This window comes from Phragmites australis, chromosome 3, assembly GCF_958298935.1.
Source record: "Phragmites australis chromosome 3, lpPhrAust1.1, whole genome shotgun sequence".
In the NCBI taxonomy this organism is placed as follows: Eukaryota; Viridiplantae; Streptophyta; class Magnoliopsida; order Poales; family Poaceae; genus Phragmites; species Phragmites australis.
The window spans coordinates 576,396-692,435 of NC_084923.1; the positions used below are offsets into that span (position 1 = coordinate 576,396).

At 43.2% G+C, this 116,040-nt stretch overlaps 11 protein-coding genes across 16 annotated transcripts; 7 read left to right on the top strand and 4 right to left on the bottom strand.

The window, feature by feature from the left end:
- Nucleotides 1–17,456: 17,456 nt before the first annotated feature.
- On the bottom strand, nt 17,457–20,254 carry LOC133910851 (silicon efflux transporter LSI2-like). The gene is made up of 2 exons (XM_062353089.1): nt 18,865–20,254; nt 17,457–18,168 (listed from the first exon to the last, which is right to left on the bottom strand). Exons 1-2 carry the CDS (start codon nt 20,021–20,023, stop codon nt 17,894–17,896), a joined length of 1,434 nt encoding a protein of 477 aa, XP_062209073.1. The 5' UTR covers nt 20,024–20,254; the 3' UTR covers nt 17,457–17,893.
- A 28,778-nt stretch (nt 20,255–49,032) lies between these two features.
- On the top strand, nt 49,033–56,943 carry LOC133911359 (uncharacterized). Of its 2 annotated transcripts, XR_009908646.1 has the most exons (9): nt 49,033–49,388; nt 50,197–50,394; nt 50,544–50,666; nt 50,833–50,870; nt 50,971–51,142; nt 51,978–55,169; nt 55,264–55,373; nt 56,087–56,417; nt 56,491–56,943. XR_009908646.1 is itself a non-coding variant. In XM_062353569.1 (8 exons), the coding sequence occupies exons 1-8, from the start codon at nt 49,305–49,307 to the stop codon at nt 56,283–56,285; spliced, it is 4,116 nt and encodes a 1,371-aa protein (XP_062209553.1). In that variant the 5' UTR covers nt 49,033–49,304; the 3' UTR covers nt 56,286–56,943. The 2 variants fall into 2 exon arrangements, 1 of the variants encoding a protein (XP_062209553.1); XM_062353569.1 differs by having other exon boundaries at nt 56,087–56,943.
- A 4,820-nt stretch (nt 56,944–61,763) lies between these two features.
- LOC133910852 (uncharacterized) lies at nt 61,764–67,270 on the top strand. The gene is made up of 7 exons (XM_062353091.1): nt 61,764–62,552; nt 65,002–65,120; nt 65,415–66,017; nt 66,092–66,401; nt 66,520–66,685; nt 66,780–66,876; nt 66,997–67,270. The coding sequence occupies exons 1-7, from the start codon at nt 61,977–61,979 to the stop codon at nt 67,112–67,114; spliced, it is 1,989 nt and encodes a 662-aa protein (XP_062209075.1). The 5' UTR covers nt 61,764–61,976; the 3' UTR covers nt 67,115–67,270.
- Nucleotides 67,271–67,624: 354 nt separating this feature from the next.
- On the top strand, nt 67,625–69,610 carry LOC133911361 (UPF0548 protein At2g17695-like). Of its 2 annotated transcripts, none has more exons than XM_062353573.1 (4): nt 67,625–67,803; nt 68,458–68,750; nt 68,841–69,048; nt 69,195–69,610. In XM_062353573.1, the coding sequence occupies exons 2-4, from the start codon at nt 68,482–68,484 to the stop codon at nt 69,390–69,392; spliced, it is 675 nt and encodes a 224-aa protein (XP_062209557.1). In that variant the 5' UTR covers nt 67,625–67,803; nt 68,458–68,481; the 3' UTR covers nt 69,393–69,610. The 2 variants fall into 2 exon arrangements, with proteins under 2 accessions (XP_062209557.1, XP_062209558.1); XM_062353574.1 differs by having other exon boundaries at nt 68,464–68,750.
- Nucleotides 69,611–70,697: 1,087 nt separating this feature from the next.
- On the bottom strand, nt 70,698–76,164 carry LOC133911360 (phosphoglucan phosphatase DSP4, amyloplastic-like). 3 transcript variants are annotated; one of them, XM_062353570.1, is made up of 15 exons: nt 76,011–76,163; nt 75,847–75,907; nt 75,711–75,755; nt 75,405–75,507; nt 74,869–74,945; nt 74,721–74,797; nt 74,179–74,259; nt 73,759–73,891; nt 73,212–73,271; nt 72,891–72,947; nt 72,680–72,775; nt 71,797–71,856; nt 71,355–71,462; nt 71,146–71,283; nt 70,698–71,051 (listed from the first exon to the last, which is right to left on the bottom strand). In XM_062353570.1, exons 1-14 carry the CDS (start codon nt 76,034–76,036, stop codon nt 71,149–71,151), a joined length of 1,119 nt encoding a protein of 372 aa, XP_062209554.1. In that variant the 5' UTR covers nt 76,037–76,163; the 3' UTR covers nt 70,698–71,051; nt 71,146–71,148. The 3 variants fall into 3 exon arrangements, 2 of the variants coding, with proteins under 2 accessions (XP_062209554.1, XP_062209555.1); XM_062353571.1 differs by having other exon boundaries at nt 76,035–76,131; XR_009908647.1 differs by lacking the exon at nt 70,698–71,051 and having other exon boundaries at nt 71,355–71,458; nt 76,011–76,164.
- Nucleotides 76,165–83,122: 6,958 nt separating this feature from the next.
- On the top strand, nt 83,123–85,702 carry LOC133911362 (probable glucuronosyltransferase Os03g0107900). The gene is made up of 3 exons (XM_062353575.1): nt 83,123–83,759; nt 84,138–84,382; nt 84,732–85,702. Exons 1-3 carry the CDS (start codon nt 83,196–83,198, stop codon nt 85,186–85,188), a joined length of 1,266 nt encoding a protein of 421 aa, XP_062209559.1. The 5' UTR covers nt 83,123–83,195; the 3' UTR covers nt 85,189–85,702.
- Nucleotides 85,703–88,671: 2,969 nt separating this feature from the next.
- LOC133911365 (arsenate reductase 2.2) lies at nt 88,672–93,380 on the bottom strand. Its single transcript, XM_062353579.1, has 2 exons — nt 93,094–93,380; nt 88,672–89,057 (listed from the first exon to the last, which is right to left on the bottom strand). Exons 1-2 carry the CDS (start codon nt 93,316–93,318, stop codon nt 88,887–88,889), a joined length of 396 nt encoding a protein of 131 aa, XP_062209563.1. The 5' UTR covers nt 93,319–93,380; the 3' UTR covers nt 88,672–88,886.
- Nucleotides 93,381–93,419: 39 nt separating this feature from the next.
- On the top strand, nt 93,420–98,386 carry LOC133911363 (uncharacterized). Of its 2 annotated transcripts, XM_062353576.1 has the most exons (13): nt 93,422–93,848; nt 94,211–94,289; nt 94,394–94,483; nt 94,556–94,600; nt 94,740–94,778; nt 95,074–95,127; nt 95,204–95,278; nt 96,052–96,162; nt 96,266–96,399; nt 96,510–96,549; nt 97,237–97,299; nt 97,383–97,564; nt 97,675–98,386. In XM_062353576.1, exons 1-13 carry the CDS (start codon nt 93,466–93,468, stop codon nt 98,165–98,167), a joined length of 1,788 nt encoding a protein of 595 aa, XP_062209560.1. In that variant the 5' UTR covers nt 93,422–93,465; the 3' UTR covers nt 98,168–98,386. The 2 variants fall into 2 exon arrangements, with proteins under 2 accessions (XP_062209561.1, XP_062209560.1); XM_062353577.1 differs by having other exon boundaries at nt 93,420–93,848; nt 94,394–94,600.
- A 218-nt stretch (nt 98,387–98,604) lies between these two features.
- On the bottom strand, nt 98,605–100,149 carry LOC133911364 (probable xyloglucan endotransglucosylase/hydrolase protein 32). Its single transcript, XM_062353578.1, has 3 exons — nt 99,716–100,149; nt 99,504–99,604; nt 98,605–99,380 (listed from the first exon to the last, which is right to left on the bottom strand). The coding sequence occupies exons 1-3, from the start codon at nt 99,939–99,941 to the stop codon at nt 98,808–98,810; spliced, it is 900 nt and encodes a 299-aa protein (XP_062209562.1). The 5' UTR covers nt 99,942–100,149; the 3' UTR covers nt 98,605–98,807.
- Nucleotides 100,150–105,492: 5,343 nt separating this feature from the next.
- Nucleotides 105,493–107,478, top strand: LOC133911367 (vacuolar protein sorting-associated protein 24 homolog 1-like). Its single transcript, XM_062353580.1, has 6 exons — nt 105,493–105,682; nt 105,783–105,859; nt 105,955–106,057; nt 106,599–106,720; nt 106,832–107,026; nt 107,140–107,478. The coding sequence occupies exons 1-6, from the start codon at nt 105,571–105,573 to the stop codon at nt 107,218–107,220; spliced, it is 690 nt and encodes a 229-aa protein (XP_062209564.1). The 5' UTR covers nt 105,493–105,570; the 3' UTR covers nt 107,221–107,478.
- A 552-nt stretch (nt 107,479–108,030) lies between these two features.
- LOC133911368 (DEAD-box ATP-dependent RNA helicase 50) lies at nt 108,031–111,538 on the top strand. The gene is made up of 8 exons (XM_062353581.1): nt 108,031–108,410; nt 108,744–109,273; nt 109,493–109,687; nt 109,776–109,963; nt 110,107–110,320; nt 110,574–110,705; nt 110,820–110,992; nt 111,084–111,538. The coding sequence occupies exons 1-8, from the start codon at nt 108,107–108,109 to the stop codon at nt 111,304–111,306; spliced, it is 1,959 nt and encodes a 652-aa protein (XP_062209565.1). The 5' UTR covers nt 108,031–108,106; the 3' UTR covers nt 111,307–111,538.
- The last annotated feature ends 4,502 nt before the right edge of the window (nt 111,539–116,040 follow it).

The window sequence follows — 116,040 nt, forward strand, 5'->3', positions numbered from 1 at the left end:
GACTCGACCACGACCATGACCACGACCACGACTTTGACCACGACCATGACTAGTGCTCAACCTCAAGTCCGAGTATACTTGGCCTTCGAAGGGTGATGTCCGGGTAAGATCGTGATGCTTCTCCCACGTTCTCAAGCAATAAAATATCACAAAAGTTTAGTAGTAATCCATCCAAGGAAGTATAAACAACAAGAAACGAGGTCACCTGGTGGTCTAATTTTCATGCACATGCTCTTGTAATTGGATCTTGTATGATTTGAGGAATATTAATAGTATTGATAGTATCTGAAGGAGCCATAGGCTCATCACTTGAGCAAGATCATTGTCTTGGACTCGCAAAAGAGAGATAAGATGACTTACCAACACCACATCGACATGTTAAATAGGTTAACTCGATCATTTAATCTTCTCAGTGATTGCATCTAAGTTTAATTGGTATTCATATTCACGTATAGGGCGTACATAAGATGCTGCAAAAATAGTGTTATCCACTTTCTATTTAGGAAGCAGTACGATGTAAAAACCAACTTTTCAATATACAATCCATATTCATGTCTTGCATTTCCTACTGAATAAAAAGGTTCAATTTATTCCACTGACGAATCCTTTCCTCTTGAAGTGTATGAGGCAGCCACCAGGCAACAATCTCTACGTGTTTATGTTCTTACTTTCATACACATCATTCAGTCCGGACGAAGATGTTGTTAGGTTCAATGATCTTGAGGTATGAAATAATATATTGATGCCTTCTTTTCAATTTCTAAACGTGTTCAAGAACTAATTCTTTCTATTCTTCAAACGCATCGCTCCGAACTACGCATAAGTGTGTTATAACCTGCAAAAATACATACCCTTCAAGAGTAGATGGTCGGGTTCTTCTTAAAACATGTTATCAACCTAAATAGTGAGTTTCATGAACCGATCGTGCTGTCCAAGCATGAGAGACCTTCAGATGGCACCGTACCTTCAAGTAGAGAGTATGCGATAAGGAGGAAGGCTATCAAGGGGCTTAACAACGTATTATATTTTGCTAATTGACACAATATTAATGAATGACATTAATTTCTATTTACTAATGAATGATATAAATTACTATGTATGATACAAAGTTGGAATCATCGGATGACTCTTCAACAGAATGGCCTTCCAACGATGATGCAAAGGAGGAGTAAGAAGTAGTGTCCCATAAGCGTGCCCAAGAGGAGGAGGATGAGAGGCTAGCCCGTCACATGTGCACTGCGGAGGAGCAAGAAGCAGCATCCCGTAAGCATGCCCTCAAGGAGGAGGACGAGAGGGTGGCCTGTTAGTGTGTTGCGGAGGAGGCCGAAGGCTCAAACTGTAGAGGCGTTCAGGCGACGCTACAGTCAGACTTCGATGTCTTTGACACGCTAGTGAGCCTGGAGCATAGGCGACGCTGCGGTCGATCAAGTATGGCCAGATCCTCCGCTCCATCACCATCGGCCCCCTGGCGTCCTCGAACATACGCACGCCATCAGTCATTAGTGCGGAGACACGATCCTCATCATGGAAGAGGTAGAGGAATACTAGACCGGCCCAACTTGACTGACTTTTCAGGGGGTGATCTGTGAGAACTATTATGTATATATGTGTGTTTGTCGATGTCTGACTTGTAATATCTGTTCATTACTATATATTAGTGAATGTGCTTTTATTATTGATTTATAATAAATATATGTATTATTGTATGCATGTATTGAGAGAGAGACGGAGAGATCGAGGAGAGAGACTGAGTACACAAAGGACAAAGAGAGGGAGGACCGAGGAGGGAGGAGAGGGAATACATTGCCGGTCGAAGACTTCAGCCGACAGTAATACCTTAGGTATCACTGTGAGCCAAATCGTTCACCCGGCAGAGATAACCCCCTTCACTGTCGATCCACCGAGCCATCAATGATAGTCCTCGACTATCACTGTCCGTTGCCCACTATCAGCACTAGAACGGTGTCTTCTTGCCATTACCTAGAGTGATCTTAGTGTATGAATGGAATAAGGCCATTTCTCCCAAGTTTTAACATTTCACTTTCTGTTTTCCATGAATTTCCATTTTTTTCAGCTTCCATTATCTACTCATATTTTTTTCTATTTTCTGTTTCCATTTCATTTTTTTTTTCTAGTTGCCATTCTATTTCTTAATATAAATGTTACATATTTATGGTCCTTTCAGATTTTCCCTCTTTTCCTCTACCACACTGAGCTGAAAAGAGTTATCGTCAACGCTGCATGGTAATGGAAGTTCAAGGATGAAAAGTCAACTTTCATAATTGGATGGGTGAAAGTGTGACGGATCAGCATGTTATAGTTGGCTTAAATCTATGCAATCTTCTTATTTAGATAGTACGGAAATATTCATTACGAGCTACTAGTGATCTCCTGTAAAATGCCTGAAAATAGTATGATATCCCATCCTTTAAAAAGATAATGTTTCATTGACCTCGGAATTGTTACTCAGGTAATTGAGTCCATTATTAGAATTTTGACACAATTTTCAAGCCCTCTATGGATATTATCAACGGAAAAATGTAAAACCCCTCAAAAGTCATTTGGATTTTAACTTTCCCCTCCAAAAATTGTTTTGTTGAAAAAAAAAACCACTAAAAATTTGGCTTCGTTAAACCCTCCAAAAAAATCAAAAAAAAAATAAAAAATCACAAAAAGTTCTAAAAAAAACTAGAGATAATTCTAAGACCTTCTATGAAATTTGTTTTCAAAAATAATATATTTTGCATCATATTTCAAAAATGTGCAGCTCATTTATTAACTCATGTTATTTTAACTTTTTCATGTCTACCGTTATTTTTCCTACACAAATCATTGTTTAATTAAACTAATAAAAGTGGTTTCACTAATTTTTAGGTGTTATGGATTAATTATGAATTAATCTATATGCAACACATTTACTCAATCCTGCACGTTACAATAACTATTTCAAAATTTCATGTATTTTTAGAAGATATACGATCATGTAAGAAGACTAAAAAAATTTGTTTCATGATTTTTGGATTAGTAAGTAATTAACTATGCATTTAACTCGAATTAATAAATGGGTTGCACATTTTTCTTTTTTTTCAAAGTTCCTCTCCATGAAATATGATGTAAAGGATATTATTTTTGAAAAACAATTTCAAAAAAGATCTTAGAATTGTCTCTAGTTTTTTTTAGAATTTTTTGTGATTTTATTTAAATTATTTTGAATTTTTAAGGTGTTTTTCAACAAAGCCAAATTTTTGATAGGTTTTTTTAAAAAAAAACAACTTCTGAAGAAAAAGTTAAAATCCAAATGACTTTCCAATGGGTTTTTGTATTTGTCCCTATTATCAACTTTCAAACGCTGCCAGTTTTTTTAGACGCCTTCGACTGTCGGGTTCTAGCTGACTTCACTCGTTGTTTGAGGTAAGTATAAAGGACACCAGACTGTCTTCTTTCAAAAAAAAAAACAAGTGAGGGGGCCCACCACACCACTTCCCTCGACCCCTTACCACGGAATAGATATGTTATCTTGGTAGAGTATGAGTTAATTTAGTGTTTACAGTGACAATCGTGTAGGTAATGCATGACCGAGGTGGCTGCTGGAGACTCTTCGATGCTTGCTATGCATATGCATCGATTGGTGCCTGCCTCGGTAGTTTTATGGTGGTGCCGTTAGCATGTCTCATGATGGCATTGGCCGGTGAGTTCCCAGCGTCATCCTTACAAGTTTTATTATTATGCAATTATCTATGTATTCGCAAAATGTGTTGTCAGATGCAGAAGGCCGCTGGTGTAGCATGGCATGCATCATCCTTAAAAATGTAATGGGAGTTCAAAAGTATTGTGCAAGTATTTATGCATTGGAGAAATGTGTTGTCGGATGCAGGAAGTCCATTTCAATAGCAATGTTGCATTGTGTAGAGAAAGAATAGCAAGGTTCCATGCATCATCCTTGAAAAGTATAGCTCGAATTTACAAATGTGTTGTCGGATGGCCATTGGAGAAGAAAGTAGCAATGTTTGCATCACCCTATGAATTATAGAAGAGGGTTAGTTAGGAAGATATCAAGATATATAGGAGAAAGTAACTTTGGATTGGTTAGGAGTTTTCTATCAATAAAGGTTGTTAATTAAACGTCGCTTTTTTTTACCTTTTTCCTTATAGTAACGCCAGTAAGCATATGCTCATGGGATATTTTCTTATGGGTTGTACACCTTTTATTTTGGAATGTCCTGTTGTGAAAAAAATATATGACTTCTGAAATAATTACAGGTGAAAAACATATAGGTACATATGACAAGATATTTCTAACCGTCCATACATATACATAACAATACACTTGCCATTATATATTCTGGTCAACTTTTTATTTAAAAAGTTCAGACGTTCATCTTAAGAACAGAGGCTAGCAAACAGAATACACAAATACTATTACTTGCAAAACCAGTACCTTGCATGTGCAGTAATGACATGTGCCTTATAAATTTCTTAAGAAATAAATATTCTACACCTTGTTCACCCAATACACCTTAAAAATGCACTATTAGAAGCATAAACAACGCAAGAGAGAAAGATTCAGTGCATCATGATTCCACGGATGAAATATGAACCATTGGTTCCATTCAAGAACATTTTATGTGTTTTTAGGCACAAAAGCTCGCAACTTTGAAAATAAACAAGACCAAAGAAGATCACCGAGCAATGGAAACTCTCCACGTTGATGATCTAGAGGTAAGAGAATTCAAGACCCATCATATATATGTATATGTATATGTATATGTATATGTATGTGTATGTGTATGTGTATGTGTATGTGTATGTGTATGTGTATGTGTATATGTATGTATGTATGTATGTATGTATGTATGTATGTATGTATGTATGTATGTATGTATGTGAATTTTATGTCTCTAGCAACAAGAATACCTTACCAAGGTGAAAAAATTTCAGCTCAAGACCGAAAACGAAAATTACCATCGAAAAAGTAAAACCGGCAACCAAAACAGCTGAACCAATAGAGAGACTAGAAGGAGATGAACAAGAATACTTACGAAAAAATAAACTTTATTACGCTCAGAGGTCAACCTTATTTTAGACAGAATACAAAGTATTTTCTCTCACAAAATCTCTAACCTATTATAAAGGCTAAATATACCCTCTCCTCTCCTCCAAAACCTATCACTGGGCTCTGAAATGGCTAGCTCAAGGCTCCCCTATAGCTCTACGCCTCTATTTATAGGCCTAGGAATGTGTTGTAGCCCTTAAGTTTCCTTAGAAAATAAATGTTCCTTATAAATTTCTTACCATCGAAAAAGTAAAACCGGCAACCAAAACAATTGAACCAATAGAGAGACTAGTAAAACCGGCAACCAAAACAACTGAACCAATAGAGAGAGACTAGAAGAAGATGAACAAGAATACTTACGAGAAAATAAACATCATTAATCTCAAAGGTCAGCCTTATTTTAGGCAGAATACAATGTATTTTCTCTGACAAAAGTTCTAACCTATTATAAAGGCTAAGTATATCCTCTCATCTCCTCCAAAATCTATCACTACCCTCTGAAATGGCTGACTCAAGGCTCCCCTATAGCTCTACGCCTCTATTTGTAGGCCCAGGAATGTGTTGTAGCCCTTAAATTTCCTTGTTTCTAAAATACACCTAGCTTCCAATGGTCTTCTACCTACCACCGGGGTATTTTAGTCTAAATTTTTCTCCATCCATCAAATGGTCACAGCTTCTTCACGACTTATCTTCGCCTCGACGCAAGCTTTGCGATGATGCCACGTGACCCTCCAGACATCCCACGGTTTTGAGGTCAAACCGTGAAACCCTAGCACACTTCTCAAAGCGTGACTCGCCATCTTGCTTACACCTTAAGTAAGCACTCCGATGTTGACGTATGTACTCCATCTTGTGATCTTGGCCGTCAGCAAGTCACTCCCGCTCCCGATCCCTCAGGCCACCTTGTCACTTAAATCGGCATCCCCTTCGCTTAACTTGGTCAACACACCATCTCCATCCATCTTCCATGCATTGCTTGACCTCCACGTGTACTGTTAGGTTCACCCTTGACTTCACCTGGCATCCTTGATCATCCGGCACAAAGCACCCCGCTTGTCCTTGATCACCCGTCATCGATCGTTAAGTTGCATATGTCACCTACACACCATAAGACAAGCAAACATGTTTCTCCAGACCATCTCAAAATCATCTTATGTTATCTCAATATCAAAATCTTCAATTGAAATCCAATTCAATTCAGAGCACATCGCAGCAGTTTTTTGAATACCGGATATTTCGGTCCAAACACCGGAACATCCGATGTGTGCATTGTTCTCAACCCAAAGCACCACTCACCAGAACATCCGGTCCAGTTCACAGACAATACACCAGAATTTTTGATGTATATATCGGAACGTCCAGTGTGAAGATTTCCAATTTTTCTTCGGAAGATTTCTTATCTGCAATAAAAGCTCCAGCAATACCCTCTGGTGTAGCCATCACATTCACTGGACCTTCTGGTGCATTGATCTCTAATTTTGCTCGAAAAATTGTTCTCCGCAAGAGATAGTCTGGCTAGTATGCACGGCCCACACCAGAACTTCCAGTGAACACCGAAACACACCGAAAGTGTGTGTAATTTTTCTACGAATAGAGAAGAATTTGCTAATTCCCAACACCGCCAACTCGAGTTAGTTATGAACAAGAACAAGCATCCACAAACACATGCTAACGAAGTTCAAGACAAATCAATTGATGTCAATACCTCATCACATGAAAACCAAGGCACTTCTCTACTTGATTTCTCAATCTGCCCCTTGATGAGTGCATTGACAACTCTCAAAACATAAAGATTTGGGATAAAAGAAGTGAAGCACATCCAAGCGTCCAAAAACTCAAGAAAGAGCACCAAAAAATCACTTGGCATAAGGAGAGTTGCAAGAGGCTAAAGAGAGGTTAAGACGAGCCAAAAATCTCAAAATAGCTAACAAGAAATTCTCCCCCTTGATGAATGCACATTTTTCATTACGCTTCTTTAAGTTTTGGAGCAAATTTGATTTCTCCCCCTTTGGCAATGCAAACATCAAGACCAAAAATATTATACAAGACGTGAATATGCAATCCTAATGAGCTTTCACAAGTATACCATATAGCATTTGCAAGAGCTAAAGACATCAAAGGGCTTTAGAGAGTTGAAAGCGGAGCTCATAATTGCACAAAGGCTCAAAAGAGATAGTGTCACAAGAACATGAAGCTACACAAGCTAAACCAAAGAATTAATGGCTCATTTAGGTTCGCATAGATGAAACATGATAAAAGTGATCACCGCATAAGTATCCACTCGAGCCGAGACAAAACAAGCATGAAGAACTAGCTAACTTCAATCTCAACCTAGGCATAAAAGAGTTCATGGTAGAATGCTTTGCAAATGCTCACATATGAAACCAAGACTTAGTTTGATCAAGTGATTAAAAGATTAAGCAATTAGGCATATTTCCTTTTTATTTTAATTTTAATCCTCAAGTTGTCTTTTATCCAAGCAAAGTGTCACGCGACTGGGTATGGCAAACACCTTGAGGCTTCAAGATAACTGTATTGGATCACATTTAAGCACAAGAGACTTGATTTTTCATGATTATTTAAATTGCACAAATTAATAAAGATTTTTACAAGATCAAGTCAAGTAGTGTCTTTGCGACACAAAAAACACATGTTCCCCTAAGGTTCTATCATGAGCTAAATATTTGACAAAGACAGAAAATATAGTGCAATATTCCCTAATCCACTATCATGAACCAAGAGGCCTAGAATAAGATATTCATCAAACTAGCTTTAACACAAGCATTGACTAAGCTTAAGCAATTAGGAACATGTTGATCAAGAATGTAGTATTTTGTAGTCTACAGGATTCATAAAATTACCAATTTTCATCTTTAGGAAAGCATGCTTGCTTGAAATGTTTCATGTCAAAGCATCAAGAAAAACCTAAGATTTAACGCTTGCTCCACACAACTACTCAACTTAGTTCAAATTTGAGACTAGCACAAGAAAAATGTCAAAGACATACAAGTCAAAGCTCAACTACTATGATTATCTTATATGATGAGATGCAATGCAAATGCAACAAAAGTAATATAGCGTATGTACATAGGATAACTCCCCATCATACAATGTCATAGGGATAGCACACTCCAAGCTCTCTCCTCAAACAGGTAAATCTCGTAGCATCTAGAGGCTTGGTGAATATGTTACCTAGTTGGTGTCGGGTATCTATATAGCTCAACTCAATATCTCCCTTCTCATTATAGTCTATCAGAAAGTGAAATCTCACATGTATGTATTTGATTTTGGAGTGTTGTATTGGGTTATTGGCAAGACTTATAGCATTGGTGTTGTCACACAAAAGTGGCATACTCCTGAAATCCAACCCAAAATCTCTCAAAGTAGCAACTATCTACAAAATCTGTGAACAACAGCTAGCAGCAGCTACATATTCAGCTTCAGCAGTAGACTGTGCAACGCTAGATTATTTGCGAGAAGACCAACAAACAAGAGAGGTACCCAAGAAATGACAAGTACCAGAGATACTCTTCATATCAATTCTAAAACCAGCAAAGTCTGCATCCGAAAATCCACGAAGAGAAAGTGAAAATGATGCAAAAACCAAAGGCCATACTCGAGGGTGTGTTTGAGATACCTTAGAATGTGTTTCACCACTTGACAGTGAGACGTTCTCAATAAAGCCTGAAAGCGAGCACATAGGCAGACAGCGAAGTAGATGTCGGGTCTCATCACCATCAAGTACAGGAGGGATCCAATCATGCTTCTATACTCTCTCTCTCTCTCTAGTCCACCTCCTCGCCATCTTCATCCAGATCAAGCACGGTCGAGGTAGCCATCGGTGTCACCAGGGGCTTCGCGTCGCTCATATCGAACTTCTTTAGTAAATCCTTGGTGTACTTCATCTGGTGGACGAAAATACCTTACTTGCATTGCTTAATTTGTAGTCCAAGGAAGAAGTTGAGCTCATCCATCATTGATATCTCGAACTACCTACTCATAGTTTCTGCAAACTTGACCACAAGAGCATGAAAAGAGCCACCAAAGATGATATCATCCACATAAATCTAAACAAGTAGAAAGTCGTTGACATGCCTGAGAGTGAACAAAGTTTTATCAGCAAACCCCATCACATACCCATGCCCTAGCAAGAAAGATCTAAGTCTATCATACCAAGCTCTAGGTTTCTACTTAAGCACATACAAAGTTTTCTAAAGCTTGTATACTCTATGAGGGTATTTGGGGTGCTCAAAGCCTTAGGGTTTCTTGCCATAGACATCTTTCTCAAACTTGAGCTTGGGTAATCCTCAGATCAAGCCTAGGGCACTCAAACGAGTAAGCAAATCAAAGCTCATGTGCCCTAATCTCTTATGCCACATCCAAAGCTCAGAATAAGGTTGAGCAAGTAAACACCGAGAAGAACCGAGAGACTCAGAAAAATCAACTCCAAAAACCATCCCAACTCTGAAAATCTTGCAAATCAAAGCACCAGAAGAATAAAGAACTCGAGAAGTATCGCGTTTGAAATGCACTTCCAAGTCCTCATCTAGTAACTAAGATACAGAGAGAAGATTGTATCCTAGAAGCTCCACCAAGACCACATCATTGAGAGTAAAACTCCCATTCACTTTTACCATACCTTTGGCCTTCACTCTTTCTTTTCGATCATCCTTGATTGTGATGTACTCGTTCCGCTTCATTGGGGTGAGGCTGAAGAACCATAATGCATCTCCGATCATACGGCACGAACAATCATAGTCAATGAGCCACTTATTCTCCAGGCCTCGACCTGCCACCTACATCAAATAAGAAAAGCTCGAGTGCTCAGTGCTGCGGTGAGTAAGAAACTTCATGAGAATCTAACACTGAAACACTTGAGGAGCAGAGGTAAGAGCAGATGTATGCAGATCAATACTAGCATGCTGGGGGCGAAAACCACGACGAGAAAAGTGTGGTCTACCAAAGTGCTGGGACTCAAAGCCTCTTATACATGGACCAAAACCATATGAGTCATGGTAAAATTCACGCCAGGCAATACCTTTAGGAGGAAATTGAGGAGCGTCAAAGACTCGTGGGTGAGAGCGAAGAAAAGGCTCATATACACCAACAGAAGGGCGTCACATGTTTTGAGAGCTCCACTCCCACTTATGCCGCTCATCCCTCCTACGGCGGAAGCAAAACCCAACCAATTAACTCTCTCTCTAGAAATAGGTGCAGTGATAGCGTCTCTGGAGAAATCGACAACCGGTCACTCTAGGATCTCTCACAGGGCCTCTCATCTTAGGTTGTGGAGCTCTCTTAGGTTGTGGTGCTGGCTTTTTCTTTGTGGGTTGAGGAATGGGTTTATTGATGAGTTGTGGTGTGGTATTGATTTTACACTTCTCAGCTTTTAGGGTAGTAGGTGTGGTGAAAATAGTCTTACTATCTCCATTATAAGTTACCCTCTCAAAACCCAAACTAAGAGCCAAACCTACCTTATCGGCACACATCTTGATCTTGGCCAAGATCAAATTCATTTTGTCCTTATCTTCTGAGCATCTCTCCACTAGAGAAAGGAGATACTCATTCTCGGCTAAAAGGTTCTCAACTTGCCCTCTAACTCAGCTGAGTTTGTCCTTAAAGATGACGCAGGTGGAAAAATTTGGTTACACATCCTTAGAACTCCTAACACTCCCCAATCTAGATTCTAACTCCTTGATGCACATTGCTTTCAATTCAACATCCTTTGCAAGTAAAGGGCAATTCATGCAGGTGCCTAAGAGAGTGGATCTCGACTCCTTGAAGAGCTTCTTCTCAGCAGTCTCAAACTGACTGGCAACAAGGGTTAAAGTTACCGACCGGAGCTCGGTTACCGAGCTCCGGTGGTAACCAAAAATTCGCGATAATCGCGGTTAACAGTCAAAAATTCAAAAAAAAAAATTGGAGAAAATTCATTTGGCAAAATTTGAAATTTGGAAAAAAAACGATTTTAGCCGTTCGGTAACCGGTCCAAACCGACCGGTTACCAAGCGGTTTTTGTGATTTATCGAGCGGTTTTCTTAAATTTTCCGCATTGTCGGTAACCGCTCGGTTTTCTTGGTAACCGCTCGGTTTTCACGATTTATCGAGCGGTTTTCTCGATTTTCAGTGAAGTTCAACAAAAAAACCCAAAAATTATCTCAATCTTCTAAAATCAATAACTAATTCATCTGAGCTTCAAATCAAGTGAAACAAATTTTGTTGGTTTACTTGTGACATGATCTACATGATAAAAGTATTTATACTCATAAAAAAGTTCAAAATTTTCTGTGACAAATTGTATTTGTTAAACCAAGTTAAATGCATAGTTTACTCTTTGCTAATCCAAAAATCATGAAACTAATTTTGTTAGTCTTCTTACATGATCCTATATCTTTTAAAAATACATGAACTCATGAATTAGTTATTGTAACATGCATGATTGTGTAAATGTGTTGCGACTAGATTAATTCATAACTAACCCATCACACCTCAAAAATTAGTAAAACCACTTTTATTAGCTTATTTATACTATGATTTACGTAGGAAAAATAATAGTAGACATGAAAAAAAATTAATTACAGTGCTGTTTCTTAACATATTCACTTTATGCTTGTGAACTTTATAAAAATTATAGAGAATTTAATTAAACTCTAAATAAAGTGAAATTAATTTTAAAGATTCTCTTAAAATACGTTTTACACAAAAAAACAAATATGTTTTTGCATGTTACACTTTTCCTTAACATGAGTTAATAACTGAGCCGCACGTTTCAATTTTTTTCAAACTTCCTCCCTAAAGAATATGATGCAAACGACATTATTTTTGAAAAAAAAAAATCACAGAAGGTCTTAGAATTGTGTCTAGTTTTTTTTAAGATTTTGTTTGAATTTTTTATTATTTTTTTATTTTTTCAAATTTTTTAAATTCAAATTTCGGTTACCGTTCGGTTTCTGAAATCGGACCGGACCGAGAAGGTCGGTAACCGCAATTTTTGGGTGGTTACTGATGCATTTGTGAACCGTGCTGGCAACTTGAGTATGCAAAGCCTGAAGCTTGACAAGTTCTGTCATAACCACCAAACAGCTCTCACATTCCTAATCATCACGCCTAGACTTAAGCAATGCAAGTTCAGAAGAAACTAACTCAAACTTAGGCCTAAGCTCCTTCAACTCATGCATAGATTTCTTGATTAACCTATCCTGGCTAACTAGAGTATAATTCAAGGTATCAACTTAGATGGAAAGCTAGTCTTAGGAAGGTAATACCTCAGAGGGATCAAGCTCAGGGTTGTTGTCATTGTCGTCCACCATGAAGCAGAGGCCGGTGAAATCCCTGTTCTTGCCCTTATTCTTCATGCACGGTTCATCCTCCGAGCTAGATAAGGTGTCAATGTCGCTGAGAGCTGACACGAATGCCAAGAAGCCGCATTAGCCGCCTTCTTGGCCATCTTATCACAATTCTTCTTAAAGAATAGCTCTTGTTCTTCTTCTTGTGCTTGTCATAGTCGTGGTCATGGTCTTCCTTCTTTTTGAGCATGAGGCAATCCGTCTTGAAGTGGGTGTGTCACCACACTCAAAGCAGGCACGAGAACTACCCCTCCAATGATCTCGACGGTTGTTGTAGAAGTGGGTGAACTTTTTCACAATCAGTGCAAGATCTTTATCATCGAAGATATCCACCTGCTCCTCTGTAATAGAGACCAAAGAGGACAGTGCAAAACCACCAGATAAAGAGTTAGCACAATGAACACCAACTCTAGTCTGATTGCCGCCACTAGATACAGAAACCAACGCCATATTTTGAGACAGCGGTTTTTGAAAGTGCATCTAGGCCCCCTAAGTGGGTTTTGGCTTATTGATGACAAAATGATTAAGGAACTAATATGTTTATCTAAGTTATGAACAGGTTTAAGTATTAGTTAAAAAGAGAAGTGACGTTTGACGCCCGTCGAAACAAATGGAGAATCAACGAAGAGTGCTCAATAGGATTTAAATTCTTGTATTTTTGAAATTGAGTCTAGGATAGCCGCTCTATTAAGAGGGTTGCATTTGATTGCTTGGTTAGTGTCTCAATGCTCAAAATATCCCTTAGAACCAACTTGTTGAGAGACACAATTACCCACGGACACCGAGTTAGTTCTGCAAAAATTCACTGAGTCCGGATATTCCGGTGTTCACCGGATACTCCGGTACTCAGTATTTAGTCCGGAGTCTCCGAGGTAGACTCCGGCAGAGAGTCTCGGTTCCGGTTTATTTTTATTGGAAAAACACCGGAGTCTCCGGTGTTCACCGGATACTCCGGTAATTTATGGGTTATCAGACCGGATTCTCCGAGGGAAACTCCGCCAGAGAGTCTTGGTTAGGTCTTTATTTTAATTGGAAAAAGATCGGAGTCTCCGGTGTTCACCGGACACTCCGGTAAGAGATTAAGTTTTAACCGGAGTCTCCGAGAGAGACTCCGGCAGAGAGTCTCGGTTAGCTTTTAATCTTTTTGATAAAAAGACCAGAGTCTCCGGTGTTCACCGGATACTCCGGTACCTGGAGAGGCCGGAGGGTCCAGCTAGTCTCCGGACTTAGGCTGTGTTTGTTTGCTACTTCTGAAACTGCTTCTGCTACTGGCAGAAGCTAGAAGCCAGAAGCCAGAACAAACGAGGTTCTGGAGAAGTGGCTTCTGGAGAAGCCAGAAGCCTGTTTCTGAGGAAAATGAACTAAAGCTGAGAAGCTCGCTGAGATGTGCTTCTCTGAGAAGCTATGTGCTGAGAAGCCAAAAATTTATTGTAGAAGCCAACAACCTATTTCCAAAAGCAGCTTTTCAGAAAAGCCAAAAACACTGCTTTTCAGAGAAGCTCAAAAGCAGAAGCTCAAACAAACACGGCCTTAGTCTTTTTGGAAGCCCTGTCAGGACCGGAGACTCCGGTGTTCACCGGAGACTCCGGTAATTTAACAGAACTGTAACGGTTAGTTCTAACACGTTCTGACGTCGTTTTTGGATTTAGGGCCGGATACTCCGGTGTTCACCGGATACTCCGTTCAGTTCTGACAAAACAGTAACGGCTAGTTTTTGAGAGAGCGCTATAAATGCTCCCACACCCCATGTCATTTAGAGCTTGCTGTTGCTGGTGAACTTTAGACCTCTTGAGCACTTTAAGAGCATTCAAAGACCCTCCAACCACCTCTAGTGCAAAGTTTGCAAAAATTTAGAGAGTTTGTGTTTGGACAGGGTTTAAGCCACTTGAGCATTGAGTTCTTCCTCGAGCATTCGCTGCGATCATTTCTCTTGAAGCTTCATGCTTCTAGACGGCAAGGCGTCGCCCGTAGAGAACCCACACTTGTGGAGTGCCACGGGAAGTTTGTAAGCATCTTCGAATTGAGTAAGAATTTCTAGTTTGATCTTGGTGGTCGCTAGAAGAGGATAGGGTTGGAAAAGACCCGGCTCTTTGTGAGCTCCTCAACGGAGACGTAGGCACTTCTTTGTGAGGTGGCCGAACTCCGGGATAATCTCTTGTGTTCGTATTCATGCAATTTGTTTTATCGTGTGACATTTGTGATCCTTCATACAAATTGCTCTAGTGATAATCTTGCTAGTGTTAAGTGTTATTTTAGCTCTGTGATATTCAGTAGACCTAGCTTCAACCTTAGATTCTAGCTACTTGCTTTAATTCGTAGTTGTTCTAGAATTCCTGTATAGACCGGAGACTCCGGACTAGACCGGATACTCCGGATCAGACCGGAGTACCCGACCTTCACCGGAGTATCCGGCAGATTTAATCCGCTGTTTTAGTTTTAATTTTCAGAAAAGCCTATTCACCCCCCCCCCCCCCCTCTAGGCACTTTCAGTTTTTGAGACCAATCCAAGCCGCCTTGGCTATCTCGGTGGACTTGAGCTTGCTGAAGAGTTCATCACAAGTTAACATGTCATAACTTGATGACTCTTTAATGCTCGAGATCTTCACTTTCCATATTCTACGATCCAGAGTATAGAGAAGCTTGATCGCTCTCTCATGGTCAGAATAGGGCAGAACATCATTGGATCGAAGATTGCTAACAATTCCATCAAAACAAACAAATTTCACATCCAAAGACTCTCCGAGACCTTGCACAAATATTTGATATTCTTGATTGTATGTGCTCTGGCGTCTGGCATTAATCTAATTAGTGCCTTCATAAAAGACACTCAGAGTAGTCCAGATCTCCCGGGCAGTACAAATGTGCTAAACTCTGTCAAACTTATTTCGACTCAAGCTTATGAACAAAATATTGCTGGCCTTGTTGTTAGCCTCATACAGTTCGATTTGAATCTAAGTCGTGCGAGCAGCAAGGATCTCCTAATTGGAATCAACTACCTCCCAAATTGCACTTCTTGGCTTAAGAGATAAGCCTCCATGCGCACCTTCCAGTATGAAAAATCACAACCATCAAACAACAGAATCTTCTCACTTCTCTCTATGTCACCTACGGATCACAAAACTGGTTAAAGTCAATAAGTGATCAAACTGGCTCTGATATCAATTATAGGACCGAGAATAGCGACTAGAGGAGGGTGAATATGCGACTTATAAATTTCTTGCGAAATAGATAGCCTACACCTTGTTCACCCAATGCACCTCAAAAATGCACTACTGGAAGCATAAACAACGCAACAGAGAAAGAATCAATGCACCATGACTCCACAGATGAAATACGAACCATTGGTTCCATTCAAGACTATTATATGTGTCTTTGTACACAAAAGCTCGCAACTTTGAAAAGACATAAGACCAAAGAAGATCATCGGCAATGGAAACTCTCCATGTTGATGATCTAGACGCAAGGGAATTCAAAACCATCACATATGCATATGTATATAAATTTTATACCTCAAACAACAAGAAGAATATCTTGCCAAGGTGGAAAATTTTCAGCTCAAGACCAAAAACGAAAATTACCATCGAAAAAGTAAAATCAGCAACCAAAACAACTGAACCGATAGAGAGAGACTAGAAGGAGATGAACAAGAACACATGCGAAAAAATAAACTTCACTAAGCTCAGAGGTCAGCCCTATTTTAGACAAAATACAAAGTATTTTCTCTTGCAAAAGCTTTAACATATTACAAAAGCTTAGACTATCCTCTCCTCTCCTCCAAAACCTATCACTGAGCTCTCAAATGGCTGGCTCAAGGCTCCTTTATAGCTCTACCCCTTTATTTACAGGCCTAGGGAGATGACTTAGCCCTTAAATTTTCTTGTTTCCAAAATACCCCTAGCTTCCAATGGCCTCCTACCTACCACAGGGACATTTTGGTCCAAATTTTTCTTCATCCATCGAATGGTCACGGCTTCTTTATGACTTAGCTTGGCCTCGACGTAAGCTTCGCGATGATACCATATGACCCTCCAAACATCCAGCTGTTTTGAGACCAAACTGCGAAACCCTAGCATATTTCTCAAAGCGTGACTCGTCGTCTTGTTTACACCTTAAGTAAGTGCTTCAATGTTGACTTGTATACTCCGTCTTATGATCCTGACTGCCGGAAAGTCTCTCCCGCTCCTGATTCCTCAGGCTGCCTTGTCACTTGCACCAACATCCTCTTCACTTGACTTGAGCAACACGTCGTCTCCATCCATCTTCCATACTTTGCTTAACCTCCACATGTACCGCTAGGATCATCCTTGACTCCGCCCAGCCTCCTTGATTATCCAGCCTTGATCACTCGCTATCGACCACCAAATTACATCCATCACCTACACACCATAGACAAGCGAACATGTTTCTCTAAACTATCTCCAAATCATCTTATGTTAGCTCAATATCGAAATCTTCAATTGAAATCCAATTCAATTCAGATCACATCGCAGCAGTTTTCTGAACATCGAAATATCGAGTGTGTGCACTATTATCAACCCGAAGCACCACTCACCGGAACATCCGGACCAGTTCACAAACAACACACCGGAACTTCTGGTGTATACACCGGAACGTCCGGTGTGAAGATTTCCAATTTTTCTTCGAAAGATTTCTTCTCTGCAAGAAAAGCTCTGGTAATATCCTCCGGTGTAGCCATCACACTCATCGGATCTTCCAGTGTATTGATCTCCAATTTCGTCTGAAAATTTGCTCTCTACAAGAAATAGTCCGGCGAGTATGCACTGCCTACACCAAAACTTCCGGTGAACACCTAAACACACCAGAACTTCCGGTGTATGTAATTTTTCTACGAATAGTAAAGAATTTGCCAATTCCCAACACCGTCAACTCGAGTTAGTCATGAATAAGAACAAACATCCACAAACACATACTAACTAAGTTGAAGACAAATTAACCGTTGTCAATGCTTTATCACATGAAAACCAAATTACTTCTTCACTTGTTTTCTCAGAGAGTGATGGCTAGCAAATTAATACAACCAATTAAGAGACAGAACCTGACAACTGAAAACCAAAATACTTCTCCACTTATTTTCTCATAGAGTGATGGCTAGCAAATTAATATAACCAATTAAGAGACAGAACCTGACAATTGACAAGGAGGTTTTTTTTTTCTCAAGCAGCTAATTAAAAAAGATAATTGACATTTATAGGTTGGTTATCGACCACATGCATATATTCTTCCAGCAGCAGACAGTGCACTGCTTACAACACTATCTTCCTTTTTTCCTCCCTCCACAATAACAGTAGTCCTGGAGCGAGTTGAGTGAATTCATACTTTAAGCCATACACCACACACCGAATTAACGAAAGCACTGTACGTACAATTATACTCGTAGGTATACACCAAGCTAATAACATGCGTATGCATGTGATGTTCCAGGTGGTCAGGCATTACGTTGATGGCTGACGGCCGGCGCCGGCGAGACAAGCGGCTAGACGTTGATCTTTCCGATGAGGGGGATGCCGATGGCGGTGACGATGAGGGTGGAGGGGATGCCGAAGACGATGTGGTTCCAGAAGGTGAGCTCGTAGGCGTTGCGCGGCGCGCGGCGCGCTTGCTCGCACACGATCAGGTTCGCCGCTGACCCCAGCAGCGACAGGTTGCCTGCCACCGTGCTCACCCACGCCAGCAGCAGCCACGACTTCGTCACGGCCGCCTGAGAGATCAGCGCCGCCGCGGAGGCCACCTCTCCGCCCATCAGCAGCACTGCATACGGTTACGTGCACCGCACCGACGACAAGGTCACGTCAGGACAGGTCACATCATCACAAGTCAAAGAAATAATCTCCATATATGCACTAGCGAAGATCTTGTAAAAAACGATTAAATTTTAATAATCTACTATTATTTTGATGCATGTTGCAGAAGACTATAACTTTTGATTCTAATTTCAAAAACCTACAACTATTTGGACACTTGTCATAAAACTATAACTTTTTCACCGTAAACTCAACTGTCATTATCTGGGCAATATGTAGACCTACAATTAACACTCCTATTACATGACATAGGGAATGGCAGGTGGATCTACGGTGAGAAAGTTATGATTTTTTATAACACATGTTCAAATAATTATAGCTTTTTAAAATAAGCATTATAAGTTATAGTTTTCTGTAATATATGTTAAAAATAATTATAGGTTTTTGAAATTTACTCTAAAAGAAAATTAGTACGTATCTAGCGAGCTCTTAGTTTAGTTAGTAATTAAGATTCTAATTAAAGAATGCATGCATTTCGCGGTAGCATGCATCATGAGCTAGCCTTGATTACTTTACCATTTCTTTTTGGCATGGAATATATGTCCTTTTCCAGATAGTGGCACACGTACTTGAATTGTCTCATATATATATACCGGTCGACGTAGGGGCAGGGTACGACAAACGTAGTGGCGCAGGTACGTACCGGTCGGGACGTTGGAGGCGAGGTTGGAGAGGAGGAGGATGATGATGGAGAGGACGGAGATGCCGCCGACGCTGTTGACCTTGGAGTAGGGTGCCATGAAGTCCCAGATTGCCCCCGGGAGCCCCGTCTTGTTGAACCCACTCACCGTGATGAACATGCCCGAGAAGAAGACAAGCAGCGAGTAGGACACCTTGTTCAGGCACGGCTCGGCGTCGCGGAAGTCGACGACGACCAGGGCGATGGCCGTGGTGATGGCGGTCCACGACATGTTGAGCCCGACCATGTATGCCACCACCATGCCGACGGTGACGATGTAGGCAAAGCTCTTGAGGAAGAGCTTCCTGCGCTGCTCCGTGCACTGCATGAACCAGGGGTGCTTGGTGGAGATGTTCTCCGTCATCATGGACGGCGAGTAGTCCCCGTTTGTCAGCTTCGGGCTCTTGAGCGGTGGCTCTGGGGTGGACGGCAACGACGCCCGTCCCTCCTCGACGGCCTCCATCTCCTTACCGGCAGAGATGAGGTCCGGGCTGGTGCTCTCGAGGTCCTTCCAGTACATGCAGAGTAGCATGACCATGTTGACGGCCATACCGGCGAGCATGGCGGGCAGGATGCCGAGGAGGAACTTGGGGAAGGGGATCTTGCTGTTGAAGGCGATGACGAGGTTCTGCGGGTTGCCGATGGGCGTGGCGCTGGAGCCAATGTTTGCGCTGGAGGCGAGCGCGAGAAGGAAGGGCTTGGCGGGGAGGTTGCGCTCAGCGGCGAGCTCGAGCACGAACTCGGTGAGCACGACGCAGCAGGTGTCGTTGGTGAAGAGCGCGCTGGCGAGCGCGGTGACGACGCAGACGCGGCACAGCAGGTCGCGCCCGCCTTGGCTCCGCCACGCCAGCAGCGTGCCCAGGTGCTTGAACATGCCGGCGTTCTTGAGGTAGCTGCCGACGACCATGGTGGAGAAGAGAAGGCCCAGGATGGGCAGGTCGACGGAGGCGTAGGCGTCGTCGGGGCTGATCACGTGGAAGATGATCATGAGCACCGCGCTCAGCAGAGCCCCCGCCGTCCGGCCGATGGGCATGAAGGGCACCGACGGGAACACCGCCAGCACCCAGAACACCCCGAACGCAACCGAACCCAGCACCACCTTGGACACCGACGCAAGAGCCATCTCGACCTGCCTCTAGCTAGCTATCAGCTTAATTGGATCACACCGTTAGTGCTAGATTCTTTCTTCTACCTCGTAATATAACCACACTGCTAGCTCTTAATTAGCAGCGATCGAGCTAATTGAATGATCAAACGATGCATGTGCTACATACACCTGTGCTCGATCGCTTAGTTACTTGAGGTGTGGTGCATGAACACTACTGCTTGCCTTGCTTCTCTTCGAAGTGGCAAGTGATCGAGTGTTGCGGACGGCTTAGGCGTTCTCGCGGCTATAAATAGTAGCCGATCGGTCGTTGAGAGCAAACTCTCCATCAGCTGATGTCATGCATGTATACGTACTCTCGCGGCTTGGCAAGGCCTAGTTAAGAATCAAATTAGCACAATTAGTAAGGCGTGGTCACGTCAACAGTACGACTAATCTAGCTGTAATATTTTGCTATATTAACTTTTGATTAAAAGTTAGTCTCTTTTTATTATATATTTTATTTTATTTGGATTTTTTATTTAGATATTTTGTTTTCTAAACTAACTGCTAATTTTTTATAATTTTAAATTTTAAATTTAACTATTTATTAATCGTATTTTATATATACTCTTTGCTATAATATAGACTGTTAGATGTTCATAATAATAAGTAAAATATATTATTTTTTGATTAATATGATAATTTTATAATTTTAAGGGCGAACGTGATCATACTTTTAATATTTAAATAATAATATAATAGATAGATACGAGATGGCAATTGCGGGTAATGTAAACCGGCCAATTAAGCTCCTCGATCATGCCGTCATCACTCGGTAACGCAGACACTCGGATATTATTGGCCTAAAAGCACATTGCGCGTATAAAGAAAGTAACATATACATGAGGCCAGTACAAGCTACAAGATGCATGCATGGTAACCGGCCGTACAAGCTACAGGTCGAAATAGTTAATTGCACCGGCCCTGTGATTGCAACAGCTAGCACCGTCGTCTATGTACGCCCAACGGCTGGTAGCTTCACTGTAAGCCAGCATGCATGCGCCAGAATGCCTGAGATTGAGAAGCATCCACCGTACCGGTGATAAATCACGAACGATAAGCCGCGAGGTCGATCAGTAGTAGCTCGATCGATCACAGCTGCTGGCCGGCATGCTTACGTAGCTAGACAGTGGGGCAGTTAAGCTCGTGTTGTTAAACAAATGACTCTTGCAGCACTGCCACTTTCAGGTCACGCGTCACTGTGATTAAACTACGCATATCAAGTTGCTCATGTATATATTATTGCTTTATCTAGCAAACTATCAGCTTCATACAGGTTCAACCTTTCGCCCTATAGGGTCGTCGTATAGGGACAGTGCCGAAACTCGTAGGCGATTGGCCCAGCAGCATCTGCACCAGAATAAACTAGACTGATGTGTCGATCGATCCGGCCGTAGGGACCTTCATCGTAGAACATTTCTTTGGCGGAAGTGACATGATCGATATATGCATCAAGAGCTCGTTGCCATGATGCATGCATGCGTAGACAATAATTCTATTATCATAAGTATGGTTAGCGCGCGAGCCTCTTTCCTTGCCTTTACAAGCACAACATAACATCTGGGTCTCGGATTTCATATCTGACTCAGCACCGAATTTAAAACTGATAAAACTTTTACAGCGCCCTTTCCGCGTGTCAGCTGCTCCTTCAGGCTCCAATCAATAGAGTCAGATTCTTATCTCGATATAAATATATATAGAATTATAGATCCCATTTTGACAGAAAGAGCGAGGCTAGCTTACCACAACTACTCCGTGTCGACATTAATTTTGTACGTTAGCGCTAACGATTAATTACTTGGAGGGAAAAAAGCTTTAAGTCTGGATGCTGATGGACCAAAATCACTCATTCAATCCATGTATACTTGAAGTAGTACATGTGTAGGGAGGCACCACAAGGGCCACTAGCTCAAGATCAAAAGTGTAGTATGTTCCTCTTCCATTTTTGGCTGACCTTTTGATTGAAACTGATGTTGGTTATAAACATCAGCATCAAACGCACCTACTCCAACAATTTAGTAGTAACTGCTAGCAGAGAAGTGTGCTTAGCTTTTCAAGTCAAATATTTACTAAACTAAATACAACTGAACACCTCTTAGTTAATGTGAAGACATACTTTGGTGGTTAAAATTAAAGCTCCATCAATATCTACTCTATTTATATTAATTATCCCCCGTGCCGGGAAGATATTTACTCACAAAAGGCGCAAAACAGCAGCTAGTACGCGATTCGATCCGCCTGCTCTGCTCGCGTTCGCCATTGCATCCAGTTTATAATAGGTAACTCCATAATTTTGCAACTGGTCTAGGTAGCAGGTGCATGCTGATCGATCAATTGAACAAATACGGTTAATGTATTAATTACTTTATAATCAAATTGCCAGTTAACTTATATTCAACATGCGCATGCACCAAGTCGCTACCCAAGGGAATGAATCTTTGATGAAATAGTTTGTTACTTCCTTTAGTCTAAACCAAATATTGTCCTAAATTCCTAAATGCATGCGGCCACCCTTTTTCAATCTTTCAGCAATAAAATATGTAAAAAAAAATCAAGATTTGTCACTCGAATAATCATTGTCGATGAATTTGCCATGAAAACTCCATTGCTTGATCAAGGATGCAAGACATGCTTGGATTTATTATTATCTCTATGGATCATAGGTTATTTGTCATCAAAAGTACAGATAGATAAGGCTAAAAAAAGGTGCAGATAAATACACAGACGATATGTTTATATATAGCGAGCTAACTATAACACAGCCGGCCCAAACCCGCACAGCACACCCAGCCCGTGCCAGGCCAGCCGCGCGCCAATGGCCCACATGCTGGGCCCAACACAGCCAGCAATGCGCGCACTGCTACCCGCCCAGAGCCCGTCACATGGCTGCCCAACTCGCTCATCCTGCGCCTAGTAGTGTTCAATAGTTGTCCAATAGTTAACATTAAGTAATTTTTATAAGATTCGGATGTTTCAATAGTTTTTTCAGTAGTTATGTCAATAATTGTTCAGTAGTTTTAGTAATTGTTAGTAATTGCCAGTAGTATTAGTAGCTTGTTTAGTAGTATTAGTACTTTTGTTCAGTAGTTTTACTTAATAATATTAGTAGTTGTCCATCAGTATTTTTAAGTTATAGTAAAATTGTTTAGTAGTTTATGTTAGTAGTGTTAGTAGTATCGGTAGTTTTTGTTTAGTAGTGTTATTAATTTTTGTTCAATAGTATCAGTAGTTGTTCAATAATTTTAAGTTATACTAAATTGTTCAGTAGTTTATGTTAGTAGTGTTAGTAGTTGTCAGTAGTGTTAGTAGTTGTCAGTAGTTGCTAGTAGTATCAGTAGTTTATTTAGTAGTGTTAGTAGTTTTTATTCAGTAGTTTGTTTCAATAGTTGTCAGTAGTTGGTTCATGCCTCTAGTGGTTAGCAGTTGCTAGTAGTATTAGTAGTTGTTCAGTAATGGAGTATAATTAAGTGTTGTTCTGTTGATGCTGATTGTCATCATGTTGGACGAAGTACATCATCGGCTGCCCTCTCTGATTTGTGCTTGGCCTTTGTCTCCATAGTGCCCTCTCTAATTTGTGCCCGCCCTTCACGCAGTTGTGCCTTCTATGGGTGTGTGTGCGCGTTGCTGCCATGCAAAATGGAGCAGCAATGGCTAGCAACACTTGGGCGAGCAGGCGCAAGCAGGGGGCACATGGTGAGTGGGCGCAGAGCAGGCAGGCACGATGCGCATATTGAGCGGGTGGGGCCACGCGGGGTAGGGTCCACTCGGGGCGAGGATGCAGGGGTGGGGGCCTGCAGGACACGTGGCAGGAGCAGAGGTGTAACATCCTGAGTTTTAGCATTTCAGAATATAGAAAAATTTACTCCTTTCAAAAATTCTAATTATTTAAAACCAATATAAAATCAAGGAAATATATATCTACTTGTATGTATTCAAATATATTATTTTGGCTAAGTATTCTAAAAAGCATCAAAATTAAATTCAAATTTAATCATTGGATTAAATTGAATCATATACGTTTTGGTTTATTTGTTTTATGGTTCTTTGAGTTGAGAATTGAATTGAATGTCTCTCAAATTCAAATCTTTTCATAGATTCAATTCAGTTGAATTCTTTTTAAATTCAAATCTTTTGAAACTAAATCCTCTCCCAAATCTCAGAGCTTCACGTCCAAATCCCTAATTCAAATACTCTTATTTGAATTTATGCCAAACACAAATCCAAATCAAAACCCTAAATTCAAATATTCCATTTGAAAAATTTACCCCCAATGAAAAACCAAATCATTTTATTTCCATCAGACCATCCCTCTCTCTCTCTCTGTGCAATACAACAAAATGACCCAGCTGGCCCACTTTCCTCCCTCTCCGCTCCTCCGTGCTCAGGCCACCACGATGTTGCTCGGTTCAGCTCCCCCCCCCCCTCACGCTTACCCAGCCCGACACACTTGCACTTGCCAGCCCATCACCTCGCTCTCTCCCTTATGGGCCACACGAGCAAACCGGCCTACTATTGTCTCCCTCCTCCAGCTCACTGTTGTGCGGTCCAGAAGTCATGCCACCGATCCCTGTCATTAAGGCGCCGATGACTTTTCACCCCTCGCCACCTCTCGTCTCCCTCTCTCTATTCTCACAAGAGCTCCACACGAGCAAGCTCCTAACACCGTGACTTTGGCGTCCGCCCCACATGGATGGACAGCAGCCGCACAGCCACGTGTTGCGTGAATTAAGGTGGGCACCGACCATCGCGCTGCTCACCGAGGACATCGTGACACTGCAAGAGCCACACCACCTCACCGCCTCTCTCCCTCTCCCTCATTCTATAGGACAGGGAGCTGGCCACCCATTCTTCCCCTTTTCCACCACCACCCAAATCCTTTACCGCCTCAAACCACCACCATGCATGATCATCGAGTTGAGCCACCTCTCTCGTCGCCCCAGTGTGCGCATATGTGGAGCAGCCAAGTGCCCAAGCGTGCCCCACTGTGCAGCCGTCCCACCACTGTGTGCCTCCACCACCGACCTCTTTCTCTCATCCGAGCACCAGTGAGCTCCTTTCTCCTCCCTCCCCCCTCTCTTCCCACTCCTTGTGACATCCCTGCTATGTTGACCCACCTTCGAGCAGCGTAGACCGTCCTAAGAGCCTGCGCCACCACCATGGTTGTTGCCATTGGCCGCACTCCATCCTTCCTCTCGATATGTGTCAAGGCCAAGGAGCCTAATAGACCATAGCTCACTGTAGGTTTCTTTTGCAGGGGGCTAAAACATGAAGAAGCAGAAGAGGAGGCGCTGGCTAATTTTGTGTGAGAAACCATCCAAACAGTATTCTAATTAATCATTAGAAGGATCATTACTCATAATCACAACCTCAATGATTAACCAGAATACCATCCCGGTAGTCCCATCACGTGTTTTATGCCCAAGATCAAAACGCATACCTTTGCAACATGTACATCACAACATAGCTTAAGAAAGAGGGAGAATTAAAGCTATATTACAAGTTCTTAAGCATGCAACTATTTGCAACAGTTTATGCAAAGAGAAACTACGCAGCGGAAGATTAAAACATTACCAACAACAAAAAATGAGAATTGAGTCATATGCCCTTAGGCTCCACCCCAAAATCTATGCCTCACCAGAGTAGGATGCACTACTCTTTCCCACTACCTACATCGGCGGGCACGAAGTAGCCAAACACCGCCTCACCCTCACCAGCAAAACCTGAAAGTGCAGACATGAGTACAAAGTTACTCGCAAGACTTAAACTATATAGAGCACATATACATAACTCGACTCCAAGGATTATGCATTGAGCTGTTAGCAAGAGTAAGGTCACAAGGTTAAGTAAAACATATGCGGTAAGCAACCTAGACACATATGTGTGAGCATCTACACTTAACCAACAAAAAAAACCTTCCTACCCTGCAATACACAATTTGAACATGTATGTATAGGAACCAAAATATCTCATCAACAATACCCACCAACCATTTCCATCATACCATAACCTTATCCCACATTCGTAAACTCTATGATCGATGCAAATGAACGGAAGTATGCTCATGACCGAGAGCACAGTAATTCGAATTGTTCTAACACCCTGCAGGAGGGTACAACTTTACCCACACAACTCGAGGACCATTCGGCTTATGCTTCTCGTGAAAGTACACACAAGGGGGTACTCGTGTCAACCTTTTTCATACCCGGAACCACCCACTTGCAATGCCCCTATGGCACCGGGCATACCGCGAGCGTGTCCCAGACACCTCTGGCTCCCTGCCACCTTGCTTCTCCTTTTCTTTTTCTCTTATGCGTCATAGAACCGCAAGGCAAGTGTCGACACAGCATATGATAATCGGCTTACCTTACCATTAGATCAGCATGTGGTGAGTACGGAAAGTGCTAGAGCCAACTGCACCGACGGACGGCCTTAAACGATGCAAACAGTCTATGTCATCTGGGCTCCTCTCCCGAACTACCCAGAGGACTCCTCCTGGGCAGAAGATACCCCTAACACCACCCACATCTCGCATCAATCTCACATCTCAACCTCATCTTTGTATCTCTAAACAGTGATTAAGCCTTAGGCTCGTGAACAACGGTAGCACCGTCGCTCAACTTCTACTGAGGACCTAAGCATTGCTAAGCATTTCGAGGAATCCTTGAAGCTAAACATCAACTATATCATCAAGGCTACAAGGATAAGAATTCATCAATAACTCAAAGTAGAGACAATGCATCAACATAAGTTCTACCCATATCACCCCAACACATACAAACATACATAAAGCATAATTTGTCAATTTAGACTCCATTTAATTTGAACAAAGGGTGCAGTATGCTTAGATGCTTGCCTTGCTGCTATGGGGTTTACCCGATACTTCTCGCACAGAACTCACAGAAATGCGGAAGGTTGGAATTGACCTTGATCACGCTCGCGTCACGCTCCGGACCTTCGTTCACTAATGAAGAACGCATGCAATGATGAGCATGAACGACATGCAATGACGTATGCTCCACAGTGCATGACGAAGTGGAGATGCAATGTTTTCAAGTCATAAGTTTTAAAGCATCAAAACTTTCTTATTTTGGATTATTGAAAAACATTTAACATTTTCTTGGATTAATTAAGCTTAAAACAAGACTCAACCCTAAATAGAAATTCAATCATATCTAACATGTGGGTGATTATTTTTGCTGAACAGGGCATCAATTAATAAGATTAACAAAATTAGTTTCATCAATATTAGAGTCCCATTGCAACTCACTGATGGAGAAGAACTGGAGAGCTCAGCTAGAGCTGGAGGAGTTGGTAGTACTAGTTCCCTACTGGTACCAATGGTGGCTTGATCACTTCAAATTGGAGGGACTATTGGGCCAAATTCCCATACTGTAAAAAAAACGTTATCTTCCGCCCCGGGTGGATGACCTGTGGGAGCTAAGTCGAAGATCTCGGTGTCGTCGTGAGTGGTTGATAAACTGTGATTGCAGTTTGATTTAGGGAGTCCTAACCCTGTGAAGCTTAACAGACAAAGAAAACGATAGAGACTTCCGGGTATAGGGTGACGACCTTAATGAATCAAGTATTCAGGTAGCAGAGTTATTAGCTACATAAGCGCTCAAATTCCTGAATACTTATTGCTCTGGCTTCTATGATCAACCCCTGGCACATTTAGGTTTTGATCTGAGGCTATCCTGGTCTGCAGGACCCAACACAAGTATTCATCCTTTCCAATCTGAAAAAGGTGTTGCCGAAAGCTTACCCTCTTCCACACGGATGCTACAGCCGCTATCACTTTTGCAGGAGGGGAATTACAGAGTTCGCATCTCGACATCTTGTTTGGTAAACGGAATTTTGACCCAGGCGCCCTAGTCTGAATTTTTGAATATTTCAATGAGACAAATTTTGAAAAATTCAGAATTCACAAATATTTAATTAAGAATTAAAGAAGCTTAAAAATATTTCATTAATCCATTAAATATCAGCACATATTTCATGACTCCTAGTATTTTTATCACGTAGAGCATGATAAAAAAAAAGCTAACAAAATTGGTTTCATAATTTTTGGAGCTATAAGCAATTCTCTATGCATATTACAAGTTTCCGCTGATTTAACAATTGTACAACAACTCTATTCTGCATTTTCCGGATTAAAAAGCCCTAATAACATTTTGCACGAGCCTATCAAGCCACAGAGACTGACCGCGGGCATGACGAGCTTGACCCGGGTCAAAAATTGACACGCGCCTAGGCCGGCCATGGCGGGCGGCGCTGGCGCGGTTCGCCGGCCAGCCGAGGGCAGCACGAGGTCCAGCACATGCGCGCGAACACAGTGGGCGCATACATGGACACCGGTAATGACCGGAAGGTGGTCAGTGGCGGCTATCAACGGCGACGGCTCAGTCAAGCACGCCGGTGGCGAACAACAGCACCGATTAGCCAGCCGAGGACACCTAAAGCTCCTACGCGAGCATGTGAGCTCGATGGCGTGGCTATTTGCCAATGGCCCCAGCTGCTGCTCGGCCGGTGACGAGAACACACGTGCGGCGACGCACAGTCGCACGACGGGAGGAGTGCCGGCCATGCTAAGCCCAAGTTAACACGTGCGAAAGGTAGAGGGAGCAGTTGGGAAGCTCACCACGGTGCAGATTTTGGAGAAGGAGCAACGACGCAGCGGCTCAACGGTGAGGGTGGAAGCAAACCGCTGAAAACGAGGAAGACGACGGTGCGAGCTCAATCTAGTGGGGAAAAGCGTCGAATCGGCTAGGAGAGCTCGGTAAAGGTCCTAGTACCACCCCTCAGTGCTCCGGGGAGCTTGGCCTGGGCGGATTCGAGCTCGGCTCATCGGATTTTGCTGGTGGCGCTCCTATGATGCGCGTCTGCGCTGTGCTCTGTTACCTCATCCGAGCAAGAAAGAGATAGGAAGCTGAGAGGGAGGGCCAGGGGAGGAGATAAGGGCGACACCTAGCACCTCGGGAAGTAGCGTAGTGCCGTGCTCGACTTGTCCGGCGATGTGGCCAGCTTCCAAAGTCAAGGAAAGCGGCGACCAGAAGCAGAGAGCACAGAGAGAGCGGGAGAGATGTGCGATAAACAGTAACCAGCCGAAGAAATATCTCCGCCTCTTTTCTAATCCATTTGGAGGTTTTCTTGTGGTCCAAAATTCATGGGAATATTTTTGTGTGAAACTGAAATTCACGTGCAACCCATTTTATCCTGTTTGATCCATAATGCCTGAACCAATTTCAATCTAAAATTCTCCAAAGATGCAAGCTTTCCTAACCTGTGGTAATTTTTATGCCTTCAAAGTAATTCCCAAAAATTTAGGAAAATTCATTTATATTCTTCACATGGCATGGACTAATTTCTAAAATTGTTTCCAACACTATGTTGTATAGCAACTTTGTGTGATGCTTCACAAAGTACCATTTAATATTGACTTCAACCATTTATGTTTAATTTAATTGCATGTCAAAACTTGCTCAAAACAATTAAGCACAATGCTAATGATACTTGCTTAATTACATTTTTACAGACTTTAGGTTGCCACATTTTGCCACCACCATGGCCATCTCCGACCATCAATTGGGCCCACTCCGATGACCGATTGGCGTCGGTGCCCTGCAAGATGGGTTCACCCAGACCTATAGATCCTCGGCGGCCTAGCCTTGTCTTGGGGTGGCACCAGGAGCTCTACTACTGCGGGGTTGTCAGTGAGACACCGCCTCAATTTCTCATTGTTGCCCCCCCCCCCCTTCTCTGCTTCATCTGGCGACGCGCGCGTGCGTTCATGGGCCACGGCCACATCGGCACAGGCGGGCAAACAGGCCAAGCTCAGCTTGGTCGTCGACAGAGTGGTCAAGGCCCATCCACCACAGGCCGCCACTACTCAAACCCAACACTATGCAACCCAGGTCTAGTCCAGCCTAGGCCTAGCCCAACCTAGCACTGTGTAGTGGGTCCCACATGTGGGCCTCACATATAAATAGTGATATTTTCTAATTTCTCGATTTATTTCTAGGTTAAATCTTTCGGAAGTCATAACTTTACCATTCTGACTCCGATTCCAGCGATTCTTTCGCCTAAATTCATCTAAATTTGAGATATATCTTTCTATCACAGTGTGATATATATTAGGGCTAATTTGGTATTTCATTTGGCATTATTTGATTCTTCACTAGTATAGGTCGTCATTAATCGTAATCATGTTTGTAGAACCGGAGGATTTTGCGGAGAACCCAGAGGACCGTGACTTAGATCAAGGGTTAGAAGAAGACTTTAGAGAAGGCAAGTCATATATCCTTGATCATTTTGAGCTCATGTTTTCAATAATCTAAATTGATCAACTTAAAACATGACTTATTATCACATATGTTATGTATTATGCTATTTCCAACTTCTTTCAGTAGTTAAATCATATCAAACAATTAACATACCTTAAATGTCTTATCAAGAATACATATCGCCCTAGGATTTATCTGTCATTATCTATATTAACGTAGGATGATGCTGTGATATCTAGCATGCTTAGGATGGCAAACATCTCCTTGGAGATGTCACTAGTGGAATACATCTCTTCAAAGATGTTGTTTCACTGTTTAGTCAATTCAACTCATATATCATGAATCTTTGGTGATTGTGGAATCCTTGATGTGGTGTGGGATATGGCGGGTGGTGTGTAAAATGGGTGAAATCTATTTTGGCGGAGAGCAAGTAGAGTAGTCCTCCAGTTGAGGATTCTCTTTGAGGCTTAAGTTACTTTGTGGCATTCATTGCCAACTAAAGATGTCTACCCTGACTGTATAAGTACCAAATCATTGCACCATCATATTAAGCCACCACAATGCAACCATGTGTCCTATATGGGTAGGACTTGACTTTTCTTTCTCCTGATCGAGCTGCTTGTTCTACTAGGAGGGTGGTGAGCAATGAGGATGCAAGTGACTATCTGGCCCTCTGCTTGGGTGTTGCAAGACCGGCAAAAGCCTAAAGAGATTTGGCATTGGGTACGAAGCCTCTGGCACTTGACGTGTCTCGAAATAGTTGTTCGACAGGGGAAGGTGATTGATGTGTCTCGGTATAATTCGCTCCTCTGCTTGCAACAGGTGGAGGCTAAGTATATCACGTGAGTACGGTGTACAACCTATGCGGCGTGTAAATCTATTCGAATAGTCATATCCACGGTCATAGACATGCAAAGCATTGACCTCATTGGTTAGACTTAGGGGCGTGTGTATCTTTGATGAGTGAGTGTGTGGACTAGATATCTGTGTGATAAGGCTGATGGCTCAATCCGTTAGGAGCTATGTGATACTCGAGGTACACAAAACAAAATGTTAGGACCGTGGAGTGAGGTATAGGCTCTCCCAGGACTGAAAACCCTTCAAATATACCTTGTTTACATTGTTTTCAAAGTTAGCAATAGGGAATATAACTGGATACCTGCATAAACTGCTTTACGTTTAAAACTAAATTGTAAAGCATTATCCTTGAGATATCCTTTATGTATCTATCTACACCTTGAAGTAGTATAGGACTTGCTGAGTACCTTCTATATCCATTCTTTCTATCATTCAGATGAGAAAGCAGATGCCGACTTCGCTATAGACGAAGGCGCGGATGAGGAGTAGATTAGTGGTCGCGTTCGCACCCTAGCTGCATGTGGCTTTGTGTTGTTGTTCCACTGTGCTTTTGATGGCCGATAGGCTAGGTTTGTAATATACTATATGGTTTGAATATATTTTATACTGTGTTACTTTAATACTTTTATATATGATGTATGACTGTGATGTCATAATTATTGTACTATACGTACCAACTACTTGATCTAAGACTAATAAAGGAGGCATAGGAGATCCCGAAAAAAGTCTTACATGAGATCCCTAGGGGGGTGTATATGTGTATCTATATACATATATGTGTAGTATGTATGTATATATCTATATGTATATTTATATATATCTATATATGTGTGTATGCATATATATGTACGTATATGTATATATTTGTGTGTGTATGTATATATATGTGTATATGTATCACTACCATAGAAATGATTTAGTAGAACGTCTCCTGGACAAACATCTATTCAGAGTTATTTGTGTAAATGGTATCACAGACGGTTCCAAATTAGAATTGTCTGAAAAAATGCCGAGAGTGGTTTTCATAAAGTATGACGTTTTAGTACAGACAGTTCTCATTTAGAAATAAATCTGATTTATATAGACTCTTTTTCACAGACGGTTCAAAAAATGTTCTGTACAAGATTTTCGAACCGTCCATATAAATCATTTATCTAGTAGTATATGTATATTTGTTGTTACTTTTCAGGCAAAACTTTAGCCCTCAGTGACATTTGACAATTACAGAACAGCAGCTGGGGCGTCATCCTAGCTACTGGATATATCAAAAGACACTAGCAGCCTAGCTGCCGATGGTTTACTGGCGGAAAGCTTGTCAATTGAACAAGCCAAACGATCACAGCCTCTGATCATATACATCCAACGAGATTTAGCTGGCTCCGCGATGGAACATATCATGATTTTCGGAATCAACACATTGATCATCATGTCGTATAATAAACCTCGCATGTGACCGTGAATGCATATGATCCACGCAGTTGCTACTGCCTGCTGCATGCAGCGGAGCCTATAGATATATGTATGCATTTGGAGTTTTGGACAGAGACAGACAAAGAGATTCAGAACTTATTCTGGTTTAATTTGTTCTAAAGCCTAGCTAGCTATATATGCTTGTGGCATTTTGTCAGGTTGTCCCACTTTAATAAAGCAGCTGACGACCGGGCTGGACCGTCTATATGCATGTTGAGTACCATCAGTTAGCTAGCCATGAGTCTGGGGCAGGGCAGATAGATCGAGAGAGTCTGGTCCGTCAGTTTTAGGTACCTCACAACCGCATATATATTCGATTTCCTTTTATTTTTGCGAAAACTAATATTCAAATTTGGATGTGTGGTTTTCTATTCTTGATGAAATTAAGTTTTACTTTAGTGCGTGCTAGCTTGTCATTAATGTACTCTTGAATTTGTACAAGTGTGCTTTGTTAGCGCTGCTGACCAGGACGGCACTGAGGAAGAAGAAGCTACCCGTGGATAAGCCCAGAAGGCCTAAAAGACATCCCAAGTTCAATCCAATTTTTTTTATTTTTTTAGTTAAAATTTAAATAAATAGATTCTCATCGAAGATATTTGTAAAACTAGACGCCTGCAGTCCTCTCAGGGAGCGGTAGGCCTAACCGCCCCCTCAGAGGGCGGGTACGGCCTTTCCGCCCGGCCTAGCACCTTACCGCCCCCTGAGGGGGCTGGTAGAGCTCCTTACCGCCCTCTCAGGGGGCGGTAAGGGGTCCTCCCCGCTCGCCGCGCCGCAGTGCCCGCCCGGCCCCCTCTGCTATAAAAAGGCCGAAAATTGGTCAAAAATCAAAAAATTATAAAAACCCGAAAAAAATGAAAAGTTGAGAAGATAAAGGAGAAGAGAGGAAACGAGAGGGGAGGAAGAGAGGTCGGCGAAGCCCTGCTGCATTTGGGCCGCGGATTTGAAGGAAAATTTCGGGTAAGTCTTCTTTTCCTTTTTATTGTTGTTAATTAATACAGTAGTAGTATATGACATAGATTTTAGACATTTATAACCTAGGGTTTAGAAAATTGTCAAATTTATTTAGAAAATGGTACGATAGCAGTTTAATATATAATATTATTTTTAGTATATTATTTTTAGTATGTTATTTGTAGTATATTGTTTTTAGTATATTATTTTTAGTATATTATGTTTAGTATATTATTTGTACCTGTGGACGTAGGAGGCAACAGTAGATGATAATTTGTGAACTCAGGGCCTGCAAGAATATATGTGCCTGATTTGGAAAAGATGAAGAACGCACCGGGCTGAAGACAAACTCGTCAGATTCGCAACGATATGGATGAATCCGAGGCTAGCCCTAGGATTAAGTGATGCAGTTAGTGCAATGAAGTAGGTCACACTTATAAATATTGTCCCAAAAATACAGGCGGTGATGCACCTGTTGTCTAGGTGAGTTTTATGTGTGTTGTGCTAGTTTTGTACCATTTTAATATTCGTTAATTTCGCATACAGTTAATTTGCATTCAAAGTATATTTTTACTGTATTTATTTATCAATGTATTAATATACATATCTTTCAAATGCAAAGATGGCTCACCCTGCGACCCCCGAGCTTTTGGACCCTGCCGTGGACAAGAAGCATCGCAGCTTCTTATCCGCCGAGCACCAGACGGAGCTAGGAGTGTTTCGCCCACGAGGCCCTGGAGAGCTGCTGATGATAGACGAGCGATGGAAGCACAGGTACTTAGAAAATTTGATACGAAATTGCCATATCACTGTTGTTGTTCCATATTATTGATATACTGCAACACTTATAGGTTTGCAGCGGCCGGACTCCTATCGCTTTGCCGGTTGGTCGAGACCCGATCGACGGAGAACCCCGAGGTTGTGGCCCATTGTTTCTACTTCGATCGGTCGCTGATAGCAGCACTGGTCGACCGTTGGAGGCCGGAGACACATACGTTCCACCTCCCGTGCGGAGAGATGACCCCGACCCTGCAGGACGTATCCTACCTCTTAGGCCTTCCTTGCGCGGGAGCTGCGGTTGGGGTCATCGATATGCAGGCTGACTGGATGAACGACATGCATCAGCGATTTGGCCTGGTGGAGCGAAAGGCGGACACACCCCCCTACGTGCCTGAGTTCTTATCCGATGCACGAGGGCCAACGAAGAAGTGGATCCTATAGTTTCAGGTACGGTAACATACAACCTATCAAATACTAACAAAGTATGTCGTAATGATCCTTTCTGACACCAGTCGTATGTGCAGCCGGCGTACATACACCTACACGCCAACGCATACGCGGTCTCGAGACATTTGGAGGCCTTCCTGCTTTGGTTGTTTGGGTGGGTCATGTTCACTAGTGGCCAATACCACCTATTTACTAGGACGCTTGTGCCGTACGCCCGGTCGATAGCGGACGCTGATGCGGAGGACGTACCGCAGTTCAGCTGGGCATCCGCTGTTCTTGCTGTGACGTATCGGGCGCTCTGCGACGCATGCACGAAGAAGGAGGCACTAGACACTTTCGCCGAGTGTCCACTTCTTCTTCAGCTGTGGTCGTACGAGCATTTCGCCATAGGCAGACCGGTGGTGGACCGCTCCCCGTACCCAGAGGAATGGTACAGCGAGCCGGACGAGGACGCACCTACAATGGCCTCGATGTGGTGTCGTCGTCGGGTACGTATTTTACATTAACAGTTTCCTTCGTATTATGTTTGTCTCTAAATATTTGTATTGATGTTTTTCACTTAGCCACACTGGGCGCACGAGCAGCCTCGCAGCGCTTACGAGCATTTTCGTACCCAGTTTGACAGGCTACGTCCTAACGATGTGGTATGGGAGCCATACAGCGTTCCGTCCGTGCAGGTGCGTGCAGGGTTGGGTTTGTCACCCTTGTGCACCCGCGACGAGGAGTACTGGCTCACGAAGGCACCCCTAGTCTTCGACATCTACGTCGAAGAGTACTCACCGCACCGCGTCATGCAGCAGTTTGGTCGTCACCAGGCATTCCCGCTCGTCCACATCCGTAGCATCCCCGTGCAAGTCCACAGGTACATTTGCAAAATTACAGTTTTAGCAACCTTCGTTTCACTGTGACTTACATTTACCGTGGTTTCAATGCAGGTACACGCGGAAAGGCCAGCCAGCTGGTAACCTCTGGGCGGAGCGCTTGGCTCCTTACGTAGCAACATGGGCCCAAGCGCTACAGGACGTCGTGGAGGAGGCTCGTCCCCACAGCGAGCGGAACTTCAGGGAGTACCTACGGTGGTATGTACCATGTACGCGGACCTGTGTCACCTACACCCCTGAGGATGTCCGGCCCCACATCGCGTCGACAACGGAGGCATACCCGGTGCATTGGGACGAGGACGCCGCATTAGCAGTAAGTAACTTTTTGAAGTATGTACTCCATATTGAATGAATATAACCGTATACTGTAATTGTTCACTTCTGTTCGTATCCGCAGACAGATATCCTTTATGATGTAAATAGGGATGCAGCTGCTGCCATGGACCGCGTCCGGTAAGGGCACCACCTAAGTGCGTCGGATGTTGCGAGCTTCATTAAATGGGTTTTCGACAAGACAACGCGCGCCTTGAAGCTCACCTCCTGCCAATCTACCACAGATGTAGCAGGGACGCCTCCCAGGTCAAGTGGTGTACACGCCGAGTCATCTCGGCCGTTAGACGTGCACCGACGTTCTTCAGTGTCGGCACCCACACGACCCCTTCTACCACGTCATGGAGGCTCAGAGCAACATGGTACAAATTATACTTTTGAATAATATTGAACAATATCCTTTACTTATTATTATTAAACATTCATTAGGTCCGCCTGCACAAGTCTCGACGGCCTGTGCGTCCACCCTCAGGTACTCCGGGCACCCTTCATCCTAGTTTCTAATACATTCAGCAAAAAAAGTTAATATTGTGCTCAGGTTACTTCGGTGATGAGGCCGGTCCGTCTTCGGCGGCCTCACGCCCTACCGCGCCCGCAACGTACGAGCCATACTACGGCACGTCAGCGTGGCCTTCTTCTGCTGCACCGTCGTACCACGCAGGTACAATTATACATTTTTTACTACTACTTTCAATACCATATTGTTCGTATCTAACGTGATTATTTGTTCATAGGCCTCTCCAGTCAGTACACATGGACGCCTGCGGAGCCTTCACAGTCCTCCTACCCTAGTCAGGAGGATGAGGCTGGTCCCGACACCGCATACGACATCGTCCGTGACTTCTTCGGGGGCACACCTGACTACAATGTCCTTCAGCGGTCCCAGGTTTCCAGTGCTCCCCTTCGAACACAGCCCACGCAGGATGAGCCCTCGACACCGGTGGTCCCCACTAGGCCTACCAGACACGTCGGTCCACCCGACACCCTCACCTACTCCAGGGGTCACGTGAGGGTTAACCAGCGGTATCGGGACCACGATGGGGCACACGGGCGATGGCAATGAGGGAGGCATGAGTAGCATTTTACATTTTATGTAACTAACATATGCATATTCGCTTCGTGATGTACTCCTATGTATTAAGACACGTTTACTTTGTATGGTCAACTTAGCATTTCGTAAATGCATTTCATATTCAGACACGTTTAATGAAGAAGTGACCACAGCACTAAACTTTAACCATAACTTGACAACACATGTCTCCTGTTGCAGGTTTTAAACAAGATGTGACAACACTACCCAGCTTTTTCCATCAGTAAATAACAACACGGGTACCAATAAATGTGGAATCTCTGACCATGAGCAATAACACAACTTTCCCATTCTTCAAGATGGAATCCGATGCTCCTCCAACCAGCTACGCCCATGCCCTCACTCATTTCTTCACGAGCGAATCCAATGCTCCTGCCTCCCCCAACTATAAATAGCCGAACCTCCTTACGGTGAAGCATCGCTCATTTCTCATATCTCTCAAGTGCAATGTCTTCCTCAGCTCCATCGAGCCCACCAAAGAAACATTGGGGGACTACCATACCTAAAGGTCTCGAACCACCAATGTGCTTCTGTGGTGACCTTTGTAAGCTCCGCGAGTTGCAGGACATCTCATACACCTATGGGCTGCGCTTCTTCATGTGTGCCAACTACGAGTATGACAAGCCTCGCCATGCAACAACTGGTTATCGACCGGTACGGTAACAGATATCCGCCTCATCTCTTCCAATTTCGCACCCTCTTTTACTAACCGCTCATCTTGTTCCATTTTTTCAGTCCCCTCCACCGCTCTGTGATTTTATTCAGTGGCTCGACAATGAGCAAAATGACTCACAGAAGCAGTGGGTCAACATGAACATGAGGTGGAGAAGGGAAGCGTACGCACGTCGGAAGTACAGGCAACAGCAAGAGGAACTTCGCCTCAAGTGGGAGGAAGAAGAGCGCATGAGGAAGGCGGCGCACGACCGTACCGTGGCTCAGGCTCGAGAGGCTGAGAGGGAAAGGAAGCGGGAGATAGCCCGCCGTGCTAAGGCGGCAGGTCCCGATGCCCTCCAAAAGGGAAAGTATCCTAGATGCACACAGTAGAGACTACCTAATATAACCCGACATACTTTCCCTCCCTAAGGCATATTATGATTAGGATCGGTGCACTAATAAGTAGGTCTCGAACCGTACATGCCACCTTTGTTTCCTCATCATGTCGTCGCGGTTACAGTGTATTGTAATATTTTCACCCTATGTTCAATACTATGTTTGTCCTCGTTCGCACCCCATACCCACGTAAAATGCTGCGACTACTAATTACTGATTTTTTTTTCTCCGGCTATTACATAACCTACTCCAAATTTAAATTCTTAATTTTCTTACACCCCTTCCTTTTTATTTCTTTAATTACACAAAAAAATTACATTTTTAGAGGACAAAATGGAAAAAAATACATTTTTAGAGGAAAAAATGCCCCTAACCGCCCCCTCAGAGGGCTGCAGCCCCCTGAGAGGGCTGCAGGCACCTAGTTTTGCAAATACATCGGCCGGGAATCTATTTATTTAAATTTTAACTCAAAAAATATAAAAAAAAACTCAACGTTTCTGGTCCCAATTGGGCTTGTTGATGCGTTGAGGCCCAAGTCAGCTTGTGTGTGTATACGAGAGGGCAAGACAGAGAGGAGAGAGCAAGTTGTAGAGCAATGTCATTTTGTTCCCCTCTGTACTGCTAAACCTTGAACCCCTTAACTGTTCCTCATCTTCAATAGTTCTTCCTCCTCCAAACTACTTCCCAATTCTCCTCTATGCTACTCAGATTGTATCCTAATAACCTGGTATCAGAGACCTCATTCTCGCTGCTCTAGATTCCTGCCACCATTTCACTCACTGCTAGAAGTTGCTCGACACCATGGACCTACAGATGAAGCTCATCCTCGATTCACTTCACGATCGATTCGAGGCCGCTGAACAATGATTCAATGGTGTAGAGACTTTGTCGAGCGACAAGGTGTGGAAGATCGACAACCTCTCCACCACGATTGATACGTTGAAGCCCCAAACCGACACCGTCATGGAGAATATGTGGCTCGAGATCGGAGTGCTCCGCAAGCACATGGATCGGATGGTGCTTGATTCAGTGAATGCGTCGTAGGGCATCCTTCTTCACCTGGAGATGGATGTCGCGTGCCCACCTGCCAGGGAACCAACCACCATCCCTCATGGGCACCGCATGCGACAAGACCACCATGAGAGTGTGTTTGGATTGGTGTCCACCCTTTCGCATCTCCCAGTCAAAGGTACCACTAATCCACATCTAGTCCAGATCTTTCCTTACATTCCACAGTACAAGTTCATAGCTCGATCGTCTAGTTCGTTTCACCATTCCACCAAGTTGCTGAAGCTTAATTTTCTAGAATTTGATGGGGATAACCCAAAATTGTGCAAGAGCATATGCGAGAGCTATTTCGATATGTTTGGTACCGATCCCTCTATGTGGGTTAAAGTCACATCCATGCATATCATAGGAGTCACGGCACGCTGGCTTCAGTCGACCATCGTGTTTGTCAATGCACTTGGTCTAAATTTTCTAAACTCTTGCTCATGAGAAGTTCTGACTTTAGGAGAGGGTTTGGATTAAAAAAGAATTGAATTGTCACGTAATCCTTTTCTGAAGCACCATGATCAAGGCTCTTTTAACCAGATAGTGTCCAATGGATGTCACCCCTGGAGGCACCATATAGCTTCCAAGGTAACAACGGGCAATGGAACCTCTCCGGTCACAAAAACTGGATGGCGACCCTAGAGCTCCATAACAAGATCATATTACAGAGCTGGGATGACATATGGTACATCCTAACAGGAGCAAGGGACTTCGCAGGCCTTTGCAAAGGCTGCATTCACTTCCTCAAATGGCTCAATGGCCAAGGCGGAGTCCAATATTATGTATGGCAGTGGGACGTTGCGGCGAATGCCCCATCCATTGGCCAGGCCATCCCCGCAGCACATAAGTGGGCACCGGCACTTGGTTCATCCCAAGTCTGGAATTTGGCTGAGATGAACATGAGAGTTTAATTAGGCAACTATTTCATATCTGGCAAACCACTATGATTAAAGAATATATTTACAAGTCAGTTGAATTGGTTGATCAACTTGCCGTGTATGATTCCATTCCTAGCCCGTTATATTATACAACACAATTTATTGATGGCGTGCATGAGGATATCAAATTAGTCATATTAGTGTAGCAACCCCCGGTCTCGATACTGCCTGTGTTCTTTCCTCATTGCAGGAAGAGGTCGGTGATTCGGGACAGCGACGAGATGTCCACAAGTCAAAGTATACTTCAACAAGTTGCTAGTGTTCCATGGCACTAATCCAGTATATCATGTCCAGCAATCCAAGACAGTGCCACAAGAACTAACGTAAGATAGTAGGGGCATTGAAGCAGCTTGTCAGCAAACAATTGACGACAAGATGACGCCATTGCGTGCCTATCGCAGAGCACGAGGACTATGTTATAAGTGTGATGAGAAGTGGAGATGTGATCACAAGTGTAATCCTACTGCCTAACTTCATGCCATCCAAGAATTGTGGGAGCTCTATGCTTGCGAAGAGGTGGAATTGCAGCTCTCTGACCAGTTGGCACTTGTTCCTGACAATAGTTTGATGACAATATCTTGTGAAGTTATATCAGGGACTGAATCTCCAAAAACTCTGAAGTTGCAAGGTAGCATCCAAGGAATTAACATGTTGATGCTTTTGGACTCGAGCAGTTCCCATACATTTTTTAGTTCCAATATTGCTGCTCAGTTTCATAATCTCACTACTCTATCTCAACCCCTCAATGTCCAAGTTGCCAATAGAAACTCAAATCAGTCAGTTGGTTCATCCAAGGTATTGTGTTCCACACTCCATTCAAAATTCTTCCATTTCATTCCTATGATGCCAGTATCGATATCGACTAGCTTCAGATCTTCAGTCCCATGAAGATTCACTAAGGATACAAGTGGCTCTCTATTCCATATCAGGGTACTTGGGTTAATCTTCAAGGTTTATTGTCGGATACACTTGAATGCGCTTCTCTGCAAATGGTTCCATTTCAGACTTCTGAAGATCAACACTAGCAAGCACCTATTCCTAAATCTGTGCATGCCATCTTGGATCATTACAAGTATATCTTTGCAGAACCTCAGGGACTTCCGCCTCCTAGATCTTGTGACCATCAGTTCTGTTGTTATCGGGTGCCCCAGTGCAGATTAGGCCCTATCTTTACCCACCAATGCTGAAGTCTGAGATAGAACAACAAGTTTGGGAAATGCTACAGCAATGTCTGATACAACATAGCACAAATGAGTTCTCCTCTCTAGTGCTTCTTGTGAAGAAAAAAGATAGCAAATGGCATTTTGTGTTGATTACTGATAACTAAATGCATTGTCTGTCAAAACTAAGTATCCAATCCCAGTAATCGATGAATTACTCGATGAACTATCCGGCTCTTCTTGGTTTTCCAAATTGGATTTGCACGCCAGGTATCACCAAATTAGACTACGTGTGGGAGAGGAATTCAAGACAGGTTTCCAGGCTCACTCGGGCCAATAGGAATTTCGTGTTATGGCCTTTGGATTGTCAGGCGCCCCGACTACCTTCCAAAGCACAATGAATGCAACGCTGTCAGAGCTTCTCTGTATCTTGTGTTTTTTGATGATATACTCATTTATAGCAAATCGTTTGAAGTTCACTTGGTTCACCTAGATAAGGTATTGTATCTCTTACAAACTGACCAATGGAATGTCAAGCTCTCCAAGTGTGCCTTCGTGCAGCAGAAAATTACATATCTGGGACACGTCGTCAGTGCCACCGGCGTGCACAATGACGAATCCAAGATTGCAGCGATTCGTGATTGGCCTACACCTGCATCAGTGAAGGAACTATGTAGGTTCTTAGGCCTCGCTAGTTATTATCACAAGTTCATCCGCCAATTTGGGTCTATAAACAAATTGTTAACAGACCTATTGTGCAAGAACACACAACTCATCTGGACACCCCAAATAGAGACAACATTCCAAACTCCCAAACAAGCTTTGATTCAAGCCCCAATGCTTGCCCTCCCGCATTTGTCCAAGCAATTTCTGATTGAGACGGATGCTAGTGAATTGGGCATCGGCGTAGTACTCATGCAAGATAGCCATCCGCTCGCCTTCCCTAGGACCATGCAATAGAGGGCTCTCAACATACGAGAAGGAGTATCTAGCTATTCTTGTTGCAATTGATCAATGGTGTCCTTATCCACAATTGAGTAAATTCATCATCAACACTGAATAATGTAGCTTGGCGCACTTGAATGAGCAGTGGCTTCATGGGCCTTAGCAACAGAAGGTGTTCACAAAGCTATTGGGCCTTCACTATTGCATCATATATAAGAAGGGCATCACCAATCGAGCAGGGGATGCGTTATCTCATTGGCCATCTCCTACTATGAAATTGCTTCTATCTCTTATTGTCAACCGAGCTAGCTCTTGGATGTCATGGCTAGTTACAATCAGGACCCATTTGCGTAGCGATTGCTGGCAGAATTGGTTGCTTCTTCCTCTGAATCGTGTGGATATACACTGAATCAAGGAATTATATGATACAAACAGCGCATTTGGATTAACCACGATGAAGAATTGCAGTGATGCATTATACATGTTCTACACAACAGCGCGATAGGTGGGCATTCAGGCTTTCTCATCACTTATCGATGGATCAAGAAATTGTTCTCTTGACGCAGGATGAAATCACAAATCCATGACTTGGTGACCTCGTCCACTATCTATCAATAAGCGCCTGATCGTGCCAAGTACCTAAGGCTATTACAACCCCTGCCTGTCCCAACTTAGTCCTGGCAAATTATATCTCTTGATTTCATGGAGGGACTTCCATGTTCTGGCCGCTTCAACGCATTACTGGTGATCATGGACAAGATCTCAAAGTACGGCCGCTTCATTCCATTGGCTCATCCCTTCACAACGGCATACATAGCTAAGGTATTCATGAATTCCATTTACAAATTGCATGGCTTGCCTCTCTTGATTATCTCTAACAAGGATCGAATCTTCACGAGCTCATTCTAGCAAGAGTTGTTCAAGCTTACCAGTACCAAATTGCGAATGAGCTCCTCGTACCATCCACAAATAGATGGTCAGACCGAGAGACTCGACCAATGAGTGGAGGCATATCTCTGCTGCTTCATCAGTGCCTGCCCATCGTGGTGGAGCTAGTGGATCGCGCACGCTAAGTTCTAGTACAACACGAGCTTTCACTTACATTGAACAAATCACCCTTTGAGGTTCTCTATGGTACAACTCCACGCCACCTAAGCATTGATTCGCCGAATTCTTGCTCATTATTGGAGTTAGCCGAGTGGCTCAAAGAATATACATTGCTGAATCAGTTGCTTCATCAGCACCTGCTTCACACGTAGCAACGTATGAAGTCCCAGGCTGACAAGATGTGAACTGAGCACCAATTCAAGGTGGGCGATATGGTCTTTTAAAGCTCCAGCCCTATGTGTAATCCCCAGTGGACATCCATGCGCAACACAAGCTGGTGTTCAATTATTTCGGTCTATTTTGCATTCTGGAGAAGATTGGTCATGTGGCTTATCACTTGGAATTACCCCTATCAGCTCGATCCATCCAATATTCCATGTCACACAATTGAAAGTAGCTATAGGGACTAAGGCCCAGGTACTCCCTGATTTACCAGCAACTGACACTTGTTCTCATGTTCCTTAGCTTGTTTTGTAGCGTCACATTGCCACACAGGGATCATTGTTGATTGCCCAAGTGTTGTTGAAATGGTCTTCGTCGCCGGTGGAGTTGGCCACCTGGGAGGACGTCGAAGCACGGCGACAATGCTTTCCCATGGCTCCTGATTTGGGGCAAGCAGGCGCTCAAGGGGGAGGGGATGTTAACGCTGCTGACCAATGTAGCGAACATGACACTTTTAGCGTATGTATGTGATTTTAGTGATTAATGACAATATATATAGTCAATAGGACTAATATGTTTGTCAAGTATATACCTTAGTAGGTCTCATGGATGCAATATATGAAGAAACCATCGCAAGCCGGGACAAAGATTGATTGAATTGAGAAAGTCCCAGGAAAAATGTACACACTAAATGGTCCGATGTAGAGGCAATTGTACACGCTGGAGTATTTTTCTGGGTGTTTTGTACACGCTAAATGGTCTGGCGATATGAAGTTGTGCATGCCGAAGCATTCCAAAAGGAGTTAAGTGTTCCACACACCGGATGGTCTGGCGCATGAAGTTGTGTACACCTGATGCTTCACCGAAGCATTTTTTCCAGAATATGGTGCAACTGCTAGTTTGGTGTTGTTATACACACTAGATAGTCTAGAGCTCTGAAGATCTACACGTCGGACAATGAAAAGTGTACAAGAAGTGGCTCGTTTGACTCAAGTGTACAAACCAAATGGTCCGGCGATTGAGCTGGTGAACACACCAGAACATCCGATGTTCGCATTGGTTTTGAGTGCGGTTCCAACAGCTAGTTTTTGCTGCTATACACGCCAGATGGTTCGTTGTTTGTACTGTTGTTGACGTCGAATTATCTGGTGTTCACAGTCTTTTATGACCGTTGGAGTAACATCTAGTTTGCGGATTTGAGACTATAAATACCCCCCCCCCCTCACTTGGCCATTTGAGTGGGCTGGAGTCCAGGGAAGTTTATAGACACTTGAGAAGACATCCAAGTCACTAAAGTGCTAAAAATAATCATCCAAGACAATTAAGCACAAGATTTGGGAGTGATCAGTGCTATTAGGATTAGAGAGAGTTGTTGCTAGGTGTTGCTGCTTAGAGAGGGGATCCAAAAGTGATCCTACATTGTACCAAGTTGTACGCCTACATCTTGAAACCTTGGTGACTCGCCGGCACCGCGAGCCTTGGTGGCTCATACTTGTTGACCATCTGACTTGGTGTAGAGCGGTGGCAAGACTCTTGTACGGCGGTGTGGAGACCCTTACCTTCGTGGCTCAAGCTCTGAAATGAAGATAGTGGCAAGTGATCGGAAGAGAGATTTGTGGTGAGGTCTTGCCTTAGTGTCTTGGTGGCTCAACCTACTTGAGGCCTAGGTGGCTCGAGGACCGTGACCAAGTGCCATCCAAGAGCTATATCCTAAGTGGTTGCTCTAACATAGACTAGAAGTGACATTTATGCTATCGATATCATAGGATAAAAATTCCTTATGTCAAGTTTGCTTTCTCTACTTTCTTTACGTTTCCGTATTTATATGTTTGTAATCTACCTTTGCATGTTACCTTCCTAGAGTAGTTTGTTAGGATTAGCTAGAGGTTGCAAACCTTTTTAAATAGTAGAATAGACACATTATGAACTTATAGCACATTTAGATAGAAATTGATATAGGTCTATCTTGTGAAGTTTTTGAAGCCAATTAATTTTAGATGTCCTAAATTCACCCCACCGTCCTCTTAGAACGTCACATATCCCTTCAACCAGGACTGCACTAGCACAAGAAAGAAGAAGCTACTAGCGGATAAGCTCAGAAGGTCCAACATACAGCCCAAGCCCAATTCAAACGTTTTTTTGTCCTAGTTGGGCTTGTTGAGGCCCAAGTCAACTTGTGTGTATATGAGAGGGCAAGGCAAAGAGGAGAGGAAAAGTTGTAGAGCAATGTTATTTTATTCCCCTCTGAACTGCTAAACCTTGAACACCCCAACTGTTTCTCGTCTTCATCAGTTCCTCCTCCTTCAAACTATTTCCCAATTCTCCTCCGTGCTACTTGGATTGTATCCTAACATGGTCATGGTTGTTATATGTTTTTTTAATTTATTCTATTGTAAATATCATGATTTTGAAATCTTCAACTACACTTTCAGTATTTGGAAAGATGTCATTATAAATCTTTTGCAATTATAATCTCTTGAAATTGACCAATGACATTATGAATCTCTTGAAATTGGATCAACGCCTTTACAAATCATCTAAAATTAGATCTATGCCATTACAGTGATGGCATGGATCCAGTTTCATTAGATTTGTAATGGCAACTTTCTAAATACCGGAAGTGCAATGGTATATTTAAAACCGTGATATTTATAATGGTAAAAATCTAAATTCTAAATACGGAAATATAGTGGTGTATTTAAAAATGTGATATTTATAATGGCATAAATTAAAAAAAAAACCGTTAAAAAAATGCATGGGATTGTTTGCGAGTGAGGAGAAGCTAGGAATCCATGCATTGGCATGCATCAAGCTGCAGCATTGCTGGTTTCTGGAAGCCCCAAGTCCTGGTCACGGACATTGGGGTGACGGGCCGGAAGGCGGGTTGGGCTGCTGTGGGCCTGAGCCGGTGTAGCCCACTCGGCTGGAGCATCTGAGCAAGCCATTACCCAACAGGAAGGGGGATGAGCAGAAGATACGAGAGCAGACTACCTTGTTCCACCTCCAGCTTCTTCTTCCTCTAGCCTTCCTCTACATCGGCAACATTCCTCTGCAGGTGCTCCTGATTTCTCTCTATAATTCCATTGTCTGTCTAGAATACAATACGGGAAAGATAGAAAAGAAATAAAACGAACGGCAAGGTCATGGGCCAGCCCTCGTTCTGGTTGCACTCCTTCCTTGCGTCTGTAATCGAGCCCATGACCATTCGAGTGTTTGTAAGCAAGTGAATGGGCCATGGATCCTCTCATTATAAAAGTAGATAACGCTTCTTGGTCCATTTTTTATGCCTTAATTGTTTCCTTTTTCCTTGCCGGCGCATTAAGCGATTATTACACGCTACGCATGGGGGCGTCTCGATCTTCTGTTGTGACTAGATTTCCTTGTGTTTAAGAGCCGCGCGTGGTCGACGGACGGACGGCATGATCAGTCTGGACTGGAGGATCACTTGCTATAGCATGCATCATCATATATATATATATCGACGGAGATGCGGACGGCAAGGCACCACCACCACCAAACAGATGATGCATGCTTCGTTGGGTGACGCGGACAGTCCAACGGAAGGAAGGAACCGCGCGCCACATCACAATCACATGTGTCTGGAAGGATCGATCTGGTCGGGATCGGATGGACGTCGCCACTCGGCGACCATGCTCAGCTCGTTATTACTGAGAGACGATCTAGTTTCCTTGGCCTCTCTCTCTCTCTCTCTCTCTCTCTCTCTCTCTCTCTCTCTCTCTCTCTCTCTCTCTCGATCTCGATCTCGAGAAGCGTGGTGACCATGCATCTATCCAACCGAAGGTCGCCGGCCGGCTGAAAACCGCGCACGGCGAATCCCGTCGTGATTAATTCCGCACGGCCGGACGAGCAGGGGGCGCCAGGACTCCGCCGGTGGTTGAGCACAGCAGACAGCCGTACGTGCCCGTTCGGGGCGGGGCATGGTGCGCCCCAACGCCCGACACCCAGCCGGCGACGAGATACATAAAAACTGTAATGTTATATTTTCGGACAGGCATGTGACAACGACAATAGTACATCGATCGTGCGTGCATGGGCCCATCAGATTATTGACCTTCGGTTATTTTTCCTTTCCCAGCCCTCACTACCTTGTTTGACACCAGCTCTGGCTAAGCTATGGACAGCGCACACATGACACTCTGATCTAATCAGTGTCGATTGACGCATCAAACACACAATCTGGTGTCTGACACAGCTCAGAACAGGTACATACGGGACACAGCACCTGCTACTCACTCACTCTCGTAACATACACATGCGCAACTTGGGAAACATGCATCAGATCAGGTGGAAAGGAATATTCTGCCGCAGCAGGTCAAGTCTCATGAGATGAAATTAACCTGCACTGCACTGCACGTGTGGGATAACTCGCTTGCCTTGGTAGCTAATCCAGCCAAATGTCCAAGTAGGTACAGCACATTTACAAGCTGCCAATCCAACAACCGGCCGGCCCGGGGGAAACGGAAGCTGTAGTAGCTAGCTGTTTACTTGTACTAGTAACCCAGGTAGGGCTGAAATCGAATCGGATCGGATCGGATCATCACGGACCAATAGAGTAGGTTCAGATCGAATTTGGGTAGAAATTTTGGATAATTGTAGGTTCGAATTTGGCTAGAAATTTTGGACAATTGCTGGTTTCGACACCAGCTCCAGATAGTTTGTATGGGATGCATGCAGCTATGAACTTAGCAGGGCACTATTCGTCAGATCGGGATATACCAGATTATTTCTCAGATAATTTCGGATCTTAGCTCTCGGACATTTGGCTTTCATGGTCCAACAACCCAGCCAAAATACACATCACACCCTAAGGACAAATATATAGTTTGTTTGACCGGCAGGATCCATGTTCTTTTTGGCCCACCCTTCAATGACTTAATACGTGTTACTAATGCTAGCTTCAAGTTAATTTATATGATTGTTTATGTAATGTAATCGTGTCAAGTACCCGTATCACTATGGCACTAACTATGTGACATACGCTAGTTAGACTCCTCGTGAGATATCATATATTGCTACTTTACCCCAACCGAAAGCCCTGCCATGCGGTCCTCTCCTGCGTTGATTCATTCATTTTACCGTCCCTCTTGTGTTGATGGCTAGTGCCAGTACAGAACTCTGAGATTTAACAGGTGCAGTTACTAGTACTGTACTGTTTGTTTAGCACATCCTGGCCGGGTTAATTGCGACAAGAAAACCAACAATCTCTCCAATCCAAGGTAATTCTTTTCGGCAGAAGCAGCTAAGCAAGCAGGCCAGGCGGAGGCGGAGGCGGATGGCACTATGCCGCGGCTAGAGCTAGAGCACCAGCTGGTTACCAGGCCACCACCACCCGACGAACTACGCCGCGGCGCAAATGGACAAACGGCGTCGCTTACAAATCTCGCAAAGCACAAAAACAGCTGCAGCTGCTGCTGCTTTATTAGCGAGATGGTTAGTTAATTAATTAATTAGAGCACCCGCAGCAGCAAGAAAAGAAAAAGTCGTCAAGGAAAACGCACCTCCATTTCCCCTCGTTCGCCCAGCCCAGGTCCATGACCGGGGTTGGTTTCTCCGCTTCCTAAGATTCCTCTCCTTTTCCTGCACTGTTCCGCGTAATGATTTCCGCCCTACCGCGGAGGTCAACAACAGCGGCACCCAATCTGGGGGGTTCGCCTTGAGGAGGAAGCGGAGGGAGAGTTGCCGCCGGCCGGGTGGAGATTCCGCCACCGCCTGCGGCTGCTGACACAAGGCGGGGATGTTCAAGCTGCACCGCCACCGGTCGTCGGACCGGGTCGGCGAGCGCTTCGACTTCAGGTTCTCAAACTTCCGCGCCGTCCAGGTCAGACCCCTCCCTCTCCCTCCGGCTACCTCTCTCCGCACAAGCTTACGATTCATGCCCTTGTGCTTGTTGCTGCTGTAAAAGGCAGCTGTTTTGGGGATTTCTCCCCTGCCACCCAGCGCCATGCGAATCTCCCTGCCAGTAGCCAAAGTTGTCAACTTTCCCTGCGTCTGTAACACCTCAACAGCATTCTCTTGAGCAATCGCTTTCCTTATTTCGTTGATCTGGGGATTGCTCACGATACTATCAAGACTCCGCATCGCTTCTTGTTGAACATACATTAACGTGGATTGATACTCAATATTACAGATGCCTTGTTTATTTGGTTATGCCCCATACTGAGGAACCTCGATTCAGTACTAAAAGGGCGTGTTCTACTACTTTAGTTCCTCATGTGCAATTCCGATGGTCATCTCGTCTAGTTAGTGACAAGCTCAAATTGAGATGTGATGCAAGTGGGCAATTTTTGCAATTCAATTAGCTCAAGGATTGTGGGGTTTGTTTTCCGCTAAATATATCTCATTAGCTGTACTCTTGTCCCTCTTAGAACTCCCTGTTGGTTGGTGCCTCACCTGCCAATGCCGCTTTTTTGAAAGAAAAAAAAAAGGTCACTTGTGTTCATTTTAAGCATGCCCTAATAAGGGGGGATGTTGCACTGTTCAAAGTGCACAGCTAGTTGTTCTCCTGTGAGAAATTCACTTTACATTTCCTCTTATATAACTCGTTCCAATTTCAGATGCATTTTCTGCAGTATAGGTGCTGCACTGTTCGCTAATTTTATGATCCCTGGTCAATTTGTGTTTGACAGGTTCCTGCAGTATCAGATAGGCTCTTCCTTTCAATAGTCTCAGTGGATACTGGAAAAACAATCGCTAAGTCCAGTAAAGTAGCTTCTCGAATTGGAATATGCCAATGGCCTGACACCATACTGGAACCAATATGGTTTTCCAAGGATGAAGTCTCAAAAGAATTTGAAGAGTGCCAGTACAAGATTGTTGTTTCTGTGGTATGGATATTTACCAGCTTAGCTATGCTTTGACTTTCAGTTTCTGTTTCAATCTCAAGACTTATCTTCATCTATATGTGAACTAGTCTCTCCTATTTCTGTTGCTGAGCTATGCCATTGTGTCAGTACCAACAACTCTCATGTTGCAGGGATCAATAAAAACTGGTATCCTTGGGGAGATTTTCCTAAATCTGGCTAATTTTCTCAATTTAGTGGATCCAACTGCTATCTCTTTGCCACTGAAGAGATGCAACTCTGGAACAGTTTTACAGGTAAGTTGAGGTATTTATACTTTTTCCTCTTTAAAAGACCATCTGGTCATTGCTTACATGATTTGCACAGCCATATAGGTTCCTGTTTCATACTTGCTACTTAGCAGGGCATCACAGTGGCATGCTTTCTGCTTATGTTAACATTCATTTTTTTCCTCCTGTGCAGCTTAAGGTTCAATGTCTTGGCACAAAGTCTAAGTTGAGGTAACTAATCTGAAGCTTCAGTATTTCATTCTTGGGAGATTCTATTCTGTTTTTGCTTCCTTTAAATCTTAAATTTTGATAGTCTCCCATTTCTATGCAGTGGTGTGAGATCGTGGAAGGACATGTCTCCTCATCTTGAGGACCATAGTCCAACCAACGATGATGTGGACAACAGGTCAGATGGCTCTGATAACATGTTCAACAGAGGTGTTCGTTCTTCATCAGAAAATCATTTAGCCGGAACTACTTATCAGGATGAACCTGGAAACCGGGTATGCCACCGTTTAGAACGATTTGCTCTGTCCCAAGCTTCCCCCCCCCCCCCCCTCCATCGTGACATATAATTCGACTGTTTCTGATGCCTTAATATCTATCATTCCACTGGAACTGTTAATTAGATATATTACAGCTGAACATGTAGGCGCCAATGCTATGGGTTCCATGTCTTTACAATCAAGCTACTTCATTACAGTTAGAACACCCCATTTTGATTTGAATGACATACCCTGGAAGGAAATTAAAGGGGACCTGCCTGCGGATCTTTTTCTGCAAGCCAGTAGCCAAAATATTTAATTGCTTTTCTAATCGCCGGATGTCCAGATCTCACATAAAAGCTACACAAGTTCTAAACTCTACTCGGTGACCTATTCATAAATCAGGGAATAACATATAAAATTCGCTAGTGATCAGCAGGCCACAAAAGTCATTCTAGAAACCACATGAGTACAACTATGCGCATATGATCCCATCCTCCACAGAGGTTCCTAAATGGCACATGACCTGCATATATGTATAAACCGACAGAAGATCGTCCAAGGTGGAATTGGGTGAACCTACCATATTGACCACTACCACTAAAAGCTTTTTAAGTAGGTTTTTTTTTTTGGTATGGCAACTCTAGCAAACTTCACGAATGTGGGTATATTTTTATATGGACTGCAATTTCACAATCAAGAAGGGACAATAACTTTGGTTATGTGCCATGCTATATTAAAGTATTATGTGTTCATGGCTGTGTGCATCCATAGTTGGTGCAGAGGTCTGGAGTTCTACTTCCATTATCTAAAATTATGTGTTCATGCGTTTCCTTGTTCTTTTTTTCCCCAGGAAACGAGTTTCTCAGCGTCAGGGTCCCACCGGAGTTCTAATTCTGGAGATAGTACTGTGGATAGAACAAACTTCTCTCCTAGAGACAACCCTAATGGAGGAGTTTATGTGGGAAGGCAGGATTCTGCTAGTTCCTACGTTAGTTATGTTAGTGCTGGCCGCGGTGATGATGGATTTAGATCCAACAATTCATCTTTCAGTTCTCGGGCTTCAGGTCTAAATGTGCTGCAAGGGAGTACTCCAAAAGCGTTTGCAAATGGCCTTGGTCAGTTATCGATAGGGGCATCTGAGTCATCTAAAGATCTTCTTGAAGCTGCTGAAGAAACAATCGAGGAACTCCGTGATGAGGCAAAAATGTGGGAACGACATTCTCGCAAGTTGAAGGCTGATCTAGAGATGCTGAAGAAGGAATGTTCTGAGAAATCAAAGCAACAGGCTGAGCTAGCAGTTGAACTGTCTGCTGCACAAGCTGAACGGGACTCCTATAGGCATGAAATTGAAGAATTGAAGTCATCCCTACAAGATATAAACACACGACAAACAATTACAGGAACCTCTAAACGCACAGACTGGATAGACGTGCAGAAGGAACTTGAAGATGAGGTGAAATTTCTGAAAGAATCAAATGCAAACTTAACCGTACAACTAAACAAGACTCAAGAGGCAAATATAGAGCTTGTTTCTATTCTTCAGGAACTGGAGGAGACCATAGAAGAACAGAGAGTAGAAATATCTAAGAGTTCTAAGGTCAAGGAGATTGATGATCCTGAAAATGGATTTTTAGGCAAAGAAGACACATTGTGGACTAGGAAACTGTCAGTGAAAGAGGATGAAATCACAATGCTGAGGGAGAAATTGGATCGTGTTCTTAACATTGAAAATGCAGGTGGTGCAGGTTCCAATGGTGTTTATCTTGAATTAGAGAAAGAAAATGAAATGTTAAGGGCTAAAATACAAGAGCTTGAGAAGGACTGTTCTGAACTAACAGATGAAAATTTGGAGCTTATATATAAGCTGAAAGAAAGTGGGCTGCCAAAAGGGCAGGTTCCTCGTATTTCGAACAACAATGAGCTGCAATTTAAAAAACTTACATCACGGATACATCAACTGGAGGAGGAACTTAGGAAAAAGGAAATGTTACAAAATGGCAGTTTCGCTGAGGCATCAATGTCTAATGCAGATGAATTACAGAGAAAATGTGCTGACCTTGAGCTGAAGCTGCTAAATTTTAGGTCTCAAACCTGTGAGCTAGAAGAAAAGTTCCGCAAGAGCCAAGAAGATCTGGCACAAAGAAATTTTGAGTTAGCTGAGCTGAGAAAGAAGATTGACAGTTTCCATCCTACAGAACTGGAAGTTGGCGAATCTGGTGATACAAGAAAGTACCAATATAGAAGAGCAGATCTAGAGGATACTGAACCTGAGACAGATGTGCTGAAGGCTAGGTTTGAACTACAACAACAGGAAAATGATAACCTGCGACGTTCCAAAGTTGAAATGGAAAATTTTATTTCTGAAATTCAGGCAGAGAAGAATCAACTTGAGGAACGCCTGTCCGCGTCACTTAAAGAAAGCATCATCACTTCTAAATGCTTGGATGAAGTGCGGCAAGATATCCTTGTGCTTTCCACCAGTATAGATGCCCATGTTTCGGCCAATAAGGTTCTTGAGAAAAAGATAATTGAGCTAGAGAGCTGCAAATCTGAACTAGAGTTGCATATATCGGAGCTGGAACAGGAAAACATAGAGTTGTCGGAACGGATATCGGGACTGGAAGCTCAATTGACTTACCTGACAAATGAAAAGGAGTCCAGCGAGCTGCAGATGCATGACTCCAGATCACTTATCATCAATCTCAAAGATAAAGTAGAGCGGCAGCAATCCGAGATGGAAACTCAAAGGCTTGAATTTAAGCAGAAACAACAAGAAGCTCAAAGAAGATTGTCAGAAGCACAGGATGATTCTGAAGTTCTGAGAAGATCTAATTCTAAACTACAGTCTACGATTGAGAGCCTTATTGAAGAGTGCAGTTCTCTTCAGAATCTAACTGCTGATCTGAAGAAGCAGAAGTTGGAATTGCATGGTCATCTTACGCAAAAAGAGCAGGAACTGGACGAGTCGAAAAAAAGGAACTTTGATTTTAGTAAAACAGTGGAATTCCTTGAGGCAAAGTTTTCTTCACTACAGAAGGAGTTTTCTTCTAAAGAGCAATCTTTATTGTCAGAACTGGAGAGTATATTCCAGGAGCACATGGAACAAGAAGAAAGAATAAATCACGCACATTTCTTGCTAAATAAGATCAAGAATGAAAAGACTCTTGAAGTAGAGAATCTTGAGAGGCAGGTCATCAGCCTCACTGCACATGTCCCCTCCACACACGAGGAGCAAGAAAATGCCACACTGGATGCTATTCGAGAGGTATCTGTCCTGCGAGCAGACAAGGCTAAACTTGAGTCCAATCTCCAAGATGTCAGTGCGCAATTGAGACATTATGAGTCTCAATTGGAAGAGCTTCGTAAGGAGTCTAAAAGTAAAATTAAAGGGTTGGTTGATTCCCTTAATGCCTCCAAACAGAGTGAGGAGATGTTGACAGCAGATGCTGAACATATGAAAAAGTTGATGGAAGCTGCTAAATCTAACGAAGATATGTTAAGGAAGACTTCTAATGAACTAGAATTGAAGCTTAAATCCAGTGATTATGAGAAGCAGCAAATGCTGGAAGAAGTATCTGGTCTGAAACTGCAGGTCCAGAAAATAATGAATCTTCAAGATGAAGTTTTCAAACTTCAGAGTTCTCTTGATGAGTCTAAGTTCGAAAAAGGAAAATTGGAGGAGCTTCTGCGTTCGATGACTGAGGAATGCGAAGAACTAAAAGCACAGAAGGCTATGCTAACAGATAAAATTTCCGACATGCAGGAGACTTTGAAAAATGGTGAAGAAGAAAGACGAAGCAGAATAGCTATGCAGGCAAAGCTCGTGAGGTTGGAGAGTAATCTATCAGCATCGGAAGCATCACATGTACATGAAGCAGAACTAAAGAACGAACTTAGTAGGATCAAGAGATCAAATAGCGAGTACCAGAGGAAGATACAATCTCTCGAGCAGGAAAATGAGGATCTTACCAGGAGAATTCAACTTATGGAAATGGGGTTCGAGCAAATGTCCCACATTAAAGAAGAGAACCTTGGAAAGCAGGTTAGCCATATAAAATACCTACTGTGATGATTAAACAATCTCACCTTATTGATGTTCCTATCTGCTTATGTCTTGTATTTCCTTGTATTTGCAGGAGATTGGAGGAGGTGATCAGGCAGCCATTGAGTCAAAAATTCAATTACTGGAAACTAAGCTTGCAGAAGCATTGGAGGAAAATAAGATGTACAGGGCTCAACAAAAAAGGTATCCCTTTTATTCCAAACCTAAATGTGTCCTATGAGATGTTAACTATACATAGAAATGGTGTAAGTCGCTATTCTGTTCTGTTTTTGTTAGACTAACGAGTCAGTCTACATGACTAGAGTCAACCAACGAATTGGCAAGTAAACGTCCAGAAAGTATGCCTTTTCTTTGTATAAATTTTTCATTTAACCTTTAAATTGAAAATTGAAATTTGGCAATCCTGCAAGGCAACTGCACTCTGCAATATATATCAGCTGATTAGGTTGGGTAGGTAATGGTGTGCCAGTAAAGAGCCCTCCTTTTCTTATGGCAATTCATCAAATTCAAGTGCTTTTATTTTTCAGTCTGATGTAAGCTTGTGTAATCTTTTATTCATTGCCTTATGTGCTCAATTCTCACCCTATCTGAACTGCTCCTTCATGTGAGCTGGACCTTGTGAGTTGACTTGAAATTAGTTTTACATATCACAAGGAGAAACTTGATTGAACTTAGCATCATGTGCTGAGGTTGGATTACACACTCTTAGTTAACAGAAATTTTGAAGTCAGTTTATTACCACTATTGTGCATTGATGTATCATCTTGTTAGTTTGGGACAGTAATATTATCCACACTGCTGAACTTGCAGAACAGAGTCCACCGGAGCTAGTCCTTTATATTTCATTGGCCTTCAACTAAGAAGGTGGCAATATTAATCTTTTTTTTTATGTACAGTCCTATGCCCGAGGGTCAATCTGCTGGTGGAGATGTCAAGGAGGGTAATGCCAACAGGATTTTGCAACTTGAAGGGGAACTAAGAGATATGAAGGAACGGTTACTCAACATGAGCTTGCAGTATGCAGAGGTAGAGGCTCAGAGGGAACGATTAGTGATGGAGCTTAAAGCTGCCAAAAAAGGAGGGCGATGGTTTTAGCGTGATGCAGAGCTATTGCCTGCCATACACATGAGACTGACAACACAGTACTGCGTGTGTGTTCTCACCACACTGGTTGCGCCCAATTATGAGTGATAATTTGGACGTATCCGCCAACATTGATCCCATCATGTACTTTGATGCTCAGACACCTCTTTTCATCCTGGTTGTTACTGCTAGTCTTACAAACTTTCTGGTTTAGCAGATGGACATCATCAAGCCCTGTTATTTCTGTGCGCTGGCAATATGACATGCATGCCAGATTATCATGTGAGAACATCAAGTGCAGAGCCGGACCAAGACACTGAACTTGCTAGCTGGTGCTGGAGGATGCACACCAAGACACTGATGCGGTAAACTGTGAGCCTGTGACCCCACACACCGAGCCTCAATATGATGATCCCATTTTAACCAATTGATAGTTATTTGTAATGTCATGCCTTTTTATCTGGTACTAGTGCATAAACCTGTGCGACTGCACAGGCTAAAAATTTAGCTTACGGTTGAATTGTAGATATTTATATTAATAATGGTTGTATGCTAAGATACATTAACTATTTATATTTAAATATTAGAATGCAAAATATAAATGTAATTTTTGTTCATAATATTGGAATCATGTTTATTATTTGTGAATAGATCTAATTTATAATTTTCATTTTATGTGTTATGCAAATTGATTTTTATTTGTTTCTTGATTTTTTGAAATTATTATTATTATTAATGTCGTCACCGTATCTCATATTATTATTTTTAAATATATTATAAATTCTTTGATATTATTTCTGTGTGATAATCCGTAATATGTTTGCGTTCTGTTGTTTTAATTTTGTAATGTTTGATTATAATTGATTTGGAAAAGTGTGTTGATCGCTAACGTAACTAAGTTAAAGTTTGCTAACGTAATCTTGTTGGACAAATAACATCTACAACAACAAAAAAGGAAGATAAGGCAAGGCAAGAAGTAGTCCTAGAGCTAGACTCTATGATTTGTTTTTTAATTTTTTTATGTTGTTTCGTCTGGTAGTTGATCTATGATTACAGTTAGCCAATCAATTAATTTAACGGTCGGATGTTTTGCTTTTTTATGAGAATTTCTAGGATTTTCTTAAATTAACGTGAGACACTAAAAAGAGCCTCCAATTAGTAAATATAAGATACTAGTTTCTGTATTGACTGGGAGGGTGATAGTCAGTTGTTCATATGGTTACTTGGATCACCCTCCGTTTACATCATTACATTCCAGGCCACAGAGTCAACCTTAATTGTGGATAAATGTAGTTATTTTTGTGAGACCAGTGAAGAGGCTGAGTTAGCAGTACGTTGTAGTAGTTTGATGTGTACAATATTAAGGGAGTGTGCCCCTTTCTTTCAGATGCTACCCCCTGCCTTTTCTTCATGTAAGACTGTAACTATTTTTACAGCGGATGCGAGTATGCATAATAATGAAATTGCCATTAAATACTTGTTTACAATGTCAAGGAAAGCACAGATGCATATCATTATAGCATGATCTGATTATCTGAATAATCCTTTTCATAACACCTGGTGATCTTAATTGTTTTTAAGAATTTGGTGGCGAGCCATTCACATCTCCCAGGCAGCAGCATCCTGACGATGATTACCTCGACTTGTAATGTGTAGCCTTGCAAAAGGTGCCTGGGGAATGGGGATTTTTGTTTCCAGATGATCGACATAGGCAGTCGTGCAGTTGTGCTAGCTGTTTGTTGACATGTAGCCAACTTCTTCGCCACACGATCATCGCGTGAAAGATAATACTGCTAATAATAGCAGTAGCACTAGTTTCGAGTTTAATACGGAGTAGAAGAGTAAAGCGAAGTAGTACTTGGTTAGTGATCCTAAACAGTGGTCCAGAAGAGCAGCTCTGCAATCTGCACCCCTTGGATCACTCACTTGACTTCACATTCTGCCAAGCAAACCCAAAGTGTTTTCCTGGCGATCGAGCACACTAGCATGCATGGATCGTCTCTCTCTGGAGCGACTGACTGACAGTGAACAAATGGCTGGCTTGGCCTCGAGTGTCCCTGAAACAGAGGGTTGAGAGGATGCCGTGGATCGTATCATCATCTGAATTTTTGTAGTGGCATTATTTATGTCACTCGATCTTCTCGGAACTTGGATCGTCCCTGAAATCGTAGGGCATGTAAGGTGGCCAGGGGGCCAGTCATATGACCTTCCATCCATCTGCATGCAAACAGCCAAAGAATACCAGTGAACTATAATGATCTGCATGTGCTTCCTCCTTGTCTGCTCTCTCTCTCTCATCACTGCTCTACACCGATATTTTGGAGTCCAGGTGTATAGATTTCATGGAAATACTAAACGAATTATTATTTTTAAATACGTAGAAAAACTACATATCTTTGTATTAAGTAAGCGAAAACATAACGTATCTTATACAACGATCAAATATTGGTTAGACATTAGGAGCCCGAAAGCAACTAAAACAAATGCAAAATCAACTGTAGGTGCTAACGCGAAGGAATGCTGGACTACTGCGCCATAGCTACTCAGGTGTTGCAGGAGGATGAGGAGGTTCTTTGCTCCAGCTTGGCATCAAGTTTCAGCCTCCTCCCTAATAAGAGTGACAAGGCTGTCTGTTGAAGACAACATTATTGCGCAAACGCCAAATGCGCCAGCTGATTAGGAGGAACAAGGAGTCGAGTCCTTTGCGATGTTGTGCAGCCACACGCCCGCACAGTTCACTCCACCAGTTCAAGAGTGTGCCCTGGGCAGGAGCATGAGCGCCCAGGATGCGCCACCACATCTCTCGCACACGAAGAGATGTTTGACGGTTTCCGCGTGTTGATCATAGTGAGCACATGAATCATCGGTCTGCAGTCCGTGCCTCCATCTCCTAGCAGCAGTCTAAAGTCGTCCATGGAGCAGAAGCCACCTGAAGAACTTGGCTTTGGACGGTGCCCACGCATCCCAGATCAAGTGGGCGTTCTCACGAAGGATTGTGCCGTGAAACATGGACCGGAATGCGGAGCGTGCCGTGTACTCCCCTGAGTTGTTCCACCTCCAAATCACGTGATCTTCCTCGGTGCCTAAGACGACAGAGTAGAGCTGGAATAGATAAGGGGCCGGTATGTCCCTTATCCATCTACGATCTCTAACGGTATCCCTGACTGATCGCCTCCTTGCCGAAGGTGTTATACATGCATAGAGCTCAAGTGCCAGTGATCGAAAAGAGCAACCTCCCAGCCACGCATCGGTCCAAAACCTTATGTTTCAAATAGTATATCATGCATTATTAACCTCTTCTCTTTTTGTTTTTTGGGACTAATTACATGCATGATTAACCCACTTGGCATTCATGCCAAGGTCATAATAAACAACATAGGATACCAAATAATGGCGCAATTGATACATACAGTAACTACAGTCACATAGGACAAAAGCTGGAGAAAATGCCATGGAAGATAGATACGATTAAGGCGCATAGCCGGAACATGAAGATAAAGAATGGTTCAACAACGCACGTTGGTTCTGTCGTGAGAAGACGCGTCTGGCATACGGGATAGGACAAGATAGAAATTTGTAGAAGCGCGATTGAACAGAAAGAGTATATATTACCTTATTTCTACTGAATTTATCCATTCGATATTTACATTTTCGAACCTAATTGTGATATCCATGATGAATAGAAACACAACACGAATGTTAAAAACAGAGAGAGAAAAATTGTACTCCCTCAGTTCAAAAATACAAGCCGTGTTTTGTTTTGAAAAAGTCCAACTTTATATATTTTGATCAATAATTAGTCAAATTATAAGTATATTTAGTGTATAAAAATTATACAATTAGATTCATATTTCAAAACGCTTTCACACTATATTGGTTTTGTAACTATAAACTATATATTTTATGAGAAAACAATGATCAAAGTCTAACTTTAAAGATTTTTTTAAAATAAAATATGTCTCGTATTATTGAAATTAAGAACGATCGAGCGCAAAACACCACATCGATTTTTTTCTCCACTTGCACAGCTTTTGTCTTGAGAAAAAAAGTGTTCTTCTCTTTTTCTTGCAAAGGATTAGAAAAAACACGGGATAATGCAGACAAAGAGGATCAGAGGACACTACTGGCTCGTTAAAGAAACGAATATAGAGAATTCCTTATTTGCACTAAAAATTGGCCCGATCTATTATTTATCACTAGATGTGTCAATAACATGTGGATCCGAATCCATATGTCATTGACAAATAAATAATTGAGTGACTTTTCGGTAGCACATGAGCAATGTATTCAAACATATATGAGGATAGACGAAACCATGCATGACTGACACCCAACGTTTGATCCCTAAAAAGTCAACCAGAATGGCCCATCAAAAGTGAAGTATCCATCGATCAATCAGTTATACTCTCTTCTTCGGTTACAAATAAATATCATTTTAAACATCGATATAGTTTCTAAAATACAACTTTATTACTGCTTTATACTATGATATATTAATAAGACATAGCAAAAATATATTATCATAAAATTGTATTTTTAAAGACAAATATATTCACTTTATTTTTAAGTATTCAAACTTAATACGTATAAAATAATTTATAGTCAAAATCTAAAAAGGTTTATGTGTAATCTAAAACCACACTTACGGCACGGAGTAACTCTCGGGGAATCCAACCATTGGAGGTAGGCAACAAGGAGGCAACGCCTCTCGAGATTACTCTCGGGTTTGGCGGGTAGGGCTTGGAAGATAGTAGTAGCGGGCATGCACTCCAATCACTGGACAATAGCAAGCTGTTGACGGTGGGAGGAGACATGATCGATCGACACATTGGGCGTGATGCAACTGCACGGTGCACGCTGTTCATGGATCGCTAGCAGCTGCTACATGCTAGACCGTGCAAGAATTGAGCATATATGCGGACGGCGTACGTGCATGCATGCGATACCAGATGGATTTGCCTCCCCGGCCCATGCATGCATGCGTGCAGTGCAGACAAGCACATGGAGAGATCGATGCATGCATGGCGATGGCGCCCAAGGATAAGGCGCTGCAATGTGCAATCTACGAGAGCTCCCATGCATGCACCCTGGCGAAGAATCAGGGGAGGGACGTGTATGGGAGAAGATAAAGGCAAAATCGGCACTAGTGTATATATTCAGGGCTTCTCCGAGGTCATGGGCGAGAGCTAGCAAGCCACGAACGACGCGGCACGAGCCGCCGGAGCAATATAATAGTCGAAGCCATTGGCATCTGAGATCGGCGCTGAAGATCGAGGCGGCGTCGCGCTGAGGAAGAAGTCGCCACGTACGTCGATCGACTGGCCGTCTGATCGTCCAGGATCACGATCCAACGGCTAAGTACGTAAGTAATCAACAAGACGGTGTCAGGAGGAGTAGTTGTGATAGCCACCCATCATTATTATCGAAGGCGCGCGCGCTGCATGTCCTCCATCTCCTTAATAAATCCCACCACCTCTTCCCTCCCGCGTCTTCTTCTTCTTCCTCCTCCGCCTCGGGATTTGCCGCGCTGCCCTATCCCCTCTTCTCCTCCTCCTCCTCCTCCTGCTCCTGCTCTCCCGCCCGCCACCAAATGCTTTCACCACCCCCTCTCCTGCTCCTCCGCTTCTACTTATACCCTTCCCTCTCCCTCCCCGGCCCGCGCGCGACTCTACCTAGAAGCGGAGGCAGAGGAGGACCTTCGCCATGGAAGGCGACGTCCGCGCCAAGAGCCGGGCTTGTGCCGGCGAGACGTCCTCCGTGGCTGCGTCCACCCACTGGGCCGCGCGGCGCCGCCAAGTGTGCGACCAGATGGTGCTCACAACGCTCGACCTCGACCGCCGCGACCGCGAGTCCGAGCTCATCGCGCTCGCGCGACTCCACGCCGTATCCATGCTCGACGCCTCCTTCCTCCGCGCCGCAGACGACCGTGAGGAAGTAGGCGGCCGCCGTGCGCTGTCGCCGGAGCGCGCGCTCGTGCGGCAGATCGCGAGGGAGTGGACGGCAGCCCCACGCGGCGCGGCGCGGGTGCGGGGCGAGGAGTGGCTGGGCGAGACCGAGCGCCAGCGGGTGCGCTCCGTGCGGGAGCGCGTCCGCATGGCCAGCCAGGGCGTCCCAGACCAAAGACGCGCGCGCGATCGCGAGGGCGAGCTGCCTAGGCTGCGCGAACGGCAGGCGCGTGTCGACGTCGTCACGCGCATGGCCATGGAGCGACAGCGCGAGCTGCAGGAACTCTCCGAGCACCGCGCCGTCTCCGCCTTCGCTCACCGCGGCCGCATTCAGGTCAAAGCCAAAACCTCGATCCGCACTTCCCCACACTTCACTTCATCACTTCATCTTCTTCTCCGCATCTTTTTATTTTAAAAGAAAAGATTTACTTTAAAAAAATTAAATTTGTTTAGTTTAAAAAAGAAAGATTTGTTCCTACAAGTCCGATACAACTGGCAAAAGGGGATTGCTTTCTGGGGAAGCATAGGCATGATCATGATCCATGTACGACGTTCGTCGTTTCTCAGTTGGGAGATGGATAGGTGCAGTTGCATATATTTCAGGTGGCGAAAATCAATGTGCACCATTAGTTCTCACCTAGACCTAATACTACTACTTCCTCCAATCTCAACTATAAGTTTAAGTAGGGGTAGACATAAAAAAAATGAGGCAAAAAGTTGCATTGGAGTAAGATCGAACTTATTTAGTGCATTTGGGAGAAGCCTATATAGACTTATATATACTTAGGATCGGAGGCAGTAGTTAGCACTAAAACACGGATGGATCCATTTATGTTGCATCCTTGTCCACTTAATTGGGTGTCTTGCTTGGACCTTCCATGCTTGTCATCCTCTACTTACAACCGAAGAACGAAGTGTTTCTTTTGTCTTATTTGATAGGACCTAAGAGTGTTTTTCTATACATCCAAGTGTGAAAAAAATCCTTGAAAAGAAGTGGTAAAGGAAGGGGCTTTTTTCTCTATTTTGAGGAATTTGTTTTAGAATTTCATTTTCCCATTTTTTATGATTTGGGTCCTTCCACACTGCTGATGTACTTGGTAAAAATTTCTGAAAATTCAGATTTTTTTTAAAAAATATCTTTTTTTATGAATACTCCTGCCAAAGGTGTTTTCATGGCATCTTATTGGCCATGCTTCATGCTTGTGGTCCCTAAAATCAATTATCATTTGGAAACATGAGCAAAATATTTAGTGAAATAAGTTGAACATTTGCTGTACTTGCTGGCGGCACCAGTGGCGGAGCCACAACCAAAACCCTGTGGTGTTAACTCCACTAAATCTTTAGAGCTGAGTGTATTTTTATGGAAAATTTAGTAAAAGTACTATTTTGCAAAGCCTGTACGGTGGCAGTTGACACCACAGGTCACTACGTGGTTCACCCACTTGCTACATTGCGAATATACACAGTAGCCAGTGCGTTGTTTCTGGTTATGATGGTCGGCAGATGGCTTACTGAAAATGCAGTGTAGTTTGTTGTGTTGCATCATGCGCACCCAATTATAGCAATACTGTAGAGAGAGACTAGAATGTTGAAGATGTTCCAAATTCATTGCCCAAGACAAAGGCCGACTTCTGACGGAGCGAAGCGGAGGCCCGTCGCCGGGAGGCTTGGGCCGGAGCGAGTTAATGGATCATGCAAAATTATATTAAGAAAGTTCTTCAGCGTTTCAACATGCATAATGCAAAGCCTGTTAGTACTCCTATTGCACCTCACTTTAAATTGTCAGCTGCACAGTGTCCTAGTACAGATACAGATATTGAATACATGTCAAGAGTTCCTTATTCTAGTGCTGTTGGGTCTTTGATATATGCCATGGTTTGCTCTCGTCCAGATTTGTCATATGCTATGAGTTTGGTTAGTAGATATATGTCTAATCCTGGTAAAGAACATGCTCAGTGGATTTTCAGGTACCTCAGAGGCACAGCAGATTCTTGTTTGAAATTTGGCAGAACTCAGAAGGGACTTATTGGTTATGTGGATTCAGATTATGCTGCTGATCTGGACAGGCGCAGGTCTCTCACTGGTTATGTGTTTACAGTTGGCAGTTGTGCTGTGAGTTGAAGGGCTACATTGCAGTCTAGGGTTTAGGGTTTAGGGGTGCGCCCTCCTTCACTCGGGGGGGTGCGGGGGGCTGGCCCCCCGCGGTACGGTACATATACCCGTCGCTAGGGTTCCACTGCGACCGATTCATTCATTCTCTTGTAAGCCGCCGCACGGCGTTGTAACCCGACTCTTGATAATAGTGAGGAGTGTTTGCTGGCTGGCGCCCGTGGTTTTTTCCCCTTCGAATTGGAGGGGTTTTCCACGTTAAATCTTGTGTCTCCGCTGTGATTTGATCTTGTGTTCTTCGTCGTTTATTCGCCGTCATTCACAACATAGAAAGCAGTTAAGCAGCTAATGTACAAAATAACATTCGTTCTGAAACACTATCAAGTTTTTAAAGTTCAAACCTTCGTTTGCCATCTCTTATCTGTAAACTCAGCATTCACTATAACATGTACTGCTGCTGATAGAACCGTTGTTTCACTGTATTTTTCCCAAGATTGCCAGGCTGCCCAGCAGCTACAATCGCCACTAAATCTCTAAACAGTCTTGTTTGAAACTGTCCTGTAGAGTAAACAAACAATTTTTTTGTCCCAACGATTTGTTTCCCTTCTTAGCATATTTGACAAAGAGATTATTTGTACTTTTGTTTCATGGGATTAATAGCTATTGTTTTCCAGTCTTTACTCCGAGGTAGATTCTTTCGTAGTGGAAGGCCAATGAACGATGAGCGACCACTTTCCATGGCATCCAGAGAATTAGGACAGCTTAGACAGAGTCAGCCTGTCTCTAGATTGAGGTATGGCTTCCTTTGCCTAGTATGGTCTGCTCTACTGTAGCTGATATTGGCTTTCTCAGGCTGGATCTTGCTTAAGAGGGATTCTATGATTTGTGGGTTTCATTAGTACTGTTCGTTCACTACATGGATGTTTGTTACTTCATCATCCAATAGGAAAGTAGAATAAATTTTTAAAAAGGTTTTTTATGGTCAAATTTAGATTAAGTTGCTAATGATACTATTCCCTTTCCGTATCATTGATAAGCATCGGAAATTATTAACGTTTGATTGCTGACTTAGATTGTTCTTGACTAGGGAAGAAGTTCGCTTTCGAACAGAAAATGTCACCAGGGATCAATCAAATTCAGGGGCATTATCTACTCAAAACAGTTCTGCCAATAATGAGCACGATATTGTAGCATCTCAGGTTGTAACTGATGATAACCATCATATAGAGAATGCAAATCGTGATTATGAAATCCAGACACATCAACCAATGGAAGATGAAGCTGTACGTGTCGAAAACACTGTACCTGATGGTAATGATGTTCTGCAAAATAATTTTGCTCAAGAACAAATACACCAATATGAAGAGTATTCAGAATCAGGATCCTCAGGACAGAACAGTGAGCAATTTGGTTCTGCCTCTTCTACTGCATCTAGCAGCAGCATGCAACAAGAAGACGAAACTTATGGACAACAAACTGATTTGGAATGGTCAAGGGGTATATCTGGTACTGAGAATGCACATGACAGCGCCTTACTACATAGAGATGGAGAATGGCATGTTATTGACTATCAAGAAGGTGAACCACAGTGGCAGTCAGGTCAAAGTTTCACTTCTACCAGAAACGTTAGTAGGTTTAGTCCACCGGATGATGATGTCTATGGAGTTGAGCTCAGAGAACTCTTAAGCAGGTATTTCTTGTACAAATTCATGAAATATAAATTTGCTCCTTTTATTGAATGCTTTAGTTGATCGTGTTCTGTAGGCGTAGTGTCTCAAATCTTCTTAGCAGCGGCTTCCGTGTAAGTCTGGACCAGCTCATTCAATCTTATGTTCAAAGGCAAGAACATGATCCTCATGATTGGGATTTCGAAGGGCAGAGACCAACCGTTGGTTTACTCAACGACGATCCTACTGAACACAGGATCGACGAACCGAATCAGGCTGAGAGTGACACCGCACTCCAGCTTTCAAGTGTGTTACCGGGCCAAACACTTTTCCCACAGCAGCAGCAATGGCAGATTGAATTGCCTCGTCATAACTGGAGTCAACAAACCATGCATCGCTCTGAATTTGTGAGTCATCTCTCCCACTATCGTGCAGTTTGTTCATTAGAAGCCAGTAGTGAGCTCTTCGGTCGTACAATCCAGGATTTACAGTCATTATCTTCTCTCATAAAAATTTACTCGGCAGGACTGGGATGCCATCCATGTTTTGCGAGATGAGTTGACTGGGGTACAGAGAGGAATGGCCAGCATGCAGCAGATGATCGAAGCATGCATGGAGATGCAGATAGAGTTGCAGCGCTCCATCAAACAAGAAGTTTCTGGTGCTCTAAACCGCTCTTCAACCATGCGTGGTACCATACTCTTTCCTCCCATTCTGGTCTCATGGTATATAGTATATGATTAATTCACCGTGTCTGACAAAAGACTCTTGGAACTTATGAACAGATGAAGAGACGTTAGAGGATGGATCACAGTGGAAGCTAGCAAGGAAAGGAACCTGCTGCATCTGCTGTGACAAGCAGATTGACTCGCTTCTTTACAGGTCTGTCAGCTACCAACTTATTATCTGCACACAAATTTGTATTTGCAACTTTTCAGAAACACAGTGAACAATCCGTGGCAATAACATCTTGCAATCTTTTTTGTTTTTGCTTACCATCAGATGTGGGCACATGTGCACATGCTCAAAGTGCGCAAGCGAGTTGCTCCACGGGGTCGGCAAATGCCCGCTGTGCCGTGCGCCTATTGTTGAGGTGATCCGAGCTTACTGCATAATGTAACAGGAGGAGCGTAGATAAAAAAGTAGAGGAGAGGGGTTAATTTTGACTCTGGAGGCTTTCAGTTCCAGTTTTGACTGCAGCAGCAGCAGCTGTTTCTTAGGTGTTTTTTAAGTTCTGAAACCAGTCGTCTGCATTGTTTCTGTAGCCTCCATGCTAATGTACTGCTCTTGTTGAAGCTTTTCATCCAGTAGCCTTGTAATGGATTAAGTGATCCATCAGATCACTAACAGAATCCTTCGTTATACTCTGTCTCTTAAAATTTAGAAATTTTATGGAGATACCATGCAGAAAACTTGTTCCTTTTGTTTATCTGGATCCGCTTCTGGAGTCACATGCAGAAAATTTTGACTAAAAAGTTTTAAGAAAAAATTTACACGAGAAAAATTTAGCTCAAAAAATTTTGAGAAAAAATTAACAAAAGTTTGCTTAAAAGTTTTAAGACAAAGTAGGAAAAAATTTATGCGCGGAGCGCGGAAAAGGATTTTCGTTGGCAGGCCCATTCATCCCAGCTCAGCCCACCAGCCTGTGTCACGCTCAGCCTCTCTCACCTCACCTGCAATCTCTCACTCCTCGCGCAAGGGTGGCACAGGCGGCGCCCGGCGGCCGGCCTCCCTCCGCCCGCGTCTCGCACTCCGGGGTCTTCAATCTCCAACGCACCGGCTCGTTCCCCGTCCGGCTCCCGGCTCTAGGTACGGCGCCACTCACCACCTGACTACCTGCTCGTCTCCTTTCCCTTGCCTGTCTAACTAGTTTCGATATACTGAATTTGTGTGTGGGGATCCATGGTGTGGCAGTGAGATAGATATGAGTCCAGCAGGCAGTATCCATGATATAAAAATTCCTCGACTTGTTGTCAGCTCAGCTCGCATGTCCAGTCAATTTCAGATAGCATGAGAAATGGGGTCGTACACACAAGGTGAACCATGGCCATCAATCAGGAAAAAGAGCTGATAATTGATAGTATCAAGCAACCCCTTATAATAATATCTGTCCGTGAGCCAAAGCATAACAGTACACTCTAACCCCTTGATATATTATTATTATTATTTGTTCGTAGCGCCTCCTAATGTTCCACCTCTAATATATAGCATCTCTAGTCTGAATTAACCTTCATTTGTTTTGGACTTGTACTTCACCGTCTACACCCAAGATCCATGCATGTGCTGAAGAAAGCACTATTTTCAAATGTTGTAGATAGATATGTAACTGCCAAGACCTGTAATAATCTCACATTCTCACAGCTTTGTTATGCTCGTGGGCTATGAAGATATAACCAATCATCCCATGTGATGTGGCTTGGCAAATTTCATCTTATGGATTCATCACCCTCAACATTCTTTCAGGATAAGGCATTGCAAGAAGAATCCATGGCATGGGGAGGTCTCTTCTTGAGCTTGGGTCGCCCCTCACAGGAGCAGCAAAAGTCGTGCCTTGCAGCTGCTGGTGACTTCAACTACGACACAGCTCTCCGTGGTGCCTCACGCCCAAAACCAGCAGCTACCTTAACCTCTGGAGCTGCTGAAACAAGCGACAAAGCACTCGTCGAGCGGGGCTTCTTTGTGAACCGCTCGCATGTATTGATCGGCTCTGGTGCTGATACATTCCTCCACGCCAAATCTGCCCTTCTCTCGTGGAGGTAAAAGCCTGAGCCCTGACTCTATCCTTGCTGCTCACTATTCTGTGTGTCAGCTAATTAAGCGTTCCAGGAACTGGTTTTCAATTTCAGGCACGTAGCACTAGGTTGGGCTAATGTTGAACCGGAGACGCAGGTGAAGGTCGGAACGAGGTTCTGCATCTGTTACAAGGAGCTGATCCCCTGGGTGATGCTGCCGCTCCAGGTTGCCTATGTGACCGATGGCAATGGCAACTCCAATGGCCGGTCCAAGGGGGGCATGTTTGCGTTCGGCAGCGGCACCCTGCGAGGCCACCTGCTGGTACACTATCGCACAACAAGTGACAAGAGATGCTGCTGTTCTGATATGAGATTTCAGAATCTAGAACTTTGCAAATGTTTCAGATAATTTCCCTTTTCAGTAGGGAGGGAGTAAAGAAAGCATGGTTCATTTGGTGTGGTGTGCAGGCTGGGGAGGAGAGGTTTTCGGTGCAGCTGGACGAAGAAGATCGCGTGTGGTACGAGGTGTTCTCCTTCTCCAAGCCGGCTCACATCCTGTCAACTCTGTGCTACCCGTATGTGCAGCTGAGGCAGAAGCACTTCGCGCAGCAGTCAGGGCAGGCGCTCCTGAAACATGTGGCTACTGCTCAAGCAAACCACCACTAGGTCGCAGCGCAGTAACAGTCTTTGTAGAGAGAGGGGGGGGGGGGGGAATATGCTGCTTTGGTGCCGTAACTTGTACATGTCCCTTCCTGCACTGCACATATAAATTGTTGGTCAAGCAGCTAAGGCCATCTTTAGCGGACTCTAAAATTTTATTCCTTGTAATACTATTACAGTATTCACTAATACTATTATAGTATCCTCTATTTTTTTTATCTCCAGCATCCTCTATTTTTTTTATCTTCAGCATCTTCTATTTTTTTTATCTCCAGCAGCTACCTTTTAGTACTACTCTCCACCTCTCTTTGGACCCACAGTTATCTGCTGTGAACAATATTGCAGATAGGAGAGAGGATCAGCAAATTTGAGGCACTCTGGTACTACTGAGGCTAGCTCTAACAGGATCAGCATTCCCTCTCTATGTCACTGTGCTTGGTACTGTACTGTCCTTTTGTCGATCCTTGGCTCCCGTATCCATCTCCAACAAGTGCCCTATACCTGTTATAGGGATACGGTTGGGAGGGAGCGTGCTCCAAATTTGCGAGCTATTGTAGCGATCTTCAACACTGTTCATAGAGTATGATTGTGAGGCCGAAAAGACGATGAGAGTAATGAAAGGTAAGAAATATGGTAGCCGTTAGAGATAAAAAAAAATAGAGATACTGTAATAATGTTATAGATGATGAATATTTAAGTATATACAGTGATGTGGGCACAGGTGCCGGAGACCCCTAAGCATGCATGCCCGGTTTTGGTTTCCATTTGTTTGCATAATGATGAACCCGGCCGATCCAACTCTGCAAAAGAGCCCTTAAACCTCCTCATTCAATCCGGGTCCTCTGACTTCAAGTCAGGGGAACAGTAATTTACAGTCAGGAGATCGAATGACTAAAAAAATTGAAGTCACCATGACTTTGAAGTCAGAGGGTCCCAAATCGTACTACATGCCATGCTGAATTAGTACTCCATATTCTGGCAGCGTGATATTCTGTTTACATTATGAAATGGAATGAAATGAAACGAAACGAAACGAAAAATCATGCTGCTTATTTATTTATTGTTCTGAATGAAGGCCTCTTATTTTGCCGCTTCATTCAGATTTGGATGATCGCAATGTCACCACCCACCACCACCAGGGGTGATGTGACGAATGTGTAAGCAGCCAGCTGACTTTGACTTCCACGGGAGACTTTGACAGTTGACTTGGCCCCGCAAGACTGCAACACCAACAGTGGAACAAAGGTGCTCCGTGACTCGCAGGGGATGTCATGACCATAAACAACAAGGGTCCAAAGGCAAATGCCAATCTAGCTAAAACCTCCACAAACCGAATCATACGAGGAAATAAAAAAAAAAAGTTAGAACCATCTCGTCTTGGGCGAAGCAATCCAACGCAGGATGCCAAGGGAATAATTTTATTCAGGAACATACATTACACATTCTGGAATGGTGAGTTTACAGTACTTATGCAGTACTCCTCGTATGCAGAATGTGTTTTTGCATAGCATAGAATACGAGTTGGGCCCGTAGATAATGATGAGCCAACCATTTCCACGGTTAAGCTACTATTGACACCGTCTGCTCATCACCAGTGAGGTGTTCCCAGCCTGACGCCAAGGCATGCCACTATTTGTTTACCCACGCGCTCCCAGTAATCAGGTTCTGCAGTTTATGTCATACTTAGTACTCTATAATCTCAACGATTTGTTTACACACTAGTAGCATATATAAAAGAATTTGCATGATCTAAACTGACCTTTTAACGCTCAGATTCAACGTATTGTTCCAGGTACTCTCTAATCATCACCATTTCATCTTTCGTAAGGTCGGGGTTCGGACCAGCCAAACGCTCCCTAAATTCCCTCTCTTCACCACTCGTATCATCCCTGGAGACCTGCAACCAACATGCAAGCTAAGCTATGATATCTTACTCAACATGTCCGCATATTCAGGAAAGGATCTCACTTGGATGTAGTTATTCACGTGGCCATCAGCATTCGGTTTCATTATATTCTCGTCTGGATTGCTCAGCCACTTGCCATCGACTATGTATTTGTATTCATACCGTCCTTCCTTCAGGAAACGCAAACACAAAAAAGGTGTAAGATGCAGGGAGTGTAAAACTAGCTTCAATCCAGAATACAAGTGTAAATTAGGATGGGATGGACAAAATTATAGTTCGAAATAAGGTTCTCTGAAGCAATCTTTCAGGACTTTCATAAGTCAAAACCCTCGTTTCCTAAGGTGCATGGTTATCGACATATAAAAATCTATGAATGATCAAGCTGGATGTTACACACTGATGGTTCTCATCTACTGTACAAGGCAAATAAATGACTACGCATCACAATGAACTGACAAAAGTTGAAGCTTTAGACAGTTCATTGTATAATAATTTTATACTCACAGGCAACTCTTTCTCAAGAAACCAAGCTCCTTTATCCTTATCATATGTCAAAGGGATTCTCTGAAAGGATAAAGAGAAAATCAATCAGAGACTTATGCATGAGATTATCCAATGAAACTGAGGCTTAAATGGTACTTGTCAACCATCACAACCCCTACGGAATTTGAGGAGCATAGTAGTTGTAATTTGGATTTCGGCATTTTTGTTTATATCTATTCAAATCAGATTGTAAAATACAAGTTGTGCAAGCAGGTAACAGGTACTGCTCATGGATACAATATTCTCGTTGTAACTGATGCTGAACAGGCTAATTAGTGACTGTGAGCGCATTTGATAAAATGCAAACAAAAATAATTTCTAGTTTTTGTTGTAGTTTGCTGCTAACCAAAATTTGACGTAGTTTATTGTAAGCTGCTGCCTTGTTGCCAACTTGACATCCATTTTTATTTAAAAACAAGCAGTGTCTTTGTTATCAGTAGTTTCCCACTCAAAACTATTTTACTTTCAATCAGTGCCAATCTTAAGTATTAGTCAGGACAATTCGCTTTCTCAAATTAATATCAATGGAGCTGCCCTTCAGTCAGCCTATTGAGAAATCTCCTTCTCTTTAAAGCTGCTATTTTACCCTGAACTTCCTGTTTAGACTTTTTTTTTCTGAGATTGCATGCTAAAACTTGGATAAATAGGACCTAGTTGAATCCACTAAGCAACCAAATAAGGATCAATTGATAATCTAACAACAATGAATGCAGAATAAGAGTGCTAACAATATTATTGGAGTCCCTAATATATTAAGCAGCTTGGATAAAGATTATATTCAGTCTGTCAAGTGGAAATTCTTTGAACACTCAATATGTGTATACAATCGAAGAAAAAAACGTACCTGACCCCAGCCAATGTCGAGCCCAGAAATTTCAACAGAAGAACAAGTGCCATTTCCCCACTTCAAAGTGATTGTATTTCTGGATAAGCCTGTCGGCTAAATAATAAGACAATCATCACTTAGCAGAAAAATGTGTGACGCGCCACAATATGCAGGCACTATTCATCTTCACCCAAACTACCACGGAGAAAACAGTACAACATTCACTTACAATGTCAGCAGTTGCCAACTTAATGGCTTCCAACTTTGGAAAGCAAGCCCTTTTACTCTGCACAATATAAAGATGAATTAAATACACAAAAAATGATAAAGCATGTTAACTAGCCATGTTGGCAACTGCACGATGTCTACCAACATAACTACAGAGGAAAGATGAGAGGGCAGCCAATCATTAGATATTGGTGTTACCAGTGGAAAGATAATATACATATTAATTCTCTGCCTCCCACCCCACCCCAACACAAACACCAAAAATGTTGAACATGTCACAAAGGTAAATAGTTAAGAGCTGTATCAACTACTTAAGGATTACCTGCAGTAGCTGATGTCCTTCGTTAAGACTGTACCCAAGAATCCAGAACATATAAGCCAACTGAAATTTCACAAAATGTACTCAGAATAAGAAAGGTATCAAACAACCAATGCTAAAGGCTATGGACCACCAAATAGTACCAGTGGTGTACCCTGTAAGTAACATTTTCTGATTCAGTTGCATAAATTGGAATGAGAAATGAGACTCTTTAAGTCACTATTGACATCTTGAGGTTATTGAGCACTATAACACTGCAAATCACAGCATATTACGGACACACAATGGGATGATTATGTTGTTGTCCAGGAATCATGACGTCCATTAAGGTAATAATTTTTGTTATTTTGGTGCTTTGGTAGTTTAGTACTTGCTTTTCTTTTTATTCATTTGGGGGTGGATGGGTATGAGACTAACTCCAACGAGAAATAAGAAAAAGAACGCAAACCTACTGCTGCAGAAGGAAATCTTGGAAACAAAAGGGAGCATGTAAAACTACTGCCACAGCAGGTCTTGGGAAACGAAAAGAAACAAAGCTGTGTAAACCTACTGCCACAGAAGGAGCTCTTCCAAGTCCAGCAGTACAATGTATATAGGTAACACCACCATTAGAGTTGATAAGCTTGTGCAATTTGCTAACCACGGCAGGAAGCCGCAATCGCAAATCAAAAGCATCAAAATCCCTGGTATAATTAAACAGTAGATTAGTTTAGAAATTCCATATATGCACAAAGAAGACAAAAAAAAAGGGCTTAGAAGTTTGATCAATGCAGGGAACAACTAAATTGGTATATAACTGGCAATCCGTGCAAACACAGATCCTCCACTTCGTCATGAGATTATGCATGTTGTAAGCTATAGTGATGACCACTGGAGGGGATTTGATCCAATGACGAAAAGGACTCACTCACTTAATTGCATTTTCCATGGAAAAATATAAAATAACAGTATTATATGAGTTTTTTGGTACCTAATTTCAGCACGGCAGTGCACAATATCTTTGAATTGTAGAGAATAATCTTGAATGGCACGGATGTCAACTCCAAAATATCTAAACAAGGTGGTCAGGGATAAAACAAATACATTCACTGGATGAAAGCATTAGCTGGCAGTGGAAACAACAACAAAATATGTCATCAAGATTAAAAGAAAAAATTTATAAGAAGATGTCCTGTTCACATTGAACAGGCCAGCATAGATGCAGAAAAAAGTAGACTACTATGGCAAAAGTTCATTTCCATAGAGATTGACTCCTAACAGAGGCAGCGTGAAAAGGGAGTAGCCCAAGTAGTTTCTCGATTCTAATCAGAGATCATGTCGAAGGAAGATCATGTTCAGTAATTGCTTTTGTTGTCTTTACTGCTGAACTGAAGGAATAACTTTACAGTTGCTAGCGAAGCTAATAGATTTAGCAGATTTTAGTGCTTACAAGTGCATGAAATTGATGGTTTCAAATCATACGAATCATATAGATAAATTGATTAGCTTTTACTAAAATATTAATAGGGATACTCAAGGTCCGAATTCTGTTGCAAGCAGAATACAGTTTTTACACCAATCTTCCGAAGCTTATCAACATCAAGTGGGCTCTGCACGTGAAAGCAGAAGATCAGACGGAAATGTGGAGTAATATTTCTATGCAAAAAGTTATGATGAGAACCTGTAAGCAGGAGCCAACAATCAAGTCTGGGCGTATGAAACTGTAGTTCATTCCAAGCTCATGTCTGTACGTCAACACTAAAATGATTTTTGCAAAAGGAAAAAGAGTTCAGAAATTTCATAGACCAGACTTACTAACTATGAAGGTGTGTAAGAGATGCAATCCCACTCCAGAAATTTTGTTAAGCGTTGGTGTAAAAGTACAGATATTTTGAATGCCTGGTATCAAGTTTATACCAGATTCTAATGATAAGGATCAGATGGCAAGCACAGTGTAAAAGCAGCAAGGGGAAATACGGTGCACATGTGAAAGAGCTAAAGCACTCTTGCAGGGCCAAATTTGACACACTGGACAATGGGAGGTTAGATATGCAGGATGTTTAGCCATTAAGGTGAATCAACTGTGCAGACAGCACAAGTCCGATTCATTAAGTCAGAAACTGCCCACTCCAGCACGTATTAAAGCAGTTAGCGTCTACAGTCTAACATTACTACTTTACAAGCAACACTGAACCAGAAGCTGATGGTTCTGTTTACCTGCTCCCATAGCCTGTGCCATGTTAGTGCTGTACACTTGGGACTTCTCCGTGCCCACCTCCACCGCACTGCTGTCAGTACCAGAAGTGGACGCCCCAGGGGCCTGCAATCACCAACGCACGACCTTCAACGATTGCGTGTCAATGAAGTGGCACCCGCTCTACTGACAGTAGAGTGTTGTGACGGAGCGGGTGACACACGATAGCTATAGGCGATTTCCGCACTAGCATCGGACATCTAATCACCCTAGGGTAACAATTTCATCGAAATCGCATCAGAGATGACACAGGAAGTGTTAATGCTTACAGTTTTGACGGTGTTTGATCGGCGACTCCCGCCACGAACCATCGCCTAATCACCCAAAACCGAACCGACGAAATCAGAGACAGCCCCGTAAGTAAATCCATGGAAGAAGGTCGCAGGGATGGATCCGAGAACTCACCAGATTGAGCGGCGAGGGCCGGCTCATCGACCTGGACCCCACGATTGGAGGCTCCCTGAGCCTGAGGAAAAGCAAGAGAAACGAAGGAAATCCATGAGCGGAGCGGAGCGATCAGGCAAGGCATTCCCCGGGACGAATCGAACCGGGTCGAGGAGGGAGGTTACTTGAGCAGGTTGTGGAGGCAGTACATGATGGCTTCCCCCGCTGGTGCGCGCGGAACGGAGAGGAGTCGGAGGCGAGGCGAGGCGAGGAGAAGTATCTGGCCGGCACCGGAGGGGGCATCTGTCTGTCGTGTTGACGTGGACTGTGCTGGCTAAAGCGATCGGCCGGGTGCAGACAGGACAGGTGTCAGAACATCGATCGTCCACCTGTTGAGCTGCTTGCGCCTTGTCGGCTTCTCCCGTCCCATCCTATTTACAGTAACAGCATGTCTTCCAAAACGATATCTGACTGAAACCAAAATTGAATACATGCACCTCCTCCAATCACCTTTTCGTATCCGCCGCGACACCTTGCTCGTTTTTACTCACCCAAACAGCAGCCTAGCAATGCAAGCTCCTCCAATATTTTTATTTGCTTCTGAAGAAACTTCACAAGGAAGATCCCGATCACAAGAAAGACATTAAGGATGTGTTTTATTACTTTAATTTGCTCTAGCTTAGTCTGGTGGGTGTGTACAATCTTGAAGATAAATTAATTTGGTTGTTGCATCGGCTGTTGCAGTGTAGTCTGAGAGTGAAGTTTCACTCTGCAGCTTAGTCCGATAGAAACAGTTTTTTATGTAGTGTCATAAAATCATTTTAATATTAGTAATTAATCGTAATTTTAATTTTTGTATCTGATCATATAGTCTCAAATTCAATCGACAAAATAGGAATTCAACTCAACATATCGAAACCGATAAAACTAATCAAATATTTTTTCAATAAATATGATTCCACTTAAACTACTTTCCCATAGCCTATGTGTACGATACAATATTACGAAACCTTATCTGAGGACTAAACACACCCTAATAAAACTCTACAACACTAGTATCATCGGACATTGAAATCAATTCAAAACCCTTCAAAATAAGCCCTACAATTAAACAAGGAGGATAGGAAAAAAAAAAGATAGCTCTCTACATCATCTTCTCTGATCAACAACAACCAACCATAGTATCAACCCCCTTGTCTCCCATGTGAGCCGACTCAAGGCTCCTCTCACCGCCGCCTACGTGCCCATGTGAATGCCACTGCTACTACCGGCAGGCGGCGATGACTATTCGAGTGGCCATGCTCGTCATGCCGCCTGAGCCCCTCTTCCCCTTCCTTCCTTCTCCCCTTCCCCCTACACGGATCCGCGAGTCTCCAACCAACACTGTGAAAGGACAATAATGTCACCTAGAGGTGTGTGAATAAGCGTTTTTACAAAAATTCTTTCCCTTTTACCGTTGACCTAAACTTGCAGTGAAAAATAAAAAGATTTTTCATAAGTGAAAATCCTAAATATATTAGACTCAACTAGTGCACAATCACCCTAAATATGTGTGAAATTTATAATTCTAGGGTGACAAAAATTATTTAATTCTAACAAAAGATATGCAAGAAAACTCTAATTGAAAAACCCTAGAAATATTGTTCCTCGGAGTATCCGAGTCAACCCGGAGTATCCGAGTTGAGAGCAGATTGTACAGTATCCGGAGTCTCCAGGTTAAATCCGGAACCTCCGGGTTATGTACATAATATGCTCAAACTGAAATTAAACTACGATTAAAGAGTTCTAGCTCAAACTAAATAAAGTCATGCATTCCAAGCAATGATTCCAAGTAAATTCACAGAGAACCTACAATCAAATACACACAAACAAGTAGATCGAGTAAAATGCATAAATATTGAGCAAGAACACAAGAACAACAAACTGAAATGGAGACACAAAGATTTGTTTCCTGAAGTTCGGATTCACCACCATAAATCCTACTCTCTGTTAAGAAAGCTCCAAGGAGCCAGATCTCTTTCAACCACTTTTTTCAATCCACTAGCTTTATCTCTTTCCTTATAGAGGCGAGATAGACCTTCACAAACTTTCTCGTAGCTCACCACAAGCACGGGAGCTCCAAGAGTAACAAATGCTTCACGAACTATCTGCCGATGAACTTAAGTGCTCAAGTTGGGATTTATGCTCACTTGCACTCGATCTTCTAATCTCTCGACTCAACTCACTTCTCTTCTTAAATCACACACTAAAATGGAGTGGGAGGGAGTTCTTTTGGTTTTGGCTTTGAGTATTTTGTGGGGAGCACCAGCAGCAACCAAAGGAGGGGGTGAGGGGGTATAAATATCCAACCCCTCAAAACTAGCTGTTACAACACTTTTTTTTTTACTGACCCGGAGTCTCCGGGTAAACTAAAAAGGCCTAAACCGAGACTTCAACTCGGAATCTCACTCGGGGTATTCGAAACTCGGAGTATCCAGATCAACTCGAAGTATCCGGGTAAACCAAAAAGACCCTAACAGACCACTCGACTTGAAACCTCACCTGGAGACTCCAGACAACCAGGAGTATTCTGGTCAACCCGGAGTATCCGAGTTCAGCACAGTTGGTCCTCTAAAAATGGTAATAACTTTTGATCTCGAAGTCCAATTTTAACGATTTTAGACTCTATGAAAAGCTTATTCAGAGAGCTACACATCCCAACTGAATTCATGACCTCAAACATATTGGATCAAACTAGGAACACTCCGAAATTAAATTCGGACACTTCCACACTTTCCGCACTGGGATCCTTAAGCTAACTCTAACTTTGGGTTGATTAGAAAACTCTTGAGCACTGACGCACGACAATTATCTATATATTGTGTTTTATTACTTGAATTTGCTCTAGCTTAGTCTGGTGGGTTGTTGCATCTGCTGTTGCAGTGTAGTCTGAGAGTGCAGTTTTACTATTCAGCCTAGTTTGATAGAAACAGTTTTTTTTTCATGTAGTGTTACAAAATCACTTTAATACGAGTAATTGATCGTAATTTTAACTCTTGTATCTGATCATACAGTCTCAAATTCAGTTGACGAAATAGGAATTTAATTCAACATATGGAGACCGATAAAACTAATCAAATATTTTTTCAATAAATATGACTTCACTTAGACTACTTTCCCATAGCCTACGTGTACGATATAATATTACGAAACCTTATCTGAGGACTAAACATACCCTAATAAAACTCTACAACACTAGTATCACCGGACATTGAAATCAATTCAAAATCCTTCAAAATAAGCCCTATAATTAAACAAAGAGGACAGGATAAAAAAGATAGCTCTCTACATCATCTTCTCTAAACAACAACAACCAACCATAGTATGAACCCCCTTGTCTCCCATGTGAGCCAACTCAAGGCTCCTCTCACCGCCGCCTACGTGCCCGTGTGAATGCCGCTGCTACTACCGGCAGGCGACGCTGACTATTCGGGTGGCCATGCTCGCCATGCCGCCTGAGCCCCTCTTCCCCTTCCTTCCTTCTCCCCCTCCCCCTACACGGATCCGCGAGTCTCCAACCAGCACTATGAAAGGACAATAATGTCGTCTAGAGGTGTGTGAATAAGCGTTTTTACAAAAATTCTTTCCCTTTTATCGTTGATCTAAACTTGCAGTGAAAAATAAACTAACGGATTTTTCATAAGTGAAAATTCTAAATATGTTAGACTCAACTAGTGCACAATCACCCTAAATATGTGTAAAATTTATAGTTCTAGGGTGACAAAAATTATTTAATTCTAGCAAAAGATATGCAAGAAAACTCTAATTGAAAAACCCTAGAAATATTGTTCCCCGGAGTATCCGGGTTGAGAGCAGATTGTACAGTATCTGGAGTCTCCAGGTTAAATCCGGAACCTCCGGATTATATACATAATGTGCTCAAACTAAAATTAAACTACGATTAAAGAGTTCTAGCTCAAACTAAATAAAATCATGCGTTCCAAGCGATGATTCCAAGTAAATTCATAGAGAACCTACAATCAAATACACACGAACAAGTAGATCGAGTAAAATGCATAAATATTGAGCAAGAACAACAAATTGAAGTGGAGACACAAAGATTTGTTTCCCGAAGTTCGGATTCACCATATAAATCCTACTCTCTGTTAAGGAAGTTCCAAGGAGCCTGATCTCTTTCAACCACTTTTCTCAATCCACTAGCTTTATCTCTTTCCTTTGTAGAGACGAGATATACCTTTACAAACTTTCTCGTAGCTCACCACAAGCACGGGAGCTCCAAGAGTAACAAATGCTTCACGAACTTTCTGCCGATGAACTTAAGTGCTCAAGTTGGGATTTACGCTCACTTGCACTCGATCTTCTAATCTCTCAATCCAATTCACTTCTCTTCTCAAATCACACACTAAAATGGAGTGGGAGGGAGTTCTTTTGGTTTTGGCTTTGAGTATTTCGTGGGGAGCACCAGCAGCAACCAAAGGAGGGGGTGAGGGGGTATAAATATCCAACCCCTCAAAACTAGCCGTTACAACACTTTTTTTTACTGACCCGGAGTCTTCGGGTAAACTAAAAAGGCCTAAACCGAGACTCCAACTCGGAACCTCACCTGGGGTATTCGGAACTCGAAGTATCCGGGTCAACCCGAAGTATCCGGGTAAACCAAAAAGACCCTAATAGACCACTCGGCTTGAAACCTCACCTGGAGACTCCGGACAACCAGGAGTATTCTGGTCAACCCGAAGTATCTAAGTTCAGCACAGTTGGTCCTCTAAAAATAGCAATAACTTTTGATCTCGAAGTCCAATTTTAACAATTTTTGGACTCTACGAAAAGCTTATTCAGAGGGTTACACATCCCAACTGAATTCATGACCTCAAACATATTGGATCAAACTAGGAACACTCCAAAATTAAATTCGGACACTTCCACACTTTCCGCACTGGGATCCTTAAGCTAACTCTCATTTTGGGTTGGTTAGAAAACTCTTGAGCACTGACACACGACAATTATCTATATATTGTATTCCTCTTAATAGTACGGTATACCTATATTCAATTTCAAAGATAAAACTCGTGTGAACCAATTTGAGCCTTTGACTACTTTTAAGTACCGCTTCTTTCATTCAAACTTCGAGGGTTGTCAACTTCCATATATTCTTCACTTCATCTCTTCTTGATTCTTCATATGATTGATACGAATCACTTATAGCTTCACATGGCCTCACACGGTCCATTGGCGCAAATCCTTTACTTGCTCTTCACTACCGCCTTGGTTATTCGGCGTCAAGCCATTTGCTTACCCTTCACCACCGGATGATCCATCACAGTCGAGTCTTGCTTGCCCTTCACCATCTTACCATAGAAAATCACTTTATATTCGACATATTCAAGGAATTCACTTTAAATATGGAGTCCACTCTTGTTCTTCACTCCTGCCATATATGATTTCAATTCAACTTATATTTTCTTATAGATCATAACCCCAATTCACTCTCAAGTACAAAGCATATGGGTTAGTCCATAAAACTTAATTGATAATTTTATATCTTTAGTTACTTGATCTCCATAAGTAACTTAGCCTTCATGCTTCAAGCTTTTTCTTTGAGTTTTTCCTTCTTCTCATGAGTATCACTAAGATCTCAATGACTTTGATGCAATTCTTTGAACTCATAGTATTTCTCAATGAATCCATACTTCATTACTTATACATCTACTATATAATAACCTAATAATAATTCTCAACATAATTGATAGTCTATAGATATTATCATTGACTTACCCGAGCATCACTTAGAGCTCATTTATCTTGATACATATCCCTTCTCCATGCATCACCTATGGAATAGCCTACTAACAATTCTCACCACTATTGTAGTCCATAGGTACTGTCATTAATTACCAAAACCACACATAAAGGCTAGATACACTTTTACACTGTCGTACCGTAGCCTGATCTGTAGCTCCTCCTCCGGATCTGCATGTTTCCGGTTGGCACCGCCTCGATCAAATCTACAGCCCCCTTCGGATTTGCGTCTCCCCAGCCGACACCACCGTTTCACGACTCGATCTGCAGCTCCCCTCGTGCGGAGGTTGTACCCCCTCTCGAATCTGCTGGCCTGTTTTGGCTGGTTTAAGCGGGTTCATCCTCTGGCAGTGGGTGGGATGCGTCGGTGACGTTGTACGCGGGGGTTGGGTGGCGTCGGTGGGCCTCTACGGCGGTGTCAGTCCCCAGGGCTACCGACGGCCCTATGCCTAATCTGGTCGACGTCTCTCCGAGGATGACTTCGATGGGATATGCTCGATTGCCTCTCACCCTCTCCTAGGCCTCTAACTGGTCGGTGAGGCTCAGTTGCAGCCGGTTGCGGCCTTGGTTGGCGTGCTAGGTGGTGCTGGTTTGGCACTTTCGTCATCGTCTCTTGGCCATGTTCCGACATGGACGGTGTGGATGGTATAATTTTTTGTGTGGAAGTTCGGGGTGGAGGAGTCACAGGTGTATGCCTTGCTTCGGTTCTTACCGGGGCTGAGGTCGGTGACGCCCACGGGCGTCATTCCCTCCCTAGAGACGACCTCATGGTGGCTTCTCCCTCGTCATTTTCTCTAGGTGAAAACCTTGTTCGGGCTTCTAGACAGACGCTGATAATGTTGGCATCACTTCTTTCCTAAAGGCGTCACATCAGAGCTTCCCTCCACGCTCTTTAGCTAATTGGAGTTCTTTGGTTTTCTTTTGTAGCTTGACCCTATGTTCTTCGATTGTCATTGACTCCCCTTGATTGGTGCCTCTTGACAGCGGTGGTGATGCGATGTGTGCTCCTCTGAAGCAACGTGCTGCCAGCTTGGTTCGTGAGTTGAGGTGCAACGTGGGAGCAAGACTCCGTCGACCGATTTGAGAGTTGAGGTGCAGCGTAGGAGCAGGGCTCTGCCGATCGTTTAGAGTTGACATGCGGCGTGAGAGCTTGGCTTCGTCGAATGAGTCAGTTGGATAGTGTGTGAGTTGAATTATGTTGGACTTCACCGTTTGTCCGACTGTGTCTTTTTGTGTTTGGTGTCATTCTGCCGATAGGAGGCCGTATTGTTGTGTGGGGTCTCTGCCGATTTGGTTCTCCTAAACCGTGCTTTTATGCTCCGCTCAGTCTGGACCTAACTTCTTTGCATCAATATCAACATTTTAGATGTATTTTTCATCTGTATTATCAGCTACATCAATGACAAGTGGAGTCTGATCCTATATGTCAATGACATAAGATGGTGATATTTATATGATGGTATAGATAAAATTAATCCTAACTTCTTCTTTATCAGTTCTTGTGCCTGTTTGTTTAAAAAAACAACAGCAACCAACCATGCCCCAAAGCAAAGCACAGCCTTAGCTCCGCCATGAGAGATCCCAAGCCGAGGAGAAGCCAAGCAGCTCCCAGCCTCGCCGCCAAGCTGAGGAAACACTCCACGTGCCTCCTCCTCCTCCTCTGGTTCGCCCTCTCCCTCTACCTCTTCCTCTCCGCCACGCCGCCCGCCGCCGCGCCGCTCCGCCACTCCGCCTTCCTCCGCCCCAAGCCCCGCGCCCTCGCCGCCACCAACGCCGCGCCCTCCGTCCGGATCTACGTCTACGACCTCCCCGCCCGCTTCAACCGCGACTGGGTGGCCGCCGACGCGCGGTGCGCGCGCCACCTCTTCGCGGCGGAGGTGGCGGTGCACGAGGCGCTGCTGGGCTTCGCCGGCCGCGCCGCGCGACCCGAGGACGCCGACCTCTTCTTCGTGCCCGTCTACGTCTCCTGCAACTTCTCCACGCCCAACGGCTTCCCCTCGTTGTCAAACGCCCGGGAGCTGCTCTCCGAGGCCGTGGAACTCGTCCGGAGGGAGATGCCGTACTGGAACCGGTCCGCCGGAGCCGACCACGTCTTCGTCGCCTCGCACGACTTCGGCGCCTGCTTCCATCCCATGGTGAGTTGAGTTCACCACAAAGCTTCGAGTTCGTCTAATAGCTCGTGCACCTAAATTTCTTGGGTGCAAATAGGAGGTTGTAAGAAACAAGTCATTTGCTTGCTTTATGGCTTGATAATGGCACAGAGCAGCTATTCGTGATTGGGATTGGTCACGATGGGGTTCCAGTTCACCTAGTTCTGGATCCATAATTGAGGTCAACTCAATTAATTCATGCAAAATTGAGCCTAAATTATCCAGTTTCTCACCCCAAGTACGTTTAAGAACTCCTTGTCACGATGGAACTCAGTTAGTTTAGAATTTAATTCAACACAGTTTGCCGATCCCGGCATTTAAGGGAACTGCCTGATCACACTAAAGTTTCCATCTTTTTATTAGGAGGATGTAGCTATTGCGGACGGCATACCGGAGTTCCTGAAGAGGTCCATCCTCCTACAGACGTTCGGTGTACAGGGCCATCATGTATGCCAGGATGTGGAGCATGTGGTGATCCCACCTCACGTGCCACCGGAGGTGGCGCATGAGCTTCCAGAGCTGGAGAAGGCGCACAGGGACATTTTTGCCTTCTTCCGAGGCAAGATGGAGCTCCATCCCAAAAACATTAGTGGCCGCTTCTACAGCAAGTAAGCATATACTGCAAACTTAACCTTTCGTTAAGTCGCTTCATCTAGCAATTATCCCAAAATGACTTGCGAGGGGATTTGATTTTACGGTGATTCCTAGGTTCTGCCTCACTTTAGCTGTGCCTTCTAAATACTTGGACACAGTTTTGTTAAAAGATCTTAATACTCCAGGAGGCTAACCTAAATAAAACCTAACAATGCGTAAGTGTGGCATCATCGATAACACTATAAAAGTTATATTTCGTCAATATTCTACCTATGAATAGCAGGATCTTGTATATAAACTACATTTGACTTTGGTAGTGATCAGATTTGCAATTTTCTGGCTCATACCTTCTCCTTACAACAGGAAAGTGAGGACTGAGCTTCAGCAACATTATGGTCGCAATCGCAAGTTCTACCTTAAGAGAAAGCGGTACGGCAACTACCGATCGGAGATGGCTCGGTCATTGTTCTGCCTCTGTCCGCTGGGATGGGCCCCATGGAGTCCTCGGCTTGTGGAGTCAGTCCTCCTCGGCTGCATTCCAGTCATAATTGCCGATAACATACGCCTGCCGTTCCCTTCCATCCTTCGGTGGCCGGACATCTCGTTGCAGGTGGCTGAGAAGGAAATTACCAGCCTTGAGATGGTGCTCGACCATGTCGTGGCAACGAATTTGACAGTGATACAGAAGAACTTGTGGGACCCGGTGAAGAGGAAGGCGCTGGTTTTCAACCGTCCAATGGAAGTGGGAGACGCTACATGGCAAGTGTTGAGGGAGCTTGAGGTTTTGCTAGACCGGTCTCAGAGGAGTTATGTTGGGTAGTGGAGGAGGTGATGAACAGAGAGGGTGCGTTTGTCTAATCCGTTGCAGCTGTGCAACCATGGTCTGCAGCCTACACATGCCACCCGACTGACAACATCAACAGTCGAGACGACTGAGCCTGAGCTCTACTTTTAACATGGATTTTTCTCGCCAGAATTTCACAATATCAATTTCAGACCTTCGGTTGGTCGATCGGATGCTTTGTTAGTGGTGCAGGTCAACCTACATTTGCTGGTTGGTGCCTAACTGGAGATCCTAATCTGGGGTTGTGAGCTGACAAACTCTGTACAGGGAATTAGTTTTATTCATTTATTTATTCTTGTAAAAAGTGTGAAGAGCCTGCTTTTCTTGCGACAGGAAGAACATAGATTATATTATAGGATGATGATATGTATGTTGATACTTTCTGCTGATATGGTTGTACACTTGTACTTGTAGTCTTGTAGAGTTGTTGGACTGTTCCAACTGCTAGAGTAGCCTGATGATTTTGTAATGGAAGTGCTCAGTTTTTGCATGATGATGATTGATGAGGACATGATGTATCAAACGTGGCAGGCGTTCAGCACAGCACCAGAAATGTAATGCATGATTTCAACGCCTGAATTGCTTGGGGAGAACCTTGCTAAGAATATTTTGACTGTGCAATGACCAGAAACACTATTAAAAGCACCTTGGAACATGATCAAGCTTTATTCTTAGCAATTTCCAACGGCAAACATCAACTTGTTCAAGGCGGGAAAAAAAAACCACGAGAAGGCAAATTTAATTTCCTGAATTCAGTGCAGACAGCTATCCGAACGATGAAAAAAAAATCAAGATTGATTTTTAGGGTAAAGTTGTTCTCCTACCCTTAGGCCACTTATAATTTTACTCTCAACCTGACGAGGATAGGACTCTTTTGAATACATATAAGGTGAATTTATTTTTTATTGTTCATATTTTCTTTATAAATAAGATATTACTAAATTTTTGTATTATTTTATTGCTTAAGAACATAGAAAGAGTACCACAATCTTATCTGGACGTCATCACTCGAAAACAAATCTACTCGAAGTCGAGCTCTAGTTGAACTATAAATTATATTCGGAGTTCTAGAACATCACGTCAATAAAATAGATATAACTCTTGCATACGAAATCGGATTGAGATGATTTTGAACTTCCTGGAAAACTTATGACGAGCCATTTCAATAGATCTTGTCTTGACCAAATATTCTTTATAGCTTAGTCATAGTCGATGAAATAAGGTGTTGCGTCACCGTTTTAAGCCTTGTCGGGTCTTATAATCGTGTCGGGGTCGGAGTCCAGATTGTGTACGTCTTTATCCATAGCTGCATAATCCTAGATCGACCTCCTTACATCCCTTATATATATACAGTAGCTATCGTAGTTTGGACTTGAGTTTTGCTTAAATTATTCTGTTTTAAACAGTTTCACTGTATATCGGTTTGTAGAATCCCAACTCAAGTACTTCATTGATAATCAACAATATTCAGATTACATCTACCTATTTTTTCTTGTGTTCTCGATTCACTTGCAGGAAAAGCCTTCTTGACGAGGTTAACCACGTCTTGGCACGGTTAATAACCACGGAGTAATGGTTACAAGAGTTCTCGATTTGTTCTGGTCAGAGCCTTTAGATCATCAATATCGAAGCTCCACCAAATCGACTCATCATATTATCTTTCGGAAGACCTTAGATAAGTCAATTTGTTGAATATTACTGTTTATCAATAAAGTACTCAAGTTGGGGTTCTACAAACTAATATACGATGAAACTGTCTAAAATAAAATAATCTAAGCGAAATCGAAGCCTAAACTACGACGGCTACTATATATATGGGGGACGTGAGAAGATCAACCTAGGGTTGTGTAGCCGTGGATAGAGGCGTACACAACCTAGACTTCGATCCCAATACGATTACAAGACTCGACAAGACCCAAAACGGTGACACATCACCTTATTTTATCGACTTTGACTAAGCTATAAAGAATATTTGATCAAGACTAATCCATTAGAAAGAGCACGTTATAAGCTTTCTCTTAAGATCGTCTTAATCGGATTTCGTATGTGAAAGTTATGCTCGTTTTATTGACGTGCTGTTCTAGGACTTCGAATAGAATTTGTAGTTCGACTAAGAGCTCGACTTCGAGTTTGTGTAGACTTGACCTTCGAGTGATGACGTCCAAGTAAAATTATGGTGCTTTTCTCATATCCTAAACAACAAAACAACATAAAAAATTAGTAATATCTTTTTAAAAAAAAATAAACAATGAAGAACAAATTTACCTTGTATGTATCTAAAGTAGCCATGTCCTCGTCACAACCACTACGATCTCAACCGCGCAAGATTCAACCATTCAGCTTAACATACCTAAAAATGAGCACTGCAGAAAAAAAAAACACCCAACAAAGGTAATAATTAATGTTTCGCTGTATTCAGAGCCACCTCCTTTTGGCCTTCTCAATGCTTTAACATGGCTGATTTTTTAGACATTAATTGGATATCTACGTAAATAAAAAGCTAATATTGTAAGCTATTTAAAGAGGGGAGAGATAGAGATTGTTTTTTATGAAAGAAATTAGGTGGTTGAGCCACCTAAGACATAAGACATCGCATTAAAAAGTTATAGTTTCTTTCTTATACTCTCTCTCTTCCCCCACATTTGATCCTCTGCGCACTTTATGACACAAGCACTACTCACCTCTCCTCTCCCCGTAAAGCAACACATTTGGCCCTATAAACAAAATGATAGTTTTGATCCTACTAAATACAACTATTAATTGTCTTAAAAGACCTAAAGAAACAATATATAGACACCATACATTAGAAGCTTATTTCTTAATACCAATTTCTTACTCTCTCTCTACTTTAATATATCACCTAAGATACAAAGCATTGAGAGTGGTCTTAGAATAGATCGGATTTCTACACCAGAAGTAACTAAAGGAACAATCATTCCACATCCCCCACATTTGATCCTCTGCTCACTTCATGACACAAGCACTACTCACCTCTCCTCTCCTTGTAAAGCAATACATTTGGCCATATAAACAAAATGATAGTTTTGATCATACTAAATGCAACTATTAATTGTCTTGAAAGACCTAAAGAAACAATATATAGACACCATTAGAAGCTTATTTCTTAATACCAATTTCTTACTCTCTCTCTCCTCTAATATATCACCTAAGATACAAAGCATTGAGAGTGATCTTAGAATAGATCGGATTTCTACACCAGAAGTAACTAAAGGAACAATCATTCCACATCAGTCTTATACTATACAAAAGGAAATATTACTGTAGCGTCACTCTGGAGTAAAGAAAAAACTAGGTCTTATGTAACGATATGCATTATTGGTTCTCAGTCAAGAAAGCAGGCATCAAAATTTATGTGAGCAGAATCCAGATCTGAGCCAACATTGAGAACACATTGTTAATATAACTACAGCTAAAAGGCAAGATGTAAATGCCCACGGGTTGATGGAAGCAAAACATTTTCAATCTTTGCCATTGTAGTTTACAGTTTACATGCCGTGAAGTGACACTAATTGTTATTCAATAGAATGATCCACCAATGGAGATATGCCATTCTGATCAGCTATAGTATTCATAAACTACAAATGTCTAGCTTGTAGATAGTGATAATTTTTGAAACGTTCATAGGAGAATCTGTCTGACTTGAGTTGAAATACTCAAGAGCATACACCTTTGCAAGGAGCGTCCTTGCAGCGGCAAACAGGCCTCCCTGAAAGTTCCCATCCATTGAATCCACGCTCAAGGACCATGATGTTCTTTACCCCTGAATCTTCCGTGGCGTCTGATAAATAGTCATGAAACATCTGTGCACAAGATGGACCCCGCACCTGCAGTTTGAGGGAACAGGTCACAAGAAAAACCAGCGGCAACTACCTCAAATTGGGAGGTAATTCGTGATTGAAGAACACATGCTATACAGTATATGATATCAGAGTCTAGAAGGAGGGATAAATGTATGGAGGCATGTGTCTCTTGATTTCCCTTTGGGATTAACAATGCCGTTGCTGGATCATCACAAAAAACAAATTATTGTTTCTATATTGTAGAATTAGGAGATACTATAAAGAGAGAAATTAAGAAATGCTAGATTACTAGTAGAGGATAAAGCTTAGTCTTGACCAGTGGATAGGACACAACAACTGCCAGGATAGAAGAAAGCCAGCCATGATATGCTAGAGCCGTGAATACGGCTGAGATCACATTAAACAGAAACCTAGTTCAGACAAAGATGATCTCTTTGTTGTTTTTCCTCACGAAGCTCGTAAGGTTATTTGATCACTTATGCCGTCGTAAATTGTACATGTAAACAACCATTTTTTTGCATTTCACAAAGGACTCACTACCATATTGAGACGCAGAAACAGGCATATAACTGCTATCCTTACACAACTTGATGCTACTACAGCAAAGGTTTACACAGACGCAGGGGGCTTCAATAGCAAAGGAAGGAATGCGTAACAGGGCGACACAATGTCAAAATATAGTTTCAGGTCTTTAATCGCATCAGTAAATTGTCTCTGTAGTTTGTAGCCACCGATTCCACTCTAACCAACTCTTAGTTCACGAACAAGATGTAAAGCTCCGATGCGGGACCACATCACATCACATCAGATGAACGAAAAAACATTAGGCAAAGGACACGTTTAAAATGTGGCCTATGCTCCAAGACACGATTTTTTTATTTAGCTAGTGGACACCATTCCTCTATGGTAATTTGTTGCAGGACAACGCGCCCATTATAATAGTATTGCTGGCTGAGAGGAGAGAATTGTTGTGAAAATAACACTCGGTGCCCCTTAACCAAGTTCGAGTCAGACCCATGCCCAACCGAGTTGGACGGCAAGCAGGCCGAGCCAGCTAAAGTCCTCCCGGTCCCGAATCCCTAATCCCCAAATCAGACTCGCCGCCGCTCTCTCCTCGCTGCCGCAACCAAGAAAGCAGCCGTCTTCCCCCGCCGCAAGCAGGATGTCTCGGTGAGAGCATGCAAGGAGGATGGCCCCGTCCGGTTCCTGTCGATTGCGGAGCGTGGACTCGCCTTCCAAGCCGCCGAGCCTCAAATGGGTGCCTGTCGGGTAAGCAAATCCCTCCTCCTCCTCCTCCTCCTTTAGATTCAGAAGTGTAGTAGGCAGAGCCCATTTTCTTGTTTGTATCTTTCATTTTTCTGATACAATGCATATCTGCTAGGATGGATCCGAACTCTGCTTGCAGAGTTTCTCTTAGAACGTAGCTTATGTTGAGTGGATGAGTGATGGTCAGCAGAATTATCATGTGACAAGCAACATTAACTGGGTTTTAGACAAGGATACAACCTGCTTTATAGATCTAATGAATAACCTTGATAAGGAGGTCAAACATGATAGCAATCAAAAGCTAGCTGTTACATTCTGGCACAAACAAAACAATATGTATGCCGAGATAAAATCTGACAGTGCCTTACTCGATGCATTTGAGCAATACTGGAAAATTAGGAAGCTCCCATTGCATGTTTTTGTGAGTGAAGGTTCAATTACATAGGCCCCTACCATTGTTAGCTCTTGTGTGGATGAAACCAACAATGTGAATGTCGGTAGCAATGAGCAAATTGCAAGCCAAAGCCAACATTGGTGTTACCCACACAACAGAACCAAGCTGATCAGGCACAACCTTTAGATAAATCCAAAACTGATGGCAAACCTGATTATATACCTGAGTCTGATGATGATGATGTAGATGACCTAACTGATTATATACCTGAGTCTGATGATGATGATGTAGATGACCTAACTGATGCTGACCCAAATCCCTCAAGCAAACCCAAAGAATCAACAAAAGCAAAAGAACCAGCTATTAACCCTTGGGGTGAGCTCGATGAGATTGAGTATGTGGGAGTCAATGATGAGAAGGACAATTACAAGGACCTGGTGTCAGATGATGAGGTTGACAATCCAGATTATATACCTGACTCTGATGATGATGATGTAGACGACCTAGCTGCGAATGATGAAAAGGGTTGTGACCATCTTACCCATATGACTGATGTTGAAAATCCTACCATTGCAGTGGGAGTTACTTTTGAAGATGGTGATTGTTTCAAGAGATGTATTAGACAGTATGCAGTGTTGAATGAGGTGGAACTTGCAGCTCCTTATTTTGAGTCTACAAGGTACAAGGCATACTACAAAGCCAAGAAGTGCAAATGGAAGATTCATGCATCTAGGTTGCATGATGGTAGGACTTGGATGGTATGTATCCATTTTTGCTAAATTTTTTTGACAAATTTACACACTTTAGTGTAGTGTATAGCTAATATTTGTATGATTGTTTATATTGCATATCAAGAAGATTCCATACCAGCATTCATGTGCTAGCACAAGCAAATTGGAGAATAATTGCATAGCAACTAATCATTGGGTTAAGGATAGGATAATCAACAAGCTTGGGAGACCCAACCTTGGGAGTTGCTGTTTAAAGAAGACATTAGAAGAGAAGTATTGCATCAACATATCCTACTATGTAGTATGGGATGGTAGCCAGATGACACTTGAAGAGATTTTGGGTGGCTGGGAAGACAGTTTTGAAGCTGTATTTGGCTTCAAGGTAGAGATAGAGAAGAGGTGTCCTGTAAGCATTGTGGAGATATGCTATGATGCTGTCAATGGGAAGCATAGGTTTAGTAAGATGTTTGTAGCCCTCAAGATCTGCATTGATGGATTTCTAAATGGTTGCAGACCATATATGGGGGTTGATTCTACTGTGCTAACAGGGAAGTGGAGGGGTTAGTTGGCATCTGCAATTGGGATAGATGGCCATGATTGGATGTACCCTGTAGCATATGGTGTTTTTGAGTCAGAATCCAAGGACAATTGGGAGTGGTTCATGTCATGCTTGCACAAGGCTATAAGATCATCAAGAGGTCTGTTTATTTCTACAGATGCAAGGAAGGGCATAGATGCTGCAGTTACAAGGGTGTTTAATAATGGGGTTGAGCACAGAGAATGCATGAGGTATCTTGTAAAGAATTTCCAAAAGAGGTTCCAGGGAGAGGTTTTTGAGAGGAATCTGTGGCCTGCTTCAAGGGCATACAAGAAAGAGTTGTTTGATACTCACTACAATGCCATGAAGCAAGCATGTCCAAGAGACATGGAGTGGATTGAAGAGAACCACAAGCACTTATGAACCAGAAGCATGTTCTCTACATTCTGCAAGTGTGATTATGTCACAAACAACATTTCTGAGACCTTCAACAGCTGCATTAGACTTGAAAAATCACTATCTGTAGTGGAGCTGATAGACAAGATAAGGCAGATGATCATGGAAAGGTTCTGCACAAGAGCTAGGCTTGCTCTGAAGCTGAAAGGTAAGATTCTACCACATATCATGAAACTCTTATATGCCAAGAGTAGGAACTTGCACTACAATATCCACAAGAGTCTACCTTTTATTAGGGAAATTGGTGGGGTGAATAGAAACTTGAAAACTTGGAGGCATTCTGTTAACCTTAACATGAAGGAATGTAGCTGCAATGAATGGCAGTTAACAGGGCTACCATGTAGACATGCAATTTCCTTCATTAGGTCGCTTAGGGAAATAGATTTGGAGGATTTTGTCCACAAGTACTACTCTGTCGAAATGTTCAAGGCTACATATACAGGTTATGTAGTACCTCAGTAAGATAAAAGTGAATGAGAGAAGGTGGACAAGTGGTTCAAACTATTACCACCTATCCAAAAAGGGCAGCTGGGAGGCCAAGGATGAGAAGGTATGCCTCCAAGTGCCAAAAATTCAAGAAATAAGAAGGTAACAAACTGCTTGCAAGTGACGCGCTGCATAAACAAATGGAGAAGAGAAGCAGCGGAGCAACATAGAAGGAGTGGGGGTGCGGACCTTGCTGAGGGCGCAGTGGAAGACGAGGGTTTCCTTGCCCCCCGTGGCCTGGGCCAGCTCCGGCATCCGCTCCGCGAAGCTGTCGCTGGCGTAGTGGTGCGACCCCGCGATGTGGCCGTCGTAGCTCCTCTCCTCGTCCCTGACGTCGACGATGGCGATGCGGGGGTCGCGGGCCAGGGACAGCAGCTGCGCCGCCGACACGTACGACACGCCCCTCCTCGCCATCGCCGCCGTGCCCAATCCGGAGCCTGGGAATCCAATTGTATTCTATTCTACCCCTGGAGCGACGCCGACGCGATTTATGGAATGGGCCTTATTTTCATGGGCCTCAAACACTTTGATAGTAAAAGGGCCCATCTATTGTATTGGCAAATGGCAATGGCATCCCTCTCGCCTGCGCCGCCGTCGCGCTCCCAAGCCAGGCGGTGGATGCCGCCGGCGCTGGAGGATTTTTTCGAAGAGGATGATGTTGAGGTCGACTACGGCGAAGAAGACCAGGAGGATGACCAAGGGTCCGAGGGGGAAGGATCGGAGGAGCAGGAGGAAGGAGAGGACGGGGAAGGATCAGACGGCGACGACGAAGAGGAAGAAGAGGGGGAGGGGGGAGACAGTGCTCGGGAGGGTAGCATGATGTCCGGCCGAGCTAGGATTTCCGGGGTGGCGGGGGCTACCGGCGGCGCGGCAGAGAGGGTGAGCATGCCCACCTGCCCCGTATGTATGGAGGCATGGACCTCCGACGGCCCGCATCGCATCAGGTGAGCAAGTCCGAGTTCAGCGATGCTTCATTTACTCTGAAAATTTGTTCGACCCGCATTGCTAGTTTACCCGTTGTGGAGATATCTCCGAGAACAAAATCTGTATGTGAAAGTCAGATGAATGTCAAAGTGTATCTTATTGATCTACGAAACATGAATAGAAACGGCTAGGTCATGCTTATTTTTCCATTTTTAATAGGACAAATGAACGTTTTCAGAGAATGCGGAGTTGCGCATCAAATTGCCATTGTCAGTGTGTTTTGTTGAACTTCAATTGCTGTTTCCATGGATGTGCCTATCCTTTGTCTTGAATGGTCATGCATAGGATCTGAAATGACTAACTTGGGTGATATTCTATGTAGTTGTATTCCCTGTGGGCATGTCTACGGGAGATCTTGCCTAGAGAGATGGTTAACCCAGCGTGGGAATCGAAGTTCGACGGTATGTATGCCAGTGGGGTGCAAGTTTAATTAGAATGGCGAGCATTCCGTCTCTAAGAGATATCATTCTCCATGATTTTAAGTTTTCCCTTTATTGTATTTCAGTGCCCTCAGTGTGGCAAAAGGTTTAAACATAAGGACATCATCAACCTCTATGCACCAGAGGTTGCCATTCCAAATAATGAGCTTGAAAAGGTCAATTTGATTGTTTCACTTTTCTCTGGAAATTTCATTGATCGTGAACTAAAGCTTGTTTCAACTCTGCAGGAAATTTTGTATTTAAGAGAGAAAACTGATTCCCTTGAGAAAATGGTGATTAATTTTGCTCTGACATCTAACAGCTCTTCTAGCCTTCTGTTCCTTTTCAGTAACTAGAGTATACCAAAAAGAAAAGACATCTTTGTAGTTGGTATTGATAACTTTTCTAACTCATGTTTTTGCTTGTCATAAGATTATCCACCATGGGAAATTGCTTGAGGGTATTACTAAGGTATGTGTAACCGCCTTTTAGCTGTTTAAATTGTTCCACTCTGAGTACATGATGATTGTGTCAGCGCATAGTGTCATTACAAAAGATGTATGACTGGTCATTCATGAGACTGTAATTTATACGCATGTCTACCCCAATTTGCTTTGGACTAAAGGCTTTGTTGTTGTTGTAATATCAGAGGTTCATCATCTTGAATTAAGACATCTCTTATCCTATTATCTTTCTTCATTGTCTGTTGTTGTAACTTTTAACTATAACTTTGTGCGTATGTTTACTTGTGCTGTGTGCCTTACAGAAGCAGATTGGTACGGAGCAGACAATAATAGATGCTGGTAGATCAAAGAGACGGGTAATGCCAGTTAATTTTCAGTGATTAATCATCGTAAGGTATAGCTCATGTCAAAACTTTTGGTTCCTCTGTGAAGAGATTGGCAGAGCACTCGGATGGAGCAGCACATCTGGAGCCATCTACCTCAGTCACAGTAAATTTTAGCTTACAGGTACTTTTTTTAAAGTACCATCTGTAGATTTTATACTAATCAATTTGTTGTGATCCTTATTTTTAGTTTCGTGTAACCTATTTCAACTTCAGTCATTAGTGTGTACAGCATGCTTTAATCGTGATTGCTATCTGGTGTATATGCTGACCTGTCAATTGCATGTAAACTGAGGAATTTTTTCTAGGCTGAACTGGTTATTATGTACCTTCTTTATTTGCATGTTATGGTTACAAGTTGATCGGAATATTTACACTCATGGCAAGAATAAATAATCTCAATTTTTCTACCTCTGCTAGGAAGCTAGCTTTTCATTAGTTGCTTTGTATTAGTGTACTGTGTTTTATCCTTGCATCCATTTGCCAACACGTGCTCGGCATATAGGAATTTAGTTTCCTTCGCGTTACTTATTGCAACTGCTTGCTGTCTTGAGTTTCATGACTTTTGAATAGAACCATCACACTTGCTCATGAAATATGTCACTCCAACATTGTCATGTCTTGTGTATTTGTTGAGGTTTGACTTCATGGCTTTAGAGAGTAATTAAAGTACCTTGATGCAACTTTGGTCAATAATTAACTAAAAGTCAAGACTCATAGAGGCTTCAGGGATTTGTAGAGCCGATCCCCTGTGGATTATCTAATTGTTTGATTTTTTTTTTCCCAAGAATGCAGTATAATTGTTTGATTTCTAAGTTTATCACTGATTGCTGGTTTCTTTTTGCCACCCTAAATTAAACTGCCAGCATTGTTTCAATTGTCAACAATGTTTTGTAGAATGAATTATTTTTGGATGGAGCTCGAGTCATCAGCATAGATGCATCTAACCAAATAATACTTGCTTCTGGAAGGGCAACTGGTGTAGATGTTGAACATGTTCTTACTAAGGTATGTAATTTAAATTTTGTGCAATGCCAGATGAACTGTGGTACTTGTGCTTATCACAACTAAATTACAACATTCACTTTATTGTCATTTTTTATGCCAACAGATTAGCATGCTTTCCACCCATGAAGCATGTAAAATTCAACTTCCTCCCGATACTAAAGCTGTTAGGGATATGTGTATCCTGCCTGGTGGCTCTGCTATTTTTACGTCACTAGGCAGGAGGCTATCACTTTTCAGGTTTGTCTTGAATCTTATGAAAAGTTGTGGTTCCTGCTGTTTTTTATTGCCTGATACTGTGTTCCAGCATAATTCTTTCTAACGCTTCTCTTGATTTATTTTGAAACCAGCATGACAACTAACAGTGTCGTTCTTCAATGTGATTTACCGGTAATTATCTGGCTTGCTAATCTAATCACTTGCACATAATGCTACTGTCTCCTTTTTATTATCCCTAGAAGGTCCCTGTAGAATATGTTGTTTGATATATGCTTTTTTAACCTGTTTGGGATTTGATCGATGAAAGTTTACATAGTGTTGATGGAGCTATGTAAAATAGAGCTGGTCTAGTGCTACTTAGTTATTTTGTCTTGGTATATATTCATAGACACAATAAATGAGTACGCATACCATCTCAATCATTTGACTCTCACCAGACCTATAAAATCAACGACAGAATAAATATATGCCTCAGTAGGGGCCTCCTTACCATTTTTCCCTTTTGTAAAAGAAAAATCTACGACAGAAAAGTCTTTGGAACTCCAGTTTTTTTATTTTTTTAAGGGAATACATTAGGGGAAACCCCTGCTGTGGTTTATATTTATTATATAGAAAAGGGAGAGAGAACAAACAACTCCAGTTTTTTTTTAAAAAAAAATACAGTAGGGGAAACCCCTGCTGTGGTTTATATTTATATATAAAAGGGAGAGAGAACAACGAACTCCAGTTTTTTGGCAATCATTTATAGTTTTTTCCACCTTGATGGAACATTACTGGATGACTTTGAATAGGCAAATTAGGTGAAGCATATACATATATTCTATCTAATTTTACTATCTATATCACAATACTGTGCAGGCCCCTGGTTGGTCGTGTTCAGCAGATGTATCTAGTTCACGTCATGTTTATGCTGGATTGCAGGTTAATCTTTCAATATCTCCTCATCTTAAGCTTATTATGTCCTTGCAAGGTTTGACATAAATTGCTTTGTTTGTATACTGCAGAACGGCATGCTTTTGGTCTTTGATATCCGTCAAACTGCAAGACCCTTGCATTCTATGGTGGGGCTATCCGCACATCCAGTTCATACACTCCACTCCGTCATTGATAACAACGGTTCCAGGAAGGTTCTTTCTGCTTCTGCTGTAGGTCCCTGCATGTGGGATGCTGATGAAAATCAAAGCAGGTATGACACGGTAATTGTTCAACAAATTAGTATCGTGCAGTTCCTACTGATGATTAATATTTAAGTTTGGTTATTTGTGGTCCTCATCTATGGTCTCTGGGTTCTTTCAGGCCACATTCACTAACTGGGATGGAAATTCAACGTGTATGCATTTCTCTTGCATGTGCCCCTCCGTCAAGCGATCTTTTGGTGGCTTCCTTCCGGCCCAAAGTTGATGCATCCGAATATGCCACCACATCTCAGGTGTATCTATCACAAACACCTACGCGCTCTGGCTCAGGAAAATTAGGGCATCATACCCTTCTGAGGAGGACGGGTAACATGTCCGTTGCTGAAGGCACGACATGCTATGCCAACGTAAGCGAAGTACGCATGTCGAAATCCGCAATCATACCTTATGGAGACAATCAACGTCTCTTCGCCTACGGAGACGAGTCGCTGCGTGGGGTCCGGACTTGGCAACTACCTTCGTTTGCGATCCATGCTGATCTCTGCTCCCACCAGCAACCCATCCTTGATTTAAGGTATGCTGAAAGTTCAGGTGGAGGGAGGTATCTTGGGTGCTTAAGCGAGGAAAAGTTGCAGGTCTTCAGAATTAGGTAGCATGTCAGGGAGCAGTCGTAGTAGACTTAGCCTTTTGATTTTACTTTTGGTAGCTCAGCTAGTCGTAGTATATTAGTTTGTACAGAAGAAACTAAACTGCAGTCTAGTCTTTTGCTGTGTACGGTGTTCGTGAAAGGAGGAATAGTTTTGCACGTTGTAGTTCTGCACTTGTATGCTCAGCTGTTTTCACTTTTCAGCAGTGCAGTTATCATTATTTCTTGGAGGTTTTGTCAGTCCAAAGCTGATGCTTATTGGTGTTCAGTTCTGAGAAATAAGTTTTGCTGTCAAATTCGCGGACTCCATTAATCAAGTTGTGATGAAATTCAGTTCTGATTGCACGCTGAAAATTTGGCTCTGATGAAATTATATCATAATTTCAGTTTTTCTTTGGGTCACTCACGCCTCAATCGATTCATGTGCGTGCAACGACAGAGGCCTCAACAAAACCAATATCGTGGTTGCAAACATGGCAGAATCCATCATCTAGTACAAGTCGGACGTAACGCACACCACCTTTACGTCCACTCAGAGTATTGCACGCCTCAGCCACTAATCAGCACGTTTACAAGGGAAGGGCGGCGGTAATTAAACCAATCGTAGAAATCTCGATTGATTTACGATGTTTAATCATAGCAGCGAGCTAACACTCGGGGTATAATGCGTGATCCTTGGTGTAATCCTGGCAGTAGTAGTAGACCATGGACCTCTGCTGCGCCCACTGCATGGCGCTGAGCTGCTGCGCGCTGAGCCCGGTGCCCGAGGGCGAGGCCGGCACCGGGTGGCAGCTCGCCGGCGCGCCGGTCTCGCACCCGGCGATCCTGAACCCCTGGAACCGGGCCACGAAGGGCTGGTACTGGTAGTCGGCCCTGTACCGCCCGCCGTCGGTGGCCCAGTCGGAGGCGTCCCAGATGGAGCCGTACGCCCACATCTCCCGGTCCGGGAACGTGGCCTTCCGAGGGTACCGCCGCACGGGGATGTCGTCCACGAGGAAGACGATCTCGTCGGGGTTCCAGAGGATGGCGTAGTGGTGGAAGTCGGCCGCCGGGTCGAACCAGAGGTGGAACCTCATCTCGCGCCCGACCAGGTGGGAGCCATCGCCGGTGCCGCGCACGTACACGTTGGTCTGCAGCGTGTAGGGCTCGCCGGGGACCGTGCCCAGCAGCTCCATGTCGATCTCGTCGTGGTTCCCAGGGTACAGCTCGTTGTTGGACAGCTGCAGAGCAAGCTCGTAAAATTAATTAAGCCTCGATCGGCTACATGTACGTACGCACACGTGGAAGAATCATGCCATCCTCTGGACTCTGGACTCTGGACTCTGAATTGGTTGCTCACTCACGTAGAAGGCGGTGTTGACGCCGGCGGTGTAGCCGCGCTGGACCTTGATCGACGCCCCGAAGTAGCCGTTCCGGTACGAACGCTTCGACTTGAACCCGCTGCCTGAGATCAAATGAAAGTTCAGCTCAAAGAGGTGAAGAGGCAGCTGGTCAATGGTATACGATCGATACGAGTGCTGGCCGGCTGCACACAGAAGAGTAGTGAGCGAGTGACCTGAGCTGCGGTCCATCCAGAGTGTGAGCGCCTTCTGGTCCTGCGAGAGAGCCTGGTGCTGCGGGCCCCACAGGTTGTTGTAGCCCTCCGAGAAGGCCATGGACCTGACCTTGGAGCTCGGGTAGTACCCGGGGGATTGGGAAGGCTGCGCCTGCGCTGCTGATGCATGGAGCATCACCATTGCAAGCATCGTCAGGCGGGCAAGGAGATTACGAGGCGCTGCCATCCTGCCCTCAACTCTTCACTCCTGCGTACAACTTGTCTTGCAGAGGCAGAGCAACGCAGAAGCAGCTGTGGCGTGTGTGTTTCCATCGCCTGCACTGGGCTATACTATATATACATATGAGTGGATGTGGATTGGGTGTCCCACTCCCAGCCCAGTGTTACTAGTAATCTGGGAGGCGGTTGTGGAGGTTATGCCCAGGTACCCTGATCTACACTCATGAAACCTGTCATCTACCGTACCAGAAACACTTTTAGATGAGCTTCGACTAATTAAATTGCAACCAGCTTGCCTGCTGGTTAAGGCTAGCATGCCCCTCTTCTGGGGCTGGGACTGGCAGTTGGGACATGCATGCTCTATAGGAGGACTATTACTCTGCTTTCGGTTGCTACAGTACTTACAAGTCTACCTACTCTCAAGTCTCAACTTTAACACCAAATTAAATTAAAGCAGCTAACCCTCCCCTTGGACCTTCCCATTTCTGTCTTGATTCTTCTGATCCAAGAAAAAGAAGTGTTTCAGTACCACGGTTTTCCGTTCATTACTCTTGGCCTGACTTAATCGGCCTAAATAATAGTATAATGATCCAATTAACGGCAACAGTGATCGCTGATGAGCAGCAGCAGCATACTTTCAGTAGACTTGTTCGGTAGTTGCGTACAGAACCGTGCGGAGCTGTTCCATGGTCTATCTAGTCGCTGTCAGAGGAGGAAACGACGTGCACAGGCGAGGTTAGTTCACCTGGGTGATGAGCGAGATAAAGGAGGGACCATTGCTAGCTAGTGATCGAAACAGTGCAACAGTTGGTGATCACATCACGTATCATAATTTGGGCAACTAATTTGGTCAATCAACCAGTACCCGGCCGGCCTAGGAAGATACTAGCATGTATAGAAACCTACAGGCTCATATGAAATGTTGGAGTACAGATGTTGACCGTATTATTTTCACCTACGTACGTACGAGTACTACATTTTTTTTACATGCTCTGATGTCACACTAATTGTGAAATTAAATTAATAGGGAGTACTGACTAACTGTATGATTTAAAAAATTCACAGTTTATTCAGTTTGTCAAGTAGAATCCAGTTGATTGCAGAAACAAGAAGGATCTTGCCGCGAGTACCCCTAAGACCGAGCTAGGATATATATGTGCTGTTGTTTGGTGCGACGCTTCAACCTGAAGCACATGCAATTCTGCATGGGTTGGGTTGGTCGATCGCGCGTTGGCACGTCTTCGTCACCATCACATGTAGGAGTAGCATAGAAACTAATGAAGTTTTCTTCTTCTTTTTTAGTGTGTGGAACTCTTGGTTAGTATACATTTGTCAGGGATCAGCTACTGATGAACGGCCGTCAGCCTCCCAAATTTATTTGCTGCACCTGCACCGCTGCACGCGTACGAGTGCCGACAGACTAAACTGCATCTGCCTCGATCATACAAGTTGCAACCACTGTTCAAGCTACGTACTAGCTACTGCTGCATACGCTGCTGCGCCCACATATATGCAACCGATTGATCGATCTTCTATATGCATAACGTGTAATTGCTCAGACTCCAGATCGAGTACGAAGAAAATTGTAATGCAGCTAGTAGTCCTGAATGATTCTTATACGCCTGATGGACACAAGTATGTCCGGCCATACAGTTGCTAAAGCTGCCTAACACATTGCATTCCAGCATGCTGCATGCATATAGCTAGCCACGGATATATAATCTGGGAACCTACAGCAAAAAAAATCATGTACTTCTGGTGAGCAACCTTATATACATGACTACGCACTGCATTTAACTTCTGCGGATGCACATCGCAATCCTACTACCATGTATAACTGAATACATAACTGATCCATATTCATAACCTGGGAAATGTCAATCGGAATTGAGCGGTACTTTTGTTTCTGTAAAAAGTTAAGAAATTTGGTAGTTTGCACGGAATTATGCAAGTTATTGGTGCAACTGTGACTACTGAACTGACAAATACTACATCTAGTTAGTCTATCTACCCGTACCGAGTAGCTTACACAGGAACAGAAATTTATTGAGTATATATGTCTGTACATTGAAGATCGATCATGTGCATGCATGCATATCCTGATGGCTTAAACAAATTTTGGAAATGCATACATGTACTGCAGCTTCTGAACTGAACCACGATCGATCTTGGAAGAAGCTGCAAGTCAAGTAGTGCCCACTTGTAAGACAGCAACCGGCTGCACGGCACCTCCTTCACTAATTTGGACACTGACCTCTCTCCTAGAACCAGGGCTCTTTTCTGGTGTTAATAATCAATGAGAATTATGCATGCTACCCATTTCATTTGTACGCCAATCCAATCATCTTCCATTAATTCCAACCTATTTTTCTCAAGCTGCTTAGCAAGTTTTTTCGTTTCCCTTTGCTTGCAGTTGCAGGGCCTGTACGTTCGTGATCCTGCCGTTGCACATGACATGCAGAAGCATATATGCAACGAACAACTAACCGACTCTGAATTGCCATGTCAACTAACTCTGTACGGCATATATATGCTTGCTTGCTTTTCTAGACTGAATCATGCGTGGTCATTGTCTTTGACAATTGGCTTTGTAGGATCCTGTAGTGTACCTAACTCGACAGTGCCCCCAGCAGGCTACTAGTTTCGCTGATTTGCATAGTTAATTTGAACTTGCTTGGAATATGGGAATATCACTCGAAGAAGTTCAATTCCCGCAGGATTACCAAAAAAAAACGTGTTTCGAGCAGGCTTCTTATATACTGCATGTGCTAAGGAAAGCTAAGAGGTAGCATGCATTTCTAGCAATAGTAGGATCAATAAGATTTTCTTTTACAATTCGTACCGATGATCAAGATGAGGCGAAAGAAAACTAATTATTTCTTGGGGTCGAGATGATAATGCAGAGCACTGTTGATCTAGGAGTATTTGTTAAGCAGGATCGAGAAGGATTGAAGTGGATTAATTGGCAAAGATCAAGGGGATCTAGATTCCTGTAGATGGCTAGCTAGTACGTCTTCTTGCGGCGGTTGCGTCCATCGATCGATTGATGCACATATATATGCACGACAAAAGAGAGAGAAATTCAAAGGTGATTGGATGTGCTTTTGGAAGAACGCACACATGAGACCTTGATTTATTATTCTTTCAACGTTCACAAAATGTAGCGTGTCACAATGTTAGTTGGTTGAGCGGTCCGCGCGCGATCCATCATTCTGCTGTTCACATCAAGTTTTCACTGTTAATCAGCTAGTAGGATCGACGAGCACGCATGGATGTCACTGGCTTGAATACTGATTTTCCCCCCTTTAAGATCATTGATTGACTGCCACTGTTGCTGAAAATTGTAGCGGCTTTGTCGTACTCGATTGAATAGAGAATCAATCATTTGCATGCCTCGAATGGACATAGTTCGATCGGTTGATGCATGCATGTGGGTTCTTCACTGTTGGGTCGTCGATCAGTCGACCATTTTCGTATGCTCTTACATGCATCATGCATCCACTTGGTCGTACATCACTGTCTGATCCTGTTTGCCCTAGTGCATCTCTTCTGTTAGAATTTAAGAGGTTTTCCTTTTAAAATTCAAGTTTAAAAAAAGAAGTCAAATAAAGATATTCCAGAAAAGTACTGTAGAAAAGGGGGGAAGCCTCTTGGGCCAGCTGGGCCACTACAAGGCCCATGTGGCCGAGCAGCCTAGGGTCACCCCTCCATTATCCCTTCACGGGGAAGGTTTGGAGCAAAGGGGAGAGGCGGCGCTGCTCGCCTGCCCTTCGCCCTAGCCCGCCACGACCGCATCGTGCATAGGTGCGGGGTGAGTGGCATTTGAGAGTAGAGATGTGATCATATTTGTATACACTGTTTTTATTTTTTAATAAATTAGAATCAAGTAATACTTGTTATTTGACGTGTTGTATGCTAACATACGTCTATGCGACCAACCGTCGTGGCAATAGCTCAATTAAAACGAACCTAATTTTAGAAGTGAAAATTCTTTGATCTGGTTGTACTCCACGGACCGAAAAAACCTATCTTCTTCCTTTTCGAATTTCTGTGCATGCTACTTAATCCATATCTTCACCTCCTTCCATCTTTTAGCTACTAAGTGTGGTGAAAATTTAGTAATAGAATTAGTGCCTAGTAGTTTTCTTATCATGATTTGGTTTCAAACAGTCTTTTTTGTTGCTTTGTGGTATGGTAGCCCTTGGCCACCTTTGTTATGATAATGAACGGCTACATATATCATATGATATAGATGCTGTGTTAATTTTATTCCATCAGTAAAAAAAAAATTCTAAGAGGGAACGACCGTCACCTGCACGTCTCTCGACCGTCCAGTTTTTAACAAAAAGCATGATATGCAGTTAGCAATGTCTGCTCTTGCTAGCATGTATATTTTTTAATGGATGAAGACGGCAACAATATAAAGCTGGCGGGCCATGCTCCAAATTTGAGGCAGGGCAGGGATGAACGATAAATTTGACCAATAGCAAAAGCACACCACATAGCCCGCGAGATCGTGATTTAAACCATTGCTCTCCTGCCAGTCCAGTTCCTCGCACTCGGCCATGCTAGTCTGAGGCAACATGTTTTTATAATAACCAGCAAGTGGGCTCACTCTAGTCTTGTTGTAGTATTTTATCACGATAAATTTTAATTAAAAATTAGTATTTTATTTTTAATTTTATTTTATTTAGACTCTTTATTTAGATGTTTTGCTTCTCAAACCTAACCGAATTCAAATTGCTAAATTTTCATAATTTTCAATTCCGAATTTAACTAATTATTAATTGTATTTGATATATGATCTTTAGTTTAATTTAGACCGTTAGATGTTTATAACAATAAATAGTCTAAATCTTTTTCTTTTTTAAGATTAACATGGTAATTTCATAATCTTGAAGAGAGAATATAGTTGTTCCTTTCCCCCTTAAATATTATGATAATAGATAAGTGACCACTCCCGGTCTCTATATAAACAGGAGACGCACACAAACATTACATTTCCACTAGCTAAATGCCCGTGAGCCACAACGAAAATATAAATATTTGACACGGTAATATCAAGCACAAACTTAAAGTATGGATATGTGAATGTACTATGGGAGCAATATCGAATGAATATGTCGGGAGCGATGCTGTATTTTAATTTCAGATGAGATCCAAAAAGAGAGGAGAAGATTATCTTCTAATTTTCCTTCTATTTTCTTTATTTATTTTAATTAGTAAAGCGAGTTTCATATATGTAACTGGTAATGAGAGTGGATGGTTAAAGTGGATAAAATATTTGAATTTTAAGGATTTTTATTAGATAGGAAGAGAGTAGAGCGAAGAGAAAATGTAAAAAATAACTCATATTTTATACCATAGAGATTAGATAAACACGCCTTATAGCCAAGACCCAAGAACGATATGACAAACAAATTAGAGGCAACACAAATATTTATGGTGGGCTCTATCTTCAGCTTGGAGCCACTGGGTACAAGGACCCGGAACAATTTGTATTAGAGCGGAGGCCCGGCCCGGCCCAAGCGGAGCATCTTCCTCTTCCTCCCATTCCCATTTCCTTTCCTTGCTGCAGCGACAGCGTCTTCCCCACTGCCCAGAACCCACCCCAAGCATCCGCGGCAGAGAGGGACATGGAGGCGGTGAAGAGCCTGCTCAAGCCGAAGCCGACGCCGCAGCAGCAGCTGCGCGAGTGGCAGCGCCGTCTCCGCAACGAGGGCCGCAATATCGAGCGTCAGATCCGAGGCAATCCCGCGTCTCCGTCTCCCTTTTTGCCACCTACTTCGGGTTCACGCTAGGAGCGCGACCCTAAATGATGGCGATGCTATCGTTTCATGTGCTGCAGATGTGCAGAGGGAGGAGAAGAAGGTGGAGAAGGCCATCAGGGAGGCCGCCAAGCGCAACGACATCGGATCGGCCAAGGTATCCATCGATCGATCGAATTGCTGACGCACTCATGCGACCGCGCGATCCTTCCCTGGGTTGATTCCATTGCTTGATTGACTCCTTCCTTCAAGGCACTGGCCAAGGAGGTTGTGCGGTCGAGGAAGGCGGTCAACCGCCTCTACGAGAACAAGGCCCAGCTCAACTCCATCTCCATGCACCTCGGCGAAATCGTTGGTAACAACAAACAACCCCATTCGTACTAATCTTATTGTTTGCCCTCGACGACTGCTATACTATAGATATTCATGTGCTGGTATGATTGTTGATGTGATCGATGGGAGATCTATGTGCGTTTGCAATGTGCTATGCTAGTTCTGAATGACTGGATGGACCATTGTGCTTAGCTCCATACTGGTAGTGGTAGGCTGGTAAAATAGGCTCCTCCTATTATAACTTGGTTCGGCTTAGGCTGAAACTTAACATAGGCACGCACAAGTAGCCCTTTTCCTAAATGTAGTAAAGAAACAAAATGAAACAACTGCTATCAAATTAATGCGAGAGATTCTGTATTCCACTTGGTAAAGAATACGTGATTATCAATGTAATAGCATACTTACCAATCATTGTTACTGTCTTACTGACCATACGGATTACTCTTTCTTCTGTTCTGATCTCAGCATGATACTAAAACTCACAACTGCAGTGTAATCATTCAGTATAAAAAATCAGGGCTGTAATGGCTGCTGACAGTAAGTTGCAATGTATACTATTTCAGCTACTTCTAGGACAGTAAGCCATCTGTCCAAGAGCACCGAAGTGATGAAACTTGTCAACAACCTTATGAAAGCCCCGGAGGTCGCAGCCACAATGCAGGAATTCAGCAAAGAGATGACAAAGGTACGATGGATGTCATGTCAGAATGTATAGGGATCACTGAGACCTCTTCCAAAGGTTTGTCTTGCATTACGTACTTGTACTAATCCATGCTACATGATTGCTGTGATGTAGGCTGGTGTAATGGAAGAAATGGTCAATGATGCTGTGGATTCAGCGCTGGACAATGAGGACATCGAGGAGGAAATCGAAGAGGAGGTGGACAAGGTCCTCTCTGCAATCGCTGGGGAGACTGCCTCTGAGCTTCCAGATGCTGTCCGGAAGGAAAAGGAGAAGGTGAAGCAACCTTCGACAAGTGTACCTGCAGAGGTAAGATAAAATAATCCACACGCATCCTCTGCATTTTGCAACCTTAAAGGCTGTTTCATATCAGGGGTTCTCAGGCACCTCACCTTGAACTTGCACTGTTGGCCTTTGTGCAGAGAACTGCTTTAGCAGAGGCTGTTGATGATGATGATGAGCTAGACCAGATAAGGGAAAGGCTAGCCAAAGTGAGGTCATAGAAGAGAACTGAACAAGATCCATCATTGGTGTGTTATAGTGCATAACATTTCACTTATGATGTATACATGTATCACACACAATATCACAGATGACATCCTTATTGTCATTAACAAACTGATTTACCCACATACAGCAACGTAAAGTTGTTCAAGCCCAGTTGTAAGGATCATCATGTGTGATGTCATTTTTTTACTCATTGTGCATACTTATAAACAAGGTGTGATCTCTCTACTTCTCGAGTTATACCGAGTTTCTTCCAGGTGACTCAGGTGAGACATTGTCACAGTCATATGTTAGGAAGCACTGTCTTTAAGACTCCGAATGATCCAGAAAATGCACATCTGATCATGGAGTTGGCTGTTTCCTGTAAATTTCCTACAAAAAAAAACCATTGAAATTCCTGCGCGTGCCAAGCTATCTAGGGGGCTAGCTAAGAGTTGGCTGCTCGCGCACCTTTCTGAGCCGTCCCTTCTTTCCTTTTGTGGGAATTTTTTTTCCCTCCGTGACTTTCTATTTAAAAAAAAATTATAAAAAAGTTTTTCTGTCAAAACATTTGAGAAAAATTTTAACTCAAACTTTTGAGGAAAAGAATTACACACGACTCAGGCGATCGTGGGCCGTCACGAGGCAGTAGTACATGGGGAAACTATCTAGGCCATTCGAGTGTTCATAGTGAGAACCTCTAGGTTTCCCAATTTGCAATGGAGCAGCTTAGCCCATGAAGGCTCAAGATATACAAAAGGCCCAAAAGACAATCTGTCCAGCCCAATAGCTACACCATCAGTGGAATGGAGTAATATCTTTATCGGATAGGAGGCGGAGGCGGCAGTCCGCAGTAAGCAGGCGAGCACCCAGCCAGCAGTGTCTTGTTGCCGAGGAGGAGAGATGGAGGTGGCGGGGGCTCAGGCCCGCGCCGTTCCCCTCCTGCTCCGGCACCCCGCCTCTCTCCGGAGCCCCGTCTCCATCTCCATCTCCTGCGGCGGCTCCCGCCGAAACTTGGCGGCGGCGGCGGAGGGAGGAGAGAGCCGCAGCTACGAGAAGGTGCCCATGGACACCCCTGGCGCGTACCGGATGGTGGACCGGACCACCGGCCGCAGCGTCATCGTGTGGGGCGGCACCGACGAAGGCGACGAGGCCAGCATGCCGTCCCCGGCGGTGCTCTCAAGGACCACCGGCCGCCCCAACAAAGGTCACTACTCCTTTTGAGCGCTCTGGTTAATTCTACGGCCCATACTTATAGCCAGCTGAGTGCATCAATTGAGAATCTGGAATGTGTAAACCACATGCCGTTGTGCCAGCATTTCACCACGAAGGGTTGGGTTAGAGATTAGCATACTGTTAGCAAAGGAACAAGGGGTGGTTCAGTTAGTTAAAATTACGAATTCGGTACAAGTATCAACCGTGCTCTTGTCAGAGATAGTGTGGGCTAAAATTTTCTTGTAGCTTGTAATGCTTGTGTAACTTGTAGTGCTCTCGTCAAATGTTACTTTTGCTAAAGTTGAAGCTATCTTTCACACTACAGGTAATGGGGGGAGTGCAGGTATTGGGAATTTTGGAAGGTTGAAGGCGCAGAAAATAAAATCTTTAGTTAGGAGATCAGCTCACCTCAAGAGAGAGAGTCCTAATCATGCAAGCACAAACCAGTCTGATGAATCTTCTTTTGATGACTCTGATGAAGAGGGAAATTATTTTGGAAGAAAAAAGACCATCTCAGACTCAGCACGCCGTTTAAAGCTGAACGGTAACTCCAGGGATGAAAGGCCTCGAGGTGCACATTCTCTGAATTCTGTTTTGAGCCAGTACAGAGGTGGCGATGATCTGGATTTCCCGGGTTCAGAGGCTACTTCTGGTTCCAAACGATGGGGTGGCATCACCGATGTTACTTATGGACAACAGAATCGAAAGCAAAAAGGGCGTTTTGATTTTCCTCAAAAAAAGGGGCCTTTAGACAGTGGATTTTTCAGTCGCAGATCTTTCAAGGAGATTGGCTGCAGCGATGACATGCTAGGTGCATTGAGAAATTTCGATTTCCCTCGTCCATCGCATATTCAGGTAAATAAACTTCTCAAAAGAAAATTCTTTATTCCGGGGAACATGAACATGTTAAGTTTTCTTTGTATTGGTGTGACTAGTGAATTTCCATACATGTGCATTTAATCCTGAGGAAAATCATCAGCATCTTGGGGTATTAATATTTACAATGCTGAATTATTTCTTCCATACACATATGTGCCTAGACATACTTTTAACTGGCCCGATAAACTATTCTAGGCTATGGTGTATGGTCCTATCTTGGAGGGTAGGAGTTGCATCATTGCAGATCAAAGTGGGTCTGGAAAGACATTGGCATACCTTTGCCCTATAATACAGAACTTAAGGAAGGAAGAAGTTCAGGGGCTCCACAACTCATCCCCTAGGAACCCCCGAGTGATAATATTGACCCCTACTGCTGAACTTGCTTCTCAGGTATGTTACTTGTTGAATGTGGTGCTCTCTATGTTGAATTTGGAATTTACAGTTGAGCATTTTTTTGTTTTGGGAAAAAAACTCTCAGGTCCTGAACAATTGCCGGTCAATATCAAAGCTTGGGGTTCCGTTTAGGTCTATGGTTGCTACTGGAGGATTTCGACAGAAGACACAGTTGGAAAGCCTTGAACAAGAGCTTGATGTACTTATAGCAACACCCGGTCGTTTCCTGTATCTGCTTCAGGAAAGCTTTGTGCAATTAACTAACCTCAGATGGTATGGATCTTCCTTTCCTTTTCCCCTCTTTTTGTATTTTGAACTTTGAACTGCAAAATTATTTATCGGACTAAAAATACTAAATGAGTGGACTTACTTATCAGTGTGAAACTAAGTGCAGATTTTGTTCCCTCTATCTGCAGTGTTGTGCTGGATGAAGTAGACATTTTATTTGGTGAAGAAGGTTCTGAACAAGTGCTTCATCAATTGATTACTGTTGCACCTGTGACCACACAATATCTTTTTGTCACTGCCACACTTCCTCTTGATATATACAACAAGGTAGTTGAAACATTCCCCGACTGTGAGGTAATCATGGGACCTGGTGTCCACCGAACAAGCTCTCGCCTTGAAGAGGTGAGTCAATTATCTCTTTATTTATTTATTACCTTTTACTATGTTACATGTTCTTTTTTGGAAACCTCTCTAGGGAATACCTCTTGGATGTCACATTTTTTCAGTATCATATACAATTTCAAGTTTGTTTGATGACAATAGAGTAGCGACACATGGATAGTATTGCATAGTACATTTAAGCGTATAATATGGAATTTGGTATAGTTCATCACTGTTTCCCCGAGTGATTACGTCTGTAGTGGTTCAACTGCAGATTCTTGTGGACTGCAGTGGAGATGACAATGAGGAAAAGAATCCAGAAACGGCCTTTTCGAACAAGAAATCAGCACTTGTAAAGATTATCGAGGAATCGCCTGTTCGTAAAACAATTATTTTCTGCAACAAGGTAGTTCCTCTCCCTAATATATATCCCATTTCATTGATCACATACATAAAATAAAGAAGTGACAGATCCTCTTGTATTTGGCAACTATATGAGGATTGTGTTTTCTGTTGCCAGATTGAGACGTGCAGAAAGGTTGAGAATGTGTTGAGGCGGCTGGACAGGAAGGCTTCACAAATCAAAGTTCTTCCCTTCCATGCTGCTTTGGACCAGGCCCAGCGCATCGCAAACATCAAAGAGTTCCTGAACAGACAAACAGCAGACTCAATGTTTCTTGTGTGCACTGATAGGTATGCAGCAACCAAACTGCATTCTGCTGTAGTTTTTTCTGCTTTCAAATCATCATTTAATTGCTAATGTACCCTTTGATGATGGTGGCAGGGCGTCACGAGGCATAGACTTTGCAAACGTGAACCACGTGGTGCTCTTCGACTACCCCCGCGACCCGAGTGAGTACGTGCGCCGGGTTGGCAGGACGGCCCGTGGCGCGTCGGGCAACGGCAAGGCGTTTGTGTTTGCGGTGGGCAAGCAGGTGTCCCTGGCCAGGAGGGTGATGGAGAGAAACATGAAGGGGCACCCTCTGCACGATGTGCCATGCGTGTAGAACCAGAGGGGATCCATGTCAGAGAAAAGAGCCAGAGGAATCTGGAAGAGAACCTCTCCTTCCTGAATCATTACGGCTGAGCGTTTTGTACCTCTAGAAATTAATGGCACAAGTTTGCAATGTGTATTGCAGCTAGGAGTGTGACAGACATCTCGGATTTGTAGAACCAGTTATGATGTGCGCTATTGTATTGCTGCCTGATCACGATCATTTGAATAGCAGCATTCAGCCATACATGCGTTGCTGCATATGTATCCAATGAAACTGGTAAAGTTGAGAAGGCAGCAGGCAGCTGCTGCTACTGCAAACAGGTCGTTAACTTGTGCAACTGCTTACTTGGAGGTTGAGACTATATGGTGCTTGCTACCGCGAGTGACATGAACCAAAACCACACAGGTCACAGGGCATGGAACAGCTGGAGGCACAGCTCACGCAGCAGGTGAAATGGAAGCTGTGGAGGAGGTGGATCCTGCATATATGGCGCAGCAGCAGCGGATGAGCGAGCGAGGAAAGAAGAAACGATGATGGTTTTTACGAGCAGAGGCGGTCCTCGAAGTCGGCGGCGAGGTCCTTGAACAGCGCGCGTCCGGTCTCCAGCATCTCCGACACCTGCACGCGCGTATCTATGAGCAGACACCTCGGCGTCCCGTTGGAAGGCGAGGGGGATGCGCTGGACGTGCTCCTCAGTCTCCGCCGCTGCCGTGACCACGGCCATCTCGTCGCCCTCGGTCTCCGTCGCGAGCGAGCAAAGCAACTAAGCAAGCAGCCCGGCGCGGGCGCGGGCCCTGTTACGCCATCAAACCGAAAGCATGATACGTACACAGCCCCCGATCTCTAATCCAGGCTCCAAATGTGTTGGAATCAGACCTCCAAACTCGCGGAGAAACCCCAAGCCGCCGATCGCGAGGGAAGGGATCAGACAGGAGACGCGGGGAAATCGAAGGGGGACAAACGTGGAGGTGGCAGTAGCGGTCGTAGCCTTACCATGGCGGCGCGCATGCGCTTGCTGCTCTCCCTCCCCGCCTCCATCCCTCACCGTCGGAAGCTGCAGCGGATCGTAGAAGAAGAAGATGCTTCTGTTCTGGTGGGCCATGACGGGCTGGGCTAGTCCGTTGGGCTTACGTTGACCTGGGCCTGGTACAACTTGGGTTCATCTCGGGTATCTTTGGTACTCTCGATCGTACGCATCGTTGCCCCGTTGGCCAATAATTAACAGTCTTTCGAACTTCAAAGAAATTAAGCTATGTACGTACCTCTTGAAATTAAACTTAGTTTTCTCAAGGAACATGAAGTTTTTATTAATGTTCTTCAACCGTGTTACAACATTTTCTCAAATATTAAGTTCAGAAAACTGTTTCGAATCATTATATATATACTTGACTAAATATTGCTCGATCAGTACAGTTGATGAGAGTTACACTGCGTTCTTGCAGTGTGCACGTCCATCAGTGCTGATTGTGTGATGAGTCACCACTGCATGCTTTTGGTGACTTGTGCAAGCCAAGCGACATAGACTGATGCATACTCTTCCTAGCTAGTGGCTTGCTCGGTGCGGTTAGATTGCAGCTTGTCAGTTAAACGTGCGCACACTCCTAATCTGAGTACCTGACAAAAAACCAATCCAATCATGGAGAGTAGCTAATTATTGGGCTCTCGGCTATTTCCTTTTCTTGAATGCGCGCCTTCCTGAACCCGCAGGCCAAAAGGCCCACAAGAACGTTGCTACTGATTGTTAGTACGTACTTTCTTTATTTGATTCACCAATTTGTCCGTTGTATGCCTTGTTAACGGTCTTAGGCAGTTATTAAACTAGCTTGAGAGATGTGTGTGGTCATGCATGTTTAATTTGTGCGTCCGTTTGATATAATCATCATCATCTTAGGTGCAAATAAAAAGAGTCCACATCTTAAGTGTAAATATTATGAGTGGAGACAGCATGCATGACAGACACACAGTGAGTGCAGCTACTCACAGGCACGAGGATGATGTTACCTAGCTCGCATTTGATCTCAGGCTGAGAAGCGACAAGATCGACCTGCACGCTCGATCGCCTTGTCTGCATGAACTTAATTTGCAAATCATCATGGATGCGGCCCTCCTCCTTTCCGGCCTTCTCCTGTATATTTAAACGTCCACGATCGATATCATTCTGTGTCTGAAGATTCTGAGCAATAATCCGTACGTGGTGAGGGCATGGAGCGAGGTTAGATCGAAAGTAAAGAAATAATGTTAGAGGGCATCCATGCATGCATGGAAAGTGTGGATGCTGATCGATGCATGCGCGGACCAGCATCATCGTCATCATAGCATTGTTGGTGCCAACGCGTAGCTAAACCGTGTGGCAGCAGCTACTCCACAGCATGGACTGTGGTGGGGGGTGAATCGGACGACCACTCCACAATTAACGCGTACTCGAGCTGCCTGCCCAACCGCCGTCACCGGCTCCGGCCGGCCGGCGCCTCCAACGAGCGGCGGATCGAGTTTGAATCCAAATTTAGAGTAAGCCGCTGAAGCTAATAAATAGGTTTTAATTGAACCATAGAACACCAAAATAATAAAATATTAGAGATTAGATCTAAAATACACCATAAAATATAGACAATATACTATATAAGATAGAAAATTTATTAGGCAACTAACCATAACCATGCTTTGCCCCTGGCTCCAACACCGGTCGTCTGGTCTGACCGCGCGCCCAAATCATCGCGCGGGCGGCAGGGTATCGCATCGTAGCCTCGCTTTCTGTCTCGACGCTGCCGGGGCTGCTCATCTATCCATCGCTTTCTTCTTATCTGCTCGGCTGCTCCGCACTCAACGACCACTACTCATCTGCTCCCCTTGCTTGTTGCTACATGCATGCATGTGTTGATTGTGTGCTCAATCGGTTGCAAATTCCAATACGATTTCGTCGTTACACCAAGCACGCACCAACATACGCATTAACACATGTTCTCACCACAAAAGAAACATACTCCATATAACTAGTGTCGTGAAAATGAACAGATTAATTAAAAGGGGCACAAGCAAATCCAGCAGATAGTAGGACCGAAAGGTGTCCAAACTTGCATTGGCGCAAAATTAAAGCTAGCACTGAATCACGTGGCGATCGATTCCGAGAAAATGGCTCCTTCCAAAACCTGGTGAAAATGTCATTGTTTGACCTCATTACATGGAAGAAAACTAGAAAATGGAGACACCTTTTTCTCAGATCGCGATAGCTCGATCGGCTCTCTCTACCTACCGTACGTGCGTCGCTCCTTTTTTTTGTGTCCATCGAATTATCCATGTGTCGACGCTCTGTAGTTTACTATTATGTCACTCTGATTAGAATCTAAAAAGGTATAGTTATGATCCATAAAATAGCTCGGTTACTATAAATACATATAGTTGTAATATGATAATTTCTATAGTCGTAATTATATGATTTTTGTTATATGATCATAACTTGTTCACATCTGCACTCATCCTCAGTTACGATCTCAAAAGCAGTATAGTTACGATCAATAAGATATGTTAGTTACTACAAATATATATGATCGTAACTATACTGTTTTTGGTATACTGCTTTTGAGTTCGTAATTGATCAGTTATGATTTAATAACAGTATAGTTACGATCTAAAAGATAGTTCAGTTACTACAAAAGCAGTACTATATTGTACTGTATACTGATTTTAAAACTTTATTAAAATATAGTTTTCACGGATCTTATTTTATTAAAATCAACAATATGCTTTAAACACATCGAAAATCGGATTTGTGGTACCATAGATGCATTTTAACGTTTCGAATCAACAAAAAGAATCTTCATTGCATGCTCTAATAGGTAGAGTTTGATGTGTACGTGGCATAAGCGGATTAGCTCTCTTGGTTTGTTAACTCACGGAAAGCTCAGCTGGCTCGATCGGCCGTAGTGGTGCAAAGCAAGTCTATTATGCACCTAGACGCATAATAGACTTGTTGTGTGTGTGTATAAGGTAGTGTTATTTTACATATATGATGTAACATATTATTTTTTATTTACTGAACAAAATTTCAGTATGAACTACTGAATCACGTTTTAATACTGAATTTTTGTTCGATATATAGTACTAAAATTTTGTTAAGTAAATATAGAATTATATATATATAAGCAATGCACTAAGTTTGTCGAGGGGCAAGACGACAAAAGTTAGGAATCTTTTATCAACCGTAGACAAACCAGATAAATTTGAGGAGACCTCACTTTATGCACTAAGTTTACGGCTTTTCTTTTTGTTACTTTCTCGCTGATGTGGTCGCGTTGATGTGGTTAGTTTCTACATATATCAAAAAACATGCCGGCGTGCCGATTGCTAATTTGGACTGATGCGCTTCCACTATGTGTGCACTAGTAGCTAGTAATTTTGAAGCACATATAATTAACGTGTCATTTCCGTGTTTCTTAGAAAACATATGGGTCCAGGAAATGCGGTTTAGTAAGTCTAGTCTACAAAAATCAAGGGCTCACGTACTGTTTAATTAATTGCGCACAAATTTGGGCTATTTTCTTAAACTATTTTCAGTTTACGAAAACTAGTCGAATGGAACCCGGCCCGAGGAGAAAGAGATGTCCAAATGGGCTCAGGCATTAGAACAAGCTTTGCCCTGACGCCGCCAATGCATAGTGAGCTAGCTAATGATAGCGGAGTACCTTTGGCAGAGCTAGAAAGCAGAAGAGCAACTGTTGATGGATGCCTCGATATTTTTGCTCGATC

Excerpts from the sequence above, each read along its gene's own strand:
- LOC133910851 (XM_062353089.1), bottom strand. The coding sequence starts at position 20,023 with ATGGCTCTTGCGTCGGTGTCCAAGGTGGTGCTGGGTTCGGTTGCGTTC. Across the intron at positions 18,169-18,864 it reads CGCCTCCAACGTCCCGACCG|TGCTGCTGATGGGCGGAGAG; the intron begins GTACGTACCTGC and ends AACCGTATGCAG.
- LOC133911359 (XM_062353569.1), top strand. The coding sequence starts at position 49,305 with ATGTTCAAGCTGCACCGCCACCGGTCGTCGGACCGGGTCGGCGAGCGC. Across the intron at positions 50,395-50,543 it reads ACAAGATTGTTGTTTCTGTG|GGATCAATAAAAACTGGTAT; the intron begins GTATGGATATTT and ends CTCATGTTGCAG. Across the intron at positions 55,170-55,263 it reads AAGAGAACCTTGGAAAGCAG|GAGATTGGAGGAGGTGATCA; the intron begins GTTAGCCATATA and ends TTGTATTTGCAG.
- LOC133910852 (XM_062353091.1), top strand. The coding sequence starts at position 61,977 with ATGGAAGGCGACGTCCGCGCCAAGAGCCGGGCTTGTGCCGGCGAGACG. Across the intron at positions 66,018-66,091 it reads CTCAGAGAACTCTTAAGCAG|GCGTAGTGTCTCAAATCTTC; the intron begins GTATTTCTTGTA and ends CGTGTTCTGTAG. Across the intron at positions 66,877-66,996 it reads ATTGACTCGCTTCTTTACAG|ATGTGGGCACATGTGCACAT; the intron begins GTCTGTCAGCTA and ends GCTTACCATCAG.
- LOC133911361 (XM_062353573.1), top strand. The coding sequence starts at position 68,482 with ATGGCATGGGGAGGTCTCTTCTTGAGCTTGGGTCGCCCCTCACAGGAG. Across the intron at positions 68,751-68,840 it reads TCTGCCCTTCTCTCGTGGAG|GCACGTAGCACTAGGTTGGG; the intron begins GTAAAAGCCTGA and ends TTTCAATTTCAG. Across the intron at positions 69,049-69,194 it reads CCCTGCGAGGCCACCTGCTG|GCTGGGGAGGAGAGGTTTTC; the intron begins GTACACTATCGC and ends TGTGGTGTGCAG.
- LOC133911360 (XM_062353570.1), bottom strand. The coding sequence starts at position 76,036 with ATGTACTGCCTCCACAACCTGCTCAA. Across the intron at positions 75,756-75,846 it reads GGCCCTCGCCGCTCAATCTG|GCGATGGTTCGTGGCGGGAG; the intron begins GTGAGTTCTCGG and ends TTGGGTGATTAG. Across the intron at positions 71,284-71,354 it reads ACGTGAATAACTACATCCAA|GTCTCCAGGGATGATACGAG; the intron begins GTGAGATCCTTT and ends TGTTGGTTGCAG.
- LOC133911362 (XM_062353575.1), top strand. The coding sequence starts at position 83,196 with ATGAGAGATCCCAAGCCGAGGAGAAGCCAAGCAGCTCCCAGCCTCGCC. Across the intron at positions 83,760-84,137 it reads GCGCCTGCTTCCATCCCATG|GAGGATGTAGCTATTGCGGA; the intron begins GTGAGTTGAGTT and ends TCTTTTTATTAG. Across the intron at positions 84,383-84,731 it reads AGTGGCCGCTTCTACAGCAA|GAAAGTGAGGACTGAGCTTC; the intron begins GTAAGCATATAC and ends TCCTTACAACAG.
- LOC133911365 (XM_062353579.1), bottom strand. The coding sequence starts at position 93,318 with ATGGCGAGGAGGGGCGTGTCGTACGTGTCGGCGGCGCAGCTGCTGTCC. Across the intron at positions 89,058-93,093 it reads TCCACTGCGCCCTCAGCAAG|GTGCGGGGTCCATCTTGTGC; the intron begins GTCCGCACCCCC and ends CTCAAACTGCAG.
- LOC133911363 (XM_062353577.1), top strand. The coding sequence starts at position 93,466 with ATGGCAATGGCATCCCTCTCGCCTGCGCCGCCGTCGCGCTCCCAAGCC. Across the intron at positions 94,779-95,073 it reads TGCTTGAGGGTATTACTAAG|AAGCAGATTGGTACGGAGCA; the intron begins GTATGTGTAACC and ends TGTGCCTTACAG. Across the intron at positions 97,300-97,382 it reads ATGTTTATGCTGGATTGCAG|AACGGCATGCTTTTGGTCTT; the intron begins GTTAATCTTTCA and ends TGTATACTGCAG.
- LOC133911364 (XM_062353578.1), bottom strand. The coding sequence starts at position 99,941 with ATGGCAGCGCCTCGTAATCTCCTTGCCCGCCTGACGATGCTTGCAATG. Across the intron at positions 99,605-99,715 it reads CTGGATGGACCGCAGCTCAG|GCAGCGGGTTCAAGTCGAAG; the intron begins GTCACTCGCTCA and ends ATTTGATCTCAG. Across the intron at positions 99,381-99,503 it reads GCGTCAACACCGCCTTCTAC|CTGTCCAACAACGAGCTGTA; the intron begins GTGAGTGAGCAA and ends CTTGCTCTGCAG.
- LOC133911367 (XM_062353580.1), top strand. The coding sequence starts at position 105,571 with ATGGAGGCGGTGAAGAGCCTGCTCAAGCCGAAGCCGACGCCGCAGCAG. Across the intron at positions 105,683-105,782 it reads TATCGAGCGTCAGATCCGAG|ATGTGCAGAGGGAGGAGAAG; the intron begins GCAATCCCGCGT and ends CATGTGCTGCAG. Across the intron at positions 106,721-106,831 it reads TCAGCAAAGAGATGACAAAG|GCTGGTGTAATGGAAGAAAT; the intron begins GTACGATGGATG and ends GCTGTGATGTAG.
- LOC133911368 (XM_062353581.1), top strand. The coding sequence starts at position 108,107 with ATGGAGGTGGCGGGGGCTCAGGCCCGCGCCGTTCCCCTCCTGCTCCGG. Across the intron at positions 109,274-109,492 it reads CTCGTCCATCGCATATTCAG|GCTATGGTGTATGGTCCTAT; the intron begins GTAAATAAACTT and ends AAACTATTCTAG. Across the intron at positions 109,688-109,775 it reads CTGCTGAACTTGCTTCTCAG|GTCCTGAACAATTGCCGGTC; the intron begins GTATGTTACTTG and ends AAAAACTCTCAG.